The sequence below is a fragment of the Ranitomeya imitator genome, chromosome 4 (genome assembly GCF_032444005.1).
Source record: "Ranitomeya imitator isolate aRanImi1 chromosome 4, aRanImi1.pri, whole genome shotgun sequence".
Classification (NCBI taxonomy): domain Eukaryota; kingdom Metazoa; phylum Chordata; class Amphibia; order Anura; family Dendrobatidae; genus Ranitomeya; species Ranitomeya imitator.
In genome coordinates this window covers 380199167-380343345 of record NC_091285.1, presented here as the reverse complement: position 1 = coordinate 380343345, position 144179 = coordinate 380199167, and the positions used below count along the sequence as shown (strand labels likewise).

Here is a 144179-nt window from a genome sequence, read left to right as displayed (position 1 = left end):
TAGCCTTAGTCCCCTACCAGGAGCCCATCCATTCTAGCCTGAGCCCCCTACCAGGAGCCCATCCATTCTAGCCTGAGCCCCCTACCAGGAGCCCATCCTTTCTAGCCTGAGTCCCCTACCAGGAGACCATCCATTCTAGCCTGAGCCCCCTACCTGGAGCCTATCCATTCTAGCCTGTGTCCCCTACCAGGAGCCCATCCATTCTAGCCTGAACCCCCTACCAGGAGCCCATCCATTCTAGCCTGAGCCGCCTACCAAGAGCCCATCCATTCTAGCCTGATTATCCTACCAAGAGCCCATCCATTCCAGCCTGAGCCCCCTACCAGGAGCCCATCCATTCTAGACTGAGTCCCCTACCAGGAGCCCATCCATTCTAGACTGAGTCGCCTACCAGGACCCCATCCATTCTAGCCTGAGCCCCCTACCAGGAGCCCATCCATTCTAGCCTGAGCCCCCTACCAGGAGCCCATCCATTCTAGCCTGAGTCCCCTACCAGGAGCCCATCCATTCTAGCCTGAGCCCCCTACCAGGAGCCTATCCATTCTAGCCTGTGTCCCCTACCAGGAGCCCATCCATTCTAGCCTGAACCCCCTACCAGGAGCCCATCCATTCTAGCCTGATTAACCTACCAGGAGCCCATCCATTCCAGCCTGAGCCCCCTACCAGGAGCCCGTCCATTCTAGCCTGAGCACCTACCAGGAGCCCATCCATTCTAGCCTGAGCCCCCTACCAGGAGCCCATCCATTCTAGCCTGAGCCGCCTACCAAGAGCCCATCCATTCTAGCCTGATTCCCCTACCAGGAGCCCATCCATTCCAGCCTGAGCCCCCTACCAGGAGCCCGTCCATTCTAGCCTGAGCCCCTACCAGGAGCCCATCCATTCTAGCCTGAGCCCCCTACCAGGAGCCCATCCATTCTAACCTGAGCCCCTACCAGGAACCCATCCATTCTAGCCTGGGTCCCCTACCAGGAGCCCATCCATTCTAGCCTGAGCCCCCTACCAGGAGCCCATCCATTCTAGCCTGAGCCGCCTACCAAGAGCCCATCCATTCTAGCCTGAACCCCCTACCAGGAGCCCATCCATTCTAGACTGAGTCCCCTACCAAGAGCCCATCCATTCTAGCCTGAGTCCCCTACCAGGAGCCCATCCATTCTAGCCTGAGTCCCCTACCAGGAGCCCTTCCATTCTAGCCTTAGTCCCCTACCAGGAGCCCATCCATTCTAGCCTGAGTCCCCTACCAGGAGCCCATCCATTCTAGCCTGAACCCCCTACCAGGAGCCCATCCATTCTAGCCTGAGACGCCTACCAGGAGCCCATCCATTCTAGCTTGAGTCCCCTACCAGGAGTCCATCCATTCTAGCCTGAGTCACCTACCAGGAGCCCATCCATTCTAGCCTGAGTCCCCTACCAGGAGCCTATCCATTCTAGCCTGAGCCCCCTACCAGGAGCCCATCCATTCTAGCCTTAGACGCGTACCAGGAGCCCATCCATTCTAGCCTGAGACGCCTACCAGGAGCCCATCCATTCTAGCCTGAACCCCCTACCAGGAGCCCATCCATTCTAGCCTGAGTCCCCTACCAGGAGCCCATCCATTCTAGCCAGAGTCCCCTACCAGGAGCCCATCCATTCTAGCCTGAACCCCCTACCAGGAGCCCATCCATTCTAGCCTGAGACGCCTACCAGGAGCCCATCCATTCTAGCCTGAGACGCCTACCAGGAGCCCATCCATTCTAGCCTGAACCCCCTACCAGGAGCCCATCCATTCTAGCATGAACCCCCTACCAGGAGACCATCCATTCTAGCCTGAGTCCCCTACCAGGAGCCCATCCATTCTAGCCTGAGTCCCCTACCAGGAGCCCCTCCATTCAAGCCTGAGCCCCCTAAAAGGAGCCCATCCATTCTAGTCTGAGTCCCCTACCAGGAGCCCTTCCATTCTAGCCTGAACCCCCTACCAGGAGCCAATCCATTCTAGCCTGAGCCCCTACCAGGAGCCCATCCATTCTAGCCTGAGCCCCCTACCAGTTGCCCATCCATTCTAGCCTGAGTCCCCTACCAGGAGCCCATCCATTCTAGCCTGAGTCCCCTACCAGGAGCCCATCCATTCTAGCCTGAGTCCCCTACCAGGAGCCTATCCATTCTAGCCTGAACCCCCTACCAGGAGCCCATCCATTCTAGTCTGAGTCCCCTACCAGGAGCTCATCCATTCTATCCTGAGACGCCTACCAGGAGCCCATCCATTCTAGCCTGAGCCCCCTACCAGGAGCCCAACCATTATAGCCTGAGTCCCCTACCAGGAGCCCATCCATTCTAGCCTGAACCCCCTACCAGGAGCCCATCCATTATAGCCTGAGACGCCTACCAGGAGCCCATCCATTCTAGCCTGAGACTCCTACCAGGAGCCCATCCATTCTAGCCTGAACCCCCTACCAGGAGCCCATCCATTCTAGCCTGAGTCCCCTACCTGGAGCCCATCCATTATAGCCTGAGTCCCCTACCAGGAGCCCATCCATTCTAGCCTGAACCCCCTACCACGAGCCCATCCATTCTAGCCTGAGACGCCTACCAGGAGCCCATCCATTCTAGCCTGAGACGCCTACCAGGAGCCCATCCATTCTAGCCTGAACCCCCAACCAGGAGCCCATCCATTCTAGCCTGAACCCCCTACCAGGAGACCATCCATTCTAGCCTGAGTCCCCTACCAGGAGCCCCTCCATTCTAGCCTGAGCCCCCTACCAGGAGCCCATCCATTCTAGTCTGAGTCCCCTACCAGGAGCCCTTCCATTCTAGCCTGAACCCCCTACCAGGAGCCAATCCATTCTAGCCTGAGCCCCTACCAGGAGACCATCCATTCTAGCCTGAGATGCCTACCAGGAGCCCATCCATTCTAGCCTGAGACGCCTACCAGGAGCCCATCCATTCTAGCCTGAGTCCCCTACCAGGAGCCCATCCATTCTAGCCTGAGCCCACTACCAGGAGCCCATCCATTCAAGCCTGAGCCCCCAACCAGGAGCCCATCCATTCTAGCCTGAGACGAATACCAGGAGCCCATCCATTCTAGCCTGAGACGCCTACCAGCAGCCCATCCATTCTAGCCTGAACCCCCTACCAGGAGCCTATCCATTCTAGCCTGAGTCCCCTACCAAGAGCCCATCCATTCTAGCCTGAGTCCCCTTCCAGGAGCCCATCCATTCTAGCCTGAGCCCCCTACCAGGAGCCCATCCATTCTAGCCTGAACCCCCTATCAGGAGCCAATCCATTCTAGCCTGAGCCCCCTACCAGGAGCCCTTCCATTCTAGCCTGAGTCCCCTACCAGGAGCCCATCCATTCTAACCTGAGTCCCCTACCAGGAGCCCATCCATTCCAGCCTGAGCCCCCTACCAGGAGCCCATCCATTCTAGCCTGAGCCTCCTACCAGGTGCCCATCCATTCTAGCCTGAGTCCCCTACCAGGAGCCCATCCATTCTAGCCTGAGTCCCCTACCAGGAGCCCATCCATTCTAGCCTGAGTCCCCTACCAGGAGCCCATCCATTCTAGCCTGAGCCCCCTACCAGGAGCCCATCCATTCTAGCCTGAGCCCCCTACCAGGAGCCCATCCATTCTAGCCTGAGCCCCATACCAGGAGCCCATCCATTCAACCCTGAGTCCCCTACCAGGAGCCCATCCATTCTAGGCTGAGCCCCCTACCAGGAGCCTGTACATTCTAGCCTGAGTCCCCTACCAGGTGCCCATCCATTCTAGCCTGAGCCTCCTACCAGGAGCCCATCCATTCTAGCCTGAGTCCCCTACCAGGAGCCCATCAATTTTAGCCTGAGCCCCCTACCAGGAGACCGTATATTGTAGCCTGAGTCCACTACCAGGTGCCCATCCATTCTAGCCTGAGCCTCCTACCAGGAGCCCATCCATTCTAGCCTGAGCCCCCTACCAGGAGCCCATCCATTCTAGCCTGAACCCCCTATCAGGAGCCAATCCATTCTAGTCTGAGCCCCCTACCAGGAGCCCTTCCATTCTAGCCTGAGTCCCCTACCAGGAGCCCATCCATTCTAACCTGAGTCCCCTACCAGGAGCCCATCCATTCCAGCCTGAGCCCCCTACCAGGAGCCCATCCATTCTAGCCTGAGCCTCCTGCCAGGTGCCCATCCATTCTAGCCTGAGTCCCCTACCAGGAGCCCATCCATTCTAGCCTGAGTCCCCTACCAGGAGCCCATCCATTCTAGCCTGAATCCCCTACCAGGAGCCCATCCATTCTAGCCTGAGCCTCCTACCAGGAGCCCATCCATTCTAGCCTGAGCCCCCTACCAGGAGCCCATCCATTCTAGCCTGAGCCCCCTACCAGGAGCCCATCCATTCAACCCTGAGTCCCCTACCAGGAGCCCATCCATTCTAGGCTGAGCCCCCTACCAGGAGCCCGTACATTCTAGCCTGAGTCCCCTACCAGGTGCCCATCCATTCTAGCCTGAGCCTCCTACCAGGAGCCCATCCATTCTAGCCTGAGTCCCCTACCAGGAGCCCATCTATTCTAGCCTGAGCCCCCTACCAGGAGACCGTATATTCTAGCCTGAGTCCACTACCAGGTGCCCATCCATTCTAGCCTGAGCCTCCTACCAGGAGCCCATCCATTCTAGCCTGAGTCCCCTACCAGGAGCCCATCCATTCTAGCCTGAGCCCCTTTCCAGGAGCCCATCCATTCTAGCCCGAGCCCCCTATCAGGAGCCCGTACATTCTAGCCTGAGTCCCCTACCAGGTGCCCATCCATTCTAGCCTGAGCACCCTACCAGGAGCCCATCCATTCTAGCCTGAGCCCCCTACAAGGAGCAGATCCATTCTAGCCTGAACCCCCTACCAGGAGCCATTCCATTCTAGCCTGAGCCCCCTACCAGGAGCCCATCCATTCTAGCCTGAACCCCCTACCAGGAGCCAATCCATTCTAGCCTGAGCCCCCTACCAGGAGCCCTTCCATTCTAGCCTGAGTCCCCTACCAGGAGCCCATCCATTCTAACCTGAGTCCCCTACCAGGAGCCCATCCATTCCAGCCTGAGCCCCCTACCAGGAGCCCATCCATTCTTTCCTGAGTACCCTACCAGGAGCCCATCCATTCTAGCCTGAGTCCCCCACCAGGAGCCCATCCATTCTAACCTGAGTCCCATACCAGGAGCCCATCCATTCTAGCCTGAGCACCCTACCAGGAGCCCATCCATTCTAGCCTGAGTCCCCTACCAGGAACCCATCCATTCTAGCCTGAGCCCCGTACCAGGAGCCCATCCATTCTAGCCTGAGCCCCCTACCTGGAGCCCGTACATTCTAGCCTGAGTCCCCTACCAGGTGCCCATCCATTCTAGCCTGAGTCCCCTACCAGGAGCCCATCCATTCTAGCCTGAGCCCCCTACCAGGAGCCCATCCATTCTAGCCTGAGCCCCCTAACAGGAGCCCATCCATTCTAGCCTGAGTCCCCTACCAGGAACCCATCCATTCTAGCCTGAGCCCCTTACCAGGAGCCCATCCATTCTAGCCTGAGTCCCCTACCAGGAGCCCGTACATTCCAGCCTGAGTCCCCTACCAGGTGCCCATCCATTCTAGCCTGAGCCTCCTACCAGGAGCCCATCCATTCTAGCCTGAGTCCCCTACCAGTAGCCCATCCATTCTAGCCTGAGCCCCCTACCAGGAGCCCGTACATTCTAGCCTGAGTCCCCTACCAGGTGCCCATCCATTCTAGCCTGAGCCTCCTACCAGGAGCCCATCCATTCTAGCCTGAGTCCCCTACCAGGAGCCCATCCATTCTAGCCTGAGCCCCCTACCAGGAGCCCGTACATTCTAGCCTGAGCCCCCTACCAGGTGCCCATCCATTCTAGCCTGAGTCCCCTACCAGGAGCCAATCTATTCTAGCCTGAGTCCCCTACCAAGAGCCCCTCCATTCTAGCCTGAGTCCCCTACCATGAGCCCATCCATTCTAACCTGAGCCCCCTACCAGAAGCCCATCCATTCTAGTCTGGGTCCCCTAGCAGGAGCCCATCCATTCTAGCCTGAGCCCCCTACCAGGAGCCCATCCATTCTAGCCTGAGCCGCCTACCAAGAGCCCATCCATTCTAGCCTGAACCCCCTACCAGGAGCCCATCCATTCTAGACTGAGTCCCCTACCAAGAGCCCATCCATTCTAGCCTGAGTCCCCTACCAGGAGCCCATCCATTCTAGCCTGAGTCCCCTACCAGGAGCCCTTCCATTCTAGCCTTAGTCCCCTACCAGGAGCCCATCCATTCTAGCCTGAGTCCCCTACCAGGAGCCCATCCATTTTAGCCTGAGTCCCCTACCAGGAGCCCATCCATTCTAGCCTTAGTCCCCTACCAGGAGCCCATCCATTCTAGCATGAGTCCCCTACCAGGAGCCCATCCATTCTAGCCTGAGTCACCTACCAGGAGCCCATCCATTCTAGCCTGAGTCCCCTACCAGGAGCCCATCCATTCTAACCTGAGCCCCCTACCAGGAGCCCATCCATTCTAGCCTGTGTCCCCTACCAGGAGCACATCCATTATAGCCTGAGTCCCCTACCAGGAGCCCATCGATTCTAGCCTGAGCCGCCTACCAAGAGCCTATCCATTCTAGCCTGAGTCCCCTACCAGGAGCCCATCCATTCTAGACTGAGTCCCCTACCAGGAGCCCATCCATTCTAGACTGAGTCCCCTACCAGGAGCCCATCCATCCTAGCCTGAGCCCCATACCAGGAGCCCATCCATTCTAGCCTGAGCCCCCTACCAGGAGCCCATCCATTCTAGCCTGAGTCCCCTACCAGGAGCCCATCCATTCTAGCCTGAGCCCCCTACCAGGAGCCCATCCATTCTAGCCTGAGTCCCCTACCAGGAGCCCATCCATTTTAGCCTGAGTCCCCTACCAGGAGCCCATCTATTCTAGCCTGAGTCACCTACCAGGAGCCCATCCATTCTAGCCTGAGTCCCCTACCAGAAGCCAATCCATTATAGCCTGAGTCCCCTACCAGGAGCCCATCCATTCTAGCCTGAGTCCCCTACCAGGAGCCCATCCATTCTAGCCTGAGCCCCCAACCAGGAGCCAATCCATTCTAGCCTGTGTCCCCTACCAGGAGCCCATCCATTCTAGCCTGAGTCCCCTACCATGAGCCCATCCATTCTAACCTGAGCCCCTTACCAGGAGCCCATCCATTCTAGACTGAGTCCCCTACCAGGAGCCCATCCATTCTAGACTGAGTCCCCTACCAGGAGTCCATCCATTCTAGCCTGAGTCCCCTACCAGGAGCCCATCCATTCTAGCCTGAGTCACCTACCAGGAGCCCATCCATTCTAGCCTGAGTCCCCTACCAGGAGCCCATCCATTATAGCCTGAGTCCCCTACCAGGAGCCCATCCATTCTAGCCTGAGTCCCCTACCAGGAGCCCATCCATTCTAGCCTGAGCCCCCTACCAGGAGCCCATCCATTCTAGCCTGAGTCCCCTACCAGGAGCCCATCCATTCTAGCCTGAGCCCCCTACCAGGAGCCCATCCATTCTAGCCTGAGTCCCCTACCAGGAGCCCATCCATACTAGCCTGAGTCCCCTACCAGGAGCCCATCCATTCTAGCCTGAGCCCCCTACCAGGAGCCTATCCATTCTAGCCTGTGTCCCCTACCAGGAGCCCATCCATTCTAGCCTGAACCCCCTACCAGGAGCCCATCCATTCTAGCCTGAGCCGCCTACCAAGAGCCCATCCATTCTAGCCTGATTCCCCTACCAGGAGCCCTTCCATTCCAGCCTGAGCCCCCTACCAGGAGCCCCTCCATTCTAGCCTGAGCCCCTACCAGGAGCCCATCCATTCTAGACTGAGCCCCCTACCAGGAGCCCATCCATTATAGCCTGAGCCACCTACCAGGAGCCCATCCATTCTAACCTGAGCCCCTACCAGGAGCCCATCCATTATAGCCTGAGTCCCCTACCAGGAGCCCATCCATTCTAGCCTGAGTCCCCTACCAGGAGCCCATCCATTCTAGCCTGAGCCCCCTACCAGGAGCCAATCCATTCTAGCCTGTGTCCCCTACCAGGAGCCCATCCATTCTAGCCTGAGTCCCCTACCATGAGCCCATCCATTCTAACCTGAGCCCCTTACCAGGAGCCCATCCATTCTAGACTGAGTCCCCTACCAGGAGCCCATCCATTCTAGCCTGAGTCCCCTACCAGGAGCCCATCCATTCTAGCCTGAGTCACCTACCAGGAGCCCATCCATTGTAGCCTGAGTCCCCTACCAGGAGCCCATCCATTGTAGCCTGAGTCCCCTACCAGGAGCCCATCCATTCTAGCCTGAGTCCCCTACCAGGAGCCCATCCATTCTAGCCTGAGCCCCCTACCAGGAGCCTATCCATTCTAGCCTGTGTCCCCTACCAGGAGCCCATCCATTCTAGCCTGAACCCCCTACCAGGAGCCCATCCATTCTAGCCTGAGCCGCCTACCAAGAGCCCATCCATTCTAGCCTGATTCCCCTACCAGGAGCCCATCCATTCCAGCCTGAGCCACCTACCAGGAGCCCGTCCATTCTAGCCTGAGCCCCTACCAGGAGCCCATCCATTCTAGCCTGAGCCCCCTACCAGGAGCCCATCCATTCTAGCCTGAGCCACCTACCAGGAGCCCATCCATTCTAACCTGAGCCCCTACCAGGAGCCCATCCATTCTAGCCTGAGCCCCCTACCAGGAGCCCATCCATTCTAGCCTGAGTCCCCTATCAGGAGCCCATCCATTCTAGCCTGGGTCCCCTACCAGGAGCCCATCCATTCTAGCCTGGGTCCCCTACCAGGAGCCCATCCATTCTAGCCTGAGTCCCCTATCAGGAGCCCATCCATTCTAGCCTGAACCCCCTACCAGGAGCCCATCCATTCTAGCCTGGGTCCCCTACCAGGAGCCCATCCATTCTAGCCTGAGCCCCCTACCAGGAGCCCATCCATTCTAGACTGAGTCCCCTACCAGGAGCCCATCCATTCTAGCCTGAGTCCCCTACCATGAGCCCATCCATTCTAAACTGAGCCCCTTACCAGAAGCCCATCCATTCTAGCCTGAGTTCCCTACCAGGAGCCCATCCATTCTATACTGAGTCCCCTACCAGGAGCCCATCCATTCTAGCCTGAGTCCCCTACCAGGAGCCCATCCATTCTAGCCTGAGTCACCTACCAGTAGCCCATCCATTCTAGCCTGAGTCCCCTACCAGGAGCCCATCCATTATAGCCTGAGTCCCCTACCAGGAGCCCATCCATTCTAGCCTGAGTCCCATACCAGGAGCCCATCCATTCTAGCCTGAGCCCCCTACCAGGAGCCTATCCATTCTAGCCTGTGTCCCCTACCAGGAGCCCATCCATTCTAGCCTGAACCCCCTACCAGGAGCCCATCCATTCTAGCCTGAGCTGCCTACCAAGAGCCCATCCATTCTAGCCTGATTCCCCTACCAGGAGCCCATCCATTCCAGCCTGAGCCCCCTACCAGGAGCCCGTCCATTCTAGCCTGAGCCCTTACCAGGAGCCCATCCATTCTAGCCTGAGCCCCCTACCAGGAGCCCATCCATTCTAGCCTGAGCCACCTACCAGGAGCCCATCCATTCTAACCTGAGCCCCTACCAGGAGCCCATCCATTCTAGCCTGAGCCCCCTACCAGGAGCCCATCCATTCTAGCCTGAGTCCCCTATCAGGAGCCCATCCATTCTAGCCTGGGTCCCCTACCAGGAGCCCATCCATTCTAGCCTGGGTCCCCTACCAGGAGCCCATCCATTCTAGCCTGAGTCCCCTATCAGGAGCCCATCCATTCTAGCCTGAACCCCCTACCAGGAGCCCATCCATTCTAGCCTGGGTCCTCTACCAGGAGCCCATCCATTCTAGCCTGAGCCCCCTACCAGGAGCCCATCCATTCTAGACTGAGTCCCCTACCAGGAGCCCATCCATTCTAGCCTGAGTCCCCTACCATGAGCCCATCCATTCTAAACTGAGCCCCTTACCAGAAGCCCATCCATTCTAGCCTGATTTCCCTACCAGGAGCCCATCCATTCTATACTGAGTCCCCTACCAGGAGCCCATCCATTCTAGCCTGAGTCCCCTACCAGGAGCCCATCCATTCTAGCCTGAGTCACCTACCAGTAGCCCATCCATTCTAGCCTGAGTCCCCTACCAGGAGCCCATCCATTATAGCCTGAGTCCCCTACCAGGAGCCCATCCATTCTAGCCTGAGTCCCCTACCAGGAGCCCATCCATTCTAGCCTGAGCCCCCTACCAGGAGCCTATCCATTCTAGCCTGTGTCCCCTACCAGGAGCCCATCCATTCTAGCCTGAACCCCCTACCAGGAGCCCATCCATTCTAGCCTGAGCCGCCTACCAAGAGCCCATCAATTCTAGCCTGATTCCCCTACCAGGAGCCCATCCATTCCAGCCTGAGCCCCCTACCAGGAGCCCGTCCATTCTAGCCTGAGCCCCTACCAGGAGCCCATCCATTCTAGCCTGAGCCCCCTACCAGGAGCCCATCCATTCTAGCCTGAGCCCCCTAACAGGAGCCCATCCATTCTAGCCTGAGTCCCCTACCAGGAACCCATCCATTCTAGCCTGAGCCCCTTACCAGGAGCCCATCCATTCTAGCCTGAGTCCCCTACCAGGAGCCCGTACATTCCAGCCTGAGTCCCCTACCAGGTGCCCATCCATTCTAGCCTGAGCCTCCTACCAGGAGCCCATCCATTCTAGCCTGAGTCCCCTACCAGGAGCCCATCCATTCTAGCCTGAGCCCCCTACCAGGAGCCCGTACATTCTAGCCTGAGTCCCCTACCAGGTGCCCATCCATTCTAGCCTGAGCCTCCTACCAGGAGCCCATCCATTCTAGCCTGAGTCCCCTACCAGGAGCCCATCCATTCTAGCCTGAGCCCCCTACCAGGAGCCCGTACATTCTAGCCTGAGCCCCCTACCAGGTGCCCATCCATTCTAGCCTGAGTCTCCTACCAGGAGCCCATCTATTCTAGCCTGAGTCCCCTACCAAGAGCCCCTCCATTCTAGCCTGAGTCCCCTACCATGAGCCCATCCATTCTAACCTGAGCCCCCTACCAGAAGCCCATCCATTCTAGCCTGGGTCCCCTAGCAGGAGCCCATCCATTCTAGCCTGAGCCCCCTACCAGGAGCCCATCCATTCTAGCCTGAGCCGCCTACCAAGAGCCCATCCATTCTAGCCTGAACCCCCTACCAGGAGCCCATCCATTCTAGACTGAGTCCCCTACCAAGAGCCCATCCATTCTAGCCTGAGTCCCCTACCAGGAGCCCATCCATTCTAGCCTGAGTCCCCTACCAGGAGCCCTTCCATTCTAGCCTTAGTCCCCTACCAGGAGCCCATCCATTCTAGCCTGAGTCCCCTACCAGGAGCCCATCCATTTTAGCCTGAGTCCCCTACCAGGAGCCCATCCATTCTAGCCTGAGTCCCCTACCAGGAGCCCATCCATTCTAGCATGAGTCCCCTACCAGGAGCCCATCCATTCTAGCCTGAGTCACCTACCAGGAGCCCATCCATTCTAGCCTGAGTCCCCTACCAGGAGCCCATCCATTCTAACCTGAGCCCCCTACCAGGAGCCCATCCATTCTAGCCTGTGTCCCCTACCAGGAGCACATCCATTATAGCCTGAGTCCCCTACCAGGAGCCCATCGATTCTAGCCTGAGCCGCCTACCAAGAGCCTATCCATTCTAGCCTGAGTCCCCTACCAGGAGCCCATCCATTCTAGACTGAGTCCCCTACCAGGAGCCCATCCATTCTAGACTGAGTCCCCTACCAGGAGCCCATCCATTCTAGCCTGAGCCCCATACCAGGAGCCCATCCATTCTAGCCTGAGCCCCCTACCAGGAGCCCATCCATTCTAGCCTGAGTCCCCTACCAGGAGCCCATCCATTCTAGCCTGAGCCCCCTACCAGGAGCCCATCCATTCTAGCCTGAGTCCCCTTCCAGGAGCCCATCCATTTTAGCCTGAGTCCCCTACCAGGAGCCCATCTATTCTAGCCTGAGTCACCTACCAGGAGCCCATCCATTCTAGCCTGAGTCCCCTACCAGAAGCCAATCCATTATAGCCTGAGTCCCCTACCAGGAGCCCATCCATTCTAGCCCGAGTCCGCTACCAGGAGCCCATCCATTCTAGCCTGAGCCCCCAACCAGGAGCCAATACATTCTAGCCTGTGTCCCCTACCAGGAGCCCATCCATTCTAGCCTGAGTCCCCTACCATGAGCCCATCCATTCTAACCTGAGCCCCTTACCAGGAGCCCATCCATTCTAGACTGAGTCCCCTACCAGGAGCCCATCCATTCTAGACTGAGTCCCCTACCAGGAGTCCATCCATTCTAGCCTGAGTCCCCTACCAGGAGCCCATCCATTCTAGCCTGAGTCACCTACCAGGAGCCCATCCATTCTAGCCTGAGTCCCCTACCAGGAGCCCATCCATTATAGCCTGAGTCCCCTACCAGGAGCCCATCCATTCTAGCCTGAGTCCCCTACCAGGAGCCCATCCATTCTAGCCTGAGCCCCCTACCAGGAGCCCATCCATTCTAGCCTGAGTCCCCTACCAGGAGCCCATCCATTCTAGCCTGAGCCCCCTACCAGGAGCCCATCCATTCTAGCCTGAGTCCCCTACCAGGAGCCCATCCATACTAGCCTGAGTCCCCTACCAGGAGCCCATCCATTCTAGCCTGAGCCCCCTACCAGGAGCCTATCCATTCTAGCCTGTGTCCCCTACCAGGAGCCCATCCATTCTAGCCTGAACCCCCTACCAGGAGCCCATCCATTCTAGCCTGAGCCGCCTACCAAGAGCCCATCCATTCTAGCCTGATTCCCCTACCAGGAGCCCTTCCATTCCAGCCTGAGCCCCCTACCAGGAGCCCCTCCATTCTAGCCTGAGCCCCTACCAGGAGCCCATCCATTCTAGACTGAGCCCCCTACCAGGAGCCCATCCATTATAGCCTGAGCCACCTACCAGGAGCCCATCCATTCTAACCTGAGCCCCTACCAGGAGCCCATCCATTATAGCCTGAGTCCCCTACCAGGAGCCCATCCATTCTAGCCTGAGTCCCCTACCAGGAGCCCATCCATTCTAGCCTGAGCCCCCTACCAGGAGCCAATCCATTCTAGCCTGTGTCCCCTACCAGGAGCCCATCCATTCCAGCCTGAGTCCCCTACCATGAGCCCATCCATTCTAACCTGAGCCCCTTACCAGGAGCCCATCCATTCTAGACTGAGTCCCCTACCAGGAGCCCATCCATTCTAGCCTGAGTCCCCTACCAGGAGCCCATCCATTCTAGCCTGAGTCACCTACCAGGAGCCCATCCATTGTAGCCTGAGTCCCCTACCAGGAGCCCATCCATTGTAGCCTGAGTCCCCTACCAGGAGCCCATCCATTCTAGCCTGAGTCCCCTACCAGGAGCCCATCCATTCTAGCCTGAGCCCCCTACCAGGAGCCTATCCATTCTAGCCTGTGTCCCCTACCAGGAGCCCATCCATTCTAGCCTGAACCCCCTACCAGGAGCCCATCCATTCTAGCCTGAGCCGCCTACCAAGAGCCCATCCATTCTAGCCTGATTCCCCTACCAGGAGCCCATCCATTCCAGCCTGAGCCACCTACCAGGAGCCCGTCCATTCTAGCCTGAGCCCCTACCAGGAGCCCATCCATTCTAGCCTGAGCCCCCTACCAGGAGCCCATCCATTCTAGCCTGAGCCACCTACCAGGAGCCCATCCATTCTAACCTGAGCCCCTACCAGGAGCCCATCCATTCTAGCCTGAGCCCCCTACCAGGAGCCCATCCATTCTAGCCTGAGTCCCCTATCAGGAGCCCATCCATTCTAGCCTGGGTCCCCTACCAGGAGCCCATCCATTCTAGCCTGGGTCCCCTACCAGGAGCCCATCCATTCTAGCCTGAGTCCCCTATCAGGAGCCCATCCATTCTAGCCTGAACCCCCTACCAGGAGCCCATCCATTCTAGCCTGGGTCCCCTACCAGGAGCCCATCCATTCTAGCCTGAGCCCCCTACCAGGAGCCCATCCATTCTAGACTGAGTCCCCTACCAGGAGCCCATCCATTCTAGCCTGAGTCCCCTACCATGAGCCCATCCATTCTAAACTGAGCCCCTTACCAGAAGCCCATCCATTCTAGCCTGAGTTCCCTACCAGGAGCCCATCCATTCTATACTGAGTCCCCTACCAGGAGCCCATCCATTCTAGCCTGAGTCCCCTACCAGGAGCCCATCCATTCTAGCCTGAGTCACCTACCAGTAGCCCATCCATTCTAGCCTGAGTCCCCTACCAGGAACCCATCCATTATAGCCTGAGTCCCCTACCAGGAGCCCATCCATTCTAGCCTGAGTCCCCTACCAGGAGCCCATCCATTCTAGCCTGAGCCCCCTACCAGGAGCCTATCCATTCTAGCCTGTGTCCCCTACCAGGAGCCCATCCATTCTAGCCTGAACCCCCTACCAGGAGCCCATCCATTCTAGCCAGAGCTGCCTACCAAGAGCCCATCCATTCTAGCCTGATTCCCCTACCAGGAGCCCATCCATTCCAGCCTGAGCCCCCTACCAGGAGCCCGTCCATTCTAGCCTGAGCCCTTACCAGGAGCCCATCCATTCTAGCCTGAGCCCCCTACCAGGAGCCCATCCATTCTAGCCTGAGCCACCTACCAGGAGCCCATCCATTCTAACCTGAGCCCCTACCAGGAGCCCATCCATTCTAGCCTGAGCCCCCTACCAGGAGCCCATCCATTCTAGCCTGAGTCCCCTATCAGGAGCCCATCCATTCTAGCCTGGGTCCCCTACCAGGAGCCCATCCATTCTAGCCTGGGTCCCCTACCAGGAGCCCATCCATTCTAGCCTGAGTCCCCTATCAGGAGCCCATCCATTCTAGCCTGAACCCCCTACCAGGAGCCCATCCATTCTAGCCTGGGTCCTCTACCAGGAGCCCATCCATTCTAGCCTGAGCCCCCTACCAGGAGCCCATCCATTCTAGACTGAGTCCCCTACCAGGAGCCCATCCATTCTAGCCTGAGTCCCCTACCATGAGCCCATCCATTCTAAACTGAGCCCCTTACCAGAAGCCCATCCATTCTAGCCTGAGTTCCCTACCAGGAGCCCATCCATTCTATACTGAGTCCCCTACCAGGAGCCCATCCATTCTAGCCTGAGTCCCCTACCAGGAGCCCATCCATTCTAGCCTGAGTCACCTACCAGTAGCCCATCCATTCTAGCCTGAGTCCCCTACCAGGAGCCCATCCATTATAGCCTGAGTCCCCTACCAGGAGCCCACCCATTCTAGCCTGAGTCACCTACCAGGAGCCCATCCATTGTAGCCTGAGTCCCCTACCAGGAGCCCATCCATTGTAGCCTGAGTCCCCTACCAGGAGCCCATCCATTCTAGCCTGAGTCACCTACCAGGAGCCCATCCATTGTAGCCTGAGTCCCCTACCAGGAGCCCATCCATTGTAGCCTGAGTCCCCTACCAGGAGCCCATCCATTCTAGCCTGAGTCCCCTACCAGGAGCCCATCCATTCTAGCCTGAGCCCCCTACCAGGAGCCTATCCATTCTAGCCTGTGTCCCCTACCAGGAGCCCATCCATTCTAGCCTGAACCCCCTACCAGGAGCCCATCCATTCTAGCCTGAGCCGCCTACCAAGAGCCCATCCATTCTAGCCTGATTCCCCTACCAGGAGCCCATCCATTCCAGCCTGAGCCACCTACCAGGAGCCCGTCCATTCTAGCCTGAGCCCCTACCAGGAGCCCATCCATTCTAGCCTGAGCCCCCTACCAGGAGCCCATCCATTCTAGCCTGAGCCACCTACCAGGAGCCCATCCATTCTAACCTGAGCCCCTACCAGGAGCCCATCCATTCTAGCCTGAGCCCCCTACCAGGAGCCCATCCATTCTAGCCTGAGTCCCCTATCAGGAGCCCATCCATTCTAGCCTGGGTCCCCTACCAGGAGCCCATCCATTCTAGCCTGGGTCCCCTACCAGGAGCCCATCCATTCTAGCCTGAGTCCCCTATCAGGAGCCCATCCATTCTAGCCTGAACCCCCTACCAGGAGCCCATCCATTCTAGCCTGGGTCCCCTACCAGGAGCCCATCCATTCTAGCCTGAGCCCCCTACCAGGAGCCCATCCATTCTAGACTGAGTCCCCTACCAGGAGCCCATCCATTCTAGCCTGAGTCCCCTACCATGAGCCCATCCATTCTAAACTGAGCCCCTTACCAGAAGCCCATCCATTCTAGCCTGAGTTCCCTACCAGGAGCCCATCCATTCTATACTGAGTCCCCTACCAGGAGCCCATCCATTCTAGCCTGAGTCCCCTACCAGGAGCCCATCCATTCTAGCCTGAGTCACCTACCAGTAGCCCATCCATTCTAGCCTGAGTCCCCTACCAGGAGCCCATCCATTATAGCCTGAGTCCCCTACCAGGAGCCCATCCATTCTAGCCTGAGTCCCATACCAGGAGCCCATCCATTCTAGCCTGAGCCCCCTACCAGGAGCCTATCCATTCTAGCCTGTGTCCCCTACCAGGAGCCCATCCATTCTAGCCTGAACCCCCTACCAGGAGCCCATCCATTCTAGCCTGAGCTGCCTACCAAGAGCCCATCCATTCTAGCCTGATTCCCCTACCAGGAGCCCATCCATTCCAGCCTGAGCCCCCTACCAGGAGCCCGTCCATTCTAGCCTGAGCCCTTACCAGGAGCCCATCCATTCTAGCCTGAGCCCCCTACCAGGAGCCCATCCATTCTAGCCTGAGCCACCTACCAGGAGCCCATCCATTCTAACCTGAGCCCCTACCAGGAGCCCATCCATTCTAGCCTGAGCCCCCTACCAGGAGCCCATCCATTCTAGCCTGAGTCCCCTATCAGGAGCCCATCCATTCTAGCCTGGGTCCCCTACCAGGAGCCCATCCATTCTAGCCTGGGTCCCCTACCAGGAGCCCATCCATTCTAGCCTGAGTCCCCTATCAGGAGCCCATCCATTCTAGCCTGAACCCCCTACCAGGAGCCCATCCATTCTAGCCTGGGTCCTCTACCAGGAGCCCATCCATTCTAGCCTGAGCCCCCTACCAGGAGCCCATCCATTCTAGACTGAGTCCCCTACCAGGAGCCCATCCATTCTAGCCTGAGTCCCCTACCATGAGCCCATCCATTCTAAACTGAGCCCCTTACCAGAAGCCCATCCATTCTAGCCTGATTTCCCTACCAGGAGCCCATCCATTCTATACTGAGTCCCCTACCAGGAGCCCATCCATTCTAGCCTGAGTCCCCTACCAGGAGCCCATCCATTCTAGCCTGAGTCACCTACCAGTAGCCCATCCATTCTAGCCTGAGTCCCCTACCAGGAGCCCATCCATTATAGCCTGAGTCCCCTACCAGGAGCCCATCCATTCTAGCCTGAGTCCCCTACCAGGAGCCCATCCATTCTAGCCTGAGCCCCCTACCAGGAGCCTATCCATTCTAGCCTGTGTCCCCTACCAGGAGCCCATCCATTCTAGCCTGAACCCCCTACCAGGAGCCCATCCATTCTAGCCTGAGCCGCCTACCAAGAGCCCATCAATTCTAGCCTGATTCCCCTACCAGGAGCCCATCCATTCCAGCCTGAGCCCCCTACCAGGAGCCCGTCCATTCTAGCCTGAGCCCCTACCAGGAGCCCATCCATTCTAGCCTGAGCCCCCTACCAGGAGCCCATCCATTCTAGCCTGAGCCCCCTAACAGGAGCCCATCCATTCTAGCCTGAGTCCCCTACCAGGAACCCATCCATTCTAGCCTGAGCCCCTTACCAGGAGCCCATCCATTCTAGCCTGAGTCCCCTACCAGGAGCCCGTACATTCCAGCCTGAGTCCCCTACCAGGTGCCCATCCATTCTAGCCTGAGCCTCCTACCAGGAGCCCATCCATTCTAGCCTGAGTCCCCTACCAGGAGCCCATCCATTCTAGCCTGAGCCCCCTACCAGGAGCCCGTACATTCTAGCCTGAGTCCCCTACCAGGTGCCCATCCATTCTAGCCTGAGCCTCCTACCAGGAGCCCATCCATTCTAGCCTGAGTCCCCTACCAGGAGCCCATCCATTCTAGCCTGAGCCCCCTACCAGGAGCCCGTACATTCTAGCCTGAGCCCCCTACCAGGTGCCCATCCATTCTAGCCTGAGTCTCCTACCAGGAGCCCATCTATTCTAGCCTGAGTCCCCTACCAAGAGCCCCTCCATTCTAGCCTGAGTCCCCTACCATGAGCCCATCCATTCTAACCTGAGCCCCCTACCAGAAGCCCATCCATTCTAGCCTGGGTCCCCTAGCAGGAGCCCATCCATTCTAGCCTGAGCCCCCTACCAGGAGCCCATCCATTCTAGCCTGAGCCGCCTACCAAGAGCCCATCCATTCTAGCCTGAACCCCCTACCAGGAGCCCATCCATTCTAGACTGAGTCCCCTACCAAGAGCCCATCCATTCTAGCCTGAGTCCCCTACCAGGAGCCCATCCATTCTAGCCTGAGTCCCCTACCAGGAGCCCTTCCATTCTAGCCTTAGTCCCCTACCAGGAGCCCATCCATTCTAGCCTGAGTCCCCTACCAGGAGCCCATCCATTTTAGCCTGAGTCCCCTACCAGGAGCCCATCCATTCTAGCCTGAGTCCCCTACCAGGAGCCCATCCATTCTAGCATGAGTCCCCTACCAGGAGCCCATCCATTCTAGCCTGAGTCACCTACCAGGAGCCCATCCATTCTAGCCTGAGTCCCCTACCAGGAGCCCATCCATTCTAACCTGAGCCCCCTACCAGGAGCCCATCCATTCTAGCCTGTGTCCCCTACCAGGAGCACATCCATTATAGCCTGAGTCCCCTACCAGGAGCCCATCGATTCTAGCCTGAGCCGCCTACCAAGAGCCTATCCATTCTAGCCTGAGTCCCCTACCAGGAGCCCATCCATTCTAGACTGAGTCCCCTACCAGGAGCCCATCCATTCTAGACTGAGTCCCCTACCAGGAGCCCATCCATTCTAGCCTGAGCCCCATACCAGGAGCCCATCCATTCTAGCCTGAGCCCCCTACCAGGAGCCCATCCATTCTAGCCTGAGTCCCCTACCAGGAGCCCATCCATTCTAGCCTGAGCCCCCTACCAGGAGCCCATCCATTCTAGCCTGAGTCCCCTTCCAGGAGCCCATCCATTTTAGCCTGAGTCCCCTACCAGGAGCCCATCTATTCTAGCCTGAGTCACCTACCAGGAGCCCATCCATTCTAGCCTGAGTCCCCTACCAGAAGCCAATCCATTATAGCCTGAGTCCCCTACCAGGAGCCCATCCATTCTAGCCCGAGTCCGCTACCAGGAGCCCATCCATTCTAGCCTGAGCCCCCAACCAGGAGCCAATACATTCTAGCCTGTGTCCCCTACCAGGAGCCCATCCATTCTAGCCTGAGTCCCCTACCATGAGCCCATCCATTCTAACCTGAGCCCCTTACCAGGAGCCCATCCATTCTAGACTGAGTCCCCTACCAGGAGCCCATCCATTCTAGACTGAGTCCCCTACCAGGAGTCCATCCATTCTAGCCTGAGTCCCCTACCAGGAGCCCATCCATTCTAGCCTGAGTCACCTACCAGGAGCCCATCCATTCTAGCCTGAGTCCCCTACCAGGAGCCCATCCATTATAGCCTGAGTCCCCTACCAGGAGCCCATCCATTCTAGCCTGAGTCCCCTACCAGGAGCCCATCCATTCTAGCCTGAGCCCCCTACCAGGAGCCCATCCATTCTAGCCTGAGTCCCCTACCAGGAGCCCATCCATTCTAGCCTGAGCCCCCTACCAGGAGCCCATCCATTCTAGCCTGAGTCCCCTACCAGGAGCCCATCCATACTAGCCTGAGTCCCCTACCAGGAGCCCATCCATTCTAGCCTGAGCCCCCTACCAGGAGCCTATCCATTCTAGCCTGTGTCCCCTACCAGGAGCCCATCCATTCTAGCCTGAACCCCCTACCAGGAGCCCATCCATTCTAGCCTGAGCCGCCTACCAAGAGCCCATCCATTCTAGCCTGATTCCCCTACCAGGAGCCCTTCCATTCCAGCCTGAGCCCCCTACCAGGAGCCCCTCCATTCTAGCCTGAGCCCCTACCAGGAGCCCATCCATTCTAGACTGAGCCCCCTACCAGGAGCCCATCCATTATAGCCTGAGCCACCTACCAGGAGCCCATCCATTCTAACCTGAGCCCCTACCAGGAGCCCATCCATTATAGCCTGAGTCCCCTACCAGGAGCCCATCCATTCTAGCCTGAGTCCCCTACCAGGAGCCCATCCATTCTAGCCTGAGCCCCCTACCAGGAGCCAATCCATTCTAGCCTGTGTCCCCTACCAGGAGCCCATCCATTCCAGCCTGAGTCCCCTACCATGAGCCCATCCATTCTAACCTGAGCCCCTTACCAGGAGCCCATCCATTCTAGACTGAGTCCCCTACCAGGAGCCCATCCATTCTAGCCTGAGTCCCCTACCAGGAGCCCATCCATTCTAGCCTGAGTCACCTACCAGGAGCCCATCCATTGTAGCCTGAGTCCCCTACCAGGAGCCCATCCATTGTAGCCTGAGTCCCCTACCAGGAGCCCATCCATTCTAGCCTGAGTCCCCTACCAGGAGCCCATCCATTCTAGCCTGAGCCCCCTACCAGGAGCCTATCCATTCTAGCCTGTGTCCCCTACCAGGAGCCCATCCATTCTAGCCTGAACCCCCTACCAGGAGCCCATCCATTCTAGCCTGAGCCGCCTACCAAGAGCCCATCCATTCTAGCCTGATTCCCCTACCAGGAGCCCATCCATTCCAGCCTGAGCCACCTACCAGGAGCCCGTCCATTCTAGCCTGAGCCCCTACCAGGAGCCCATCCATTCTAGCCTGAGCCCCCTACCAGGAGCCCATCCATTCTAGCCTGAGCCACCTACCAGGAGCCCATCCATTCTAACCTGAGCCCCTACCAGGAGCCCATCCATTCTAGCCTGAGCCCCCTACCAGGAGCCCATCCATTCTAGCCTGAGTCCCCTATCAGGAGCCCATCCATTCTAGCCTGGGTCCCCTACCAGGAGCCCATCCATTCTAGCCTGGGTCCCCTACCAGGAGCCCATCCATTCTAGCCTGAGTCCCCTATCAGGAGCCCATCCATTCTAGCCTGAACCCCCTACCAGGAGCCCATCCATTCTAGCCTGGGTCCCCTACCAGGAGCCCATCCATTCTAGCCTGAGCCCCCTACCAGGAGCCCATCCATTCTAGACTGAGTCCCCTACCAGGAGCCCATCCATTCTAGCCTGAGTCCCCTACCATGAGCCCATCCATTCTAAACTGAGCCCCTTACCAGAAGCCCATCCATTCTAGCCTGAGTTCCCTACCAGGAGCCCATCCATTCTATACTGAGTCCCCTACCAGGAGCCCATCCATTCTAGCCTGAGTCCCCTACCAGGAGCCCATCCATTCTAGCCTGAGTCACCTACCAGTAGCCCATCCATTCTAGCCTGAGTCCCCTACCAGGAACCCATCCATTATAGCCTGAGTCCCCTACCAGGAGCCCATCCATTCTAGCCTGAGTCCCCTACCAGGAGCCCATCCATTCTAGCCTGAGCCCCCTACCAGGAGCCTATCCATTCTAGCCTGTGTCCCCTACCAGGAGCCCATCCATTCTAGCCTGAACCCCCTACCAGGAGCCCATCCATTCTAGCCAGAGCTGCCTACCAAGAGCCCATCCATTCTAGCCTGATTCCCCTACCAGGAGCCCATCCATTCCAGCCTGAGCCCCCTACCAGGAGCCCGTCCATTCTAGCCTGAGCCCTTACCAGGAGCCCATCCATTCTAGCCTGAGCCCCCTACCAGGAGCCCATCCATTCTAGCCTGAGCCACCTACCAGGAGCCCATCCATTCTAACCTGAGCCCCTACCAGGAGCCCATCCATTCTAGCCTGAGCCCCCTACCAGGAGCCCATCCATTCTAGCCTGAGTCCCCTATCAGGAGCCCATCCATTCTAGCCTGGGTCCCCTACCAGGAGCCCATCCATTCTAGCCTGGGTCCCCTACCAGGAGCCCATCCATTCTAGCCTGAGTCCCCTATCAGGAGCCCATCCATTCTAGCCTGAACCCCCTACCAGGAGCCCATCCATTCTAGCCTGGGTCCTCTACCAGGAGCCCATCCATTCTAGCCTGAGCCCCCTACCAGGAGCCCATCCATTCTAGACTGAGTCCCCTACCAGGAGCCCATCCATTCTAGCCTGAGTCCCCTACCATGAGCCCATCCATTCTAAACTGAGCCCCTTACCAGAAGCCCATCCATTCTAGCCTGAGTTCCCTACCAGGAGCCCATCCATTCTATACTGAGTCCCCTACCAGGAGCCCATCCATTCTAGCCTGAGTCCCCTACCAGGAGCCCATCCATTCTAGCCTGAGTCACCTACCAGTAGCCCATCCATTCTAGCCTGAGTCCCCTACCAGGAGCCCATCCATTATAGCCTGAGTCCCCTACCAGGAGCCCACCCATTCTAGCCTGAGTCCCCTACCAGGAGCCCATCCATTCTAGCCTGAGCCCCCTACCAGGAGCCTATCCATTCTAGCCTGTGTCCCCTACCAGGAGCCCATCCATTCTAGCCTGAACCCCCTACCAGGAGCCCATCCATTCTAGCCTGAGCCGCCTACCAAGAGCCCATCAATTCTAGCCTGATTCCCCTACCAGGAGCCCATCCATTCCAGCCTGAGCCCCCTACCAGGAGCCCGTCCATTCTAGCCTGAGCCCCTACCAGGAGCCCATCCATTCTAGCCTGAGCCCCCTACCAGGAGCCCATCCATTCAAGCCTGAGCCACCTACCAGGAGCCCATCCATTCTAACCTGAGCCCCTACCAGGAGCCCATCCATTCTAGCCTGAGCCCCCTACCAGGAGCCCATCCATTCTAGCCTGAGTCCCCTATCAGGAGCCCATCCATTCTAGCCTGGGTCCCCTACCAGGAGCCCATCCATTCTAGCCTGGGTCCCCTACCAGGAGCCCATCCATTCTAGCCTGAGTCCCCTATCAGGAGCCCATCCATTCTAGCCTGAACCCCCTACCAGGAGCCCATCCATTCTAGCCTGGGTCCCCTACCAGGAGCCCATCCATTCTAGCCTGAGTCCCCTACCAGGAGCCAATCCATTTTAGCCTGAACCCCCTACCAGGAACCCATCCATTCTAGCCTGAACCCCCTACCAGGAGCCCATCCATTCTAGCCTGAGTCCCCTATCAGGAGCCCATCCATTCTAGCCTGAACCCCCTACCAGGAGCCCATCCATTCTAGCCTGGGTCCCCTACCAGGAGCCCATCCATTCTAGCCTGAGCCCCCTACCAGGAGCCCATCCATTCTAGCCTGAGCCGCCTACCAGGAGCCCATCCATTCTAGCCTGGGTCCCCTACCAGGAGCCCATCCATTCTAGCCTTAGTCCCCTATCAGGAGCCCATCCATTCTAGCCTGAACCCCCTACCAGGAGCCCATCCATTCTAGCCTGGGTCCCCTACCAGGAGCCCATCCATTCTAGCCTGAGTCCCCTACCAGGCGCCAATCCATTCTAGCCTGAACCCCCTATCAGGAGCCCATCCATTCTAGCCTGAACCCCCTACCAGGAGCCCATCCATTCTAGCCTGGGTCCCCTACAAGGAGCCCATCCATTCTAGCCTGAGCCCCCTACCAGGAGCCCATCCATTCTAGCCTGAGCCGCCTACCAAGAGCCCATCCATTCTAGCCTGAACCCCCTACCAGGAGCCCATCCATTCTAGACTGAGTCCCCTACCAGGAGCCCATCCATTCAAGCCTGAGTCCCCTACCAGGAGCCCATCCATTCTAGCCTGAGTCCCCTACCAGAAGCCCTTCCATTCTAGCCTGAGTCCCCTACCAGGAGCCCATCCATTCTACCCTGAGTCCCCTACCATGAGCCCATCCATTCTAACCTGAGCCCCCTATCAGGAGCCCATCCATTCTACCCTGAGTCCCCTACCAGGAGCCCATCCATTCTAGCCTGAGTCCCCTACCAGGAGCCCATCCATTCTAGCCTGAGCCCCCTACCAAGAGCCTATCCATTCTAGCCTGTGTCCCCTACCAGGAGCCCATCCATTCTAGCCTGAACCCCCTACCAGGAGCCCATCCATTCTAGCCTGAGCCGCCTACCAAGAGCCCATCCATTCTAGCCTGATTCCCCTACCAGGAGCCCATCCATTCCAGCCTGAGCCCCCTACCAGGAGCCCGTCCATTCTAGCCTGAGCCCCTACCAGGAGCCCATCCATTCTAGCCTGAGCCCCCTACCAGGAGCCCATCCATTCTAGCCTGAGCCACCTACCAGGAGCCCATCCATTCTAACCTGAGCCCCTACCAGGAGCCCATCCATTCTAGCCTGAGCCCCCTACCAGGAGCCCATCCATTCTAGCCTGAGTCCCCTATCAGGAGCCCATCCATTCTAGCCTGGGTCCCCTACCAGGAGCCCATCCATTCTAGCCTGGGTCCCCTACCAGGAGCCCATCCATTCTAGCCTGAGTCCCCTATCAGGAGCCCATCCATTCTAGCCTGAACCCCCTACCAGGAGCCCATCCATTCTTGCCTGGGTCCCCTACCAGGAGCCCATCCATTCTAGCCTGAGTCCCCTACCAGGAGCCAATCCATTTTAGCCTGAACGCCCTACCAGGAGCCCATCCATTCTAGCCTGAACCCCCTACCAGGAGCCCATCCATTCCAGCCTGAGTCCCCTATCAGGAGCCCATCCATTCTAGCCTGAACCCCCTACCAGGAGCCCATCCATTCTAGCCTGGGTCCCCTACCAGGAGCCCATCCATTCTAGCCTGAGCCCCCTACCAGGAGCCCATCCATTCTAGCCTGAACCGCCTACCAGGAGCCCATCCATTCTAGCCTGGGTCCCCTACCAGGAGCCCATCCATTCTAGCCTGAGTCCCCTATCAGGAGCCCATCCATTCTAGCCTGAACCCCCTACCAGGAGCCCATCCATTCTAGCCTGGGTCCCCTACCAGGAGCCCATCCATTCTAGCCTGAGTCCCCTACCAGAAGCCAATCCATTCTAGCCTGAACCCCCTACCAGGAGCCCATCCATTCTAGCCTGAACCCCCTACCAGGGGCCCATCCATTCTAGCCTGAGTCCCCTATCAGGAGCCCATCCATTCTAGCCTGAACCCCCAACCAGGAGCCCATCCATTCTAGCCTGGGTCCCCTACAAGGAGCCCATCCATTCTAGCCTGAGCCCCCTACCAGGAGCCCATCCATTCTAGCCTGAGCCGCCTACCAAGAGCCCATCCATTCTAGCCTGAACCCCCTACCAGGAGCCCATCCATTCTAGACTGAGTCCCCTACCAGGAGCCCATCCATTCTAGCCTGAGTCCCCTACCAGGAGCCCATCCATTCTAGCCTAAGTCCCCTACCAGAAGCCCTTCCATTCTAGCCTGAGTCCCCTACCAGGAGCCCATCCATTCTAGCCTGAGCCCCCTACCAGGAGCCTATCCATTCTAGCCTGTGTCCCCTACCAGGAGCCCATCCATTCTAGCCTGAACCCCCTACCAGGAGCCCATCCATTCTAGCCTGAGCCGCCTACCAAGAGCCCATCCATTCTAGCCTGATTCCCCTACCAGGAGCCCATCCATTCCAGCCTGAGCCCCCTACCAGGAGCCCGTCCATTCTAGCCTGAGCCCCTACCAGGAGCCCATCCATTCTAGCCTGAGCCCCCTACGAGGAGCCCATCCATTCTAGCCTGAGCCACCTACCAGGAGCCCATCCATTCTAACCTGAGCCCCTACCAGGAGCCCATCCATTCTAGCCTGAGCCCCCTACCAGGAGCCCATCCATTCTAGCCTGAGTCCCCTATCAGGAGCCCATCCATTCTAGCCTGGGTCCCCTACCAGGAGCCCATCCATTCTAGCCTGGGTCCCCTACCAGGAGCCCATCCATTCTAGCCTGAGTCCCCTACCAGGAGCCCATCCATTCTAGCCTGAACCCCCTACCAGGAGCCCATCCATTCTAGCCTGGGTCCCCTACCAGGAGCCCATCCATTCTAGCCTGAGTCCCCTATCAGGAGCCCATCCATTCTAACCTGAACCCCCTACCAGGAGCCCATCCATTCTAGCCTGGGTCCCCTACAAGGAGCCCATCCATTCTAGCCTGAGCCCCCTACCAGGAGCCCATCCATTCTAGCCTGAGCCGCCTACCAAGAGCCCATCCATTCTAGCCTGAACCCCCTACCAGGAGCCCATCCATTCTAGACTGAGTCCCCTACCAGGAGCCCATCCATTCTAGCCTGAGTCCCCTACCAGGAGCCCATCCATTCTAGCCTAAGTCCCCTACCAGAAGCCCTTCCATTCTAGCCTGAGTCCCCTACCAGGAGCCCATCCATTCTACCCTGAGTCCCCTACCATGAGCCCATCCATTCTAACCTGAGCCCCCTACCAGGAGCCCATCCATTCTAGCCTGGGTCCCCTACCAGGAGCCCATCCATTCTAGCCTGAGCCCCCTACCAGGAGCCCATCCATTCTAGCCTAAGCCGCCTACCAAGAGCCCATCCATTCTAGCCTGAACCCCCTACCAGGAGCCCATCCATTCTAGACTGAGTCCCCTACCAGGAGCCCATCCATTCTAGCCTGAGTCCCCTACCAGGAGCCCATCCATTCTAGCCTGAGTCCCCTACCAGGAGCCCTTCCATTCTAGCCTGAGTCCCTACCAGGAGCCCATCCATTCTAGCCTGAACCCCCTACCAGGAGCCCATCCATTCTAGACTGAGTCCCCTACCAGGAGCCCATCCATTCTAGCCTGAACCCCCTACCAGGAGCCCATCCATTCTAGACTGAGTCCCCTACCAGGAGCCCATCCATTCTAGCCTGAGTCCCCTACCAGGAGCCCATCCATTCTAGCCTGAGTCCCCTACCAGGAGCCCATCCATTCTAGCCTGAGTCCCCTACCAGGAGCCCATCCATTATAGCCTGAGTCACCTACCAGGAGCCCATCCATTCTAGCCTGAACCCCCTACCAGGAGCCCATCCATTCTAGCCTGAGCCGCCTACCAAGAGCCCATCCATTCTAGCCTGATTCCCCTACCAGGAGCCCATCCATTCCAGCCTGAGCCCCCTATCAGGAGCCCGTCCATTCTAGCCTGAGCCCCTACCAGGAGCCCATCCATTCTAGCCTGAGCCCCCTACAAGGAGCCCATCCATTCTAGCTTGAGCCACCTACCAGGAGCCCATCCATTCTAACCTGAGCCCCTACCAGGAGCCCATCCATTCTAGCCTGAGCCCCCTACCAGGAGCCCTTCCATTCTAGCCTGAGTCCCCTACCATGAGCCCATCCATTCTAACCTGAGCCCCCTACCAGGAGCCCATCCATTCTAGCCTGGGTCCCCTACCAGGAGACCATCCATTCCAGCCTGAACCCCCTACCAGGAGCCCATCCATTCTAGCCTGAGCCGCCTACCAAGAGCCCATCCATTCTAGCCTGATTCCCCTACCAGGAGCCCATCCATTCCAGCCTGAGCCCCCTACCAGGAGCCCGTCCATTCTAGCCTGAGCCCCTACCAGGAGCCCATCCATTCTAGCCTGAGCCCCCTACCAGGAGCCCATCCATTCTAGCCTGAGCCACCTACCAGGAGCCCATCGATTCTAACCTGAGCCCCTACCAGGAGCCCATCCATTCTAGCCTGAGCCCCCTACCAGGAGCCCATCCATTCTAGCCTAAGTCCCCTACCAGAAGCCCATCCATTCTAGCCTGAGTCCCCTACCAGGAGCCCATCCATTCTAGCCTGAGCCCCCTACCAGGAGCCTATCCATTCTAGCCTGTGTCCCCTACCAGGAGCCCATCCATTCTAGCCTGAACCCCCTACCAGGAGCCCATCCATTCTAGCCTGAGCCGCCTACCAAGAGCCCATCCATTCTAGCCTGATTCCCCTACCAGGAGCCCATCCATTCCAGCCTGAGCCCCCTACCAGGAGCCCGTCCATTCTAGCCTGAGCCCCTACCAGGAGCCCATCCATTCTAGCCTGAGCCCCCTACCAGGAGCCCATCCATTCTAGCCTGAGCCACCTACCAGGAGCCCATCCATTCTAACCTGAGCCCCTACCAGGAGCCCATCCATTCTAGCCTGAGCCCCCTACCAGGAGCCCATCCATTCTAGCCTGAGTCCCCTATCAGGAGCCCATCCATTCTAGCCTGGGTCCCCTACCAGGAGCCCATCCATTCTAGCCTGGGTCCCCTACCAGGAGCCCATCCATTCTAGCCTGAGTCCCCTACCAGGAGCCCATCCATTCTAGCCTGAACCCCCTACCAGGAGCCCATCCAATCTAGCCAGGGTCCCCTACCAGGAGCCCATCCATTCTAGCCTGAGTCCCCTATCAGGAGCCCATCCATTCTAGCCTGAACCCCCTACCAGGAGCCCATCCATTCTAGCCTGGGTCCCCTACAAGGAGCCCATCCATTCTAGCCTGAGCCCCCTACCAGGAGCCCATCCATTCTAGCCTGAGCCGCCTACCAAGAGCCCATCCATTCTAGCCTGAACCCCCTACCAGGAGCCCATCCATTCTAGACTGAGTCCCCTACCAGGAGCCCATCCATTCTAGCCTGATTATCCTACCAAGAGCCCATCCATTCCAGCCTGAGCCCCCTACCAGGAGCCCATCCATTCTAGACTGAGTCCCCTACCAGGAGCCCATCCACTCTAGCCTGAGTCCCCTACCAGGAGCCCATCCATTCTAGCCTGAGTCCCCTACCAGGAGCCCATCCATTATAGCCTGAGTCACCTACCAGGAGCCCATCCATTCTAGCCTGAACCCCCTACCAGGAGCCCATCCATTCTAGCCTGAGCCGCCTACCAAGAGCCCATCCATTCTAGCCTGATTCCCCTACCAGGAGCCCATCCATTCCAGCCTGAGCCCCCTATCAGGAGCCCGTCCATTCTAGCCTGAGCCCCTACCAGGAGCCCATCCATTCTAGCCTGAGCCCCCTACAAGGAGCCCATCCATTCTAGCTTGAGCCACCTACCAGGAGCCCATCCATTCTAACCTGAGCCCCTACCAGGAGCCCATCCATTCTAGCCTGAGCCCCCTACCAGGAGCCCTTCCATTCTAGCCTGAGTCCCCTACCATGAGCCCATCCATTCTAACCTGAGCCCCCTACCAGGAGCCCATCCATTCTAGCCTGGGTCCCCTACCAGGAGACCATCCATTCCAGCCTGAACCCCCTACCAGGAGCCCATCCATTCTAGCCTGAGCCGCCTACCAAGAGCCCATCCATTCTAGCCTGATTCCCCTACCAGGAGCCCATCCATTCCAGCCTGAGCCCCCTACCAGGAGCCCGTCCATTCTAGCCTGAGCCCCTACCAGGAGCCCATCCATTCTAGCCTGAGCCCCCTACAAGGAGCCCATCCATTCTAGCCTGAGCCACCTACCAGGAGCCCATCGATTCTAACCTGAGCCCCTACCAGGAGCCCATCCATTCTAGCCTGAGCCCCCTATCAGGAGCCCATCCATTCTAGCCTAAGTCCCCTACCAGAAGCCCTTCCATTCTAGCCTGAGTCCCCTACCAGGAGCCCATCCATTCTAGCCTGAGCCCCCTACCAGGAGCCTATCCATTCTAGCCTGTGTCCCCTACCAGGAGCCCATCCATTCTAGCCTGAACCCCCTACCAGGAGCCCATCCATTCTAGCCTGAGCCGCCTACCAAGAGCCCATCCATTCTAGCCTGATTCCCCTACCAGGAGCCCATCCATTCCAGCCTGAGCCCCCTACCAGGAGCCCGTCCATTCTAGCCTGAGCCCCTACCAGGAGCCCATCCATTCTAGCCTGAGCCCCCTATCAGGAGCCCATCCATTCTAGCCTGAGCCACCTACCAGGAGCCCATCCATTCTAACCTGAGCCCCTACCAGGAGCCCATCCATTCTAGCCTGAGCCCCCTACCAGGAGCCCATCCATTGTAACCTGAGTCCCCTATCAGGAGCCCATCCATTCTAGCCTGGGTCCCCTACCAGGAGCCCATCCATTCTAGCCTGGGTCCCCTACCAGGAGCCCATCCATTCTAGCCTAAGTCCCCTACCAGGAGCCCATCCATTCTAGCCTGAACCCCCTACCAGGAGCCCATCCAATCTAGCCTGGGTCCCCTACCAGGAGCCCATCCATTCTAGCCTGAGTCCCCTATCAGGAGCCCATCCATTCTAGCCTGAACCCCCTACCAGGAGCCCATCCATTCTAGCCTGGGTCCCCTACAAGGAGCCCATCCATTCTAGCCTGAGCCCCCTACCAGGAGCCCATCCATTCTAGCCTGAGCCGCCTACCAAGAGCCCATCCATTCTAGCCTGAACCCCCTACCAGGAGCCCATCCATTCTAGACTGAGTCCCCTACCAGGAGCCCATCCATTCTAGCCTGAGTCCCCTACCAGGAGCCCATCCATTCTAGCCTAAGTCCCCTACCAGAAGCCCTTCCATTCTAGCCTGAGTCCCCTACCAGGAGCCCATCCATTCTACCCTGAGTCCCCTACCATGAGCCCATCCATTCTAACCTGAGCCCCCTACCAGGAGCCCATCCATTCTAGCCTGTGTCCCCTACCAGGAGCCCATCCATTCTAGCCTGAGCCCCATACCAGGAGCCCATCCATTCTAGCCTAAGCCGCCTACCAAGAGCCCATCCATTCTAGCCTGAACCCCCTACCAGGAGCCCATCCATTCTAGACTGAGTCCCCTACCAGGAGCCCATCCATTCTAGCCTGAGTCCCCTACCAGGAGCCCATCCATTCTAGCCTGAGTCCCCTACCAGGAGCCCTTCCATTCTAGCCTGAGTCCCTACCAGGAGCCCATCCATTCTAGCCTGAACCCCCTACCAGGAGCCCATCCATTCTAGACTGAGTCCCCTACCAGGAGCCCATCCATTCTAGCCTGAGTCCCCTACCAGGAGCCCATCCATTCTAGCCTGAGTCCCCTACCAGGAGCCCTTCCATTCCAGCCTGAGTCCCTACCAGGAGCCCATCCATTCTAGCCTGAACCCCCTACCAGGAGCCCATCCATTCTAGACTGAGTCCCCTACCAGGAGCCCATCCATTCTAGCCTGAACCCCCTACCAGGAGCCCATCCATTCTAGACTGAGTCCCCTACCAGGAGCCCATCCATTCTAGCCTGAGTCCCCTACCAGGAGCCCATCCATTCTAGCCTGAGTCCCCTACCAGGAGCCCATCCATTCTAGCCTGAGTCCCCTACCAGGAGCCCATCCATTATAGCCTGAGTCACCTACCAGGAGCCCATCCATTCTAACCTGAGCCCCTACCAGGAGCCCATCCATTCTAGCCTGAGCCCCCTACCAGGAGCCCTTCCATTCTAGCCTGAGTCCCCTACCATGAGCCCATCCATTCTAACCTGAGCCCCCTACCAGGAGCCCATCCATTCTAGCCTGGGTCCCCTACCAGGAGCCCATCCATTCTAGCCTGAGCCCCCTACCAGTAGCCCATCCATTCTAACCTGAGCCCCCTACCAGGAGCCCATCCATTCTAGCCTGAGTCCCCTACCATGAGCCCATCCATTCTAACCTGAGCCCCCTACCAGGAGCCCATCCATTCTAGCCTGAGTCCCCTACCAGGAGCCCATCCATTCTAGCCTGAACCCCCTACCAGGAGCCCATCCATTCTAGCCTGAGCCGCCTACCAAGAGCCCATCCATTCTAGCCTGATTCCCCTACCAGGAGCCCATCCATTCCAGCCTGAGCCCCCTATCAGGAGCCCGTCCATTCTAGCCTGAGCCCCTACCAGGAGCCCATCTATTCTAGCCTGAGCCCCAAACCAGGAGCCCATCCATTTTAGCCTGAGCCACCTACCAGGAGCCTATCCATTCTAACCTGAGCCCCTACCAGGAGCCCATCCATTCTAGCCTGAGCCCCCTACCAGGAGCCCATCCATTCTAGCCTGAGTCCCCTACCAGGAGCCCATCCATTCTAGCCTGAGTCCCCTACCAGGAGCCCATCCATTATAGCCTGAGTCCCCTACCAGGAGCCCATCCATTCTAGCCTGAACCCCCTACCAGGAGCGCATCCATTCTAGACTGAGTCCCCTACCAGGAGCCCATCCATTATAGCCTGAGTCCCCTACCAGGAGCCCATCCATTCTAGCCTGAACCCCCTACCAGGAGCGCATCCATTCTAGACTGAGTCCCCTACCAGGAGCCCATCCATTCTAACTTGAACCCCCTACCAGGAGCCCATCCATTCTAGACTGAGTCCCCTACCAGGAGCCCATCCATTCTAGCCTGAACCCCCTACCAGGAGCCCATCCATTCTAGACTGAGTCCCCTACCAGGAGCCCATCCATTCTAGCCTGAGTCCCCTACCAGGAGCCCATCCATTCTAGCCTGAGTCCCCTACCAGGAGCCCATCCATTCTAGCCTGAGTCCCCTACCAGGAGCCCATCCATTATAGCCTGAGTCCCCTACCAGGAGCCCATCCATTCTAGCCTGAACCCCCTACCAGGAGCCCATCCATTCTAGTTTGAGCCGCCTACCAAGAGCCCATCCATTCTAGCCTGATTCCCCTACCAGGAGCCCATCCATTCCAGCCTGAGCCCCCTATCAGGAGCCCGTCCATTCTAGCCTGAGCCCCTACCAGGAGCCCATCCATTCTAGCCTGAGCCCCCTACCAGGAGCCCATCCATTCTAGCTTGAGCCACCTACCAGGAGCCCTTCCATTCTAGCCTGAGCCCCTACCAGGAGCCCATCCATTCTAGCCTGAGCCCCCTACCAGGAGCCCTTCCATTCTAGCCTGAGTCCCCTACCATGAGCCCATCCATTCTAACCTGAGCCCCCTACCAGGAGCCCATCCATTCTAGCCTGGGTCCCCTACCAGGAGACCATCCATTCTAGCCTGAACCCCCTACCAGGAGCCCATCCATTCTAGCCTGAGCCGCCTACCAAGAGCCCATCCATTCTAGCCTGATTCCCCTACCAGGAGCCCATCCATTCCAGCCTGAGCCCCCTATCAGGAGCCCATCCATTCTAGCCTGAGCCCCCTACCAGGAGCCCATCCATTCTAGCCTGGGTCCCCTACCAGGAGCCCATCCATTCTAGCCTGAGCCCCCTACCAGGAGCCCATCCATTCTAACCTGAGCCCCCTACCAGGAGCCCATCCATTCTAGCCTGAGTCCCCTACCATGAGCCCATCCATTCTAACCTGAGCCCCCTACCAGGAGCCCATCCATTCTAGCCTGAGTCCCCTACCAGGAGCCCATCCATTCTAGCCTGAACCCCCTACCAGGAGCCCATCCATTCTAGCCTGAGCCGCCTACCAAGAGCCCATCCATTCTAGCCTGATTCCCCTACCAGGAGCCCATCCATTCCAGCCTGAGCCCCCTATCAGGAGCCCGTCCATTCTAGCCTGAGCCCCTACCAGGAGCCCATCTATTCTAGCCTGAGCCCCCAACCAGGAGCCCATCCATTCTAGCCTGAGCCACCTACCAGGAGCCTATCCATTCTAACCTGAGCCCCTACCAGGAGCCCATCCATTCTAGCCTGAGCCCCCTACCAGGAGCCCTTCCATTCTAGCCTGAGTCCCCTACCATGAGCCCATCCATTCTAACCTGAGCCCCCTACCAGGAGCCCATCCATTCTAGCCTGGGTCCCCTACCAGGAGCCCATCCATTCTAGCCTGAGCCCCCTACCAGGAGCCCATCCATTCTAGCCTGAGCCGCCTACCAAGAGCCCATCCATTCTAGTCTGATTCCCCTACCAGGAGCCCATCCATTCTAGCCTGAGCCCCCTGCCAGGAGCCCATCCATTCTAGCCTGAGTCCCCTACCAGGAGCCCATCCATTCTAGCCTGATTCCCCTACCAGGAGCCCATCCATTCTAGCCTGAGCCCCCTGCCAGGAGCCCATCCATTCTAGCCTGAGCCGCCTACCAGGAGCCCATCCATTCTAGCCTGAGCCCCCTACCAGGAGCCCATCCATTCTAGCCTGAACCCCCTACCAGGAGCCCATACATTCCAGCCTGAGCCTCCTACCAGGAGCCCTTCCATTCTAGCCTGAGCCCACTACCAGGAGCCCATCCATTCTAGCCTGAGCCCCCTACCAGGAGCCCATCCATTCTAGCCTGAGCCCCCTACCAGGAGCCCTTCCATTCTAGCCTGAGCCCCCTACCAGGAGCCTTTCCATTCTAGCCTGAACCCCCTACCAGGAGCCCATCCATTCTAGCCTGAACCCCCTACCAGGAGCCCATCCATTATAGCCTGAGCCTCCTACCAGGAGCCCATCCATTCTAGCCTGAACCCCCTACCAGCAGCCCACCCATTCTAGCCTGAACCCCCTACCAGGAGCCCATCCATTCTAGCCTGAACCCCCTACCAGGAGCCCATCCATTCTAGCCTGAACCCCCTACCAGGAGCCCATCCATTCTAGCCTGAGCCTCCTACCAGGAGCCCATCCATTCTAGCCTGAACCCCCTACCAGGAGCCCATCCATTCTAGCCTGAGCCTCCTACCAGGAGGCCATCCATTCTAGCCTGAATCCCCTACCAAGAGCCCATCCATTCTAGCGTGATCCACCTACCAAGAGCCCATATATAATGTATATGTGTCATTTTTGAAGATTTTTTTTATTATTATATACCACAAGATCCTAAAGTAGTGGTTTATAATCTAGATATAATTCAATGGCAACATTTACAGTAGTGGAAAAAGGTGAGCTTAGATTAATAGCTCTCATCTTTCAATACTGAATGTGGCACAAAAAGGTTGAATGCCTCAGCTACATATCATGTATTTTTTTCACCACAAGATGGCAGCGTTGCATTAGGATGCTCACTATATGGACAGTGCATAGAAATTGTGTTCTCCTGTTTGGGGCTTATCTTTGTTAAGCTAGTTTCACATTTGCGTTAGAATCCGCAATCGCAAATGCAGGAAAAAACGCATAGAAACACGTACACAAGCGCAGCGTTTTTTTAGACGCATACGTTAACGCATGCGTTTAAAAAATGCGGCGTTTTTACGCTTTTCCATGCCTTTTACATGCGTTTGCGTTTTCTGTGCGCATGGTGAAAAATTTAACAGGAACAAAATCTAGATAAACAGGCACCGCCAATGGGACTACAGTGGGCGTGTATTATGGGATGTCTATATATATACCCTAGGACTGATGAAATCTTCACAGTTTGCTACTGTATCCTGTATCATGATGGCTCTTCGCATGGAGAGCTTTTATTTCAACCTGGATTTAAGCATCAAGCTGTTTCTTGCCTGTGCGTTTGATTGGGAGCAACAAAGAAATAGAGAAGGACACGGCATCAGCATTTTTGGAGACACCCCATTATTGAACTCCGGGAGAGCCATGGAGCCTACCACACGCTATATGGAAAGCTTAATGCCAACCCGGACAAATTTCCGGAATATACCAGGATGTCTCAAGACTCTTTCCGGGATTTGCTTGGTCGTGTCCAATGAGCCATCCGGAGACAGGACACACAGCTCTGTAGAGCAATTGTTGCAAAGGAACTTCTCCTGGTTGCATTAAGGTACGTAATTCTAAACAAATGCCTGTCATAATTATTATTGGTCTGCCATGTATTATTTGTATTTTCCTTCATGTCTTTAGCTAAACACCACCATAAATGGAATTGATTGTAAATTTATTTTTTATTTATTTTATTACAGATTTCTGGCAACCGGATAGAGCTTATTATCCTTCCACTTTCAGTACCGGCTTGGAATATCCACCCTGTCTGGAACAGTTGCGGACACCTGCCGGGCTTTGTGGAATGTTCTCCGGGATGAGTTTGTACCCCTACCCACAGCGGACATGTGGATTGAAATTGCAGATAAATTCTGGAGTGTGTGTGATTTCCCCAACTGCTTGGGAGCGATGGATGGAAAGCACATACGCATTATCATACCAGCCAGAACTGGATCGGAGTACTTCAACTACAAAAAATATTTTTCAGTTGTGCTCATGGCAATAGCAGATGTGGACTGTTGCTTCTTCGCCGTGGACATTGGAGCTTTTGGCCGTGGCAACGACTCCTAGACTTTCAAGAACTCTGATATGGGCCGACGTGTGTATGGCAAAAATTTTAATTTTCCACTGCCACGATCTCTCCCCAACACTCAAGGTCCACCGATGCCATTTGTTATGGTTGGGGATGAGGCCTTTCAGATGTGTGAAAACCTACTGAAGCGATATTCCAGTCGGGACTTGAACCACACTAAAAGGATTTATAACTACAGACTGACCACGGCCCGAAGAACAGTAGAATGTACCTTTGGGATTCTAAACTCAAAATGGCGCATTCTTGGAATAGCCATTAATGTAAAAATGGAGACAGTCGATGAAGTAGTCAAAGCCTGTGTGGTTCTCCACAATTACATAATGGCTAAGGAGCGACCCAACATTGAACTGGATGAACCAGTTGCAAACCCATTGCCAGATTACCAACATCACCCGCTGCGGTCAACTGTTGAAGTTGGCCACATGCGGGACCAATTTGCTGCCTTTTTTGAGTCTGATATTGGACGTATGGCATAGCAAGACAATATTGTGTAAAATTTCCTGTTGTGTTTGGGCCTGTCCCAGTTGTGTTTTAAATGTTAATAATATTAATATTTTTTGTTAATAAAATTCCTGTTTTGATATCTTGACCGAGTCTTCTATGTATTTCCTCTAAAAACCACTTATGTTAGCGGAAAGGTAGTTGACGTCATTATGTCCTGATTCTGTTCTGCAGTATCTATTGGACGCAGACTGAAGATACGATGGAGGTATAATACAAAGCAGATCTACACTCACCAAGTCAGGTGTCATAAATAATGAATTCATGATGCACAAATAACAGCCTCATGAATTCACTATTTCTGACACCTGTCCAGATGAGTGTAGATATGCCTTGTATGACCTCCATCGTCTCTTCCATTTGTGTGAAATAGATTGTGTACACTGAAGAAAAAATGGAGGTTATACACGGCAGTCCTCTACTCACCAGGTCAGGTGTAATAAATATTTTTTTGAAACATGACCTGTTGAGTATAGTTCTGCTTTCTATTACTGCCATTTTCTCTTCAGTCTGTGACACAGATTAATCAGACTGAAGAGATTATAGAGAAAATATAAGTAATTTTGGTTTTTTTGGCCACCTCATAGCTCTATACTAAACACAAAAAGGTGCAGCGTTTTACTTAATAACTACTGGAGTTATGAGTTGGCCAAAAAATAGTGTGCGGCGCAGTGTTTTATTCGGCGCACGGTGTGTTTCCGGCGGCGAAATACACAATTAACCAAACATTATTAGGGGCAAAAAACATTATTATTTATTTTTCAACAAACAAATTAATTTTACTACGCCTGCTTGGGGTATAGTGACGGAAATAGGGTGTGTGAAGCTGTGAGGCCTGGCTTAATGTGGACGACGCAGGGGTGGCAGAAGAAGGGGAAATTAAAGTAGTGGGGTCTGGGAGTTCGGGGATGGGGCTTGGTGCACGAGAGGGCAGAGACACACTGGAAGGGTGAGACAAACCTGACATTACAGACACATTGGGAGGTGAGGGGGGAGGAATTGAGATCGTCCTTTGTTTTTTATTTTGTTTCCCTTTTTGGGATCGGCGATGTGGTCTGGGGAGCCTTGGTGGGCTCATTTGTTGCGGCCTGGTCATGGTGGCTGACCTGTCAGGGTCCGTGTGCCGCTGCATGGTTGTGGTGGTGGGGAACGCCATGCCAGGGTCCAGATGCTGCTGCTGCATCCTGGTTGTGGTGTAAGCCATTCCAGGGTCCGGGTGCTGCTGCTCCATGCTGGTGCTTGAAAGCATGCCAGGATCTGGGTGATGCTGCTGCTGCATGCTGGTGCTGAAAAGCATGCCAGGATCCGGGTGCTGCTGCTGCATGGTGGTGGCTAGGGTTGAGCGAAACGGGTCGAACATTTTCAAAAGTCGCCGACTTTTGACAAAGTCGGGTTTCATGAAACCCGATCCGACCCCTGTGCGGGGTCGGCCATGCGGTACGCGACTTTCGCGCCAAAGTCGCGTTTCAATGACGCGAAAAGCGCCATTTCTCAGCCAATGAAGGTAAACGCAGAGTGTGGGCAGCGTGATGACATAGGTCCTGGTCCCCACCATCTTAGAGAAGGGCATTGCAGTGATTGGCTTGCTGTCCGCGGCGTCACAGGGGCTATAAAGGGGAGTTCCCGCCGACCGCCATGTTACTGCTGCTGATCTGAGCTTAGGGAGAGGTTGCTGCCGCTTCGTCAGAAGCAGGGATAGCGTTAGGCAGGGTCCATTAACCACCAAACCGCTTGTGCTGTAGCGATTTGCACTGTCCAACACCACCTTCGGTGTGCAGGGATAGTGGAAGCTACATTTTTTTTTTCTCAGCGCTGTAGCTCATTGGGCTGCCCTAGAAGGCTCCCTGATAGCTGCATTGCTGTGTGTACGCCGCTGTGCAAACCAACTGCTTTTTTCAAAGCACAAATCCTCTTGTTCCTTCCTTTCTGCACAGCTATCTTGTTTGTTTGTCCACACTTTTTATTTAATTTGTGCATCAGTCCACTCCTTATTGCTGCCTGCCATACCTGGCTGAGATTACTGCAGGGAGATAGTAACTGAAGGACAGTTCCTTTTTTTTTTGTGGGAGATTAAGATTGGCATTTCTGCTAGAGTGCCATCCCTGTCTGTGTCATCTCTCACTCAGTGGGCCATAGAAAGCCTATTTATTTTTTTGCTTGATTTGGGTTCCAAAATCTACCTGAAAAAATCACTACATCAATCAGTGGGAGAAAAATATTGGCCTCAGGGCTTGTGTGCCACTCCTTACTCCTGTGTGTGCCATCTCTCACTTAGTGGGCCATAGAAAGCCTATTTATTTTTTTGCTTGATTTGGGTTCCAAAATCTACCTGAAAAAATCACAACATCAATCAGTGGGAGAAAAATATTGGCCTCAGGGCTTGTGTGCCACTCCTGACTCCTGTGTGTGCCATCTCTCACTCAGTGGGCCATAGAAAGCCTATTAATTTTTTCGCTTGATTTGGGTTCTAAATTCTACCTGAAAAAATCAATCAATCAATCAGTGGGAGATTAATATTGGCCTTTGGGCTTGTGTGCCAGTCCTAAGCGTGCCATCTCTCTCTCTCAGATAGTGGGCCATAGAAAGCCTATTTATTATTTTTTTTATTGGGTTTATAAATTTTCCCTGGAAAAAAAAAAAAAAGTGGGAGATTAATATTGGCCTCTGGGCTTGTGTGCCAGTCCTGAGCGTGCCATCTCTCTCACAAATAGTGGGCCATAGAAAGCCTATTTATTTTTTTGGTTGATTTGGGTTCTAAATTCTACCTGAAAAAATCAATAAATCAATCAGTGGGAGATTAATATTGGCCTTTGGGCTTGTGTGCCAGTCCTAAGCGTGCCATCTCTCTCTCTCAGATAGTGGGCCATAGAAAGCCTATTTATTATTTTTTTTATTGGGTTTATAAATTTTCCCTGGAAAAAAAAAAAAAAGTGGGAGATTAATATTGGCCTCTGGGCTTGTGTGCCAGTCCTGAGCGTGCCATCTCTCTCACAAATAGTGGGCCATAGAAAGCCTATTTATTTTTTTGGTTGATTTGGGTTCTAAATTCTACCTGAAAAAATCAATAAATCAATCAGTGGGAGATAAATATTGGCCTCTGGGCTTGTGTGCCACTCCTGACTCCTGTGTGCGTCCTCTCTCACTCAGTGGGCCCTAGAAAGCCTATTTTTTGTTTATTTGTTTTCTAAATTCTCCCTGAAAAAATCATTTTATTTTATTTGGTTTCTAAATTATTCCTGAAAAAATCATTTTTTTTTTATTTTCTTTTTTCTAAAGTCTCCCTGAAAAAAAAAAAAAAATCAAATCAGTGGGAGATTAATATTGCCCTTTCTGCTTGTGTGCCAGTCTTGACTCCTGGGTGTGCCATCTCTCTCTCTCCAATTGTGGGCCATAGAAAGCCTATTAATTTTTTTGCTTGATTTGGGTTCCAAAATCTACCTGAAAAAATCACTAAATCAATCAGTGGGAGAAAAATATTGGCCTCTGGGCTTGTGTGCCACTCCTGACTCCTGTGTGCGTCCTCTCTCACTCAGTGGGCCCTACAAAGCCTATTTTTTTTTTATTTGTTTTCTAAATTCTCCCTGAAACAATCATTTTATTTTATTTGGTTTCTAAATTCTTCCTGAAAAATTCATTTTTTTGTATTTTTTTTTTCTAAAGTCTCCCTGAAAAAAAAAAAAATCAAATCAGTGGGAGATTAATATTGCCCTTTCTGCTTGTGTGCCAGTCTTGACTCCTGGGTGTGCCATCTCTCTCTCTCCAATTGTGGGCCATAGAAAGCCTATTAATTTTTTTGCTTGATTTGGGTTCCAAAATCTACCTGAAAAAATCACTAAATCAATCAGTGGGAGAAAAATATTGGCCTCTGGGCTTGTGTGCCACTCCTGACTCCTGTGTGCGTCCTCTCTCACTCAGTGGGCCCTACAAAGCCTATTTTTTTTTAATTTGTTTTCTAAATTCTCCCTGAAACAATCATTTTATTTTATTTGGTTTCTAAATTCTTCCTGAAAAATTCATTTTTTTGTATTTTTTTTTCTAAAGTCTCCCTGAAAAAAAAAAAAAATCAAATCAGTGGAAGATTAATATTGCCCTTTCTGCTTGTGTGCCAGTCTTGACTCCTGGGTGTGCCATCTCTCTCTCTCCAATTGTGGGCCATAGAAAGCCTATTAATTTTTTTGCTTGATTTGGGTTCCAAAATCTACCTGAAAAAATCACTAAATCAATCAGTGGGAGAAAAATATTGGCCTCTGGGCTTGTGTGCCACTCCTGACTCATGTGTGCGTCCTCTCTCACTCAGTGGGCCCTACAAAGCCTATTTTTTTTTTATTTGTTTTCTAAATTATCCCTGAAACAATCATTTTATTTTATTTGGTTTCTAAATTCTTCCTGAAAAATTCATTTTTTTGTATTTTTTTTTTCTAAAGTCTCCCTGAAAAAAAAAAAAAAAAACAAATCAGTGGGAGATTAATATTGCCCTTTCTGCTTGTGTGCCAGTCTTGACTCCTGGGTGTGCCATCTCTCTCTCTCCAATTGTGGGCCATAGAAAGCCTATTAATTTTTTTGCTTGATTTGGGTTCCAAAATCTACCTGAAAAAATCACTAAATCAATCAGTGGGAGAAAAATATTGGCCTCTGGGCTTGTGTGCCACTCCTGACTCCTGTGTGCGTCCTCTCTCACTCAGTGGGCCCTACAAAGCCTATTTTTTTTTTATTTGTTTTCTAAATTCTCCCTGAAACAATCATTTTATTTTATTTGGTTTCTAAATTCTTCCTGAAAAATTCATTTTTTTGTATTTTTTTTTTCTAAAGTCTCCCTGAAAAAAAAAAAAATCAAATCAGTGGGAGATTAATATTGCCCTTTCTGCTTGTGTGCCAGTCTTGACTCCTGGGTGTGCCATCTCTCTCTCTCCAATTGTGGGCCATAGAAAGCCTATTAATTTTTTTGCTTGATTTGGGTTCCAAAATCTACCTGAAAAAATCACTAAATCAATCAGTGGGAGAAAAATATTGGCCTCTGGGCTTGTGTGCCACTCCTGACTCATGTGTGCGTCCTCTCTCACTCAGTGGGCCCTACAAAGCCTATTTTTTTTTTATTTGTTTTCTAAGTTCTCCCTGAAACAATCATTTTATTTTATTTGGTTTCTAAATTCTTCCTGAAAAATTCATTTTTTTGTATTTTTTTTTTCTAAAGTCTCCCTGAAAAAAAAAAAAAAATCAAATCAGTGGGAGATTAATATTGCCCTTTCTGCTTGTGTGCCAGTCTTGACTCCTGGGTGTGCCATCTCTCTCTCTCCAATTGTGGGCCATAGAAAGCCTATTAATTTTTTTGCTTGATTTGGGTTCCAAAATCTACCTGAAAAAATCACTAAATCAATCAGTGGGAGAAAAATATTGGCCTCTGGGCTTGTGTGCCACTCCTGACTCATGTGTGCGTCCTCTCTCACTCAGTGGGCCCTACAAAGCCTATTTTTTTTTTATTTGTTTTCTAAGTTCTCCCTGAAACAATCATTTTATTTTATTTGGTTTCTAAATTCTTCCTGAAAAATTCATTTTTTTGTATTTTTTTTTTCTAAAGTCTCCCTGAAAAAAAAAAAAAAAATCAAATCAGTGGGAGATTAATATTGCCCTTTCTGCTTGTGTGCCAGTCTTGACTCCTGGGTGTGCCATCTCTCTCTCTCCAATTGTGGGCCATAGAAAGCCTATTAATTTTTTTGCTTGATTTGGGTTCCAAAATCTACCTGAAAAAATCACTAAATCAATCAGTGGGAGAAAAATATTGGCCTCTGGGCTTGTGTGCCACTCCTGACTCATGTGTGCGTCCTCTCTCACTCAGTGGGCCCTACAAAGCCTATTTTTTTTTATTTGTTTTCTAAATTCTCCCTGAAACAATCATTTTATTTTATTTGGTTTCTAAATTCTTCCTGAAAAATTCATTTTTTTGTATTTTTTTTTTCTAAAGTCTCCCTGAAAAAAAAAAAAAAATCAAATCAGTGGGAGATTAATATTGCCCTTTCTGCTTGTGTGCCAGTCTTGACTCCTGGGTGTGCCATCTCTCTCTCTCCAATTGTGGGCCATAGAAAGCCTATTAATTTTTTTGCTTGATTTGGGTTCCAAAATCTACCTGAAAAAATCACTAAATCAATCAGTGGGAGATAAATATTGGCCTCTGGGCTTGTGTGCCACTCCTGACTCCTGTGTGCGTCCTCTCTCACTCAGTGGGCCATAGAAAGCCTATTTTGTTTTTATTTGTTTTCTAAATTCTCCCTGAAACAATCATTTCATTTTATTTGGTTTATAAATTCTTCCTTAAAAAATCATTTTTTTTTATTATTTTTTTTTTTCTAAAGTCTCCCTTTTAAAAAAACAAAAACAAATCAGTGGGAGATTAATATTTACATTTGCGCTTCAGTGACAGTCCTGCGTGTGTGGCATCTCTCTCATTTGTTGCCACCAACAACAGAGTGTGTAACATTGTGCCTGATTTTCGTTGTGGTCTCACCCACCTGTAAAGGGGTAGCTAAATCATACTGAAGTTATAGCTCACCGTGTAAGTTGTGTGACAGCAACAAATACCGTTAGTTTGGTAACGTTTTTAAAACAATGAGGAAGTCTGGTGGAAGAGGTCGTGGCCGGGGGCGTTCATTGTCAGCTGGTAATGAGGGTAGTGGTAGTGGTGGAGCATCAGGTGGTCATGGGAAAAAAAATATTGCACCTAAGTCTGGAGCTGTGGAGCCAGGTTCGTCGTCTGGCTACACAAGGCCTCGAACGCTCCCTTTTCTGGGAGTAGGAAAACCGCTTTTAAAGCCGGAGCAGCAAGAGCAAGTTTTGGCTTATCTTGCTGACTCAGCCTCTAGCTCTTTTGCCTCCTCTCGTGAAACTGGTAAAAGTAAAAGCAGCGCGTCGTTAGTGGATGTTCACGGTCAGGGACAAGTCGCTTCCTTGTCCTCTTCAGCAAAAACAACAACAGAGAAGAATGCAGCAGGCGACACAACGGGTTACTCCATCGAGCTCTTTACACATACCGTCCCTGGCTTAGAAAGTGAAGCAGTTAACAGTCCATGCCCATTACAAGTTGAATCTGACAAGGAGTGCACTGATGCACAGCCACAGCCAGACTACTATGCTGGTCCTTTGACTCAGACCACAACATTGCCCTCGCAGGGTGCTGATCAAGAATCAGACCCTGATGAGACTATGTTGCCCCATCACGAACGCTATACCACCGACCGACACGGTGACACAGACGAAGTTGCACACGAGCTACAAGAAGAGGTAATAGATGACCCAGTTCTTGACCCCGATTGGCAGCCATTGGGGGAACAGGGTTCAGGCGGCATCAGTTCTGAAGCGGAGGAGGAGGGGCCGCAGCAGGCATCAACATCGAAACAGGTTCCATCTGCCGGGCCCGTATCTTGCCCAAAACGCGTGGCAAAGTCAAAACCTGTTGGAGGACAGCGTGGCCATCCGGTTAAAGCTCAGTCTGCAATGCCTGAAAAGGTATCCGATGCTAGAAAGAGTGCAGTCTGGCATTTTTTTAAACAACATCCAATTGATCAGCGCAAAGTCATCTGTCAAAAATGTTCAACTACCTTAAGTAGAGGGCAGAATCTGAAAAGTCTCAATACAAGTTGCATGCATAGACATTTAACCACCATGCATTTGCAAGCTTGGACTAACTACCAAACGTCCCTTAAGGTTGTAGCACCCTCGGCCAATGAAGCTAGTCATCAACGCAACATCCCTTCCGGCAGTGTAGGGCCACCATTTTCTGCACCACCTGCAGTATCTGTGCAGGTTCCTTTGCCAGGCCAAAGCAGTCAGGGTCAGGGAATCACCAGTTTCGTAGTAGGAAACACTGCATCTAGGGCACCGGCGGCAACAATACCATCTCCCACCGTCTCTCAGTCTGCCATGTCCACCGTCACCCCCGCTAGTTCCACGATCTCCAGCTCTCCAGTCCAGCTCACCCTACATGAGACTATGGTTAGAAAAAGGAAGTACTTAGCCTCGCATCCGCGTACACAGGGTTTGAACGCCCACATAGCTAGACTAATCTCGTTAGAGATGATGCCCTACCGGTTAGTTGAAAGCGAAGCTTTCAAAGCCCTGATGGACTACGCTGTACCACGCTACGAGCTACCCAGTCGACACTTTTTTTCCAGAAAAGCCATCCTAGCCCTCCACCAGCATGTTAAAGAGCGCATCGTCCATGCATTCAGGCAATCTGTGAGCACAAAGGTGCACCTGACAACAGATGCATGGACCAGTAGGCATGGCCAGGGACGTTACGTGTCCATCACGGCACACTGGGTAAATGTGGTGGATGCAGGGTCCACAGGGGACAGCAAGTTTGGGACAGTTCTGCCTAGCCCACGGTCTAGGAAACAGTTGGCTGTAGCCGTTCGCACCCCCTCCTCCTCCTCCTCGTCCTCCTGCAGAAGCGAGACCTCGTCCACAGACCGCAGTCGCACAACCACTCCATCCGCAGCTGCCACTGTTGCACACCAGGTCTCCCATTATGGGGCAGCTACTGGCAAACGTCAGCAGGCTGTATTGGCTATGAAGTGTTTGGGCGACAACAGACACACCGCTGAAGTTCTGTCCGAGTTCTTGCAGAAAGAAACGCAGTCGTGGCTGGGCACTGTAGATCTTGAGGCAGGCAAGGTAGTGAGTGATAACGGAAGGAATTTCATGGCTGCCATCTCCCTTTCCCAACTGAAACACATTCCTTGCCTGGCTCACACCTTAAACCTGGTGGTGCAGTGCTTCCTGAAAAGTTATCCGGGGTTATCCGACCTGCTCCTCAAAGTGCGTGGACTTTGCTCACATATCCGCCGTTCGCCCGTACACTCCAGCCGTATGCAGACCTATCAGCGTTCTTTGAACCTTCCCCAGCATCGCCTAATCATAGACGTTGCAACAAGGTGGAACTCAACACTGCACATGCTTCAGAGACTGTGTGAACAGAGGCGGGCTGTTATGTTTTTGTGGGAGGATACACATACACGGGCAGGCAGTAGGATGGCAGACATGCAGTTGTCAGGTGTGCAGTGGTCGAAGATTCAAGACATGTGTCAAGTCCTTCAGTGTTTTGAGGAATGCACATGGCTGGTTAGTGCAGACAACGCCATAATAAGCATGAGCATCCCCCTAATGCGTCTGCTGATGCAAAGTTTGACGCACATAAAGGATCAGGCGTCTGCAGCTGAGGAAGAGGAAAGCCTTGATGACAGTCAGCCATTGTCTGGCCAGGGCAGTGTACAGGACGAGGTAGCGGGCGAACAGGAGGAGGAGGACGAGGAGGATGATGGGGATGATTATATTTTTAATGAGGAAGCTTTTCCGGGGCCAGTGGAAATTGTTGGCGCGGCAAGGCCGGGTTCTGGTTTTTGGAGGGACACAAGTGACTTGGATTTGCCTGAAACTGCCCCTCAACCAAGCACAACCACAGATTTGAGAACTGGAACTTTGGGCCACATGGCGGATTATGCCTTACGTATCCTCAAAAGGGACACACGCATAACAAAAATGATGAACAATGACGATTACTGGTTGGCCTGCCTCCTTGATCCTCGCTATAAAGGCAAATTGCAAAATATAATGCCACATGAGAACTTGGAACTAATATTAGCAACCAAACAATCAACTCTTATTGACCGTTTGCTTCTGGCATTCCCTGCACACAGCGCCCGTGATCGTTCTAACACGAGCTGCAGGGGCCAGCAGACCAGAGGTGTTAGAGGGGCAGAAATCAGAAGTGGCGTTGGCCAGAGGGGTTTTCTGACCAGGTTGTGGAGTGATTTTGCTATGACCGCAGACAGGACAGGTACTGCAGCATCAATTCAAAGTGACAGGAGACAACATTTGTCCAGTATGGTTACTAACTATTTTTCATCCCTTATCGACGTTCTCCCTCAACCGTCATTCCCATTTGATTACTGGGCATCAAAATTAGACACCTAGCCAGAATTGGCAGAATATGCATTGCAGGAGCTTGCTTGCCCGGCAGCTAGTGTCCTATCAGAAAGAGTATTCAGTGCTGCAGGTTCAATACTAACAGAAAAAAGGACTCGTCTGGCTACCCAAAATGTAGATGATCTAACCTTCATTAAAATGAACCACAACTGGATTTCGAAATCTTTTGCCCCACCTTGCCCGGCTGACACCTAGCTTTCCTATGTAAAGGTCTTGCCTGTGGACTATTCTGAACGACTTTTCCAATCTCGTAATTTGCAGCACCTGATTGTCCAGCATCCGACATGTTAACACCTCCCTAAATGGCCAAAGTCCCCACACGGGGCCGTGGTATCGCCACTTGGCGCCAGCACCCGTGAGAGTACTGTTTGTCTGAAGAGGTGGGTGTGCCCGCTTTTGGTCGACGGCACTGCCACTAGGTCCCTCATAGTACAATAAAGTGTCTGGCGGTGGTGGTGCGCACCCAACGTCAGACACACCGTTGTAATATGAGGGGCCCTGGGCCTGTACCGCCGGCCACAAGACAGTCCCCCCCCCCCCCAGGTCAAACAGTGCTCTACCACTTGCAAAATTTTCTCTCACAGCTCCACCAATGTTTAGTCTATGCGCTGACATCCTTCAATGCCTGGCACTGTCAATACCATTGTATTGACATTTTTCTTATGTTAGGCCTTCGAAGCCTGTCTGCGGTCACTCCTTCCACTAGGCCTCCACTGACCTGTCTACTGCTGCCCGTGTTCCCCTGGAACCAATTTTAAATTGCCTACAGCCAGCCCAATTTATTATGTTAGGGCTTCGAAGCCTGTCTGCGGTCCCTCCTTCCACTAGGCCTCCACTGACCTGTCTACTGCCGCCCGTGTTCCCCTGGAACCAATTTTAAATTGCCTACAGCCCAATTTTTGTTATGTTAGGCCTTCGAAGCCTGTCTGCGGCCCGTTCTTTCCACTACTACTACACTGACCTGGCTACTGCCGCCCGTGATCCCCTGGAACCAATTTTAAATTGCCTACAGCCAGCCCAATTTATTATGTTAGGGCTTCGAAGCCTAAAATGAACAGCGCTCCATCCAGGTGTAGAAATCTTGAAAAAATAAGCTTTATTCAGCCATGTCATAGCAACGTTTCGACCAGCACCTGGTCTTTATCAAGCATGCTTGATAAAGACCAGGTGCTGGTCGAAACGTTGCTATGACATGGCTGAATAAAGCTTATTTTTTCAAGATTTCTACACCTGGATGGAGCGCTGTTCATTTTATACTTGTTGATTTGGCTATATCTGGGACGGTTCCCTGGATGTCGAACGGGCGCCCCAATGCTGTGAGTGCTGTCAGTTTTTGCTTTTTCTATTAGGGCTTCGAAGCCTGTCTGCGGTCCCTCCTTCCACTAGGCCTCCACTGACCTGTCTACTGCTGCCCGTGTTCCCCTGGAACCAATTTTAAATTGCCTACAGCCAGCCCAATTTATTATGTTAGGGCTTCGAAGCCTGTCTGCGGTCCCTCCTTCCACTAGGCCTCCACTGACCTGTCTACTGCCGCCCGTGTTCCCCTGGAACCAATTTTAAATTGCCTACAGCCAGCCCAATTTATTATGTTAGGGCTTCGAAGCCTGTCTGCGGTCCCTCCTTCCACTAGGCCTCCACTGACCTGTCTACTGCTGCCCGTGTTCCCCTGGAACCAATTTTAAATTGCCTACAGCCAGCCCAATTTATTATGTTAGGGCTTCGAAGCCTGTCTGCGGTCCCTCCTTCCACTAGGCCTCCACTGACCTGTCTACTGCTGCCCGTGTTCCCCTGGAACCAATTTTAAATTGCCTACAGCCAGCCCAATTTATTATGTTAGGGCTTCGAAGCCTGTCTGCGGTCCCTCCTTCCACTAGGCCTCCACTGACCTGTCTACTGCCGCCCGTATTCCCCTGGAACCAATTTTAAATTGCCTACAGCCAGCCCAATTTATTATGTTAAGGCTTCGAAGCCTGTCTGCGGTCCCTCCTTCCACTAGGCCTCCACTGACCTGTCTACTGCTGCCCGTGTTCCCCTGGAACCAATTTTAAATTGCCTACAGCCAGCCCAATTTATTATGTTAGGGCTTCGAAGCCTGTCTGCGGTCCCTCCTTCCACTAGGCCTCCACTGACCTGTCTACTGCTGCCCGTGTTCCCCTGGAACCAATTTTAAATTGCCTACAGCCAGCCCAATTTATTATGTTAGGGCTTCGAAGCCTGTCTGCGGTCCCTCCTTCCACTAGGCCTCCACTGACCTGTCTACTGCTGCCCATGTTCCCCTGGAACCAATTTTAAATTGCCTACAGCCAGCCCAATTTATTATGTTAGGGCTTCGAAGCCTGTCTGCGGTCCCTCCTTCCACTAGGCCTCCACTGACCTGTCTACTGCTGCCCGTGTTCCCCTGGAACCAATTTTAAATTGCCTACAGCCAGCCCAATTTATTATGTTAGGGCTTCGAAGCCTGTCTGCGGTCCCTCCTTCCACTAGGCCTCCACTGACCTGTCTACTGCTGCCCGTGTTCCCCTGGAACCAATTTTAAATTGCCTACAGCCAGCCCAATTTATTATGTTAGGGCTTCGAAGCCTGTCTGCGGTCCCTCCTTCCACTAGGCCTCCACTGACCTGTCTACTGCTGCCCATGTTCCCCTGGAACCAATTTTAAATTGCCTACAGCCAGCCCAATTTATTATGTTAGGGCTTCGAAGCCTGTCTGCGGTCCCTCCTTCCACTAGGCCTCCACTGACCTGTCTACTGCTGCCCGTGTTCCCCTGGAACCAATTTTAAATTGCCTACAGCCAGCCCAATTTATTATGTTAGGGCTTCGAAGCCTGTCTGCGGTCCCTCCTTCCACTAGGCCTCCACTGACCTGTCTACTGCTGCCCGTGTTCCCCTGGAACCAATTTTAAATTGCCTACAGCCAGCCCAATTTATTATGTTAGGGCTTCGAAGCCTGTCTGCGGTCCCTCCTTCCACTAGGCCTCCACTGACCTGTCTACTGCTGCCCATGTTCCCCTGGAACCAATTTTAAATTGCCTACAGCCAGCCCAATTTATTATGTTAGGGCTTCGAAGCCTGTCTGCGGTCCCTCCTTCCACTAGGCCTCCACTGACCTGTCTACTGCTGCCCGTGTTCCCCTGGAACCAACATCAGAAAATATAAAAATAAGTATTTTGCTTATAAAAAAAGAAAATACTGGAGAGATATCAAATGCAGACATTTTAACATTAAAAACAAACACATACAACAAAAATCTGGTACAGTACTAAAAATGGCCACCAGCTACAATAACTTTCTCCTGCAAGTAGTTAACTGAAAGTTTTTTTCAATTTAAAACACAGATATGGCATCCACCGAGTGTTGTCCTGTCGCGTCTTCTTTATATTATTGCCAAGAAGATGCAAAACAATGAAAATAATAAAATCATTATTTACCAAAAAAATAGAGTAAGTCAAAACCACATTGCAAATAAACATTCATTACAAATAAAGAAGCAGGGCGCGTCCGAGGGTGAGTATATACCTAATAAGAATATAATCACCCTCGGACGAGGCCTGCTTCTTTCCGACAGCCTTCTTTCCTAAGAATCAGCCCTTCCGTGGTGTAGAGAGAGGGTGTGTTACACTCCAAGGTGTTCCCCAGGTTGCCTTTCCTGAGCTTCGATCTTCATGCTCTCGTTTAGTAGTTGTCGGAAAGTAGGCTGCATTAGGCCTACAAATTGGGTATGGGGTGGAGAGAGATGGTGTGTTACACTCCAAGGTGTTCCCCAGGTTTCCTTGCCATTGCTTCGGTCTTCCGACTCTCGTTTAGTAGTTGTAGAAAACTACACTGCATTAGGCCTACAACATGGGTATAGGGTGGAGAGAGATGGTGTGTTCCACTCCAAGGTGTTCTCCAGGTTGCCTTTCCAGAGCTTCGATCTTAATGCTCTCGTTTAGTAGTTGTTGGAAACTACACTGCATTAGGCCTCCAAATTGGCTATGGGGTGGAGAGAGATGGTGTGTTACACTCCAAGGTGTTCTCCAGGTTTCCTCGCCATTGCTTCGATCTTCAGACTCTCATTTAGTAGTTGTAGAAAACTACACTGCATTAGGCCTACAAAATGGGTATCGGGTGGAGAGAGATGGTGTGTTACACTCCAAGGTGTTCCCCAGGTTTCCTTGCCATTGTTTCGGTCTTCCGACTCTCATTTAGTAGTTGTAGAAAACTACACTGCATTAGGCCTACAACATGGGTATAGGGTGGAGAGAGATGGTGTGTTCCACTCCAAGGTGTTCTCTAGGTTGCCTTTCCAGAGCTTCGATCTTAATGCTCTCGTTTAGTAGTTGTTGGAAACTACACTGCATTAGGCCTCCAAATTGGCTATGGGGTGGAGAGAGATGGTGTGTTACACTCCAAGGTGTTCTCCAGGTTTCCTCGCCATTGCTTCGATCTTCAGACTCTCGTTTAGTAGTTGTAGAAAACTACACTGCATTAGGCCTACAAAATGGGTATCGGGTGGAGAGAGATGGTGTGTTACACTCCAAGGTGTTCCCCAGGTTTCCTTGCCATTGCTTCGGTCTTCCGACTCTCGTTTAGTAGTTGTAGAAAACTACACTGCATTAGGCCTGCAAAATGGGTATAGGGTGGAGAGAGATGGTGTGTTCCACTCCAAGGTGTTCTCTAGGTTGCCTTTCCAGAGCTTCGATCTTAATGCTCTCGTTTAGTAGTTGTTGGAAACTACACTGCATTAGGCCTCCAAATTGGCTATGGGGTGGAGAGAGATGGTGTGTTACACTCCAAGGTGTTCTCCAGGTTTCCTCGCCATTGCTTCGATCTTCAGACTCTCGTTTAGTAGTTGTAGAAAACTACACTGCATTAGGCCTACAAAATGGGTATCGGGTGGAGAGAGATGGTGTGTTACACTCCAAGGTGTTCCCCAGGTTTCCTTGCCATTGCTTCGGTCTTCCGACTCTCGTTTAGTAGTTGTAGAAAACTACACTGCATTAGGCCTACAAAATGGGTATAGGGTGGAGAGAGATGGTGTGTTCCACTCCAAGGTGTTCTCCAGGTTGCCTTTCCAGAGCTTCGATCTTAATGCTCTCGTTTAGTAGTTGTTGGAAACTACACTGCATTAGGCCTCCAAATTGGCTATGGGGTGGAGAGAGATGGTGTGTTACACTCCAAGGTGTTCTCCAGGTTTCCTCGCCATTGCTTCGATCTTCAGACTCTCGTTTAGTAGTTGTAGAAAACTACACTGCATTAGGCCTACAAAATGGGTATCGGGTGGAGAGAGATGGTGTGTTACACTCCAAGGTGTTCCCCAGGTTTCCTTGCCATTGCTTCGGTCTTCCGACTCTCGTTTAGTAGTTGTAGAAAACTACACTGCATTAGGCCTACAAAATGGGTATGGGGTGGAGAGAGATGGTGTGTTCCACTCCAAGGTGTTCTCCAGGTTGCCTTTCCTGAGCTTCTATCTTCAGGCTCTCGTTAAATTGTGGTTAAATGGAACAACTGCATTTGGCGTACTAGTTGGTTTGGGGCCTACTAACAGTGTCTGCCGCTCCTTGCTGTTCTCCTGGTTTCCTGTCCTGAAATTCCGTTTTCAGGCGCTCGTTAAGTAGTTGTTAATGTTAGACTGCATTTGGCCTACTAGTTGGGTTGGGGCCTACTATCGGTGTCTGCCACTCCTTGCTGTTCTCCTCCACTGAACAAAGCTGTGCCGCCTGTTTACTACGGTTGCCAATTTTGAACTGCATTTCGACTACTTACTGATTTGGGCCTACTCTCTGTGTCAGCCTCTCATTCCAGTTGTCCTCCACTGCAATGCCTCCTGGTTATTCCTGTGTTACCAATTTTGAACTGCATTTAGCCAACTTTATTCTTTGGGCCTATATCTGTGTTTCCTCCTCATCCTGCCCATTGCCCAGCCAGTGATAGATGAGTCTGCTGGTACATTGACCCATAACGCAACATTCCCCGTGCACGCTACACAACAACATTGTGACCCTGCTGAAAGTCAGGTTGCTCTTCCCGCATACCATACCACCTTACACGGGGACAAAGAGGAAGGTGCAGATGAAAGTGCAGGTTCCTTCATCAGGTGGGGGGAGGAATACTAGTTGGCGACGTCACTGGCACAGGGCCTCTCATAGTACGCAAAAGTGTTGCTGCCGGTGGGAGGCGCCCCTGCCGTGCAAACACACCGCTGTACTTTGAGGGGCCCTGTGCCAGTGCCAATGCCGAGTGGGCCCCCCCTGCTTGCTCAGGTTCACAGCACTTGCAAAGTTGAAATACTTACCTCTCCCTGCTCCACTGCCGTGACGTGGTCCAGATTTCCTGGGCCCACTAATTACTTGAACCAGCCCTACCCACCACAACTTTAGCCAAATGACCCCCAATTTCAAATGCCTTCCAATTATTATAAGGTAAATTACGCTTGACAAGCTTCATTAAGAAGAATGGATGGTTTTGACATAAAAATGGGCACTCTAGGTGTTTTCCTGGCCCCCACTCACTGTCGACTATGCTGCCCCATTGACTTGCATTGGGTTTCGTGTTTCGGTCGATCCCGACTTTACGTCATAATCGGCCGATTTCACTCGACCCGACTTTTGAGATAGTCGGGTTTCGCGAAACCCGGCTCGACTCTAAAAAGGTCAAGGTCGCTCAACTCTAGTTCCGACATGCCCTGTTCAATTTGATTGAAAAAATGATGCGCTGGCCTCTGGAGGTCGGCTTTCACTTGGTCAAGGCTTTTGGTGACCTCCTGGATACGTGTATTCATATTGTTTATGGCACTATCCAGTCGGTCTCCCATCGTCTTGACTCCATCATGTAAGACCGAGCTCAAGTGCAAAAACTCGGGCATGAGTGACCTGTCCGAGGCCATCTGCCGCTGCCGGGAAGAGCCCCAAAAAAAGGAGGCAGAGAACTGGGAAAGGGGAACACCTGATGGACCAGCTTCCTGGTCTCCAGCCTGTGTGGCAGGCCCACTGGCTGCAGCGCTCCTGGATGGCTGGGACGGGTCCGTGGCTGTTGGATGAAGTACCGCGCCAGAACCAGGGTCAAGAGTGCTGCTCCATGTGCTGTGAAAAAAGCCTGTCAGATCATTCTTTTAATAATAAAACTACTAATGCACATACTTGTTTCTGTTTCCAGATGTCAAAATAATGTATATGAACCGAACAAAACAATCTATAAATTGTAAGTATAGTATAGATGATCCACTGTGTTCAATTTTTTTGCAGACCTTTTGACTATGCATGAGAAAACTTCCCTTCCCTATTGTCACATTTGTATTTAAAATATAAAATTGAAATATCAGTTGCTTTATTCCTTATTACACCTTTAAATCAAAAGAAAATATATAAATACTATATATCTAATATTTAGATGCTTACGTGTGCTGCATTTTGACCTCTCCTATTCCAATTCCAACTATGAAGCCTAGATTACATACATACATTAGATTGCTATCGGCCAAACAATAGTTCGCTGATAATTTGGCTGGGTCTACCATTCACAGGAGTGCTCCTCCAGCCTTACCATTTTGTACAAAGAATCACAATTCACAAAAAAGAGGGATATTTGACTTTAGGGCTAAATTTATGGAAAATGTAACACGTTCACGCCACAGTGATACTTTATCATGAAAGTAGGGCATTTAAGAAGAAACATGCATTGGCGATTTCCTCATCTGAAACAATTTATTGAAACAAAAGCCAAACAGTGGTGGGTATACCCTAACAAAAAATGTCAATGTCTCAATAACTTGTTATGTGGCCTTGAGCTTCAATTACAGTTTGACACGATGTCTCATGCTGTTCACAAGTCGAGTTATTGCCTGCTGAGGCATGGTATCCCACTCTTCTTGATGGGTGGCCTTCACTTCCTTTAGGTTCTAGGGTACAGAATTACGAGCCTCTACATGGTGACTCAGCTGATCCCATAGGTTTTCTATGGGATTCAGGTCTGGAAAAAGTGCAAGCCACTCAATTTGAGTTACACCAGTCTCCAGCAGCAGTTACCTAATTATGCAACCTCAATGTAGGGCCGGCGTAAGGAGCAGGCAGACCAGGCAGCCGTTTAGGGCCCCACACCACGTTGCTGCTATGGTGCCCCTAAGTAAGAGGGGCCCAGCACCGCCACTCACTCCCTCCGCATTGTGCATTCAACTTATCGGCATCATAGATGCCAATACGGTTGAAAGCAGTGATGGAGGAGAGAGTGTCATGTAATGCTCCATCTCCCATTACTCCCCCTCTGCCTCAACGTGTGCCAGCAGTGGAGCTGATGAGATGCTGAGACTCTCTGCAGAAGCCAGAGCAGCAGGGGAACGAGGAGGAGAGGTAAGTATTGTCCGAGTGTGTGTATGTGTCTTCTGCACTATACTGTGTTATGTGTGTGGAGGCTGCACTATACTGTGTATGTGGGGGGTTGCATTATACTATGTGGGGGCTGCACTGTACTGTGTGTGTTTGTGGGGGTTCTGAATTATACTGTGCATGGGGCTGCATTATACTGTTGGGGGGTTGCATTATACTCGGAGGGTGCGACATTATACTCTAAGAATGCTGCATTACACTCTAGGGGCTGCATTATACTGTGGGGGGGGGGCTGCATTATACTGTATGTTTAAAGGGAACCTGTCACCCCCAAAATCGAAGGTGAGCTAAACCCACCGGCATCAGGGGCTTATCTTCAGCATTCTGTAATGCTGTAGATAAGCCCTTAATGTAACCTGCATTATACTGTATCAAGGACTATCTATACCATTCATTCTTCCACAGCTGGAGTAAGGGTAGGTGCACACGGTCAATAAGCAATGTGGGTTGGACGCTGCATATTTGTGCAGCGTCCAGATGGTACATCATAGTGGACACGATTTCAAGAAAGCCCATGCCCACTATGTATACACAGATGCCCACGGCTAACCTGCGGAGACGGACATGCGGGGCATCTCTCCAGACTGCAGCATGTCTATCTATCTTGCGGACACGCTAGCCTCTGCAAGATAAATCTCACCAGTACAAAGTATTTGATGCGGTGATTCCACACGGCTCAATGAACACATGCGGATTCATCTGCATTCAATAGCTGGCAGCACTTTGGACGCAGCAGACATGTGCTGTTTCCAAAGCGCTGCCAATTACTGAATGTGTGCACATACCCTGAAGATGCTTGGAAACATGCGTCGAGCGACTGTCGATTACACTCGTTTAGCTGCCTGAAATCAGCACATGTAAATACAACAGAAATGTTTGTGTGTTGGTGCAATATGTGACCATATGGGGCCCCACTTTAAACTTTTGCCCAGGGCCCTACTTTGTCTAAAACCGGCCCTGCCTTGATGAGCTGGAGTATTGTCATCAATGAAGATTAAATTAGGCCTACGTTGCACATGCAGAGGCACAATGACTGGATTAATGATGTTATTCAAGTGATTGGGGTTTGTCACTGTACCATTCATAAATTGTAGGCCAGTTCTGTATTAACTAGTCACACCTGCCAACACTGTAGCACCGCCATCACCAAAGGTTTGTCTGGTGACAAGAGTGGCTGATGTATAGTGCTCTCTTTGACGTCTCCAACATTGTTAGCGGGCATCATTTCTGCACAGCGTAAATTGACTTTCATCAATGAACACCACTGAGGCCTACTGGTCCTTCGACCAGCTTAGATTCTTCCTGGCTCATTCAAGACAAAGACACCTGTGCCTGGTGTTGTGGTCAGGTACCCTTGCAGCTCTAGCGTGCAGATGTAAATGGTTTTGATTGGTCTGATGAGACACTTGAGTGCCTCTCATTTGCCTTAAAGGGAACCTATCAGCAGGATTGTGCACAGTAACCTACACACAGTGTGAGGTCAGCGCACCGTTAAAACTGATTAAAATGATAACTTGGTTGATTACATCCATCTTGTGGTTGTTGTTTAATCTTTATTTTCAGTTTTGAGTTAATGATATGCTCGTGCCCCAAAGCGGCCTGTGGGGGGTCTTCATGTGGTGCTCTGATTAGGTCTTCATAATGCAGACTGCTGACAGGTTACTGACCCCTCACTGACCAGCCCCTAGTTTGCATAATGAATATCTGTACATACATACATAGGCTGATTCATGGATCAAACACCTGTTGTGAATATTGCCATTAAAGTGGGTATCTGAGACTTCACAAAAAACAAAAAATGGACCTAAGCACTAACAGGTAGGTAATTGCAGTTCACCTGCCTGTTGTGCACGGCACCGTTCTTTCCCAGTACACAGCGGTCACAGACTGCTCCTGCCAGGGATTCAGCTGCCTCTGTACGTGACAGGGCAGGACTTCCGGCGTCATTCTGACTGACAACTGACTCGAAGTTAAGCAGCGGGGATCCAGCTGTCAATCAGTATTACCTCAGAAGAGTAAAAAGTGAAAAAATAAGTTTTTTTTAGAACATATGAAAGATATATCCACAAAATTTAAAATCACCAACTCGCCTTTTCCACATTAAAAAAATTAAATATAACAATTAAAAAAAAAACATACACATTTAATATAATTATGTTCTATCAAATTGAATTAATCAGAATGGTAAGCAGCGCAACGATAAAAAGTCAAAACGACTAAATTATGTGTCTTTGGCCACCACAAAATAGTTATATACCGTAGGTTGAAAAAAGACCTAGGTCCATCATGTTCAACCTTTCTTCACCAGTTGTTCATTTTTTTCACTAAATTACCTATAACCAGCAATGTAATGTGTATTGAGGAAATCCTGTAGCCCTTTTTAAAAGGTGTTATAGTGCCTAACATTACTACCTCTTGGCATTCAACAGTCTGACTGCAATAACTGTAAAGAACGCTATCCTATTTTGCTGTCAGAATGCCCTTTTTTCGACCTGTAATGAGAGCCCCCTGGTTCTTAGTATGGTCCTTGGAAGGAATAAGTCATGCGCCAGTCCTTTGTACTGACCACACATACAGTGGGGCAAAAAAGTATTTAGTCAGTCAGCAATAGTGCAAGTTCCACCACTTAAAAAGATGAGAGGCGTCTGTAATTTACATCATAGGTAGACCTCAACTGTGGGAGACAAACTGAGAAAAAAAAATCCAGAAAATCACATTGTCTGTTTTTTTAATCATTTTATTTGCATATTATGGTGGAAAATAAGTATTTGGTCAGAAACAAGCAATCAAGATTTCTGGCTCTCACAGACCTGTAACTTCTTCTTTAAGAGTCTCCTCTTTCCTCCACTCATTACCTGTAGTAATGGCACCTGTTTAAACTTGTTATCAGTATAAAAAGACACCTGTGCACACCCTCAAACAGTCTGACTCCAAACTCCACTATGGTGAAGACCAAAGAGCTGTCAAAGGACACCAGAAACAAAATTGTAGCCCTGCACCAGGCTGGGAAGACTGAATCTGCAATAGCCAACCAGCTTGGAGTGAAGAAATCAACAGTGGGAGCAATAATTAGAAAATGGAAGACATACAAGACCACTGATAATCTCCCTCGATCTGGGGCTCCACGCAAAATCCCACCCCGTGGGGTCAGAATGATCACAAGAACGGTGAGCAAAAATCCCAGAACCACGCGGGGGGACCTAGTGAATGAACTGCAGAGAGCTGGGACCAATGTAACAAGGCCTACCATAAGTAACACACTACGCCACCATGGACTCAGATCCTGCAGTGCCAGACATGTCCCACGGCTTAAGCCAGTACATGTCCGGGCCCGTCTGAAGTTTGCTAGAGAGCATTTGGATGATCCAGAGGAGTTTTGGGAGAATGTCCTATGGTCTGATGAAACCAAACTGGAACTGTTTGGTAGAAACACAACTTGTCGTGTTTGGAGGATAAAGAATACTGAGTTGCATCCATCAAACACCATACCTACTGTAAAGCATGGTGGTGGAAACATTATGCTTTGGGGCTGTTTCTCTGCAAAGGGGCCAGGACGACTGATCCGGGTACATGAAAGAATGAATGGGGCCATGTATCGTGAGATTTTGAGTGCAAACCTCCTTCCATCAGCAAGGGCATTGGAGATGAAACGTGGCTGGGTCTTTCAACATGACAATGATCCAAAGCACACCGCCAGAGCAACGAAGGAGTGGCTTCGTAAGAAGCATTTCAATGTCCTGGAGTTGCCTAGCCAGTCTCCAGATCTCAACCCTATAGAAAACCTTTGGAGGGAGTTGAAAGTCCGTGTCGCCAAGTGAAAAGCCAAAAACATCACTGCTCTAGAGGAGATCTGCATGGAGGAATGGGCCAACATACCAACAACAGTGTGTGGCAACCTTGTGAAGACTTACAGAAAACGTTTGACCTCTGTCATTGCCAACAAAGGATATATTACAAAGTATTGAGATGAAATATGCAAATAAAATGTTAAAAAAACAGACAATGTGATTTTCTGGATTTTTTTTTTCTCAGTTTGTCTCCCATAGTTGAGGTCTACCTATGATGTAAATTACAGACGCCTCTCATCTTTTTAAGTGGTGGAACTTGCACTATTGCTGACTGACTAAATACTTTTTTGCCCCACTGTATATTTATACACGTAAATGAGATCCCTTCTGATGCATCTTTTATCTAAGCAAAACAAGCCCAACTTTTCCAACCTCTCATCATATGAGAGGCCTTCCATCTCTTGTAATAATCTGGATGTCCGCCTTTGAACTGACACTGACTACAAAAATTGATCCCATATTATAGATATGGCATCACAAGTGATTTATAAAGGGGCAGGGCCGGCGTCAGCACCCGGCGCACCTGGGCAAATGCCGGGGCCCTGGGGAGAGAGGTGGGCCCACTCACGCTGTCATAGATACAGCTGGGAGAGCAGAGCAGGAGATAACATGCTCTCTCCGCCCACAAAGTCACTGCTGGCTACGTTCTCTTAACCCCTATGTGCCAGCTCTGACACAAGCATCTTCTCACTCAGTCAGTGCAGCCAGGCAGGCACACATAGGGGTTAAGAGAACGCAGCCAGTGTGACATTGTGGGTGGAGAGAGCACTTTCTCCTGCTCTGGCCCCTGGCTGGCTGCAGTGCTGAAGTTTATCAGGCAGATTCCGGAGCTCCTACCAGTGACTAAGTTGAGTGCAAAGGTATCCAGCAGAGCAGTGATTGCAGTTGGTCTTATGGCTCAGTCTGCTGCTCTCTGTCTCCGCTGCCTAAAAATGTGGGTGATGTCTGGAGGAGCAGCTGGTGGGGTGCAGCCTGCAACCTGCAGCCACCCAGCTCTCCCAGAATACATGCATGCTGCACCAAACCTGCACCAGTGGGGTAGGAAGAAGCTTAACCCCTTCCCATCTGTATGAAGGTTATTGCTGAACCTTAAAGATAACAATCCGACCCGCATAAATGGGGTTAACCAAATGCCAGGAGGAAGGGGAGCTGCTGCCATGGATAAAACTGAGCTGTGGGCTGTACGTTGGGGCCCCGTGGCCCCAGGCTGGTGACTGGAGGGACTCTGCCCAGTGCTGGCATGTGGGTGATTTCTGCTCCGGAGTCTCAGCTTCTCTCCTCCACATCACACTGTGCAGTCACAGCAACATTGGTTGTGTCTGTTCAGGTCCCAGCAGCTGCCACTGCTCCCACCAAGGACATGGCATCACTTAACCCTTCCCCTGCAGCCACCGGCAACAAATCCACATTATTCCTTGATTAAATCAGGTTCCAACCCAACAGAGGAGCAGACATTTCCTGCTGCCATTAGGGTCCGGGAGGGGGTGACATTGGCTGCCCTGCTACTCTGTAGTGGGGGGTGACAAGTGTAACATGGGGTAACGATGAAGGAGAAATGCACAGGATAATAGTGAGCGCGACAGAGGGCATTGTATGGTATGGAGCAGTTAGGGGGTGGGCTGCAGGATCCCCCCATACTGTACATGACTACTCAGGACAGGGAGGTGTTTAATGAGGTTCTAATGACGGGGCACTAATTGGGTCATTAGGGTTTGTGGAAAGGATTCAGCATCAGGTCCCTCATTAATGCCCGAGCCGCCTGTTACTTTGTAGCACAGATCTGTTGGGGCCGCAAAACCAAACAAACTTGTTTATGTAGAAAAGTCTTTGTTTCATAGAAAAACTCAAAACAGAAAAGATTTTCTGATACAACAACGCCCTGCTCACGACACTGCACAGCACCTCTCCCCCTGTATATATACACTGCACAGCACCTCTCCCCCTGTATATATACACTGCACAGCACCTTTCCTCCTGTATATATACACTGCACAGTACAACTCCTCCTGTCCTGTATATATACACTGCAGAATTTACAATAGCTGTCACTCATGTAAGAAGTGAAATCTGGCATTGTACTATACATTTCTCTGCCGTATCTGTGCATCATAAATCGGGGTATGTGTTAAAGGGGGGGGGGCCACTGAGACTCTTTCGCCCGGGGCCCTCGAAAACCTGGAGCCGGCCCTGTAAAGGGGTAACAATATGTTGAGATCTCGGAATTTTATCGCTCTTTTTATACACTAAAATCTTGTTTGCTTTCGCAGCTGCTGCTTTACATTGAGTACTGCTGCTCAGCTTACTTGTACCCAGAATACTCAAGTCCTTCTCCTGTTCTGTAGTCATGCGAATACTCCCATTTAATGTACATCCAGCAATAGGATTACTCCATCCTATTTGCATTACGCTACATTTATCTACATTAAACCTCATTTGCCAAGTGTTTGCTCATTCAGGCATCTTATCCAAATCGTTTTACAAAATTGTAACGTCAAGGTCTGATTTTAATATCCTACATAGTTTGGTGTCGTCAGCAAAGACTAACACTTTACTCTCAATCCCATCTAAAAGGTCGTTAATAAAAAGAGGTTAAAAAGAATCGGTCCTAGCACAGATCCCGGTGGTACCCCATTGCTGACTATATCCCATTGCTGCAGGCTCTCTCTTATAATGCCCTCAAAATTTTGCATACTACTGATGTCAGGCTTACAGGATGGTAGTTGCCTAGATATCGGTACCACAGTCTAAGAAAATAAGACATAGTGGTCTATCAATTATGGAGCTCAATTAGCACAGCATCTGTGGATGAATGAAATTTGGGCCAGGGGTTTTGTCAATGTTTAATTTGCTCAGATGCAGACGTACTTCTTCTTGTATTAACCTATTTATATCAAGTGGTGATCTTTGATTTGTGCCTTCTTTAATGATCCCTGGAACAATTAGTTCACTGGAGAACACAGAAGAAAAGTGGTTGTTTAATATCTCAGCCTTTTCTTTGCCCTCTATTATTATCTTGTCATAATTGTTTTTTAAGGGGTCTACACCATCTTTTTCTTTTTGGCATTGATGCATGTTAAAAATGTTTTGGGGAGATAATTTAATGTTGCTAGCGTTTTGTTAATCTGTGGATAACTTTGCCAGCTTGAATTATTTTTTAAATTTCTTACTTAGATCTTTATACTCCTAAAAATGCTACTTCTGTATTCTCGGCCTTCAAGATTTTGAATGACCTTTGTTTTAGTCTTATTAAACTGTACAGTCTTTTTAATCCATAAGGGTTTTTTATTCCTGGACATTTTATTGCCAGATGGTAAAAGTTTTCTACAGGATTCTAGTAGTATAACCTTAAACATGCCCGCTTTATGGTCAGTATTAGGGTATGTGTCCACTTTCAGGATGGCCGGCGGTATCGCCGGAGCGGCTTAGCTGCTTTGCGGTAAGCCCCGCCCCCTTTCTGGGACGCGATGATGCCTGATGTGTTCACAGCACACATCCGGCATCATCGCTCCCCACCATAGGGCCCTGTGCTATATCTTGCGGCGACGCAGCGTCGCCGCAAGATATACGGACATGCTGCGATCTGAAAAGACGCGCAGCATGTCCGGAGTCGCAGGGCCGCCACGTGCGTGTTACCACGCATAGTGGAGACGGGATTTCATTAAATCCCCTCCACTATGCTGTAACATCTGGACGCTGCGTGTCTGACGCTGCGTCCCTATGCAGCGTCAAACACGCAGCGTTTACTGCACGTGGACACATACCCTCAAGCTCTTTGCTCAATTTGTTGAAATCCGCTTTCCTAAAGTTCCAGGTTTTTGCATTTCCCCTTTTGAATGTTTGAATAAAAATTACTTTGGAACTTTCCATATTATGGTCACTCCATCCCAAATGCTCCCTGACCTGTAGATCTGAAATTGTATCTGTTTCATTTGACAGGACCCAATCCAGCAGAGTATCTCCCCTGGTCGGTTCATCTATCAGCTGACAGAATTTATTGTCCTGAATGGTGGATAAGAACTTGCAGCTTTTAGCACAACCAGAAAATTCTATGTCCCATTGAATGTCTGGATAGTAGTGATGAGCGAATATACTCGTTACTCGAGATTTCCCGAGCACACTCGGGTGTCCTCCGAGTAGTTTTTAGTGCTCGGATATTTAGTTTTTATTGCCGCAGCTGAATGATTTACATCTGTTAGCCAGCATAAGTACATGTGGGGGTTGCTAGGGACTCCCCACATGTACTTATGCTGGCTAACAGATGTAAATCATTCAGCTGCAGTGATGAAAACTAAATCACTGAGCACTAAAAAAAAAATACTCGGAGGACACCCGAGCGTGCTCGGGAAATCTCGAGTAACGAGTATATTCACTCATCACTACTGGATAGTTAAAATCGTCCATAATAAGGACCCCATTATTATTTGCTGCCTTTTTAAATCTGTTGCATCATTTCCTCCTCTACCTGTTCAGCTATATTAGGATGCTTGTAGCAAACTCCAATTAGTAGCTTTCCATTATTGCCATTCCCATGTACATTTACCAATACTGACTCTACATTGTCGCAGCTCCCTCCAATGTTGTCAGAGCACTGGTCTTAAGATGGGTTTAATAAAAATACACACCCCTCCGCCTTTTTTGTCCTTTCTAAATGTAACCCTCCATAATTGTCATCCAGTCAAAATGCAATAAGAGGTGATCAAAGCATATCTAACCAAAATGGAATCAGTAAAAACATCAGCTTAAGGAGAAAAAGAAAATAAGCCCTCACAGCGCCTCATATCCCAAAAAATGAAAACATTATGGGTCTTTGAGAATGTCAACAAAGACTTTTTTAACCCCTTAACCGCCGATACGCCTTTTAACGGCGGCAGTTAAGGGTACTTAAACCACAGCGCCGTTCATTAACGGCGCTGTGGAAAAAGTGAATAGCGTCCCCCAGAGTCAGATTTTCTCTGGGGTCTCGGTTGCCGGGGGTAGCCGAGACCCCAGAGAACATGATTCGAGGCTTTTTTTTACCGACCCCCGAGTTGCGATCGCCGGTAATTAACCGTTTACCGGCGATCGCAAAAAAACCCAACATGATTTCCCTTTTAATTTCTCTGTCCTCCGATGTGATCGCACATCAGAGGACAGAAATGGGGTCCCCAATAGCCCCCCCGATACTCACGTCTCCCCGCTGCTCCTCGTGGCTCCCGATGGGCGCCGCCATCTTATTCCGGCAAAAAAAATGGCGGGCGGCTGGCACCGGGATGATCTTTGGGGTCTCGGCTGCCGAGACCCCAAAGAACATGATCAGGGTTGGTTTTTACCGACCCCTGTTTTGCGATCGCCGGTAATTAGCTGTTTACCGGCGGTCACAAAAAAAAAAAGCGATGTGTAATTCTCTGTCCTCTGATGTGATCGCACATGAGAGGACAGAGAAATAGGGGGATTCGGGGACCCTATTATACTTACCGGTGTCCCTGGGTCCTCCTGCGTCCTCTCCTGCCTGCCGGCTTCTTCATCGGGAAAGAAAATGGCGGGCGCATGCGCAGTGTGCCTGCCATCTGTCGCCATCTGCTGGCCGGCAGGAGAGCAGTTGGGGCTAAAATTAGGATTAGGGTTGGGACTAAATTTAGGGTTAGTGTTGGGGCTAAATTTAGGGTTAGGGTTGGGGCTAAATTTAGGGCTAGGGTTGGGCTTCTTTCACACTTGCGTCGGTATGGGGCCGTCGCAATGCGTCGGCCCGACATACCAACGCACGTTGTGACAATTGTGCACAACATGGGCAGCGGATGCAGTTTTTCAACGCATCCGCTGCCCAGTCTATGTCCTGGGGAAAAGGGGGCCGAGTTACGACCACGCATGCGCGGTCGGAAATGGCGGACGCGACATACAAAAAAACGTTACATTGAACGTTTTTTGTGCCGACGGTCCGCCAAAACACAACTGATCCAGTGCATGACGGACGTGTCGTGTGGCCATCCATCGTGATCTGCCGGCAATACAAGTCTATGTGCAAAAAACGCATCCTGCGGGCACATTTGCAGGATCCGTTTTTTGTCCAAAACGACGGATGCCAAACGACGCAAGTGTGAAAGTAGCCTTAGGGCTAGGGTTGGGGCTAAAGTTAGGGCTAGGGTTAGGGTTGGAGCTAAATTTAGGGTTAGGGCTAGGCTTGGGGCTAAAGTTAGGGCTAGGCTTGCGGCTAAAGTTAGGGCTAGAGTTGGGATTAGGGTTAGGGTTTGGATTAGGGGTGGTATTAAGTTTAGGGTTGGCATTAGGTTACGCTTGGGATTAGGGTTAGGTTTGGGATTAGGGTTAAGGTTAGGGTTGGGATTATGGGTGTATTGGGATTAGGGTTAGGTTTGAGGTTAGGGTTGAGATTAGGATTAGGGGTGTGTTGGATTTAGGGTTTTGATTAGGGTTATGGTTAGGGTTAATAATAATAATTTTATTTATATAGCGCCAACATATTAGGGTTGTGATTATCGTTAGGGTTGTGATTAGGATTATGGATCGGGTTGGGATTAGGCGTGTGTTGGGGTTAGGGTTGGAGTTAGAATTGGGAGGTTTCCACTGCTTAGGTACATCAGGGGGTCTCCAAACACGACAGCCAATTTTGCGTTCAAAAAGTCAAATGGTGCTCCCTCCCTTCTGAGCTCTGCCGTGCGCCCAAACAGTGGGTTACCCCCACATATGGGGCATCAGCGTACTCGGGGAATATTGGACAACAACTTTTGGGGTACAATTTCTCCTGTTACCCTTGTGAAAATAAAAACTTGGGGGCTACAATATCTTTTTTGTGGAAATTTTTTTTTTTATTTTCATGACTCTGCATTATAAACTTCTGTGAAGCACTTGGGCATTCAAAGTTCTCACCACACATCTAGATAAGTTCCATAGGGGGGTCTAGTTTCCAAAATGGGGTCACTTGTGGGGGGTTTCTACTGTTTAGGTACATCAGGGGCTCTCCAAACGTGACATGGCATCCGATCTCAATTCCAGCCAATTCTACATTGAAAAAGTAAAATGGCACTCCTTCTCTTCCAAGCTCTGCGGTGCACCCAAACAGTGGTTTACCCCCACATATGGGGTATTGACGTACTCAGGAGAAATTGCACAACAACTTTTGGAGTCTAATTTCTCCTGTTACCCTTGTAAAAATAAAAATTTGGGGGAAAAAAAGAATTTTTGTAGAAAAAAATGCGATTTTTTTATTTTCAAGGCTCTACGTTATAAACTTCTGTGAAGCACCTGGGGGTTTAAAGTGCTCATCACACATCTCGATAAGTTCCTTAAGGGGTCTAGTTTCCAAAATGGTGTCACTTCTGGGGGGTTTCCACTGTTTAGGCACATCAGGGGCTCTCCAAACGGGACATGGTGTCCAATCTCCATTCCAGCCAATTCTGCATTGAAAAAGTCAAACGGAGCTCCTTCACTTCCAAGCTCTGCGGTGCTCCGAAACAGTGGTTTACCTCCACATATGTGGTACCGGCGCATTCAGGAGAAATTGAACAACAAAATTTATGGTTTAATTTCTGTTTTTACACTTGTGAAAAAAAAAATGGTTCTGAAGTAAAATGTTTGCAAAAAAAAGTTAAATGTTCATTTTTTTCCTTCCACATTGTTTCAGTTCCTGTGAAGCACGTAAAGGGTTAATAAACTTCTTGAATGTGGTTTTGAGAACCTTGAGGGGTGCAGTTTTTAGAATGGTGTCACACTTGGTTATTTTCTATCATATAGACCCCTCAAAATGACTTCAAATGTGATGTGGTCCCTAAAAAAAAAAGTGTAAAAATGAGAAATTGCTGGTCAACTTTTAACCCTTATAACTCCCTAACAAAAAAAAAAAAAATTTTTCTTGACCTATTTCCCTGGTATAAAAGGCATAAAAAATACAAAGTTTGAAAATTGCTAAATTTTAAATTTTTTTGCCATATTTCCGTTTTTTTCATAAATAATCACAAGTAATATCGAAGAAATGTTACCACTAACATGAAGTACAATATGTCACGAAAAAACAAATCTCAGAATCAGCGGGATCCGTTAAAGCGTTCCAGAGTTATAACCTCAAAGTGACCGTGGTCAGAATTGTAAAAATTGGCTCGGTCATTAAGTACCAAATTGGCTCTGTCACTAAGGGGTTAAACAAATTTCTGTATGTTTTTTCACCACTTAAAAAAAATAAATGGCAAAAAGCCTATACATTTAGCATCTACGTAAGGATACTGGCCTGAAGAATCATATTGCCAGGTCAGTTTCACCATATAAATAACATGGTAAATGAAATTTTTTTCCCAGTTTTCCAGTACACAATGTGGTAGAGTGAACGGTGTTTTTCAAAAGTACAACTCGTAAAACAAAAAAATAAATTATGTCCAAATAATTATGGACCTAACTGCATATGGAAGATTCGCACTTTGAGCCCTTATAGAGAAAAAGATAGCACTTAATTAAAATACACATACTCAGGACTAGAAAATGATTAGTGAGACAAGAGATGCATAGCACAGCATGTAACTTTATTAAGCATAGATTTGGTTCTGAGATTTACAACCCTCATTTAATAACAATAAATCATTTTACAGCAAATACAAAATAGTATAATGAAAAACAAAATAGGCTCCCTTTATATAAACTAGAACAAGATTCTTAAAATGCAATGAAAAATAGATTGCTATTCAAAGGAAAAGGCATATAAATATTGGAAAATACAAAGAAAAACAAAATAAAAAGTACAATCTGCTTCATGTCTGTGAATAAAAAATAGTTTAAAAACTGACCGGCCACTGTGGAAGATCCACTTTTGGTGTAGATTTTCCAAAATGGAATGTAACATAATATACATTAGTGATGATTAATTACGCTATTATACAAGAAACATGGGTTGAGGAAAAAAAAGTATTTGTTACCCTGAGACAGAAAACATTTTATTTAAAAGAAATTTTTATAAAAACTAACATTTTGGAATTTAAAACTATAAACAAATTTATGGAGACAGAATGTGTAAGACAAGGTCCTCAGCCAGTATTGTGGCACTTTTTTGTTATAAATATGGTATATTGATTGAATCTATGATCAGAGCCTTAGATAAAAGCCAGACAATAAAGGCCCGATTCATCAAGACCAGAATTGTTCACACTGGCCAGATGTGAACTGGCTGATTGGGTGTGCTGGAGTCACCCGACACTCCTGATGCATGAATGCTTCTTCAATAATCTGGAGAGCCTAATCAGTGGCATGTGCCTCCATGCACTATGCCAGGGATCTCACGCCAGTTAGGTACTAGAGTGAGATTTCTGGTGTAGGGAATGCCACAGCTAATCAGGAATTAGACAACCAGTGCCTCCATCCCACCCTACCCGTGACAAATTTGTTGAAGCTGGAATGAAAACATAAAAGTAGTAAAGTTTAGGTGCAACGCAGTTGGCACCTAAATTTTGTGACTTTACAAAGCTTTTATGCCAGAATTATAGCGTTGAAGCCTTGATGAATCTGGCCCCGAGTGTCTGACACCACCCACATTCCGTGAACGAGGCATAACATAGAATCCATTTTGATCAAGGCCTTCCTTTAGTTTAAGCCCCTAATCATAATAAATATGGTTCTCCGCCCCTATTTTACGCCACAGAAATCTTATTAATATAGCAGTAAAGACAGGAATGCTTGGTTTTATTACCATAAAGCCTTTGCTATCAGCCAAAGGCCAGGTTCACAAACGTATTTCACGGTCTGTGTATGGACAGCAATGCATGGACTGACGAAGGTCTCCTAACCATAACAGCCTCACAGACACATGAGGCTCTAAGTTCGACTTGGAAGATCCGCCGGCAGACCAGGAATTATGATCTATACGGACTGTGTAATTTGCTTGTGTGAACCCTAACTTAGGCTGGTTTCACAAACCGCACATTCACGGTCAGAGTATGGACAGCGATCTTCAGACCAACTGTGGGTCGTCTCATCCCAATTCATATATCCCTTTGAGACTTCCAAGTTTAAGACAAGAGTCCCATGGCGGTCTGGTGTTTGTGGTCCACTCAAAACCGTGAACGTCAGATGTGTGATATTGGCCTTAATGTCCTACAGGATACGTCAGCTGAACCCAACAATTTCAGAGGGACTGGAAGGTCATCAAGTGTATTTAGGAACCTCCAGTCTCTTCCACTGATGACTGTTAAGGCCCCTTCACATTAAGCGACGCTGCAGCAATACCAACAACGATCCGGATCGCTGCAGCGTCGCTGTTTGGTCGCTGGAGAGCTGTCACACAGACCGCTCTCCAGCGACCAACGATCCCGAGGTCCCCGGTAACCAGGGTAAACATCGGGTAACTAAGCGCAGGGCCGCGCTTAGTAACCCGATGTTTACCCTGGTTACCATCCTAAAAGTAAAAAAAACAAACAGTACATACTTACCTAACGCTGTCTGTCCTCCAGCGCTGTGCTCTGCACTCCTCCTGTACTGTGTGTGAGCACAGCGGCCGGAAAGCAGAGCGGTGACGTCACCGCTCTGCTTTCCGGCTGACCGACGCTCACAGCCAGTGCAGGAGGAGTGCAGAGCACAGCGCTGGAGGACAGACAGCGGTAGGTAAGTATGTAGTGTTTGTTTTTTTTACTTTTAGGTTGGTAACCAGGGTAAGCATCGGGTTACTAAGCGCGGCCCTGCGCTTAGTTACCCGATGTTTACCCTGGTTACCAGTGAAGACATCGCTGGATCGGTGTCACACACGCCGATCCAGCGATGTCCACGGGAGATCCAGCGACGAAATAAAGTTCTGGACTTTCTTCAGCGACCAACGATCTCCCAGCAGGGGCCTGATCGTTGGTCGCTGTCACACATAACGATTTTATTAACGATATCGTTGCTACGTCACAAAAAGCAACGATATCGTTAACAATATCGTTATGTGTGAAGGTACCTTTAGGCAACGTGTTGAATTACAACCCCCGATCCTTTTGTTTTCCTAGAAGTCTGGTGGTGCCCCACTCTGCTTTCCCTAATGCAAATATACACATCCTCCACAGAGCAAAGTGTGGAAATGGCTATTCGCTTAGGGAGCTCAATATACTCCACACTGTCGTAAGTTAAATAGAATTCTGCTAACTCCTGGGCGTAAGGATCTTAGGTGTGTAGACTATGGTTACATATTGAACTTATTACTCAGTATGATGTAGATATTTAGGTGCCAAATTTTATGATTAATTTCTATAACTACGAGGGATATTTAGAGCCCTGTAACAGGTATAAAGACACATTAAAACAGTTACCAACACAGAAATATGAACATACAAATTGCATGTTAAAAAGTGGACATTTATTTTATGGCATGATTCTGAAAGTGTTTAAAGGGAACCTGTCACATTGAACATACAGTCTAATCTGTGGGCTGCATGGCATGAGCAGATTAATATATGGGATTGTTAGGAATTGATTCACTATAACGTGTAATTTATTCATTAAAATCACTGCTCATTGAACTTGGCAATCTATTGGGGCCCTGGTCAATGATCAAAATCCTTAAAATACAAGTGTGTATATAGAGACAGTTGTCACCAATTAGGACCGCCCACTTGAATGCAAAGCTCAAATTAGATAGAAACTTCAATATATTACAAGATATTGATTTCTTTTAATCAACAACCAATATATCAATCTGCTCAGCTTCTCATGCTCCATAATATGTATTCTGTAGTCACCATGTTTAATGTAATAGGCTCCGATTAAGGAATTTACTGAACAGCATTTAAGTAATAACAGAATCTGCAATAACACCTCCAAGGAAGCAGGAGAAACAAAAACGACAAGACTAGATATAAATGTCCATAATAATTCACAGCTTAAATAAAATAAGTCTTAAAAATAAAACTCTAAATCTCTAAAGCCAAGAATCTCAGTACACAGGAAGATGATATGCTGGACCTTATAGGTTTATAACGCAGGTTACATTCACAACTATTTGACCAAACCAAGCGAACCTAAGAATTACTGCATGGTGTAACAAGAACATTACTAAACTGAAGTGAACCATTATCAGGAAAATTAGACACAACCGCAACACTACCGCTCTTACCAAGGGTAGACCTCTGCAAATATACAAGAGACCAATGAACAGGAGCCAATGTAAGAGCCAGTGAATAAAATAGGATTTAAAAAATGGACAGAATAGAAAACCGATTCCTCTGACCACACTCCAAATATGCAAATGGCACAGCAAGTTACAAGAAAAGTGAAAAACTGACTGTCTCGGCAAAAAAAGGGGACAATACACTCCAAATATGTATGGCACGAGGAGAAGTATGTAAAGTTGGCTGCCCACTGAGAAAAAAAATATTTTACATACATATTACCAGCAGCATAACCAACCTTGTTCAAGTTTGCAAGGATTAAGTAAACGGGTGCAGAACAGAGCGACACAAAACAGGAGAAAAACCCGACCGCTAAATATGGTTTGTACAAAATAACACAAGAGGTGAATAAATGGTACGAAAGAAAGAAGGATAAAGGAAAACCGATACAAGCCACAGATCTGATAGTTCACAGGGCACGGTGTTAGATTTACAGCAAATTTGTGGGATACAAAAAAAGACTGAAGCTCTTTTTTACCCAAGTCAGCCTAGACTGGGCCTCAGGCGGTCAGTCCATTTAGATTATTAACAAGGCATAAATGATTGTCTGTCCAAGAACATGAACACGTGCCCAGAATGCATAGAGGTGGGATACATTAGACAATTGCTTCTAGTTTGTGAAAATGTCACTACGCCAAAAACATGTGATCTTCTAAATGCCCATTACATTCACAGACTAGGTAGAAGGCGGATACACCAATACTAACAAATGCACCCAGCCTGGCTTCAAAAGTGAACATTGAAGAAAATTGTGTTCCTATATAAACTCCTGAAAAAAAAAAATTCTATGACTAAGGCCTCATTCAGCCATCCATGTTGCATGATGTTCAACACGTACCCAATATAGTCATCAGGGCAGTTCACATATCCATGTTTTTTTTCACCAACTGCGTCCGTGCAAAACTCGGAGGCATGGTTTTTTTTGTAGTATTTTTTTTTTTCCACATGGATGGGTGAAAAGTTGCAATAAAAATTCTACAGCTCCATGAAAAACACAGACAGCATATGGATGGAATCAGTGTACCATCCGTGTTCAACATTGCGAAGGACAGAAGATGATTTGTCATTTATTCATTCATGTGAAAAATACAGATCCCATTTTTGGGGAGTACATGAAAAACACTGACTCCTGAATGAGGCCTTAAGCTGTGTTCAGATCAGGGCGCAAGTTTATTTCCATCAGAAGTGTGGGCTTCTAAGTTATTCTACCATCCCACCAAACAAACCCATCACATAGATCATGAATTCTTAAGGAAATGGAGACCCTGATAACCAACATGATTTCCTTGTCTTAAAAAGGAACCTGTCACAGGTTCAGTCACTGCTCTGTGTTTAGAGAGAGTGGCGGCTGTAACCACACCGTCGGCCCTGACTGACAGCCGGCCCTGACGCTGAGCAAGCTGTCAGTCAGTGCTGGGGATGGAGTAACAATCTATACACAGAACACCTATGTGTTGAAACCGCACAGGCACCACTCCAGTGACAGGAAAGGGAACGCTGCTGGGGGGAGAATTAAGTTGCGGCAGCGGGAAGCTCCAGAATGCTTTACCTGCAGACTAACCCCACATCTGCAGATTAATAGAATTTATTTTCACATGACAGGCTAACTTTAATCGAGGTATGATAGTTTGTGTATGCCAATTTTTTCCTTCACATTGTCTCAATCTAACAACTACAATACAACTTCACGACCTACTTAGTGTGAGCACATCTCCTTCAGTGTAGATTTATGCATCTCTAAGTAGACTATCAAAGGCAAAAAAAGCCGTGATGTTGAAGTAGGCGCCGTGCGGGAAAGGGTGGCTGGGGAATCAAACAGCTCTGCAGTTACAACCAAGGGGGCAAGTAAAAAGCTACTGCCGAAAAATAGATTAAATACAAAACTAGGAAAACACAAATAAAAAAAGAAATCATTACACCCTTTATTTCTTCAAGGGAATGATCAGAAGGTAAAAAACACACCACTCTATACACTGTAACATTAGTCGCACCCATTAACTTCCACACCTTCTGTATGAAACCAGTGTAGCAGATCTACCTAGATATCATGAATACTTAAGGATATGGGTCGGAAAAGCGCAGTGTTTTTCTCTGCTTTTTTTTTTTTTTTTTTTTTTTTTTTAAACCTTACACCAGACTGTGTTTCTGGTCTTTTCCTTTGCATAAAAAAATATTTTAGTCCAAGACATTAAGACGAGACGTTACCCTGCAAAATCTAGCTTAAAAACAAAAAACATTGGTGATGCAAAGAGCGCAAAGAAACTTAGACCCATGTAATGCAGCTCTTTGCTTTCCCAAACCATTAACAGAATTTTTTTTTTTTAATAAAAAAGGTCACTTTGTCAGCTGACAGCTCTGTATCCACAATCTAAAATTAACAGTCTTCATCAGCCAATTGGAAGGTGGTTCTGCCATGTTAGGTCCCAAAAGCTTCAAGGATGAATTTTCAATTTAAAAAGTATCCATTAAGGCAAGTCTCCAACTAAAGATCCATCTTTAGTCCAGTAAAATGCATTTACACAGTGAATTAGAAGGCCCTCCATGTCCTCGTGTCTAAGAACTGTTGGCGGTAGATATTTCCTGATTCATTTTACGAAGGTTGCCTTTGACTTTGAGGAACTCTGGCTTGTTTTCCTGTTCTTCAGTCTTATGCTTTTCCATTTCCATCTGTAAGGAGAATGACAAAATAGGAAATGTTATGATCCAAGTGAGGCTATTCTGCATGTGCCGCCAATAGTCGACTATATCCGCTACTCAGTCAAGATGGAAGGTGGAAGAAAATGAATTGCAGTTTAACACTTTAATCTATGTCATTATGTACCTGTTATTTCAGGTAACTTTTCAGTAGAAGCTGTTCTGTGTATAGGAGACATAACACTTTTTTGCCATTTTATATCTTTTAGAACACATTTTTCGATTCTGCAGCGCCCCTTTCTAAACTAGTGGGTGAAGACTAGTTGGTATGATGTCTTCTATGCACAGAAACTGAGATTGCTGCTCTTCGTGCTTTGTTTAGCACATGTTCCCAAAGACTAGCAGCATGGATGACTTTCTATAGCAGCAATGGGCTGTGTAGATGTGAATCCAGCTAGGAGAAAAAAATTAAATCACTAACTTTAACAGTGTGTCTGTCTTGTGTGTGTCTGCTTGGTTTCTCACTCTGCTGGTCACTTCCCTCTAATAGGAAGTGTAACCTGACTCCTCACTGTACTGGCAGGTCATCTTGCTGTAATCAAGATGGATTTTAAAAGGTATTGTCCACTTTAGAGTATTTTTTTACATTAATTTACTTATACACTTGTATGTGTGGCTAAAAGTCATATTTGCAATTGGGTTTCAATAAAAAAAAATTTGCACCGTTTTGGTTTTACAGTCTGTTTCCCTGCACATTTAACTTTGATGTGGTCAGTGGTCACAAATCAGTAGAGAGATACTCAGAAAAGAGTTAAAATTCTTACCCCCCCCCCCATCCAACTGTCATAATGGTCTGATTGATGGATTCTCAATCATATTCTGTAGCAAGCGATACAGGACAGTACAACACATAGGCTATTTAAGGCACGCGGTGCAAAATATGTAATAAAACAATTGCGTAATTATGTTTAACTCAAAATACAAACATTTAAGTAAAAAAAAATCCTGAGAAGGTAGACAACTTATTTAAGCCGTTTGAGATCATGATCAACTCAGTAGTAGGGGGGAGGGGAATAAATGGCTCATAATGGGGAAGGATGCAGGTTTCTGTAATAAAATACATTATATATTTCACTGGTACAATTGATTTCAAAGTCATAATCAATGCATATGCTGGAATTCCATGAAAATGGGTCACGTTGAGCAACCACATTGTACATTCCCAGGACAAGAAAATATTTCAGGAAAACCTTGAAGGGAATTTCACATAAACATTTAGGATGTCATTTCTTTTATGGATACATGGGGGTCAAAAGTGGAGGTCCCATGGTGCCCTTTGTAAATAGAGGAGTTCTGCACATGTGAAAACCACCTTGACAGATCAATAAAAGTGAATGGAGTGGTGGCCATGCATGGTGCTGGTCTTGTAATATGTGAAGGTCATAATTCAAGCTTCCATTGAACTTGTAGATAAAGTATGACAATTTGCTGAAAGCACTGCTAAATAACAACATCAACTTTCTTTAGCCTCAGATTACCAAGTTATATAAATGTAAGTCTCACCTCTTCTAGTTTCTGATGCCGCTTCTCCAGTTCTAGCTCAAAGTCGGACTTCTTTTGGTCAGCTTCTGCTTTTTGCTGTTTGATAACTTGATCCCTTTTCCTTTTTTCCATCACTTTCTGCAGCTCGGGTTTGTTCTGAGGCGAGAGACCTCTTGAAATAAATATTGCATGAATTAGTACCAAAATAAATCCAACAGAGATGATGAAATCGTAACCTGAAGGACCTGCAGTAACTTGAAATAGCCGAGGAAAGCAAAATGGAGCCCACTAACGAACGCTGGACAGAAGTTATGATGTGTAGGGCATCTCATTAAATGGGTTGTCCAGGCCTCCAATACTGATGCTCAAGATAGGTCGTCAATATCAGATCAGAGGGGGTTTAGTACCCCAACTAAATGGTTATAAATATTGAACAACGCTGTGCAACATAGCACTGCTCAATGTATAGAAGCCACTGCCGATAACTGCACATCAGCTCCTATTCAGATTAGGTCTGAGCAAATAACATCTAAATCAGCGGTGTAGGGTGTTGGAAACCACCAATCTAAGGCTACTTTCACACTAGCGTCGGCCCGTCGCAGTGCGTCGGGCCGACGTACCGACGCATCCTGTGCCAACGCAGCACATCGGGGGCAGCGGATGCATTATTACAACGCATCCGCTGCCCCATTGTGAGTTGCGGGGAGGAGGGGGCGGAGTTCCGGCCGCGCATGCGCGATTGGAAATGGCGGACACAACGCACCAAAAAACGTTACAAGCAACGATTTTTGGTGCCGACGGTCTGCCACAACACGACGGTTGCGACATGTGGCAATGTGTTGCTAATACAAGCCTATGGAGAAAAAAACGCATCCTGCAAACAACTTTGCAGGATGCGTTTTTTTTCTGCAAAACGACGCATTGCAACGTGCGTCGTACGATGCAAGTGTGAAAGTAGCCCAATATCAATAAACTATCTTATTGCTAAGTCTTCAATACTAAATGCCCAAATAAACTTTTTAAACACTAATAGCTGAAGGCATTTTCTGGCAAGGTCTTGGGTCAATTAACAGTCGAAGAGAATCCAAGAAGATCAGCATAAGGCTAGGTTCACATTGCGTTAATGGGTTAACGCTAGCGGACTCCGTTACATGGCAAAATTGTCGCAATTAACGCCATGCAACTGATCCGTTAGCGCACCCATTGACGGCAATGTGCCAACGGATCTCTAGCGCATCGCTAGAGCATGCCATTTTCGGCACGCGCTAGTGATGTCCCATTAGTTCCGGACGGACCGCGGACGCTGCTTGCAGCGTCCGCGGTCCGTCCCTCGCTAGCGCAGATCGGGTATCTGCACTAGCAGGATCGCCAAACCCGATCCCTTTTGGGACATTGCTTTAGCGCAATCCGCTAGCATATGCGCTAAACGGATTGCCCTAACGCAATGTGAACCTAGCCTAAGAAAATGTAAAATATCGATTTATTTGTTCCTCATAAAAAAAAAAAAAATCCAGAGAGCATTACAACATGGCTAAAACGTTGGTCACATTTCACGCAAAGCACACGCTGTTAATCTATTGGCTACTTTGTAACATATGACTAAGAGCGCAAGCTGGACTAGCAACTTACAGTATGAGCAACATTTTAGACATTTTGTGATGCTAGCTGGATTTTCAAAGAACAAAAAATTATATTTTATATTTTCCTATACTGGACTTCTTGGATTTTGACGGTTGGTTATCCACCTAAGGCTACTTTCACACTAGCGTCGGAATCTCCCCGTCGCAATGTGTCGGGCAGAGATTCCGACGCTAGCGTTTGACGCACTGCACAACGGAGGCAGCGGATGCATTTCTCCGGCGCATCCGCTGCCCCATTGTGAGGTGCGGGGAGGTGGGGGCGGAGTTCCAGCCGCGCATGCGCGGTCGGAAAAAGCGGTCCGTCAGGAGCAAAAAACGTTACATGTAACGTTTTTTGCTCACGGCGGTCCGCCACAACACGGTGCAACCGTCGCACGACGTGTGGCAAAGCGTCGCAATGCGTCGCTAATGTTAATCTATGGGGCAAAAACGCATCCTGCAAACAACTTTACAGGATGCGTTTTTTGCCATAAACGACGCATTGCGACGTCTGGCAAAAAACGCCAGTGTGAAAGTAGCCTAACCCACAGGTATGTTCTGAGCAAGACAGGGGGAGAATGCATATATTAATTGTATATAATAATAATAAATATTATTAATTGTGCCAAGTGTGATCCTCAGTGGCATGATGGCCATGGATATGGTTCAGTTCTCAGTCTGACTGTTGCTTTGGAGAAAATGACTGCAAATCATTGGGATAACATTATAGTATCTCGATTTTATGTTAAACATATCACCACCCATGTAGCTTAGCATTTCTTTCAATCTGACTTTAGTAGGATTGCAATATGACTAGATTTTGTATTGTTTTTCTATGTAACAACCATAAACAATATGGCTTAACCATATTCTAATCATTACCTTTTTTGGTTCAATAGTAATTCTCGGTGAAGATCTTGGTGGTTTCTGGACCCCTTTACAGGATTTACTAATTTATGGGGCTTTATTAGTTCTGGATTATCAGATTCAATGTAGTCCGGTTCAGCCATAATGTTCTTCCCGATCGGATAAGTATCCCCAAACTCTGAATCCGTCAGACAGTGACCTACAACAACATATGTGCCGAAAATCAGTTATTCTTGGAAACCAATAGACATTACAGAGGAAATATTACTATTTTATTATTTAACAGTATGATCCTCGTCTACGGAGCCACTTTCTGTAGAACAGCTATGCCAGATGACGAGTTGAGTCCAACCTTATGTTTTTTCATGGATACACTACATAGCCTAGTCTCTAAGCTCCATTGATAGAAATCCATAGCCATCAATAAATCTGCACCCTAACCAAACAATAGAAGGTGATCAATTCTCTAAAAAAAAAAAAAAAAAAAAAAACATAACAAGAAGGAGAGCCATAGAGCCAACGAGCCATAGAGATCCACATACAATAAGGATTAGATGTGTATGTATAAAAGTCTGCACCTAAATAATACGCCGTCATGTGCACATACCAAGTGATTTTCTCTAGGACTGCCATATAGTCCCTATAATCCCCCTTTAATTAAAGTTTTACCAGTGCACCGCTGGGAAAATGTTAAAGGAGCCGCTTGGCGGCAAAATATATCATTCCAGCAATGTTTACCCCTCTTCTCCGCATTCTGCATGCCGGGAAGTACAGTTCTGCTGGTAACTACATACCTGCCTCGTGTGTATACCACAGCAGCACCGGCATTTCTGTAAAAGGCGAAGAGCCGCCAAGCTGAAGAACACTGGAATGTGGATGCTTGCTCTGCTGCTTGGGGCGCTTTATATAACAGGATGCTGGTTACTTATTAAGCAGCCAAGAAACAGGTCACCTTTTAAGGAAAACCTTGTCAAGAGTTATTGCATTATCAGAAGAGTCACTGGGTTACGTAGGCAGTTATGATTGCAGGTATTGGAATAACCCAGGAGATACAGGAGCTGGGGATATTGCTGGATTTGCATACATGGATTACCATATCCAAATAAGTTAGAAGGAAAAACACATTTAATAACCCTGCATTTTCATATAGATATGGTTTGGTACAAAGAGAGCGTAAAGGAAATATTTAGAGAACAGCCATGAGCCACAATAATGCACAGACTGCTTAAGAAACAGTTTTCAGGGGTCCTCATCAGGCTCGGACTGGCCCACAGGGTAATCCCCTGGTGGGCCCCTTAGTAGATCTCGACCACCAACCCCACTGTATGGGCAGTACTTGGCATAATTCACTTGATTCGCTCTGTACAGAAAACAAACAGCATCTCATCATTCATTATCCACGCTACCCAGTTTATTATTATATAGAGATATAGGTACATTTATGAACAAATGTAGTATAATATTTGCATGCAGGTGAAAAGTGGGCCCCCCTAAAGTCAATGTTATTGGTGGGCCCTTGTCATCCCAGTCTGACACTGGTCCTCATAATAAACTGCCATAAAGCCTGTGTAGCCCAGGACCAGAGATTGTGCAGTTGGACTCCTAGATGAGACTAATTTACATACAAAACACAGGCTTTCATATGTAGCAGGGAACTACAGGGTGTGATAATTTCAGACGTGAAATCTAGTTGGGTGCTATGGGCCTCCTTCTCCTGAGCTCTAGTTTTGATAAGTCTCCCCCATTTGGTCATGACAACAGAGGCTTTATCTTTAAAGAGATTTTCCAGAACTTTTCTTTTGATGCCTTTTTTTTGTGTGGATGGGTTATCAACGTCCCATTGACATGGGTCCGACATGCAGCACCCCCACTAATCAATTCTTAAAAAGGTGTTTTGATATTAAGGAACTATCCTTAAGATAGGTCAACAGTATCAGACTGGCAGGTCCAACTCCTGTCAAGTCCTCCATCGAGCAGGTGTTATCAGGTTATATGTTGACTAGAAGTAAACCGTGTAAGGAACCAGAACACCACCACTTTGTATTATGTGCAGTGGTTGTTTTAAGGCACTGCAGATCAGCTGCCATCAACTATAACGGGAGCTGCAGCACCCAAAAGCAACCACTATTCACCATACTGGACTGTGGTGCTCTGCTCTGTAGAATATTTATTTTTGGCCGCTACAAAAACCTTCTAATACCTAAATTGGTGGGAATGACAGCAGTTGGACTAGCAATCTGATATTGATGAACTATCGTCAGTATAGGTCAATAATATCAAAGTCTTAGACAACCCTTTTAACACGTTCACCGCTAATGTCATTAGTGCCCCCAATCAACGACTATCTGCTGAAGACATTACTGAGACGGTGAGGGGAAACTCCCTAGGATGCGAATATTTTTCATGTAATACTGTATAATTTTGATTCATTGGGGTACGTATATATCAGTAGGCAGCGCTGAAAGGATAAAACTCAGCTACTGATAAATAAGTAGGCAGCGGCCAGTGTGTTAAAGGTCGATTTAAAGCTTAGGGTCAAGTTTCAGCTTCGAAACCCAAGTAAGACGCACATGCAGCTTGCTACTCTAAATGATCTAAAAACTTCCAATAATGCATTATACCAGATTGCTGAACATCTCTGCATGCTGTGGCGTTAGACTGTCCATATTATTCAGGTATTCGTATACTACACAACTTCTACACAAAAAACTTATTAGGATCACACCACAACACTCCTGGTCTGAAGGACCTTCACTACACACCTACTGATGAACCATCGTTTACTTCATAGGACTTATAAATATCCATACAAATAAGAGGAATGCTCATATACAGACACTCATACTCCTACAGGAATTGATGAATAGTTGGATTTTTACTTTCTGGAAACAAAGGACAATCCAGACAGGAGACGAGCACATGGTGATGAATCAGTGATATGGAATGTCCATCGGTAATAGTAACTTCAGAACATTCTTCTGCAAACAGGGAGCCAGAAAGGAAGTTACATAATGACTGGGGCTGGGGAAAAGCACCGACATTACTAACGTCAAATCAATTAGGATTGTGATGACAGTAAATGTGCAAACCTAAGGAAGTTAAATTAACCAAATAAATAAACTAAAGCAATGGGATAAAAAACAAAAAACAAAAGAGGAAACGTGTTAGTTATAGAATGAACTCAATAATATTGTACAAAAAGTTACAAGTCTTAAGTATTTTAGAGTAATATTCAGGTTAGATTGTGTTAGGAATATCAAAATTTCTATAATGGAACAGAATATTCCTGGAACAAATAACGAACACAAAAGACACCTGATGGGCCCCCTTTGAAAATAATATGGTTCATCAATTTCCACATCAATGTTGTGCATCATTTTACCGGAAAAAAAGTGCAACATTAATCTTCTCCATCTTATGCCATTTTCACACGTTACAGTTTTGCTGTTTTTTTAATGCAAAGCTTTTTTTTTTTTTTACAGTACCAGAAAAAAAAACTGATTTCAGAACACTCAAGCACGAGCCTATTTTTTTCTGCTTTTTTTTTTAAACTACATGTCACTTGCAGCGTTTCTTCACCTATATAAAGCAGAGCGTACGTGCATCAAATGTTGCAGGATGTGAAACCCATTAATTTTTGTCATTTTCCCAAGACCTCTTCACCCCCGGAACTTTTTTCGGTTTTGCGTTTTTGTTTTTCGCTCACATTCTTCCCAGAGCCATAACTTTTATTTTTCCATCGATATGGCCATGTGAGGGCTTATTTTTTGCGGGACGAGTTGTACTTTTCGACGATTGGTTTTACCATGTCCTGTACTAGAAAATGGGAAACAAAATTCAAACGGTGATGAAATTGCAAAAAAAAGTGCAATCCCACACTTGTTTTTTGTTTGGCTTTTTTTTTTTTTTTTTTTTCTTCACTCGGTTCCCTAAATGCTAAAACTGACCTACCTGCCATTATGATTCTCCAGGTCATTATGAGTTCATAGACACCAAACATGTCTAGGTTCTTTATTATCTATGCGGTGAAAAAAAATTACAAACTTTGTAAAAAAATAAATAAATAAAATTGTGCCATTTTCTGATACCCATAGCATCTCCATTTTTTGTGATCTCGGGTTGGGTGAGGGCTTATTTTTTTGGCATTTTTAATACCATTTTTGTGCAGATATGATCTTTTGATCGACAGTTATTGCATTTTCATGCAATGTCACGGCGACCAAAATAGGGATTTTTGTGTACTCACCGTAAAATCCTTTTCTCCGTGCCATTCATTGGGGGACACAGACCGTGGGTGTATGCTACTGCCAATAGGAGGCTGACACTAAGTGATACAAAAAAAAGTTAGCTCCTCCCCTGCAGTATATACCCTCCTGCTGGCTCTCAGCTAACCAGTTCGGTGCAAAAGCAGTAGGAGATCAATAACAATATATGAGCGTATAGCATGTCATATTCTAAAAAACAAGTATAAGCTAATAACAGGGTGGGAGCTGTGTCCCCCAATGAATGGCTCGGAGAAAAGGATTTTACGGTGAGCACACAAAAATCCCTATTTCTCCTTCGCCTCATTGGGGGACACAGACCGTGGGACGTCCCAAAGCAGTCCCTGGGTGGGGACAACAATAGATCAGGCCCTGTGTAACCGCTACTTACAAGTGCGCCACCGCGGCCTGCAGAGTCCGCCTGCCCAGACTCACATCTGTGGAAGTGTGGGAATTATAGTGCTTCAAGAATGCATGCGGACTGGACGAATCCGCAAGCTTGCAGGCGTGCCTTGCTGACGCCTGGTGCCTAGAACCCTTGATAGACAGGGAGATAGGCTGACATCTAGCACGGAAGGACTCCTGGATGGTGAAAAGAATTCACCATGTTATCATGGTCGATGAAACGGCTAAACCCTTCCTGAAAATGTCAGGAAGCCTGGAAAATGTCCAACCTTCAGAAGGACGCTGTCCTCAAGACGTACCTACTCAGATCACTCACTTCATCCAGAATATGGGGGATCTTATTCCATTTTGTGGACTGGAGCCAAATAAGAGATGAGGGAAGAACTATGCCCTCATAACAGTGGTAATACAGTACCACCTTGGTAACAAGGGATGGAGATGGCCTGAGGACAACCTTGCCTCGAAGGTAATAAGGGAAAAAAGTCTGAAAGAGCAGAGAAGCTAGCTCCGAAGACTCGTCAGAGTGAGAATATCGCAGAGGAGAACGGGACGACTTTCCCTGATAGTAAAGTCTGCCCGGATGAAAAAGGAGCCTACTGTAAGGCTCCTAGGAATAATAAGGTCCCAATGATCTAACGGTATGCGATAGGGAAGAACTACGTGTGAAAACTCCCTGTGAGAAAGTCCCTACTTGCAGTTGTGCTGCGATAAGGCGAGAAGATACTAGCTCCGCAAACAAAAAACGGACGTGGTCAGTGCGGATCTCTGAGGATCACTGGGGCCCCTTTCTGCTTCCGAAAGGCTTTCGGAAGCAGTGGAAGGGGAGTTATGGAAACTGGTACCACGGCAGAACCAGAGCACGCCTCTAGAGTGCAAGAGAAACATGACATCCGCCATGACCGGAGCGAACACTCTGGGTGCGGAAGCAAGGCCAAAGGACAAGGTTGTGACATGAAAATGCTGTTGACGAATGGAAAGGCGAAGGAATTTTTGCAGAGGGCAAGCAACCCGAATGTCGATGGATGCCGGAAACTGCACCTTTTTCTGTTGAAGTAATGGCTGAGCGGAGGAACTCCATCCAAAGAAGGAGGACCATGTCAAAGGTTGTTAGAAGTTTGAGGTCCAGGGTCGATCTTACTTTTCGTTCCCCTGTTTGGAACCAAGATCCCTTAGATCTAGACTGTGCTGAACAATCCTTATACAATCCTTTGTCAGTCTCCCACTCAAAGGATTTGATTGGCCAGTTGTTGCTGGTGTGAATCAAGGTAGTTAAGGTCTCCAGCCAGGAGACCATTGCTCTAGCAATCCATGCGGCCGCTAGGGAGCATAGAGTGCTGGACTCAAGACGGAACGAACCAGATTTGCTATCTGACAGTCCGTGGTATTTTTAATTGATGACCCATCAGGTAGGGATACTGGTAGGAATACCACAGGAGATTCTACCCGGTTAATCTGCCCCATGGCAGAATGTGCGGCTGCATCCAGCAGGTCATAGTCTCTTGCCATCTACTCTTTTCACGGTGCAGAGATAAAAATTAGGCACCCTCGATCCATCAACCTCTTAACAGGGAAGTGGAGAGGAATTGTCCGCCCTCTTGCATCATCCACTAAATAGTGGTGATGCAAAGGGGGGAGCTCATACGCCAAAAAGGGTGCCTCTATGTCCACAGAGTACAGGTCTCCAGGTGGACAGGACAGGTTGTCTGGCGTTAGGCCTGGATGCAGAAGAGGAAAATGGAGACGACACTACGTGTGCTCGTCTGTTGATGGTGTGGGGAGATCGGTGCCCTTTAAAGGACCCGTCGCCCTTAAAAAACAGGCCAGGCATGGCATCCCACGTAGAGGCTTCTGTCCAGTGAATCGCTTATCCGAATTGAATGGCAAATGCTCTCGAGGGAGTTTAGTCTCTGAAGCTCTGGCAAGCTCAGGCAATATCCAATCCATATTCAGAGCCTTGTTGTCATCAAATCATTGGTGAGGGAGCAGGAAACGAAAAACTTCCGTTTTCTAGATGCCTGTATGTTTCTAGACGCCTGCACGTTTCTAGAATACTTGCGGCCCCTGCTAGCCGACGGCTCCCATGTAGGATAGGGACCATGTATATTGGTCCTGCGAGCACTCCAAACACAGAGGGTACACAGAGGGATTCAATCTCTTGGTCAGAGAACCATGGATTGATCAGTGAAGAAGTCTACTGAGGGGAACTAGAGGATAAAGCTGGGGTCGGCGGCGGAGGGCTCCTCGGACTGATCAAGCGCCTTTAAGACCAGGAAATATTGGTCATACGCCTTTAAGACCAGGGAATACTGGTCATGCGCCTTTAAGAACAGAGAATACTGGTCATACGCCTTTAAGACCGGGGAATACCGGTCATGCGCCTTTAAGACCAGAGCATACTGGTCATGCGCCTTTAAGACCAGAGAATACTGGTCATGCACCTTTAAGACCAGAGAATACTGGTCATGCGCCTTTAAGACTGGGAATACTGGCCATATGCCTTTAAGACCAGGCCAGGTACTTCCTTACCCGGGTACTGATGTAGAGTCGATGTGCCCCTTTAATGCAAAAATACTGTCACCCCAGAGTGAGCTGGCCGGGTGGACCAAGATGGCCACCGGGAGCTGCAGAGTTGATAAAATCTCGCAGAGAGCGAGAAGCGCCAATTTGGGGGGCGGAGCCACAGATACGATGTTGAATAGGCCCAAGCCGGGGCCTAAATTTCTGTAGCCGGCGGGCGACACCTGCGGGGCGTTCCAGGCAAGACTTCCAGGATGCGGCCTACAAATCGGCCGAAGCCGGGGACTAAATTTTTGCAGCCATCCAGAGCGTTACCTCAGAGAGGTGGGCCACAGGGAAGTGGCTGAGGCTGCCTGTCAGCATGTGGATATCCCTCTGAAGATGGATCCACTCACCATTGGTGCGCGTCCCGGCATGGAGCCGCCGCGGATGTGGGTTTCAGCGCTGTTCTGTGCAGCGTGGACGATGCAGGGATAAGCCTCAATCCATCATCCGTTTGTTAGGGAGGTGGAGAGGAACCGTCCGCCTCCTTGTGCCATCCGCTTTCACAGTGGTGGGACAGTGGGGGCTGCTCGGACGCCATAGAGAGGGGCCTCTGTACAGCCACGGAGCTCAGTCCGGGTGGACAGGGCCAGTTGTCCGGCATTAGGCCTGGCTCCAGGAGAGGATACATGGAGGCGACACTCCATGTGGTCGCCTGCTGCTGGTGTGGGGAGATCGGGACCATGAAAGGAACCGTCGCCCCTGAAGTGAGCTCAGGCATGGCTTCCCACGTCGCAGGAGAGGGTACGGGGAGGTATACTCGCCTGTTGATGGTTCGTGGGAGATCGGAACCTTGAAAGGAACCGTCGCCCCCTTCACTCTGTTAATTAAAAAATAAAAATTTTCAGAAAAGTAAACAATAAAATAAAAACGTTGGGGTCTGAAACAGACCCATGTGCCTCCTACAGACACTAAGCAAGAACTGGTTAGCTGAGAGCCAGCAGGAGGGTATATACTGCAGGGGAGGAGCCGAGAGCCAGCAGGAGGGTGTATACTGCAGGGGAGGAGCCGAGAGCCAGCAGGAGGGTGTATACTGCAGGGGAGGAGCCGAGAGCCAGCAGGAGGGTGTATACTGCAGGGGAGGAGCCGAGAGCCAGCAGGAGGGTGTATACTGCAGGGGAGGAGCTAACTTTTTTTTTGTATCACTTAGTGTCAGCCTCCTATTGGCAGCAGCATACACCCACGGTCTGTGTCCCCCAATGAGGCGAAGGAGAAAAAAACGTAGTTCTGGCGTTTTGACTTTTTTTCTCGCTACGCCGTTTAGTGATCAGGTAAATCCTTTGTTATATTGATTGTTTGGGCAATTCTTAATGTGGCGATACCAAATAGGTGCATGTTTGCTTTGTTTTTTTTAAGGTTTTATTTTCAATGGGGCTAAAAGGGGGTGATTTGAACTTTTATATTTTAAAAACATTTTTTTTTTTTGGCATGCTTCAATAGTCTCCACTGGAGACTCCCAGCTGCCATAACCCGATTGGCTCTGCTCCATAGAGGCGATGATCAGATTGCCACTATATAGCAGAATTACTCACTTGCTATGAGCACCGATCACTGGGTGGCGCTCATAGCAACCCGGCACTGACAACCATAGAGGTCTCCAGGAGATCTCCGGTTGTCATGCAAACACACCGGTGACCCGCGATCATGTGACACGAGTCACCGATGGGCGGATTTTCCAGCGAGATTGCCGTTAGTGCTTGTTAAATGCCGCTCTCAGCGGCATTTAATGGGTTAATAGCTGCGGTTGAATCGCGATTCCACCGGTGGCTATTCCGGGCACATGTCAGCTATTCAAAACAGCTGATATGTGTCGGGAAAGATGTGAGCTCACCGCTGGAGCCCACATGAAAGGGAGGGAGTCAGACATCGGCATAAATGTACGCCTGATGTCGGGAAGGGGTTAAAGCAAAATGCCTTCGTGTTCTCACATGAGCCTTGGGGTTCTCACATGAGCCTTGGGGTTCGTATTCGTACAGTATAAAATTAGTGATGTGTGTAAAAGTAAAAAATGCCCTACCAACTCAATGCCCTAACATTGTGAGAAAGTAAACAATGCCTTAACAATGTATTTACATTAGGTTACTTGCGGTTTTTCGTTGCGTTTTGGTTAACATGTTTTTATCATGTTTTTGACGCTATGTATTTTGTCTCTTTTTGTTGTGTCATTCTTTTAATATGGCTGCTTTGCCTTTATATTTCCTGGTATTTGACTTTGACAAAACATTATTGATACACTTAGGTGTGGATTGTGGATTACAAGCGTTTCTGATGAGTCTACGTATTGTGTTTTATACCTGCAGATTTTCCGCATCTAATATAAGACTATGGGAAGAATCCACACAGACAATTCAGGATACGCGCAAGAGAAATTCACATGTTGTGGATTTGAAACACGCATCACAAGTGAGTTTACAGTGAAAAAAAAAAAAAAAAAAAACACAGTGGGCATAAGATTACTAGAAATCCCATCCACCTTGCTGAACAGTAAGATGCTGTGCTTTTGATGCAGCTAAAAAAATATACATTGTCAAAAAAGCACTAAAAGCTCATTGTGGGAATGTAGCCAAATTGATCCACTGACACAGGTGCACATAAAGGCCAAAACCGCTAAGAATTCAGTAGAGTATATGAATTGCTTCCAAGATATACCCATTAAGGAAAATAGTGTTAATAATAAACAATTTTTTTTTAGCATAAAACGTTCAGTGAGGTTCAGGTTTCTGTTCAGCTTGTAGTCCGTGTTTAAGAAATGCACAGTGAAGTAAATAATTACTTGATTCTGTTAGTTTGCCCATTGATAAAGACATGAACAGCATATAATTTTAAGGGTATGTTAATTTTAACATTGAGAGATAGAATATAAAAAATAAAATCCAGAAAATCACATTGTATAAATAATTTCTCACAGCAAAATGCTATAAGTATTTGATCCCTCTGGCAAACAAGACTCAATACTTGGTGGCAAAACCCTTGTTGGCAAGCACAGCAGTCAGTTGTAGTTGATGATGAGGTTTGTGCATGTCAGGAGGAATTTTGGTCCACTCCTCTTTTCAGATCATCTCTAAATCATAAAGATTTTGAGGCTGTCGCTTGGCAACTCGGAGCTTCAACTCCCTCCATAAATTTTCTACGGGATTAAGGTCTGGAGACTGTCAAGGCCACTCCATGACCTTAATGTGCTTCTTTTTGAGCTTATCCTTTTTGTTACCTTGGCTGTATGCTCTGGGTCATTGTCTTGCTGGAACCCATTTTTAATGTCCTGGTGAGGTGAAGTAGTCCTGTGCCCTTAGCACCTCCCCCAAAACATAATGCTTCCACCTCCATGCTTGACAGTGGGGACGGTGATTTTTTGGTCATAGGCAGCATTTCTCTTCCTCCAAACACGGCGAGTTGAGTTTATGCGAAAGACCTCAATTTTTGTCTCATCTGACCAAAGAACCTTCTCCCAATCACTCACAGAATCATACAGGTGTTCACTGGAAAACTTCAGATGGGCCCGTGCATGTGCCTTCTTGAGCAAAGAGACCCTGCAGGCACTGCAGGATCTTAAACCTTTACGGCATAATGTTATCAATGTTTTCTTGGTGACTGTGGTCCCAGATGCCTTGAGATCATTAACAAGTCGTCCCATCCCCCCCCCCCCCCCTTCCTCCCCATGTAGTTTTAGGTTGATCTCTCACCTTCCTCATGATCAAGCATACCCCACGAGGTGAGATTTTGAATGGTGCCCCAAATCGGTCGTTTGACAGCCATTTTGTATTTCTTCCATTTTCTTACTATTGCACCGACAGTTGTCTACTTTTCACCCAGTGTCTTACTTATGGTTTTGGAGCCCATTCCAGCTTTGTACAGGTCTATGATCTTGTCCCTGAAATCCTAAGGCTATGTGCACACGTATTCTTGGCCACTGCGGCTTTTTCCGCAGCAGATTTGATAAATCTGCAGGGCAAAAAAACTCTGCATTTTTGCTGCAGATTTATTGCGGATTTACCGCGTTTTTTCTGTGGTTATACAACTGCGGTTTTCCATAGGGGCAGCTGTAAAACCGCTGTGGAATCCGCAGAAAGAAGTGACATGCTACGGAATGTAAACTGCTGCGTTTCCGCGCGTTTTTTCCAGCAGCATGTGCACAGCATTTTTGGCTTCCCATAGGTTTACATTGAACTGTAAACTCATTGGAAACTGCTGCGGACCCGCAGCTGTAGAAACGCTGCGGATCCGCAGCAAAATCCGCATGTTGTGCACATACCCTTATAAAGCTCATTGGTCTTGGCCATGTTGTAGAGGTTAGAGTCTGACTGACTGAGTCTGAGGACAGGAGTCTTTTATAAAGGTGACTATGTAAGACAGCTGTCTTTAATGCAGGTAACAAGTTGATTACGAGCGTCTAACTGGTCTGTAGGAGCCAGAACTCTTAATGGTTGGTAGGGGATCAAATACTTATTTCTCACTGCAAAATGCTAATAAATTTATATAAATTTATACAATGTGATTTTCTGGATTTTATTTTTGATATTCTATCTCTCAATGTTAAAATTATAGACTGTTCATGTCTTTGTCATTGGGCAAACTTACCAAATCAGCAAGGGATCAAATGCTTATTTCCCTCACTGTACATATATAAGAAGGGAATAAAACCAATAATTACACAGTCAACAACCAGATGATTGAAATTATACAAATCGTTAAGTTATTTTACGTCCGCAGATCATAGCATTGTGACCACAGAAAACCACTGCGCTTTCTCACTGCTAATATCCATCCATGGGGCAAGAACTACATAAATTCTTGTTTTGCTTATTTCTTTTTTTTTTTTTTTTATGGCCAATTTGAGACATTGCATTTTCTACTCAAAATTATTGGCATACATAAATGCCAGCCATTACAGAGCATGAAGAGGAATGTGGAACTGTGCTAGTCATTTATTTATTGGTATGTCACATCTAGTAACTCCATATCTCCACATGCACACTACTATTTAACTGATAAAAATGAAAATACAGAAAAATAAAAACTGCTTGATCCTTTTATATAAAACACCAGTCTGGATTTGAGACATTTAAAAGCATTTTTTTTTTAATTTAAGAGCAGGAGTATTACAGGAAAAGGAAACTAGTGTACAGATCATCGAGATACTACCAAACAGATCAGTGTCCCAACTGAAGGAAGGAAATTGTAACCACAAGGTTTCAGATATGTTGCAAACAGCATAACAACCTTCCTACTGAGGGCTCCATTTCACAGACAGCACATGCAAAGGGTCTGAGTCGATCTCCAATGGGGGGATACGACTGATTCTTCTAATCCCCACACTTTCCAAGTACTGGATATTGTTTGGTACACACAGTAATGAGAAAAAGAATGAGTCCTGCTTCAGTTCTAGGTTTCTACTAAACAAGAAAAAAAAAAAAAGATCTTATTTGCAAAAATAAACGCAATTTTCATTGGGACCCCACAATCTTCAATAGGTGCTGTGGGTTTGCAGTTTGGATAGGATGCCGGCTGAGTATGCGCGCTGACACTCCTTTCAATGTATCCGGGGCGGGCAGGAAATGCCGAGCGCTGTGCTCGAGCACATGTCGTCGTTACATCACACCAATGTGGCTTTGTGATTATCTCCATAAAGAAAAAACAACAAACATATGGTTTTGCAGAAGAAGAGAATTCAATTGGCAATATTCTGAGAAGATGGAGTCCTGGCTAATACAGCCTCATAGTAGATTGCATTATGTGTGACTGACTATATGTAACGTATGGGTCTAAAGTAAAATAAGAGCCAAATGTGCAGAAGGGAAAGGAAAAAAATGTCTGTATGTCATTGGCAGTTGTAAAGTATACAGATAGTAAAAGGTACAAGATCCGCCACAACGACCCCATCAGGTGGAGAGGACACGATTTGTAACATACACAGGATAATAAGGGTTATTATGATATGTGATAAATAGTCCCTATCATGCATTGTTTGGATCTCTCGGGTCCCCTGGCTCCTACTCTCCAGCTGCTCCTTACATCACACACCCAGTCCAGCCACGCGCTCCTTACATCACACACCCAGTCCAGCCACGCGCTCCTTACATCACACACCCAGTCCAGCCACGCGCTCCTTACATCACACGCCCAGTCCAGCCACGCGCTCCTTACATCACACGCCCAGTCCAGCCACGCGCTCCTTACATCACACGCCCAGTCCAGCCACGCGCTCCTTACATCACACGCCCAGTCCAGCCACGCGCTCCTTACATCACACGCCCAGTCCAGCCACGCGCTCCTTACATCACACGCCCAGTCCAGCCACGCGCTCCTTACATCACACGCCCAGTCCAGCCACGCGCTCCTTACATCACACGCCCAGTCCAGCCACGCGCTCCTTACATCACACGCCCAGTCCAGCCACGCGCTCCTTACATCACACGCCCAGTCCAGCCACGCGCTCCTTACATCACACGCCCAGTCCAGCCACGCGCTCCTTACATCACACGCCCAGTCCAGCCACGCGCTCCTTACATCACACGCCCAGTCCAGCCACGCGCTCCTTACATCACACGCCCAGTCCAGCCACGCGCTCCTTACATCACACGCCCAGTCCAGCCACGCGCTCCTTACATCACACGCCCAGTCCAGCCACGCGCTCCTTACATCACACGCCCAGTCCAGCCACGCGCTCCTTACATCACACGCCCAGTCCAGCCACGCGCTCCTTACATCACACACCCAGTCCAGCCACGCGCTCCTTACATCACACACCCAGTCCAGCCACGCGCTCCTTACATCACACACCCAGTCCAGCCACGCGCTCCTTACATCACACACCCAGTCCAGCCACGCGCTCCTTACATCACACACCCAGTCCAGCCACGCGCTCCTTACATCACACACCCAGTCCAGCCACGCGCTCCTTACATCACACACCCAGTCCAGCCACGCGCTCCTTACATCACACACCCAGTCCAGCCACGCGCTCCTTACATCACACACCCAGTCCAGCCACGCGCTCCTTACATCACACACCCAGTCCAGCCACGCGCTCCTTACATCACACACCCAGTCCAGCCACGCGCTCCTTACATCACACACCCAGTCCAGCCACGCGCTCCTTACATCACACACCCAGTCCAGCCACGCGCTCCTTACATCACACACCCAGTCCAGCCACGCGCTCCTTACATCACACACCCAGTCCAGCCACGCGCTCCTTACATCACACACCCAGTCCAGCCACGCGCTCCTTACATCACACACCCAGTCCAGCCACGCGCTCCTTACATCACACACCCAGTCCAGCCACGCGCTCCTTACATCACACACCCAGTCCAGCCACGCGCTCCTTACATCACACACCCAGTCCAGCCACGCGCTCCTTACATCACACACCCAGTCCAGCCACGCGCTCCTTACATCACACACCCAGTCCAGCCACGCGCTCCTTACATCACACACCCAGTCCAGCCACGCGCTCCTTACATCACACACCCAGTCCAGCCACGCGCTCCTTACATCACACACCCAGTCCAGCCACGCGCTCCTTACATCACACCCCCAGTCCAGCCACGCGCTCCTTACATCACACGCCCAGTCCAGCCACGCGCTCCTTACATCACACACCCAGCACAGCCATGCGCTCCTTACATCACACACCCAGCCACAAGCTCCTTACATCACACACCCAGTCCAGCCACGCGCTCCTTACATCACACGCCCAGTCCAGCCACACGCTCCTTACATCACACCCCCAGTCCAGCCACGCGCTCCTTACATCACACGCCCAGTCCAGCCACGCGCTCCTTACATCACACACCCAGCACAGCCACACGCTCCTTACATCACACACCCAGTACAGCCACACGCTCCTTACATCACACACCCAGCACAGCCATGCGCTCCTTAAATCACACACCCAGCCCAGCAATGCGGTCCTGCAGTCTGACATTCTACAGTGGATCACTTGTCCAGCATCATCTGGCTCCGTTTCCTCAAGATGTAGCTGCATAGGATGGAGACAAAGATAGTGTGGACATATGTAAACCACCAGTCAAGAGATCATAATCCTGCATGCTAAAAGCAGTATTTCAGCCAAAAACATAACCATGTTGGTTAGAAGGGGTTGCCTGGGTTACTTTAACATATCAGCATGTAACAAAGGTTAACTGTGCCCCACCCAAATTTCTAGTACACAGCAGTCATTGCTTGTGGTAACGAGAAACTCCCTTTGCTCTCGTTAGATTCTTCTTAAGTTAGGATCACACCAGCGTGTTTTCTCTCATCTGAGAGACCGGGCCGATTATGCTAAACACAATATGATCAGAGTCTGAACGTCGTGTGATCAGATTTACTCAAATGAAAAAAAAAAAAAAATCTTCTCCATTATATAAGTCTGTGAAAATCGGACTGCACTCAAACGTCATCTGGTCATCCGAGTGCAGTTTGATGTTTTCCACACACTCTGACAGGCCGTGTGCGAACCAAGGAAAATAACGGACATGTGCATGACTCCATAGAATACCATTGGTCCGAGTGCAATCAAATGTTTTGTCAGATCGCACGGTCATGTGCGCTAGCCCTCAACATGGATTTAAACATTCCTACACCTCATATGTAATGGTTATCACCCACACTTGCCAAATGTCACTCCTGGTCATCTGGCAGTTCTCTGTGAGAGCCGCCTCTGGGTTGTGTTTCTGAATGTTATAGAACAGTAATGACAGAGCTACATGGCGTCACACACCAGAAACCTTCTGGATGTTTCAGGAGGCTTCATCAGCCCTGTGGAGATTTGTCAAACCTTCTTTTCTGGGAATCTCCCAGATGATCAGGAAGCATTGGCAATTATAGCACTAACAAGTCCATGTTTCTGGGAATCAGTTATGATCTCAGCAATGTGAACTTCTAACACTCCAGTCTCTGAGATTATTAGTTTGTATTTTCTACATGCCAAAAGGGCGAAAAAACACAAATGGAAATTATGACAACTGGCAGGCTGAACGGAGATGAAACCCATTTTGCACGAGAAATTTTATAACTGGCATGTTAGTAACAAAGACTTAGCAATAAGACTACGTTTTTAAGAAGTTTTGAGACTTGGAGGAGGATATGGGTCTTCTGCTCTAAAAGTCCTCGGAAAACTCTGAGCACATGGACTAAGGCTAGGTTCACATTTGCGTTGTGCAGTCCGTCTAGCGCATACACTAACGGAGTGCGTTAACGCAATGTCTAAAAAGGATCGCGTTTAGCGATCGTGCTAGCGCAGATGCCCGATCTGCGCTAGCGAGAACGGACCCAAAAACGTTGAAGACAGCGTTCGAGGTCCGTCAGAAAATAACGGAACATCGCTAACGCATGCCAAAAATGGCATGCGTTACATACATTGCGGTCAATGGGTGCGCTAACGGATCCGTTACATTGCGTTAGTGGTGCTATGTAACGGATTCCGTCAGCGGACACCCACTAACGCAATGTGAACCTAGCCCAAGGCTAATATCAAACCTCTGCCAAAAATGGTCCCAGCACGTGCTGCTATGTCCGGATCAGCTGCAGGTTTCCCAACTCAAATTTGTCAGATTAAGGGTATGTGCAGTACAGACCAAAAGTTTGGACACACCTTCTCATTTAAAGATTTTTCTGTATTTTCATGACTATGAAAATTGTACATTCACACTGAAGGCATCAAAACTATGAATTAACACATGTGGAATTATCTACTTAACAAAAAAGTGTAAAACAACTGAAATTATGTCTTATATTCTAGGTTCTTCAAAGTAGCCACCTTTTGCTTTGAGGACTGCTTTGCAACTTATTTGATACTAAACTGGATATAAATAAATTTATCCGTAACTTAACTATACAAATTTTTTGGGGAAAGATGACTACAATCAAGAATAAAGAAGAAAAATCAACTTTGAATGAGTATGAAAATATGGATTATAATGAACAGTTGGCGCTTGTTTGTTTGCAGAAATTGTCTAATTGAGAAGAAAAAGATGTTATCAAACAGGCAGAACATTTTACTAAAAATCCATATTTCTATCCCATACAAAGTAGAACAGATAGTATGGATACATTTCAGGAAATTATCTAAAATGATTTAAAGGATTTAAAAGAGACAAAGAGGAAGAAATATTAATAAAAATAATCTATCCAAAAAACAGAGATGCATTACAAGCGCTTAAAAGGAACAATTAAAGAATTTAAAAAAAAGTGACAAAGGAGGATCCATCGTTGTGCTTAATGCAGAGGATTACAGACAGAAGATGTGGGAATTATTGTCAGATACAGAGACGTATGAAAAAATAACGAGGAGCTCCATTAAAACTTTTGATAATGACATTGATGTAATTGTTCAAGAAGGTCTCAATTTGGGGGTCATAAGTAGGAAACAAGCTGACTATCTAATAACACCATACCCAAAGCTACCCATCATGTTTGGACTTCCAAGGTGCACAAAGGCAGCGGCATTCCCCCCATGAGACCGATAGTCTCCGGTATGGGATCGATGAATGAGCACCTGTGTGAATGGGTGGATACATTGTTAGGCTTGGTTCCCATTGCGTTAATGGGAAAGCGCTAACGGACAGCGTTGCACGGCGAAATTAACGCCGTGCAACGCGTCCGTTAGCGCGCCCATTCACGGCAATGGGAACGCGCAGCACTAGCGCGTGCCATGTTCGGCACGTGCTAGCGACGCGCCGGTGTTTCCTGGCGCGCAGCGGACGCTGCTCGCAGCGTCCGAGGCGCGCCCGCGGTCCGTTCCCCGCTCTCGCAGAGCGGGGATCTGCGAGAGCGGGGACGTTACCGCGACCCCGGGACGCGGCCACATTAAAAACATTGCGTTAGCGCAACCCGCTAGCGCTAAACGGGTTGCACTAACGCAATGTGACCCTAGCCTTACAGCCATAGGTACGGAGACTCAAGGGAAATCTTGAAAACCTTTTCCAAGAAAATTTGGCAAGGTCATTACATATGTGATGTCATTTCGTTATACACTTGTATTCCACATGAACTAGCCATGAAGGCGATGGAATTTCATGTGGAAAAACACAGCAATTACTCTGAAGATTTAAAAAAACTTTGTATCAAATGGTTTTTTTTCTGTTGACCCATAATGTTTTCTCTTGACAGAACTATTCTTGCAAAAAACGTGCGTCCCTATGGGAGCAAAATACTCCCCATCTTTAGCCAATCTCACCATGGCTCTTTGGGAAAGTGAATTTATTTATTCTGAAAATAATCCTTATTCAGCGGATATAGTTTGGTACGGTAGATACATTGATGACCTGCTCATAATATGGGGGGGAGGGGGGGGGGAGAGTGTATCTGCCGTACCGAACTTCGTCAGTTACAGTAAGGATAATGGTTTTAACCTACAATTCACACACAGGTGCTATAGTGAACAGATTTCCTTTTTAGATTTTGAGTTGGTGGTTTCAAGGAGGGCTCCTACTGTGGGAAATTTAGTTTCCCCAGGTTTGTTTCGTTCTAACACTAAATCCACCACATAGCTGGAAACAAAGGGCTTCTATAGGTGCGGCACAACATCATGCAGCACATGTGAACATGCGCGTACAGCTAAAACCTTTTCTGATAAGTCAAATGCTATGGTTGATGACATAAAACAATTTATTAATTGTCACACTACTAACGTTGTATATAAAATAGACGGTGAATTGTGCAGTTTGACATATATAGGCTGCACCACTAGGAAATTAAAACGCGCATATCTGAACACATAAAGAGATACCTTGAGAGGCAGTAATAGCAACAGAAATATCTCAATGGTAGCCAAACATTTTATAACATTTCATGCGGGAAATTTGTCCGCAATGAAGCTACAGGGAATAGAACAGGTAAAAAAACCAGTGCGCGGAGGTGACAAAAAAAGGCGTCTGACGAAAGAAGCTTACTGGAGCTATAACTTGCATACGAGACATCCGAAAGGCTTAAATAGGAAAAATTAACTGATGTATCACTATGTTTGTGTATTGTGTCGTGCATGTATATTTTTAATAGTGTGCAGTATAAGTGCTTTAGAAATGCCCAATGAAATCTAATGGGGGCAGATCTTGTATTAATTACCAGGTGGATTAACCCCTTAGTGACAGAGCCAATTTGGTACTTAATGACCAGGCCAATTTTTGCAATTCTGACCACTGTCACTTTATGAGGTTATAACTCTGGAACGTTTCAACGGATCCCGCTGATTCTGAGAATGTTTTTTCGTGACATATTGTACTTCATGTTAGTGGTAACGTTTCTTCGATATTACTTGCGATTATTTATGAAAAAAACGGAAATATGGCGAAAATTTTTACAATTTAGCAATTTTCAAACTTTGTATTTTTATGCCCTTAAATCAGAGAGATATGTCACGAAAAATAGTTAATAAATAACATTTCCCACATGTCTACTTTACATCAGCACAATTTTGGAAACAAAATTTTTTTTTTTTTAGGGAGTTATAAGGGTTAAAAGTTGACCAGCAATTTCTCATTTTTACAACACCATTTTTTTTTTTAGGGACCACATCACATTTGAAGTCATTTTGAGGGGTCTATATGATAGAAAATAATGAAGTGTGACACCATTCTAAAAACTACACCCCTCAAGGTTCTCAAAACCACATTCAAGAAGTTTATTAACCCTTTACATGCTTCACAGGAACTGAAACAATGTGGAAGGAAAAAATGAATATTTAACTTTTTTTTGCAAACATCTTAATTCAGAACCATTTTTTTTTATTTTCACAAGTGTAAAAACAGAAATGTAACCATAAATTTTGTTATGCAATTTTTCCTGAATACGCCAATTCCCCATATGTGGGGGTAAACCACTTTTTGGGCACACCGCAGAACTTAGAAGTGAAGGAGCGCCGTTTGACTTTTTCATTGCAGAATTGGCTGGAATTGAGATCGGACGCCATGTCACGTTTAGAGAGCCCCTGATGTGCCTAAACAGTGGAAACTCCCCACAAGTGACACCATTTTGGAAACTAGACCCCTTAAGGAACTTATCTAGATGTGTGGTGAGAACCTTGAATGCCCAGGTGCTTCACAGAAATTTATAATGCAGAGTCGTGAAAATAAAAAATATTTTTTTTTTCCACAAAAAAGATTTTTTAGCCCCCAAGTTTTTATTTTCACAAGGGTAACAAGAGAAATTGGACCCCAAAAGTTGTTGTCCAATTTGTCCCGAGTATGCTGGTACCCCATATGTGGGGGTAAACCACTGTTTGGGCGCACGGCAGAGCTCGGATGGAAGGAGCGCCGTTTTGGAATGCAGACAGATAGAATGGTCTGTGGGCGTTATGTTGCGTTTGCAGAGCCCCTGATGTACCTAAACAGTGGAAACCCCCCAATTCTAGCTCCAACCCTAACCCCAACACACCCCTAACCCTAATCCCAACCTGATCCATAATCCTAATCACTAACCCTAACCATAATCACAACCCTTACCCCAAAACAACCCTAATGTCAACCCTAACCATAACCCTAATCAAAACCCTAAATCCAACACACCCCTAATCCTAATCTCAACCCTAACCTCAAACCTAACCCTAATCCCAATACACCCCTAATCACAACCCTAACCTTAACCCTAATCCCAAACCTAACCCTAATCCCAAGCATAACCCTAATGCCAACCCTAATACCAACCCTAATCCAAACCCTAACCCTAATCCCAACTCTAACCCTAACTTTAGCCCCAACCCTAGCCCTAGCCCTAGGCTACTTTCACACTTGCGTCGTTTGGCATTCCTTCGCAATCCATCGTTTTGGACAAGAAACGGATCCTGCAAATGTGCCCGCAGGATGCGTTTTTTGCCCATAGACTTGCATTGCCGACGGATCGTGACGGATGGCCACACGTCGCGTCCGTCGTACACTGGATCAGTTGTGTTTTGGGGGACCGTCGGCACAAAAAAAACGTTCAATGAAATGTTTTTTTGTACGTCGCATCCGCAATTTCTGACCGCGCATGCGTGGCCGTAACTCCGCCCCCTCCTCCCCAGGACATAGATTGGGCAGCGGATGCGTTGAAAAACTACAGCTGCTGCCCACGTTGTGCACAATTTTCACAACGTGCGTCGGTATGTCGGGCCGACGCATTGCAACGGCCCCGTACCGACGTAAGTGTGAAAAAAGCCTAACCCTAAATTTAGCCCCAACCCTAACCCTAAATTTAGCCCCAACCCTAACCCTAAATTTAGCCCCAACCCTAGCCCTAACCCTACCCCTAATTTTAGCCCCAACTGCTGTTCTCCTGCCGGCCGGCAGATGGAGACAGATGGCGGGCGCACTACGCATGCGCCCGCCATTCTCTTCTGCCGGCGGCCAGGAGGAGCAGCAAGAGGATCCAGGGACACAGGTGAGTATGCTAGGGTCCCCGAATCCCCCTATTTCTCTGTCCTCTGATGTGCGATCACATCAGAGGACAGAGAATTACACTTTACTTTTTTTTTTTTTTTTGCGGTCGCCGATAAACAGTTAATTACCGGCGATCGCAAAACAGGGGTCGGTAAAACCGACCCTGATCATGCTCTTTGGGGTCTCGGCTACCCCCGGCAGCCGAGACCCCAAAGACTATCGCAGGGCCGGCCGGCGGGCGCACTGCGCATGCGCCCGCCATTTTGAAGATGGCGGCGCCTACCGAGAGACACGAGGAGCATCGGGGGAGATAGGTGAGTATTGGGGGGGCCACCTGGGACCCCTTTTCTCTGTCCTCCGATGTGCGATCACATCACATTACCGGCGATCGCAAATGCAGGGTGGGTTAAAAACCCCCGAATCATGTTCTCTTGGGTCTCGGCTACCCTCGGCAGTCGAGACCCCGGAGTAAATCCGACTCTGGGGGGAGCTATTCACTTTTTCCACAGCGCCGTTAATTAACGGCGCTGTGGTTTAAGTACCCTTAGCGGCCGCCGTTAAAAGGCGTATCGGCGGTCGCTAAGGGGTTAATTAACTATGTAAGAACAGAAGTAACACTATATAAAAAGACTCACAGATGAGGGTGAGTTCAAGCTGTGAAAAAGATCATATCTGATCGAAACGCGTTGTTAATTTGTATCCACTGTATCAACATCCACGCTGTACAAGGACTTTGCATTTTTAATGGATTAATAAAAAAAAAGGAAATTTTTAAAGGAGCTGGAACTACAAATTTTCTTTCATACTCTGGATTGAAGACACATTTGGTCAGAACGAGTTCCGTGCACCTGTGAAGCGAATCGGTGAGCTGGCTGAGGCTTTGCCTCTTCTTTTTATACACTTTATGCTTTGCACACTCTTGGCATTCTCTTGATGAGCTTCAAGAGGTAGTCACCGGAAATGGTCTTCCAACAATCTTGAAGGAGTTCCCAGAAATGCTTAGCACTTGTTGGCCCTTTTTGCCTTCACTCTGCGGTCCAGCTCACCCCAAACCATCTCGATTGGGTTCAGGTCTGGTGATTGTGGTGGCCAGGTCATCTGGCGTAGCCCCCCCAATCACTCTCCTTCTAGGTCAAATAGCCCTTACACAGCCTGGAGGTGTGTTTGGAGTCATTGTCCTGTTAAAAAATAAATGATGGTCCAACTAAATGATAGCCGGATGGAATAGCATGCAGCTGCAAGATGCTTTGGTAGCCATGCTGGTTCAGTATGCCTTCAATTTTGAATAAATTCCCAACAGTGTCACCAGCAAGGCACCTCCACACACATCACACCTCCTCCTCCATGCTTCACGGTGGGAACCAAGCATGTAGAGTCCATCCGTTCACCTTTTCTGCGTCGCACAAAGACACGGTGGTTGGAACAAAAGATCTCAAACTTGGACTCATCAGACCAAAGCACAGATTTCCACTAGTCCAATGTCCATTCCTTGTGTTCTTTAGTCCAAACAAGTCTCTTCAGCTTGTTGCCTGTCTTTAGCAGTGGTTTCCTTGCAGCTATCTACTATATAATTGTCTAAGGGTCACTTCCGTCTGTCACAGATATTCATTGGTCACGGCCTCTGTCTATCATGGAAATCCCAGTCGCTGATTGGCCGCCGCAAAACAGCCACGACCAATCAGCGACAGGCACAGTCTGGAAGAAAATGGCCGCTCCTTACTCCCAGCAGTCACTGCCCGGCGCCTGCATACTCCCCTCCGGTCTCCGCTAAGCGCTAACACAGGGTTAATGACGGCGGTAACGGACCGCGTTATGCCGCGGGTAACGCACTCTGTTACCGCCGCTATTAACCCTGTGTGTCCCCAACTTTTTCCTATTGATGCTGCCTATGCGGCATCAATAGCAAAAATTGTAATGTTAAAAATAAAAAAAATAAAAAAAACCTGCTATACTCACCCTCCGTTGTCCGCAGAGTCGGCCGCCATCTTCCGTTCCCGGCGATGCATTGCAAAATTACCCAGAAGACTTGGCGGTTTCGCTAGACCGCTAAGTCATCTTGGTAATTTTGCAATGCATCTTGGGAACGGAAGATGGCGGCAGCCGCGCGCCTATCGCCGGAGCTCCGCTGGACCCCACGAGGTGAGTATATAACTTTTTTTTTTTTTTTTAACAGGGATATGGTGCCCACACTGCTGTATACTACGTGGGCTGTGTTAGATACCGCATGGCTCTGTGCTGTAAATGTGGCACCCCTAGGGGTATTTGCCACAAAAATAGTTACTGACACTAGACACAAATACTAAAATAGCAAAACTGCACTACCACCTCCGGCCAGAAGGGGGAGCTCCAGAGACTCCCCTTAATCCATTCTGGTCTGAGAGAAGAAATGGCAGTTGGGCTAAAGAGCTGAAAGTGAGAGGTCAGACAGCTGAATTTCTAACAGCCCTATGACGGTTTCCAGGCCCAAATCACCGGCCTGAGGAGAAGAGGGATAGAGAAAAAGGACATTGTGAGAACCGGGTAGCATTAATCACTACCCAGAACAGGCGCAAAGACAGATACCGGATCCGTGGCTGTATTCATTACATATAATACAGCAACCGGAAAAATGTGAGGTGATATCAGCTTCACTAGGGCCGGACGCAGCAACAGACACAGAGTTCAGCGGTACTCCCGGAGGGGATAAGCCGATAAAAGGACTCGGGTTGCCCGTCGAACCAGGACCCGGAGGGGACAGATTGGGCCGGCAGCCAGTTCACATACAGCAGCAGGGCCATACAGATATTGCGTACAATAAGAGGCGAAGACCCCGGCAGGGTCAAAGTAACTCAGAGTTCCCATACAGACTCCGGTGACAGGACTGGTTGTAAATCCTTTTTTGTTAAAGTAAACTGGTTAAACGTTTCAGTGCCTCAGTCTTTCATTTGGACAATAGCCATCTATCCAGGATTGGGATCATCACCGCTGGGAGAACCTGCTGCTGATCAAGTAAGTGCCTGTTCCCTCACGATACCCTTTACACTGTGCATTGCCTGAGGCCACAGCACCGGGTCAAGCCACCCGTGACATCCCCCTCAAGAGACAGACCCCATTGGTCCGGTGCTGGGTACCCCGGTCTCTCGGGCGTCACATATACTACGTGGCTTTGTGCTGTATACTACGTGGCTCTGTGCTGTATACTACGTGGACATGCATATTCTAGAATACAAGATGCGCTAGAATCAGGCCACCATCTAGTTTTACCTTGAAGGCCTGCTGCACAAAGTCTCCTCTTAACAGTTTTTGTAGAGATGTGTCTGCTGCTAGAACTCGTGTGGAATTGACCTGATCTCTAATCTGAGCTGCTGTTAACCTGCAATTTCTGAGGCTGGTGACTCGGATAAACTTCTCCTCAGAAGCAGAGGTGACTCTTGGTCTTCCTTTCCTGGGGCGGTCCTCATGTGAGTTTCTTTGTAGCACTTGATGGTTTTTGCCATTGCACTTGGGGACACTTTCAAAGTTTACCCAATTTTTCGGACTGACTGACCTTCATTTTTAAAGTAATGATGGCCACTCGTTTTTCTTTACTTAGAATTTTTATTATGGCAAGAAAAAAGCAGCTAACAGTCTATTCAGTAGGACTATCGGCTGTGTATCCGCCAGACTTCTGCACAACACAACTGATGGTCCCAACACCATTTATAAGGCAAGAAATCCCACTTATTAAACCTGACAGGGCACACCTGTGAAGAGAAAACCATTCCTGGTGACTACCTCTTGAAGCTCATCAAGAGAATGCCAAGAGTGTGCAAAGCAGTCATCAAAGCAAAAGGTGGCTACTTTGAAGAACATGGAATATAAGACAATTTCAGTTATTTCACACTTTTTAGTTAGGTATATATTTCCACATGTGTTAATTCATAGTTTTGATGCCTTCAGTTTGAATGTACAATTTTCATAGTCATGAAAACACAGAAAAGTGTTTAAATGAGAAGGTGTGTCCAAACTTTTGGGCTGTACTGTACGTTGCAGATTTGCCTGTGGAATATTCTGTGTAGATTCTGCATCTCTTGGTAGAAAATGCAGGTTAAAATCCACACGGATTTGATGCGTTTTATGTGGATTTTCACTTTTTTTTCATGCGGATTTGAGTGCGTTTTTGTAAGCCAAGGGTATGTGCACGCGTTAAGGATTCTCTGCGGATCCGAAGCATTTTTTGCATTGCGGAAACGCTGCAGATCCGCAATTGATTTACAGTACAATGTAAATCAATGAGAAAAAAAAATGCTGTGCACACTTTGCAGAAAATCCACTGCGGAAACGCTGCTGTTTAAAAGAAGTAGCACGTCACTTTTTTTGTGAATCTGCAGCGATTTTGTACCCATTCCATTATAGAAAACCGTAGGGGTAAAAAATGCAGCAAATCCGCAAGAAAACCGCAGCAAAAACGCACAAAAAACGCTGTGGAACTGCACAAAAAACGTGACAAATCCGAAGGTGCGTTTTCTGCCAGGAGAGGCACAATCCGCACCAGAAATTCCTAAGGCTAATCCGCAACGTGTGCACATAGCCTAAATAAAGATCTATTTAACAAAAAAAAAAAAAATTGTGATGTAATTTCTTGACTTAACCCTTTCACGACATGCGCGGTACTATTATTGCGCATGTCGTGTCTCCCCCTTTGATGTGAGCTCCGGCGCTGAGCCCACATCAAAGTCGCGACATGTCAGCTGTTTTGTACAGCTGACATGTGCGCGCAATAGCGGCGGGTGAAATCGCGATTCACCCGCCGCTATTAACTTGTTAAATGCCGCTGTCAAACGTAGACAGCGGCATTTAACCGGCACTTCCGGCCGGGCGGCTGGAAATGACCTCATCGCCGACCCCCGTCACATGATCAGGGGTCGGTGATGCATCAGGATGGTAACCATAGAGGTCCTTGAGACCCCTATGGTTACTAATGCCGGCCTGCTGTGAGCGCCCCCCTGTGGTCGGCGCTCACAGCACACCTGCATTTCTGCTACATAGCAGCGAACATCAGATCGCTGCTATGTAGCAGAGCCGATCGAGTGGTGCCAGCTTCTAGCCTCCCATGGAGGCTATTGAAGCATGGCAAAAGTAAAAAAAAAAATGTTTTTAAAAATATGAAAAAAAATATGAAAGTTTAAATCACCCCCCTTTTGCCCCCATCCAAAATAAAATTTAAAAAAAAAAAAAAAAAAAATCAAATCTACACATTTGGTATCGCCACATTCAGAATCGCCCGATCAATAAAAAAAAGCATTAACCTGATCGCTAAACAGCGTAGCGAGAAAAAAAATTCGAAAGGCCAGAATTACGTTTTTTTGGTCACCGCGACATTGCATTAAAATGCAATAACGGGCGATCAAAAGAACGTATCTGCACAATTGTGGTATCATTAAAAACGTCAGCTCGGCACGCAAAAAATAAGCCCTCATCCAACCCCAGATAACGAAAAATTTAGGTATCAGAAAATGGCACTTTTTTTTAGCAAAGTTTAGAATTTTTTTTCACCACTTAGATAAAAAATAACCTAGACATGTTTGGTGTGTATGAACTCGTAATGACCTGGAGAATCATAATATCAGGTCAGTTTTAGCATTTAGTGAACCTAGCAAAAAAGCCAAGCAAAAAACAAGTGTGGGATTGCACTTTTTTTGCAATTTCACCACACTTGGAATTTTTTTTTCCAATTTTCTAGTACAAGACATGGTAAAACCAATGATGACGTTCAAAAGTACAACTCGTCCCACAAAAAAAAACAAGCCCTCACATGGCCATATTGACGGAAAAAAAAAAAAGTTATGGCTCTGGGAAGGAGGGGAGCGAAAAACGAAAACACAAAAATGAAACAGGGCCGCGGCATGAAGTGGTTAAACACAGTATGTGCAATTAAAAAAATAATTGAAAAAAAATGGCGTGGGCTCCCGCGCAATGTTCTGCACCAGAGAGGGAAAGCTTGCGACTAGGGGCCGATATTTATAGCCTGGGAAAGGGGTTAATACCCATGGAGCAGCTGTATGTTTAACCTTTACTGGCTATTAAAATAGGGGGAGCCCCCCAAAAAAGCAACCAATGTGGGGTCCCCCTATAATAGCCAGAAAAGGCTAAGCAGCCAGCTGCGGGCTGATATTCATAGCCTAGGAAGGGACCATGGATATTGCCCCCCTCGGCTACAAACACCAGCACACAGCCGCCCCAAAAGTGGCGCATCTGTAAGATGCACCAATTCCAGCACTTAGCCTCTCTCTTCCCACTGCCCTGTAGCGATGGCATATGGGGTAATAGTTTGGGGTTGATGCCACCTTTGAATTGTACAGTAACATCAAGCCAGCTTAGTAATGGAGAGGCGTCAATAAGATACCTATCCATTACTAATCCTATAGTTGTGAAATTGGCCTAGTCAGGAAGCTGAAGACAGGCTGGGCGGTGAAAGGGTTAAATATTTGAGACTGGGGACTAGACTAGTGCTGTCCCTGGCCTTCATAGGTTACTATCTCTAGTAGCTTTGGCAGGTGGGGCGTTTTGTCTGGAGACCATAGCCAGAGACAAGACAAGACTAGTCCAGCACCAGCCCAAGATGGCTTTTACTAACACTACTAGAAATGATTGACAGATGTCTCCCATAGTGAGAGCCTTGTAAATCATCTAAGGTGGCACTAGGAAAAGCCCTCTGGGGACTAGTTTAGTCTACAGTCAGCTCTTTAAAGTGGATTTTCTCTGAAACACCAGAACATTTCAGAGAAAGCCATATCTGCCTGAAATTGTGCCAGGATCTGACTGATGCAGTCCATGGTTTGGGCAGCATGTATCAGGTAACAGGTTCCCTTTATCCTGTCCATTGTATTTCTGCTAACATACTACATTTCTAATCACCTCTCATAAATATTTTGACTTGGAATATAAATTCAGCCCATGTTCTGTGTTGAATACAACATGCATGCATTATATACACATCCATAGATTGTCCCAGCATAGAACAATCTAAAAAGCTCAGATTCAGATCCCTGGCTGTTTCCTAGTTTTTCCCTCTGCTCTCCGCTCCCATTGTAGAAAGTGTCTGAACATACCATTGTTTATATCCATGATCCATGTATATTCATGGGAGAATGAGAATGTATGTGTGGTCATTCCCAAGGCACCCATTACTAAACCCTATGTACACAAAAACAGTTTGTCCTGAAAATAGACCAAGTCAATAATTACTCTGAATGGAGAATGTGTGAGTGCAAAACAAGCAGCAGTACTTCATGGTTCACAGCTGATGTGCCATTTCCCTATGATCATGAACTTTCCACCATAGCATTTTGTGTCCTGTACAAGAAATAGTAATCCTGGATAGATAAAGCTAACAAGAAAAACTATCAAATAATGTAATCACATCTTATAGTTAAGTAACATGTGCCAACTATCTGTTGGGGCTCTGGCACATCATTTCTCTTAAGGTACCGTCACACTGAACGATATCGCTAGCGATCCGTGATGTTTCAGCGACCTGGCTAGCGATATCGTTCAGTTTGACAGGCAGCAGCAATCAGGATCCTGCTGTGATGTCGCTGGTCGCTGCAGAAAGTCCAGCACTTTATTTCGTCGCTGGACCTCCTGCAGACATCGCTGAATCGGCGTGTTTGACGCCGATTCAGCGATGTCTTCACTGGTAACCAGGGTAAACATCGGGTTACTAAGCGCAGGGCCGTGCTTAGTAACCCAATGTTTACCCTGGTTACCAGCGTAAAAGTAAAAAAAAACTACATACTTGCCTTCCGCTGTCTGTCCCCCGCTGTGCTTCTCTGCACTGGCTGTGAGCGCCGGCCAGTCGGAAAGCACAGCGGTGACGTCACCGCTCTGCTTTCCGGCCGCTGTGCTCACAGTCAGTGCGGGAAAGCACAGCGCCGAGGACAGACAGCGGAAGGTAAGTATGTAGTGTTTTTTTCTTTAACTTTTACGATGGTAACCAGGGTAAACATCGGGTTACTAAGCGCGGCCCTGCGCTTAGTAACCTGGTTACCAGCATCGTTGGTCACTGGAGAGCTGTCTGACAGCTCTCCAGTGACCAAACAGCGACGCTGCAGCGATCGACATCGTTGTCGGTATCGCTGCAGCGTCGCTTAGTGTGACGGTACCTTTAGTGTGTGCAGTTACTGATGGCTCATTGACCTGCGACAATCTGCCTTTTCACATGTCCTATGTTTGCAGTCCAGATGTTTGCATTTACATGGGTTTGTCCACTACTAGGACAACCCCTTCTTAAACTAAATGTTCGGCCCTGATAAAATAATAAATCCTACACTCATCTCCCATGCCGGCTCCATTCCCACGCTGTCGGCACTCGCTTTCCCTGGGGCTGTGATTAGTGATGAGCGAGTGTACTCGTTCCTTTGGTTTTCCCGAGCACGCTCGGGTGAACTCCAAGTATTTGTTAGTGTTTGAAGATTTAGTTTTCATTGCCGCAGCTGAATGATTTACAGCTACTAGCCAGGCTGAGTACATGTGGGGGTTGCCTGGTTGCTAGGTTGCTGTAAATCATTCAGCTGCTGGGATGAAAACTAAATCGCCGAACACTAACAAATACTCGGAGGTCACCCGAGCGTGCTGTATATACTCGCTCATCACTAGCTGTGATGTGTTGTTGTGACATGTGATGCCGGTGCCCAATCAGTGCTGACGTCACTGTCTCCACCTTCAAACTGAACATGAAGATTGAGTCCAGGATCAGCTGCAGCCCTGGCTTCATCTCCATGTTCATACGATGGTGGAGACAGTAAGAGGAAATCAGGGCTGCAGCTGGAAATCAGGGCTGGAAATCAGGGCTTCATGCTCAGTTTTTCCAAAGGAGGAGACAGCACTGATTGGGTGCCAGGCATCAAGTGTCATTCCTCCGAACCACAGCCCCAGGACAGCGAGTGCCAAGACCACTAGAACGGTGTCATTATGGGAGGAGAGTATGGGCTTTATTATTTTAAATTGAGGCCAAACATTTAGTTTAAGAAAGGGTTGTCCTAGTAGCGGACAAGCCCTTTAATCCGAGTGGTAGACCAAATTACCAAATTTGACTATAAAAGCCAATAGCCCCATGAAAATAAAACTAGTAGCACATGCAGGTCATCCATGTGCTGTCCAGATTTTACTGTTCAAGGCCGGGTTTACACAAGAGTACTTCACAGACCATACATATAGACAAATGTCAAGAGTGATTGTGGATCTTCCGATCCAAACTTACATCTTCTTGTACAAACTGGGTATTGCTGTCCGTACATAGACCGGGCTTACACAAGTGGATTTCACGGTCCAATGGGTAGGAGAAATGGAGAAAGTTTTTTCCTCATACGAGGAACCCAGATGCAACAATCATTAAAAAAAAATCTGATTATTCGAATTGGCTTTATATGGTATCCTGCTTTAGCTATATCAGAATGTAAGGTTGTCATTTAGAGGGTATTCATTTAAAACAATGGTTTAGGTTTTTTTCTTCAATTTCATAAAATATTTTACTGTAACTTATAAAAAACGACAAAAATATAGTTCAAACTGTCAAATATAAGCACAGACTAAATAGAAATTCTTGCTAGACTACTAATACAGGTATACAGATTACATGTTTCAGTATACTAAGTAACTTCATAAAACAGCCATTATCTAATACATACTGTTGGCATCACGGTTTTACACAAGCTACGGTATATTAATTTGGTGACCTAAGGTTATGCTCACAACGCATTTTACTCTTACATTAGTAGGTGTTATATACCTATTTGAGGTGAGCTCCAAGACAGTCGACCACATCTTGGAGCCAACCTCAAATAGGCGGATATGGCTGAAAATTAACAAATGGACCCACTGAACCAATGTGAACAAGGCCTAAAAATTGACCGCGTCTCACAATCACCAATATCGGCAAGGTGTGTAGACCACTGGCCACCAATGAAAACAAATACAATATGTATATACTCTCAGAAGCTAGGTTAACACAACCATTTTCTCCACATCTGAGACCAACGATACAATTACCGTACTCCGATCAGGGTTTGAGCAGTTTCTCGGATATCTACGAGCAACCAAAAAATTGATTCAGTCAAAAGGGTTTCTAGTATTTTGGCAGCAGACCGTTATGGTTGCTGTAAAAAGTCCTAAAATCCCGACAGAAACCCAGACAGAATCACCCAAAGCAGATGAGAAAAATGTTCTGACCTTGTTACATATTTGATATTTGTTAAAACATTTTAATTTTTAATTTGATAAATGAGGTTCTTTATGTACAAGAAGGAAACATTTAATATTGATTTAGAAATAATTACTATTCTCCAATGTATTAGTGCAGTTTCATCAAACACATATGATGAAGGTCACACAGGGATATTACTGGCAATGCAACCTGAACTTATCAATGTTCACAAAACATTTCTACTAACTACTTATAGGTCAAAGCCATCATATGGCTGAGGGGTATTCAGACTCCTAAATATCTGATCGTCACATACATAGGCATAAGCTAAATACATTTGGAAAGTCAGGAATTTTCCCTTTTCCAAGGTCAGAGGAAATCAATTCTGGCAAATGATATAGTAACAGCCCTCCTGCCAACAGTTCCATCAGTCTCAAATCAATTAGTCATGTCAAGAATAATTAATACATGGTGTATAAAAGGTACAAGAAGATGTAGAAAACAAGCAATAGCAGCGTCACAAGTTAACCATGAGCCAATTAAAATAAGCCAAAATGACAAACAAACCAGGTTAAAAGAAAAACTGGTTTTAATGCACTGTGATATAATGCTTTTATTGATACTTTGTGGTACGTAGCTACTGTTCAATATGCTTTGTAGTACCGATTGCCTTCTGACAGGCAAAAAGTACATACAGTGCCTTGCGAAAGTAATCGGGCCCCCTGGAACTTTTCAACCTTTTCCTACATATCATGCTTCAAACAAAAGATACCAACAATAAGTTTTTGGTGAAGAAACAACAACAAGTGGAACACAATTGTGAAGTTGAACGAAATTTATTGGTTACTTTAAATTTTTGTGGAAATTCAAAAACTGAAAAGTGGGGCATGCAATATTATTCGGCCCCTTTACTTTCAGTGCAGCAAACTCACTCCTCCAGTAGTTCATTGTGGATCTCTGAATGATCCAATGTTGTCCTAAATGCCTAATGATGATAAATATAATCCACCTGTGTGTAATCAAGTCTCCGTATAAATGCACTTGCTCTGTGATAGTCTCAGGGTTCTGTTTGAAGCACAGAGAGCATCATGAAGACCAAGGAACACAACAGGCAGGTCCGTGATACTGTTGTGGAGAAGTTTAAAGCTGGATTTGGATACAAAGTGATTTCCAAAACTTTAAACATCGAAGGAAAACGAAAGAAAACTGTGCAAGCGATCATATTGAAATGGAATGTGTATCATACCACTGCAAATCTACCAAGACCCGGTCGTCCCTCTAAACTTTCATCTCAAACAAGGAGAAGACTGATCAGAGATACAGCCAAGAGGCCCATGAGCACTCTGGATGAACTGCAGAGATCTACAGCTGAGGTGAGACAGTCTGTCCATAGGACAACAATCAGTCAGACACTGCACAAATCTGGCCTTTATGGAAGAATGGCATGTGCAAGAAGGTGCTCTGGTCAGATGAAACCAAAATCTAACTTTTTGGCAACAATGCTAAACGATATGTTTCGCGTAAAGGCAACACAGCTCATCACCCTGAACACACCATCCCCACTGTCAAACATGGTGGTGGCAGCATCATGGTTTGGGCCTGCTTTTCTTCAGCAGGGACAGGGAAGATGGTTAAAATTGATGGGAAGATGGATGGAGCCAAGTACAGGACCATTCTTGAAGAAAACCTGTTGGAGTCTGCAAAAGACCTGAGAGACTGGGACAGATTTGTCTTCCAATAAGACAATGATCTCAAACATAAAGCAAAATCTACAATGGAATGGTTCAGGCCAGGTTCACATTGTGTTAATGGGTTAACGCTAGCGGACTCCGTTACATGGCGAAATTGTCGCAATTAACGCCATGCAATGGATCCGTTAGCGCACCCATTGACGGCAATGTGCTAACGAATCTCTAGCGCATCGCTAGCGCATGCCATTTTCGGAATGTGCTAGCGATGTCCCGTTAGTTTCGGACGGACCGCGGAAGTGTTTACAGCGTCCGAGGTCCGTTCCTCGCTAGCGCAGATCAGGTATCTGCGCTAGCGGGATCGGCAAACGCGATCCCTTTTGGGACATTGCGCTAGCGCAGTCCGTAGCGCTATGCGCTGAGCGGACTACCCTAACGCAATGTGAACCTAGCCTCACAAATAAACGTTTCCAGGTGTTAGAATGGCCAAGTCAAAGTCCAGACCTCAATCCAATTGAAAATCTGTGGAAAGAGCTGAAAACTGCTGTTCACAAACAATCTCCATCAAACCTCACTGAGCTCGAGCTGTTTGCCAAGGGAGAATGGGCAAGAAATTCAGTCTCTCGATATATAAAACGGATAGACATACCCCAAGCAATTTGCAGCTGTAATCGCAGCAAAAGGTGGCGCAACAAAGTATTAAGTTAACCCTGCTGTTCTGTTCGCATTTGCTATACACTTGTACTGTTCCCAGGTCAATATGACCCGACCTATTAATTCTTGATTTTTAGCTACTCTAAGTGTTTTATTTCAATACTTTTTTTAGTTTAGTAAGAGGGAGACCAATGCAGCAGCCAGGACCTTATTTCTTTCCAACGGCTACACCGATGCCTCAATATAAACTCATCACTCTCACCCAGAAAGATTTCCACAGCACAGCATCATTCTACATCTCCTCCCTCATCTCAGTCTACCACCTACCCGTGCCCTCCGTTCTGCTAATGTCCTAAAATGAACACCCTCTGTAATCCGACCCTCCCATTCCACACTCAAAGACTTCTTGCATGGTGTGCCAATTTTTTTAAATGCACTACCCGCGACAATTCAATTAAGCCCCAATATCCACAGTTTTAGGCGTGCCCTAAAAACGCATTTCTTTAGACTGGCCAATGGCCAATCACCTCACCACTCTTGTCCAACTATCCGTTTTGCCTACACAAACCTCCTTCAAAATCAGGACCCTCTTAGGATCTGCTCACACACACAGTCTCCACTCACTTATTATAGCAGTCTCCACTCACTTATTATAGTTCTCGGTGTCAGTACTTGTACAGTACTTATAGTGGCTGGTGACTGGTTCATGCAGCGCTGTGAATCCCCTTTGTTATTGACGGCTGGATTGTACGATACAAGCATTTACCATTCTCCTTTCATGTCTATCCCTATTTCCTCAGACTGAGCAGGGCACTCACTCCTCTTGATATCTGTTGATTTATATGATTATTGTTATTCTGTAATGTCTTTATTGTCTGTACAAGTCCCCTCGACAATGTAAAGAGCTGCAGAATATGCTGACGCTGTAATAATAAAATGTATTATTACCCATCCACAAGACTGCACTATGCCGTACACCACGTACACATCTATGGAAGTTATTTTAGAAATAACAGTTGTTCGTGTTACTATATAGTGGTAGAAATAGATGACATTAAATTCATTTCGGCTAAAGTTCTGAATTTTGAAGTTGCAGAAACATTACAGATGTAAATCCATCCAGCTCTTCTGATCAATATCCTTCCTGTCTGTCACCGGGAAGCAGTTCAAGGAAAATGGAAAAAGTTAGTCATGTGCCCGAAATCTTGATGACTCCGCTAAACGCTTGTTACAGGAAACACTAGTGAAGATGAATCTGCACAGAGCCATTTCAACTGTTGAACTTCAGAAGTTCAAGTGTATAAGCCAGGCTTAATCGTCCTTCCTGCAATCTATTGATGAAGTCACTGGAAAAGACGGCTGTTCAGAATATCTACGAGTTCCCACAAAGTCATTATTTATTCAGACCTCACACAATTCCCCCCAGACACTTCAATTAGTTCCAGACGCTCAAAATACGGACAATAAGATGTAGAATGAGCCTCAACTTCTGAGAGTTTGTTGGAGTCTTACTTGGAGCCAAATCACATAGTATAAGATAAGCTGAAAAGGACACTCTTCTTTCATACACCGTCCACAAGTCTGCATGGGACTAGTAATATATGCAGAGTACTGGTCACTTATACTTTGCTTATTTTTCGCCTTTGTTCGATGTAGGTTTTATGCTGTTGCTTTGTGGAGCCCAGGGTCCAGGCCCGTTAATGACATTATGCATAATTCATTAGTTGTTGTGAATGGACAGAGTAGATTCTCTTGTAACACCATTATAGCCCAAGCTCAGCCACAAAAAAAAACACTTCACAAAAAGTGAAGCAGCACTGCAAATATTTGCAAACATTGAATATACGAAGCATAAATTGCATTAAGCACACTTAGAAAATTGAGGAACCTGGCTCACAAAATCTGCCAATTCGTGTGTGCCGACCAGCCACAAGAAGGCATATCTAAACCTTACAATACTTAAGGGGTTATTCAGGACAGTATGGGTTGTTTTTTTTTTCTGCCATGGGCATAAGTGAAGTCGACTTAGCAGTGGCTTCTCTTTCACTCTGCTCTGCTGATGTCATGCTGATTGATAGCCGGCTCTCCGCTGCCCAACTGCGGGAAGACAGCTGTCAATCAGCATGACATCGCCAACGCAGCCTGGAAAACGAAGAGCTGCTCTGTTCATGTGGAGCAGCTGGATCGCTGGCAAGAGTTGTCAGTGTCCGCTCTAAACTGGCACCGGGAAGGACAGGCAGGTAGTTGTAAACCTGGTTTTACTATTGGCAAAATAAAAAACAAAAAACTAAGACCTGGATAAACCCTTTAACCATGTTAAATCACAGTGTTAACCAGAAAAGAAAATTAATTATTCACCCTTCAGACGAATAAGCTGCAGTATTATACCGCAATATTACAATTCATTTTAAACAAAAGATTACATATATCATATACCCACTATAGGCCTCTAATGGGTATGTGATAACATCAATGATGGGACTTGAACCCCAGCATGAAAGGCCAGAAAAAAAGGTCTTCCCACATGCCAATAGGTTTGAGGCCAATTCAGAAGCCCAATTTCTTTCACATACTTTAGTATGTTGTGCAGAGTGAAAATACGACCACCTGCTCTAGGCTCAGCAAGACGTATTATACGGAGCCGCAATATGGCCCAGCGCGGAACACCACTGTATCATGTTGCCTTGTAGGGTATAGGAGAAATGGCTTTGGATAAAGTAGATAAACACTTTGAGATAATGTGCATTTGTACTATTAGTTACATGAAAATGAAAATAAATTCTATCACAGCATTCACAAACCACAAACAGCCCAGTTTCAGACAAATGCTTTTCTAAGTGCACTCAACATAGATGGCCAGAAGGGTTTGTTATATTGATTGGAAAAAAAATTGCAGTTGAAAACATATTCCCGTAGCTTGTGGCGGTACTCAGTCTAATCTCGTAATACACGCACACTTCATTAATTGCCTATGCCAATAGGATTGCATCTATGGAAGACAATTGACAAATATATATATTGCAAATACATGACGTTACATAAGATGATGCTGAAAGGCTACATATGACTCAACTGCAATAACCAAGTCTTTTTACACTAAGGACAAACCGGTTCTTACATTGCAATCCTGGTTAGGGTAGGGTCACACAACTGCAAATTTGGGTCAAGTGCTGTCCATGAAAAGAACACATCGCATGGACAGACCAATATTATTCAATGTGGCAGTACAGTTGAGCAATTAGTAGTACCGTATTGGATGTCATAAAGAGCCACCATATAGCAGACACGCAGCATCAATAGCTCTTCATGGTAACCTATCCTTAATTAAATTATGTAAGGCCAAGTGCAGACGACAGCATTCTCCACATTCGAGAAAATTTGTCTGATTATGGTGATCAGAGTCAGACTGAGGTTCAACCTCAGAGAAAAATCGGTTCAGAGTCTGATCAAATCAAAGTTTGATCCGATTTTCTCTGTTAGTGATAGTTGGACCACAATCTGATGTCATCCAAGTGCAGTCCTATGTTAAATGGTCGAGTGCCATCTGATTCTCAATGGCAAATTGTGCTTATTGTGAGGTTTTTCTTGGACCAATTTAATCCGAGGAAAAAGAATTGGACATGTGCACAGGCACATAGAATAACAGGGAGATTCGTATTCTTATTCAGTGCGATACTGAGTTAGGGTACTTTCACACTAGCGTTTTTTTAAATCCGTCACAATGCGTCGTTTTGCAGAAAAAACGCATCCTGCAAAAGTGCTTGCAGGATGCGTTTTTTCCCCATAGACTTCTATTGACGACACATTTGCGACGGATTGCTACATGTAACGTTTTTTTCTCCTGACGGACCGCTTTATCCGACCGCGCATGCGCGGCCGGAACTCCGCCCCCACCTCCCCGCACCTTACAATGGGGCAGCGGATGCGCCGGAAAAATGCATCCGCTGCACCCATTGTGCAATGCAGCAAACGCTAGCGTCGGAATCTCTCCCCGACGCATTGCGACGGGGAGATTCCGAACCTAGTGTGAAAGAAGCCTTACTGAAATAGGAGATGGCAGTTGCTACTCATGAGATTCTATGAAGACAGGAGGACCTACTTGCAAAGCTCATCCTTATCTCCCTCTTATTTAGATCTAATCTCATCAATAAGAGATGGGCGAACTTGAACAGTAAAGTTCGGCGTCCGTACTGAACACCTACTGTTCGGGTATGGACACCAAACACAGACTTCCTGGTGAAGTCTGTGTTACCGTTCAGGTTCGGCACTCCAAACATCGGGTGTTTGTTGCGCTGTCAAGTGCATGACAGCGCGGCAAACACCGCTTCTGATCGGCGGTAAAATCATCATTGCAGTCAGGCAACCGCAGTTCACATGCTGTCAAATGGCAGTGTAAGCCCACAGCTATGATGGAGGTATAAAGTTTACCTCCGGGTCACTAGTGTCGGCTGATGGGACTACTGCTCCTACCAGCCGACGCCTGCTGCTGCTAACAGCGAGAGCAGAGGTGGCTGATGGGGAGTATTAATTGGGTCGGCGCCTGCACTGTAAATAATAATAAAACGGCATGGGTTCCCCTGTGTTTTTGATAACCAGACCGACAAGACTCACAGCTGGGGCTACAACCCTCAACTGAGAGCAAGGCTGGTTATCAAGAATACAGGTGTCCCGACTCCCAAATTATTTAAATACGATTTAAAAAAAAAAAAAAAAAAAAAAAAAAAAAAAATGGTATGGGGTATCCCACACCATTTTTTGACAACCAGCCTTGCTAAAGCAGGACAACTGGGGTCTGGTATTCTCAGGCTGGTAAGGGGCCATGGATATTGCCCCCGCCTAAAAATAGCAGCCCAAAAAAGGCACATCTGGCCACTTTGCCCAGCTCTTCCCAATTGGTCTGTGGCGGTGGCAAGTGGGGTTCATATTTGTGGGGTTGATGTAAACTTTATATTGGCCGGTGACATCAAGCCCAGGGCTTAGTAATGGAGAGGTGTCTATAAGACACCCATCCATTACTTATCCTATAGTTATATTGTAAATAAAGACACAGCCAGAATAAGATCCTTTATTTGAAATAAGAAAACACAGTTTTCAATTTTTCTTTAAAAATAAAATACAGTTATACTCCCCTAACACCCATTACACTGAATCCCTCGTCTCTTGTAATAAAACAAAAATAAAAAACAACAATATCCCTCACCTCTGTCTTTGTCCTATGCCGTAATCCATGTCTGGGGGATAAATAGTTTTCAACCTAGACGGTGCCAAGGTGAAACCACCCAGGCTGAGAACCACTAAGGAATGAGCTGCTGCAAGCTGACGTCATCAAGGTTACTGCCGGTCATTGAGGCTGCATTACCAGCCAGGCCAACGAACAGCGGTGACCTCAGTGAGATCCCCGCTACCACAGTGAGAAAAAGTCTCATGGTGCAGAGGTGAATTCACCGCAGATCACCGGGAGAATTTCACTGCGGTGAATTTGAACTGCGGCATTGCATGACTTTAGGTATACATTGTTATGACCACGAGCAACCAGCTAACGGTCACTAAATCAGTGGTTGTAACTATGGATACATAAGTTGCTGCAAAGCAGTTGGATACCTAGAATGGGTATCCCAAGTTATATAGCAAATGTTCTCAGCAATCTCGCTCAGTCTAATAGGCTTTATGTTGCTGCTCCATTTAAATTTTGGCATCAGTTCCCTGTTCTGGTGATCATGGTGGTTGTGGGGGTGTGAAAAAAAAACAAGGTTAGTGATTATCCAAATAGATGACCTGATGCATAGAAAATATGCTAAAAAGTGAGCATTTGAGTGAATTATTATTACTATTCCTACTCCACCATGACAGATCAGATCTTCACCCTTCTGTCAAGATCACATAATAATCTTTATTTTTATATAGCGCTAACATATTCCGCAGCGCTTTACAGTTTTGCACACATTATCATCTCACCACTTGCATGCTTGACCCACTCCCGTCCCACCTCATCCCTAACCTCGCCAAAGTCTTAATCCCAACCCTAACACAACTCTTCAACCTCTCACTTACAAACGGTGTCCTCCCCTCATCCTTCAAACATACATCAATCACACCTATCCTCAAAAAAAACCCTCCCTCGACCCATCCTCTGTGTTCAGCTATCGCCAGATATCCCTTATGCCTCAAAACTACTGGAACAGCATGTCCAACTTGAACGGTCCTCCCTCCTCTCCTCCCTCTTTGACCGGTTACAATCTGGCTTCCGACCACATCACTCAACTGAAACTGCCCTAACTAAAGTGACCAACGACCTACTAACCGCCAAGAGCAAGCGACACTACTCTGTCCTCCTCCTGGACCTGTCTTCTGCCTTCGACCCTGGACCATTCCCTCCTGTTACAGATTCTTTCATCTCTTGACATCACAGACTCTGCCCTATCCTAGATCTCATCATATCTAACAGATTCGGTGTCTCCCTCTCCCACACCACCTTCTCATCTTGCCCCATCTTGGTGTTTCCCAAGGCGCAGTCTTAGAACCTTTAAGGCACCGTCACATTTAGCGACGCTGCAGCGATCTAGACAACGATCCCAATCGCTGCAGCGTCGCTGTGTGGTCGCTGGAGAGCTGTCACACTGACAGCTCTCCAGCGACCAACTATGCAAAGTCCACTGGTAACCAGGGTAAACATCGGGTTACTAAGCGCAGGGCCGCGCTTAGTAACCCGATGTTTACCCTGGTTACCAGTGCTAATGTAAAAAAAAAAAAAAACACTACATACTTACATTCCGGTGTCTGTCCCCCGGCGCTGTGCTTTCCTGCACTGACTGTGAGCGCGGGCTGGCCGTAAAGCACAGCGGTGACGTCACCGCTGTAATCTGCTTTACGGCTGGCCGGCGCTGACAGTGCAGGGAAGCAGAACGCCGAGGGACGCGACAGACACCGGAATGCAAGTATGTAGTGTTTGGTATTTTTTACATTTACACTGGTAACCAGGGTAAACATCGGGTTACTAAGCGCGGCCCTGTGCTTAGTAACCCGATGTTTACCCTGGTTACCAGTGAAGACATCGCTGAATCGGCATCACACACGCCGATTCAGCGATGTCTGCGGGAGATCCAGCGACGAAATAAAGTTCTGGACTTTCTGCTCCGACCAACGATGTCACAGCAGGATCCAGATCGCTGATGCGTGTCAAACACAACGATATCGCCATCCATGACACTGCAACGTCACGGATCGCTAGCGATATCGTTGTGAAGTTGGTCAGTGTGAAGGTACCTTTACTCTTCTCCATCTACACCTTCGGCCTGGGACAGCTCATAGAATAGCACTGTCTATGCTGATGACAAGCAGATCCACCTATCTGGACCTGACCTCACTTCTTTAATGACCAAAATCCCACAATGTCTGTCTGCCATTTCATCTTTTCTGCTCGCTTTCTAAAACTGAACATGGACAAAACAGAATTAATCATCTTTCCCCCCACCTCACTCTACCCCTCCACCCGATCTATCCATCAATGTCAATGGCTGCTCACTTTCCCCAGTCCCGCACGCTCGGTGCCTCGGGTGATCTTGACTCTGCCCACTCTCAAGCCACATATGCAAGCCCTTGCCTCCTCCTGCCGATTCTAACAAATCATTTCCCGAATCAGTGCATGCCTTGACCATGAAACCAAAAAAACACTAGTGCATACCCTTATCTCCCGCCTCAACTACTGCAACCTAATACTCTCTGGCCACCCCTCTTACATTCTGGTACCACTCCAATCCATCCTAAACTCTGCTGCCTGACTAATCCACCTGTCTCCCCGTTATTCCCCAGCCTGTCTTTTCTGTCAGGCCCTTCATTGGCTTCCAATTGCCCAGAGGCTACAGTTCAAAACACTAACATTGACATACAAAGCCATTCACAACCTGTCTCCTCCATACATCTGTGACATGGTCTTCAGGTACCCACCTACATGCAACCTTCGATCCTCTCATGAACTCCTTCTCTACTCCTCCCTCATCTCTTCCTCCCACAACCGCACACTTTTCCTGTGCTTCCCCCATACTCTGGAACTCTCTACCCCAACCCATCAGGCTCTCGCCTACCACAGAAACCTTCAAAAGGAACCTGAAGACCCACCTCTTCTGACAAGCCTACAACCTGCAGCGATCCTCTGTCTGTTGAACTGCCGCATGACCAATTCTACCCTCTCCTAGTGTTTCCTCACTCATCCCTTGTAGACCTCACTTGTGTGTGCCTTGTTTTACTCATGTTTATTGTACTTGTCTATATTTGCCCGTTCACATGTAAGGCGCCATGGAATAAATGGCGCTATAACAACGTAAAATAATAACTATTCAGCAGTAGTTATTCCTGAATAGGGGCGCAGACTTGCACCTGAGCCAAGGTGCCCACGGCTCAGACACCAGCATTATAAATGGAACTCACATCTTTTGTGAGGTCTACGTCCATGATGCATAGAAGCATAATACAAAAACCAATATGCATTTTCCATAAATGCTAGGTCATTCACCAGTATACTTAACTCCTGTACAATCATCCGATGCACATAAATTTCAAAAGCACATGCAGAGCGAGATCAGAAAACCCTGGCCGACGGACAGTCGTGTGCTATATTTCACATTTTTGCTACTATTTCTAAACAGCGCGGCTATCTAATTTCATCAGATGAATCTCTCAGTATTGATTGCAAGTGATAGGCCTCATCTAGTGCTCTCCGAAAATCCCAATGTTATACAAGGTATAATCAATAGGCATCATCATGACAACTCGAGCGGAATGTCTCCATTCTAGGCAAATTCTGCATATGAGATTGTGTACAAGTTTACACGGATACCTGATGGACTCCGCATGACCTGAATGATAACAGCCATTGCCAAGCACATATCCGGATGTAGTGATCTGATAACCTTTGCAATTAGCTGTAATAAAGTTTGTAGTTGTCATAATAAAACGTAAATAATATTTCAAGGAGAAAAGGAAAGTGACCTTGTATCATCTCAGCAAATAAGGTCTTCTGGACTTTGGCCGTTTAAGAAAGTAGGTCACCTAAAATTCATCTAATCAATAGATATCCATGGTCATTTCAGACACAGACCGTGTCAAATGAAGACATCTGTATGTGAGCATGTACTGTTTGCGTGGAAAGACACGCCAATTTTGTAGTATCAACATTAATTCCAGGTGGACCTGCTCTTTAATGTTTGGCAAGCCTTTTGTTTTGATATAAATATCACGAGGGTTTCTATTAGCTCACATCCCAGCAAACGAAACTCATGTCAAGCAAATATGTCAAGGTTACCGGAAGGTCAATAAACACAATGACAACCCCAAATTGTGCTCCTATGGTACAGATCAGAGACATGTAGTCACAAGGAGGTGACGTCTACAGACTCACTAGTGAGAAAGATTAGCTTGTGTACAGCTGTGTAATTTACCACGGGTATCAGCCAGACAGCTGATGGTTCACTTCCCACACCCAGTTACTACACAGAATATTTCCAAATATGCGCAGAATGACATGCTTGGGATCAGCGCTAAATGGGGCGTGCGGTCAGGCTGACGGCCAGGCACGGGCAGCATTTTACAGTTACTAGAATGAAAGGCGAGTGCTAGAATTTAAACAGAGAAAGGACATAAAATACCGTACAATAAACCTGCCTAACTAAATAAACCTGGCTGGGCACATTGGGAAAAAGGATGGACATTTCACCTAGGAAGTTATTAAAGGAGGCACTTTCCCATACTGTGCAACAAAGTATAGGACTATGCCTGCAGAAACGAGATCGGTGCCTGGAGGGATTCCCTGCGTATTTAGAACATTGATTGAGTATGCCATACAAGCTTCTTATGAACAGAGGTTCCAGCTCCCAATTTCCAGACGTCAGACTTTGCAGAGTACAGTTACAAATACAGAACTTAGCGTCATTTCTGATTTTCAGCAATCTTGCCTTGCGCAGGCGTGTACTACGGAGGACAGAGAATGAACTTCAATCCAATATTGCGGCCAGCATGCAGCCAGCGGGTAAGGAAAGGGTGAATCAAACACCCGAAAACTCCGCCCACATGACCGAAAACTGGTCCCGCCAAATTCATGTGACAGGTTCCCTTTAAGTGTAGAAAATCTCCCGAGACCATCACCAATTCCATATACCGGTAGTCATGTTGTGTCTCTCTAGTCTCATACTATGTCATGGGCATAATTACGTGTGGTTACAAAGGGGGACTGACTGGTGAAAAAGCCATTTCAACCTGTTAAACCTCATTGTGGGAACGCACCCTGTCGAGTTTCTGATGATGCGTGTTTTCTCTGCATCAAAAATGCAGCATCTTCACGTTTCAGCAAAGTGGATATGATTTCTAAGAGTCTCATGCCCACTGTGCTTCCGTTTATGCAGCATAAATGGATCTGCGATGTGTTTTTCAAATCCCAGCATGCCAATTTCTCTTGCGGGTATGCAGAGTTTTCTCTGAAGATTTTCCCCATAGACTTCCATTAACCCCTTACCGGCATCGGACGTACTATACCGTCCGATGCCGGCTCCCCCGCTTTGATGCAGGGCTCCGCGGTGAGCCCGCACCAAAGCCGGGACATGTCAGCTGTTTTGAACAGCTGACATGTGCCCGTAATAGGCGCGGGCAGAATCGCGATCTGCCCGCACCTATTAACTAGTTAAATGCCGCTGTCGAACGCAGACAGCGGCATTTAACTACCACTTCCGGCCGGGCGGCCGGAAATGACGTCATCGCCGACCCCCGTCACATGATCGGGGGTCGGCGATGCTTGTGAATGGTAACCATAGAGGTCCTTGAGACCTCTATGGTTACTGATTGCCCGTCGCTGTGAGCGCCACCCTGTGGTCGGCGCTCACAGCACACGTGCAATTCTGCTACATAGCAGCGATCAGCAGATCGCTGCTATGTAGCAGAGCCGATCGTGCTATGCCTGCTTCTAGCCTCTCATGGAGGCTATTGAAGCATGGCAAAAGTTAAAAAAAAAAAGTTTAAAAAAATGTGAAAAAAATAAAAAAAACATAAGTTTAAATCACCCCCATTTCGCCCCAATCAAAATAAATCAATAAAAAAAATATCAAATCTACGCATATTTGGTATCGCCGAGCTCAGAATCGCCCAATCTATCAATTAAAAAAAAGTATTAACCTGATCGCTAAACAGCGTAGCGGGAAAAAAATTCGAAACGCCAGAATTACGTTTTTTTGGTCGCCGCGACATTGCATTAAAATGCAATAACGGGCGATCAAAAGAACGTATCTGCACCGAAATGCTATCATTAAAAACGTCATCTCGGCACGCAAAAAATAAGCCCTCAACCGACCCCAGATCACGAAAAATGGAGACGCTACGAGTATCGGAAAATGGCACAATTTTTTTTTTTTTAGCAAAGTTTGGAATTTTTTTTCACCACTTAGATAAAAAATAACCTAGTCATGTTTGGTGTCTATGAACTCGTAATGACCTGGAGAATCATAATGGCAGGTCATTTTTAGCATTTAGTGAACCTAGCAAAAAAGCCAAACAAAAAACCAATGTGGGATTGCACTTTTTTTGCAATTTCACCGCACTTGGAATTTTTTTCCCGTTTTCTAGTACACGACATGCTAAAATCAATGATGTCGTTCAAAAGTACAACTCGTCCCGCAAAAAATAAGCCCTCACATGGCCAAATTGACGGAAAAATAAAAAAGTTATGGCTCTGGGAAGGAGGGGAGCGAAAAACGAACACGGAAAAACGAAAAATCCCCCGGTCATGAAGGGGTTAAGTGTGGAAAATCCACAGGGGGAAAAAAAACGCACATGCAATTTTTATTGCAAGTGCGTTGTGAAAACTTATCAAAAACACATGCAATCCGCACCCAAGTACAGCAATATGGTTTTGTCAATGCAATATGTTTTTTGTTTTGACACACAAAACAGAAAAAATAACCGCATGTTAAATAAACTGACTCAAAAACGCAAGCAACTTAATTAAAATAATAGGTGCGGAAACTTTGCAACATTAAAAACGCACCAAAAGTTAATCGTGGGAACATAGTCTAAGGCCGGAGACACACTAGTGTTTAAATATTCGTTCCAATGTTGATCTAGAAAAGTCGGACGAATGTCATGCGATTTTAATGAGAGTACAATGCGATTTTTATCACTTAGCATCCGCATGACATGAGAATGCAATGCGATTTTAAATTTAGCTTTTACATAGAGTAATTCTCTGTAACTTAAAGATGAACATTTCCTTTGAAAACTTGAACGACAGAAATATGTGAGATACATAACCAATGCTTTGAGTGTAGCTTACTGTATGTGCATTTTAGTAATGAATAAATTAATTTCTTAAAAACATGGCATGGGGTCCCCCGAACTTTTAGTAACCAGCAAAGTGAAAGAAGCTGGGGCTGATGTTTATAGCTAGGGAAGGGCGTAATACCCATGGAGCGTCCCAGGCTATCAATATCAGCTCACAGCTGTATACTTAAGGTACCTTCACACTGAGCGACATTAGAACGATAACGATCCGTGACGTAGCGATATCGTTGTGTTTGACACGCAGCAGCGATCAGGATCCTGCTGTGACATCGCTGGTCGAAGCTAGAAGGTCAGAACTTTATTTCGTCGCTGGATCATCCGCTGACATCGCTGAATCGGCGTGTGTGACGCCGATCCAGCGATGTGTTCACTTGTAACCAGGGTAAACATCGGGTTACTAAGCGCAGGGCCGCGCTTAGTAACCCGATATTTACCCTGGTCAGCAATGTAAATGTTAAAAAAAAAAAAAAAAAAAAAAAAAAAAAACACACTACTTACATTCCGGTGTCTGTCGCGTCCCCCGGCGTCAGCTTCCCTGCACTGTGTCAGCGCCGGCCGGCCGTAAAGCAGAGCACAGCGTTGACGGCCGTAAAGCAGAGCACAGCGGTGACGGCCGTAAAGCAGAGCACAGCGGTGACGGCCGTAAAGCAGAGCACAGCGGTGACGTCACCGCTCTGCTTTACGGCCGGCGCTTACACAGTGCAGGGAAGCTGACGGCGAGGGACGCGACAGACACCGGAATGTAAGTATGTAGTGCTTTTTTTTTTTTCATTTATAATGGTAACCAGGGTAAACATCGGGTTACTAAGCGCGGCCCTGCGCTTAGTAACCCGATGTTTACCCTGGTTACCTGGGGACTTCGGCATCGTTGGTCGCTGGAGAGCTGTCTGTATGACAGCTCTCCAGTGACCACACAACGACTAAACAGCGACGCTGAAGCGATCGGCATCGTTGTCTATATCGCTGCAGCGTCGCTTAATGTGACGGTACCTTTGGTCTTTCCTGCTAATTAAAATGGGGGACCCACCCCCCCAAAAAATGACGTAGGAGCCTCCTATAATAACCAGCACAGGCTAGGCAGACAGCTGGGAGCTGATATTAATAGCCTATCAAGGGGTCATGGATATTGGTTGTTTTTTTATTTCATTTTTTTATTTATTTTTAAATTTTAAAAAAAAGTCAGTATATTTTAAATAAAGGACTTTATTCAAAGTATTTTTAATTTACATTATGACTATGGAGTTAGTAATGAGAGTGTCTTATTGACTAACCCCTGGGTTTGGTGTCACTAGCCAATACAAAGCTGACATCAACCCCAATATTATCACCCCATTTGCCAATGTACCAGGGCAAGTAGGAAGAATAAGTCTAGGCATTATCTTATGAATGCGCTTTTTTCTGGGAAGGCCGAGAGCTGATAGTTATAGTCTAGGAGGTGGCCAGCTGTCTAGCCTTTGCTGGTTATTAACTATATTGGGTGCCCCACATTTTTTGTTTGTTTTGAGGAGTCCCCCCTTTTTACGGATTGTTTTTCACAGATGGATGAATCAATAAATTACAAAGCTGTTTATATACTTTGCAAGGTTAAACACTTACATTACACGGTTTGAATGAAGCCCAATATGTATGGGGGTGCTGGGCAACTGATTGTTGGGAGAGACCTCGATTGGGCACTTCAGATTTTGGAACCACTGCTCACTTTGTTCTCCTGGAGACAAGCCAACAAGTTTCTCGTATAGAGAAAACAGGAGCCCTCATCCAACAGCCATTGGATGTGTACAGGGGCCCAAAATAATTACGGTATATTCATGCTTGTATCTCTATCCCATTAAAGAAACGGCGTGCTCGGACCTGGACTGTCAGGAAACACGGGTTCTCAATACTAAGCAACAATCCATAGCAATGTACCGTAAGTTTCTGTAGAATATGAGAAGTTAAATTATCCCCAATATTTCCTACTTTATTCTATGTGACGGAGGGTGAACTGTCTAGGGGTCCCTCACATCTCAGACCTACTATAAGGAACCAGGTACGGTATTTCCTGGAGCTGAAGAACAAAAGGCACATTGACACCTATTAAGAACATTCACGTAGTAGTTTTATTGCTTCATACAGCCGTGTGTTTGTTTTCGGTTTTATCAGTTTGTAGAATAGGAGCAGCAGGATATTGTAATTCATTAATCTGCTTTTTGGCCTCCACTCAATGAATTTCAGTCCAGTACATTATGGCATACAAACATTTCTATGTCACAGAATTAATCAGAGATTTGACTGCTCTGGATGAACAATCCCGGCTCCTTTATAAACTGTGCTGGCATATTAAAACAATCTACACCTATAATAGAATACCACCACCACATTGCACAATGACATAACTGACCTCTGTGGCTCCCTGTTACCTATTAAAAAGCCTGACCGCACAAAAGTTAAAAATTACTTTACATGGTACATGTGATAGAGGACAGATGCAATATTAAGAAGGTATTATCAATAGGGAAAATGGATAAAAAGTGATGCCAAGTAAACGGAAAAGTAACGCAAAGCTCATTCTCCAAGGGGTGTATGAAAATGATACTTGGGATCTCATAGGTTGCTGTGAGCAACAACTCATTTCCTTTCCTACATAATTGCATATCGGTGATCAAATATTGCCTTTGTTATCACAGCAACCATAATAGAACAGCTTTGAAATAAAATGCTAACTGTGCTGTAATTGGCAGCTATTGGTCATTTTTGCTATATTGTTAAACATCAACATACTTGCTTATTATAGGTGGTGTCTGGTATTAACGCGAATGGGCCATAAAATGACAGCGCACTATGGGCAGTTCTTATGGCCAACAAACAGTTCCATAATTAGACAAGTTTCCGGTCATCGCTTTGAACCTTGGTACGGGAAAAAAAGCTACGGTATTTTTTTTTTTTTAAGCTTTGATAATCAATATAAAAGGGAATCTGTCAGCAGGTTTCTGCTATGTAATCTGAGGACAACTTTAGGTGAGGGTTAAGACACTGAATTCAGCTATGCGTCACTTATGAGGCTGTGTGCTGTTGCTCACTTACACTGAAGGTTTCATCAACAGGACATTATCATTGCTGTGACTAGCTGGCGCATGGGTTCTTGTCCCACTCCTGTGATGAGCATCTCACTGTCTATAGACAGCGTCCATACAGAGCCTGGTGTGGGCGAGGTTATATTCCTCAGCTCTGCTGCATTGCCAAATCTAAAAGCTCTGATTTTATCTGAATGGCTTCACCCAGTAAACTAAGTAATACATAGTTTTAATCAGGGTCTCTGTCCCTACATCATGCTGCTCTCAGATAAGGTAGCAAAAACCTGCTGCCAAATTCCCTTTAAGTGATACTTGTCAGGCGATTCACATTGCATGAAATGCAGCTCCAGCCAGGCGATTTTTCTAAATATAAAGTTATTAACAAAAACAATGTGCTGAACACTCCATAATTCTACCTGACAAAACCCAATTTTTTAGCAAAACATGGGCTCAAGCCTCCAGATTGTGAGAACCCAGTAAGCAAAGTGGGATCCCACAACCTCCTGCGGCCGCTCTCCCAGTGACAGCACAATATCTCGCCCTTTGTGCCATCATAGCGCTGCTGCATCATTAGCTAAGATTGACATCTGACAATAACGCGCTTTCAGTGTGAAAGCGAGACCCTGCATTGCATGGCAGTATCCCGCAAAGCCAGGCCCCTTCAGGAGACATTAGGGAAAGTGCACATTTGTCAATATCTTATATTTTGAAAAATCACCAGTCTGGGGCTACCCACTGTTATTACGGTAATTAAAAAAGGGCTGCTCGTTTGGCGAAAGGTGCTCCTTACCAAGAAACAGTGATTAGAACGGACAGTGACGTATAGATGCCCGCAATGATGGCACCACCTTTCTCACATTCCTGCTGCCCATAGTTCTGGCAGCGTGGATCACCTGACAGGTTTCCTTTACGACCTCATATGCAATGAGCCCTTAGCTGAGACACGCACGGATCAGACATCATGGCTGCAGTCCAGAAATCACATCTAGTACACAGTGCTTGTTCTCTGCACAATGAGATATGATAAGCTTGTAGCAATATTTCTCATGTCTCCACGTAAACGCGAATAAAATAAGTCCATTTGCACAGCGTTTGAAGCTTATGTGAAGTTTCCACTGCAGCGCTGGCACCTTGGAGCCTGAACAAGCTCCGGCCTGGAAATGACATTTAGTACTTTGAAGAACAGCTGAGATTTTATGACTGAATGGAAACCTCATAACAAATTTCCATATACTGACTGTACAAAGCATCGGCTCACAACTCACCAGGCACAGCCCAGCAACCTGTGACTAGGGCGGATGGGGCAATACTAGACATGCTGGAATATGTAGTCCTCTCGATTCAGAGACCACCATAGATTGCAGCTATGGAGGCGATGCAGATCAAGACGGAGTCAAAAATTCCAGACTCTACTGAAGTGCGTTAAAATAGTGAGAACATGCGGAAAGTGCGCTGATCAGCAAGTAGCACCGACGCATTCTGGGTAAGGGTGTTCTATGCACCAGAAACGCGTCGGTGCTACTTGCTGAATAGTGAGAACATGCGGAAAGTGCGCTGATCAGCAAGTAGCACCGACGCGTTCTGGGTAAGGGTGTTCTATGCACCAGAAACGCGTCGGTGCTACTTGCTGAATAGTGAGAACATGCGGAAAGTGCGCTGATCAGCAAGTAGCACCGATGCATTCTGGGTAAGGGTGTTCTATGCACCAGAAACGCGTCGGTGCTACTTGCTGAATAGTGAGAACATGCGGAAAGTGCGCTGATCAGCAAGTAGCACCGACGCGTTCTGGGTAAGGGTGTTCTATGCACCAGAAACGCGTCGGTGCTACTTGCTGAATAGTGAGAACATGCGGAAAGTGCGCTGATCAGCAAGTAGCACCGACGCGTTCTGGGTAAGGGTGTTCTATGCACCAGAAATGCGTCGGTGCTACTCGCTGATCAGCGCATTTGTTCTCACTATAGTAATGTACTTTTGTAGTCTGGAATTTTTTTAATCCTCCTTGTCCTGATCTCCTTAACCATTTGATGTCCATGGCAGTGACTGTGAGCTGGACTTTTCTATTTTTCTGTTACTGAAACACCTTGTATTAAATGCACCATATCTGTGCCTGCACTAAGCAGTATGGATATATATGCATGCAGGCCTACGTGCCAAGAAATCAATCTCATCACATAATTAGGTTATCATGCAGAAATGCCATCATTTGCAATCTCTTACCCTTCGATTTACTCACTTTGACAGTCAGAATTGATTTTTTAAGCATTAGAGATTTGCAGCAATGTAAAAGACCTATTTTACTTGGAATTCATCTAGGAAAATTACATTTATAAATAGATTTTTTTTTTTAAATATACATGATTGAAAGGCGAGGTCTGGTTTATAAGATCCATTAACAGGGTGATGCCTTTTGACAGTCCTGTCCTACTTGGTACACCTTTTAACCATTCTCCAATTAAGCCAACAGTGAGGAACAAACATTTATGGAACATTAGGCTACAACTAAATGAAACTTGTTGGCTGTCACTAGTGATGAGCGAGTTTGCTGTGAAAAGGTGTTATCCGAGCACACTTGGATGCTAATACAGTGTGTCCATAAAGTCACGGTGCACTTTTGACCAGTCACAGGATCTATTTATAGTTTATATTTTGGCGCCTTTTCTCTGGCCCAATCATATCCGACTTCTTCATGAGGAGAGATAACAAGAACCAATCAAACACAAACTCATTTAAGCTGTTGCTGAGCCGCCAGTCAGATTAACCCCTGATAAACGGAACTCTGACTAATACACTGCCAGGTCTGTGTTATCATGCAACCACAAGCTTATGCCAGCTGTGTGGTTTTCCATGCCAGTCGAGATGTGGACGGTACACAGGAAAGTTCAGTGTGTTCTGTGGCTCGCTAAATTCAAATCTGTGACCAAAGTGCTACGTGAATATTGGCACATTTATAACGAAGTGCCACCACATAGGAATAGGGGTAAGCAGTTGAAGGAAACCGGCAGTGTGGTGGAGAAACCCCGTGATAGGACCATTTTTTTATTTTGCGGAGCGGTCTGTGACGGCAAACTTGTATCTTGACATGTTGGAATTGTATGCAGTGCCACAATTTCCAGAAGGTGTCATCTTTCAGCAAAACTGCGCTCCTCCACACTACGCCACTAATGTTCATGAGTTTCTGGATAGAACATTCTCCCGTGGTGGATAACCAGGGGTTCTGTCAAGCCAAGGCCACCACAATCCCTGGATCTGACGCCCTTAGACTTTTACTTTTGGGGTTATGTGAAGCAACAGGTTTACATTGAACATATCAACGACTAATCACATAAAACAGAGAATCACAGACGTTATTCACTCTGTTACACCAGACGTCCTTACCCATGTGTGGCAAGAACTTCACTATCCTTTGGATGTGTGTGGGGCAACAAATGGAGCCCACATCGAACTACACTGAATAAGTATGAAACTGGGAGAGTTTTTCTTTTATTTGGAGCAGATTTCACATTTCTATCATTTTTTGTTGCTTTCCAGTGACCGGTCAAAAGTGCACTATGACTTTACGGACACAAAGTAGAGAGTATAGAATATATTATTTGAGCGCACCGAAGATACTCTTATAAGCATACAAGCGTGCTCGGATAACATCTGATCACAGCACGCTCGCTCATCAATAATCATTTAAAGGGAATCTAAATCACCATGTCCTTGCCAGCTAGCATGAGAGTAGCAACAGAGATCCTGATTTTAGTGATGTGTCACTTATTGGGCTGCTTGGTGGAGTTTATACAATCACTGTTTTATCAGAAAGAATCACTAAAGGACGCAAACCTGCAGCCATATATAATTATCCATATTAATGAGCTCTGTATAACTCCGTCCCCATAAACGATTGAAAGCTTAGTGTGTGAGCTATGCATAGGCAGAAAGCTGTCAATTAGCGGTGTGGAAGGAGTTATACAGAGCTCAGCATTCAGAGAACAGGTAGTTCTGCAGTAGATAAAACTGTGATAAGCAGTCCATTAAGTGACACTGGAATCTGGGCCTTTGCATCCTGTTGCCATCAGATGAGGTAGCAGAAACCCGGTGACAAGTTCTCTTTAAGCAGTGCACTATAATGAAAGTGGCAAACACTCTGCTATTAACATGCCAAGAAAAGCGACATTTTTGTAGGGGGTTACAGCTACTGTCTTCTATGGAAGCTTTAAGTTCAGGGCTGGAGCCACTGATTTATAGAATTTTGGATGGAATGGTTTTACTAGGACTAATATATGTCCTGTTCTAGTGTTAGTCAGAGGGGCACTAATTGGTGCAGTGCATAAGTCGCAGTGCAGTTAGAACTAATATTACTAGCCAACCGAAGCACCGAGATGCCAAAAAAAAAAAAAATCACTCCATGGCAGCCACAGACTAGGGCAAGGTGCCAACTATATGCAAAGGGTTTTATTACTAGTCAATACATAATCTCAGAGACTGTGGGGATTTATAGGCGCTGTGTTCTACAGAACAAAAAAACGTCCCACCAAGGAGTTTGTATATTCTTCCTCACACCCGCCAAAGATCGGGAATTTAGATTGTGAGCCCCTGTGGTGACAGTGATGATTAGGTCTGTAATGTATGGGAAGTGTGTTATAGCCACTTAAAAGCCTCATTCCTGAAAGGGGGTCGGGGTCCTGAAACCCCTACCAGTATATAAAGTCACAGGGCATGGAGGCTTAAGAAATTAGTGAGACTCAGAATCCGGACCCTCATTAAAAGTCACCTTAATCGAGGAGCTACACCATGTAAAAAAGTATAAAAGCATAGCTCCCTTTTAACATGAAGTTATATACCGGTACATATACACAAGCTAAGAATACTGTATACACAGCAATTATTAGAGACCTTCCCTGACCGTATAATCATACCTGCCCTCTGGTGAGGAGGAATGCATCGCCCATCCCAGGCCAAAGCCTCACATGGAATGCTAATATGACGTTATTAGGTGAAAAGGATAAAAGCGAAACTCACACCTACATCCACATTACTAAACCCATATGGAGTGTCAATCAATATTAGTGCTGGAGCGGCCGGTAGCAGAGGCTAAGACTAGCCACAAGGGCCAGGTGCACTATCCCGGGACTGGGCCGTCAATGCTGGGATGGGGCGCAGCTCTGACCACCTTGTACCAATGCAGGTAACAGGTAGAAAGGTTTCCTAAACTCTGGTAAAACACTGAGATCCTAATGAGTCTGCGCTAGGAAGGAGCGGATACACCGAGATTCCAATTCGGCAAATCCTGCAGATTACACAGCAAGATTCGATTAGCAGCAAAGTTAATTGATACCAATTGAACGTTCCTTGATATGTGCTGGGGTCTTCATAAGAAGCATAGGATGTGACAGAATCCTCACAGCTTACCTGTCCTACCATCCCTGCAGACAAGATGTCCAGTCCTTCGTGACCCTTTTTACCTCACCACAACATGGGTATCCTTTTCACCTTAGGCCAGGGCTTCAAGCAGGACTAGCCCTCTGAAGACCCTACTACACACGGTGCTATCGCGGCAAACCTGGTGACATCAAAACGCGAATCACTTGGGTGACAGCACGGCCGAAACCTTCTGGAAGTCAGGACCATAAGTGAAGAGGAAGCACACGACGCAGGAAGGAGATAAGAGTGAGGCGGAGGACTGGATGACAGGCTGCGAAGTCAGCTTAACATGAGGGCTATGAAGGTTTTGGGGTTTTTTTTTGGTGGGGGGTTGGAGGTTAGTAGTTTTGTGGCCACAGCTGGCCAGTGTTATACTTTTCTCATGCTGATTCGGTATCAGTCTCCGCATGCTGCCAGTGCATCTGATAATCGGATCACGCACCCATACAAGTCTATGGGTGCATGTGAAACATCAGACTGCACTCTGTTGTCATCCGAGTGCAGTCCGACATCTGCAGATAGAGAAATTTCTTTCTCCGTCCCTGTAATGCGATTCTCTCATGCGAGAGAATCGGTGCATGCTTAGGTCACACTTGGATAAAACTCTGAGGGTCATAGAATGCTGTAGATAAGACCCTGATGCCGGTGGGCATAGCTCAGATACGATTTTTGGGGTGACAGTGTCCCTTTAAAGAGACAATTAGCACACGTGACTTGGTGATCGGTCCTTTTTAAAGTGTCTTGGGTTCAAAATGTTTTAGGCAGTGAACCCATGAGGAGCTTCTAGTGAGTTTTTGCTGCGCCATTTTTCACTTTCATTCCCACTGTATTTCTTTTTTTTTTTCTAACCGCAGAGTAAACTGGCCTGGGGAGCGCAAATCCACAACGTTAATTTCTGTTGTGGGTACGCGGAGTTTTATGTGCAGATTTTCCTTATAGAATTGTTTTAGATGCGAGAAATCCCCAGATTAATAAAAAAATAAAACTTAGATATATGTGTAGGGAATTTGTGTTGCGGAAACGCACTAAGAATGCAAGTAATCTACACGTGTCTGTATCAATAAGGTTTCATCAAAGCCAAATACCAAGAAGTATCAAAAACAAAGCAGCTTTATAAAAAGCATGAGACATCAAAAAGAAAAAGCAGCATTTAACAACCGAAATAAAAAAATAAAAAATAAAAAAAAATGCAAGTAACCTAATTTACATAACAGGTGCAGAAATATTCTCCAAATCCTCATAGGCTATATTGTGAGGCGAAATTTTAACCCCGCGCGTTCCAATTCACCAAACAATTTTGCCCCTATCTACATAATGGGAAAAAATGAAAGGAAAAGTGTAGGAGGCAAATTGACAGCTGCCAGATGTGAACAAGGGGGACTTAAAGAGTGAGAGCGATGGCGCCAAAGAGTATATACCGTACAGTTGCTAAGGTGGGGCCTCGACATGGGATACTCACCACACACGGGGATATGAACACACACAAAATGCGCCACACACTACCACGTGCTTGAACACATATTACCCTCAGCACACATTTCACCACAAATACACCAACCTCGCCACATAAAAGTCAAAACACAAAAGTCGCCACTCAAAACTCGCCACGCGCAGAACTCGCCACATGCAAAAACTAGGCTCTTGCAAAACTCGCCACAAGTGCAAAATTCTCCTCATGAAAAACTCGCCACATGCAAAACTTGCACACGCGGAAAAATTGCCACATGCACAAAAGTTGCAACACATGCAAAAGTTGCCTCACACAAAACTTGCACATACTCCAAAGGCACCACACATAATACTCGCAACGCGCAAAACTTGCTGCACACAACTTGCTACACTAACCTGTCACATGCAACTCGACACACAAAGAGTTGCTACACGCATGTCGCCACACGCAACTCAACACACACAACTTGACAAACGAAACTCGCCCTAAAACACACACAAGTCTGGTAAGTCTGGTATTATCCTTCAAAAATAAAAATCTGATTAATAAGCAGACAAACTACAACAATTGCACCATATAGGAAATACGGCAGCTGTCAGTCACATGACCTGTCTATTATGTGTATGTGTGAGCTAATATATACTGCCAGGGGGAGGGCTTCCTGTTGGCTGGGGATTTATCAGGCTGCCAATTTAGCTTACAAATACTGAGGTAAAAATACTGAGCAAATAACGTGTGAACGAGGTCTAATACAGGAGGAGATGACACACAGGTATATACTATATACAGGGGAGATGACACACAGGTATATACTATATAGAGGAGGAGATGACATATAGGTACATATATATACAGGAGGAGATGACATACAGGTATATACTATATACAGGAGATGACGACATACAGGTATATGCTATATATAGAAGATGACATGCAGGTATATACTATATGCAGGAGGAGATGACACTCAGATATATACTATATACAGGGGAGATGACAGGTATATACTATATACAGGAGGAGATGACATACAGGTATATGCTATATACAGGAGATGACATACAGATGTATACTATATATAAGGGAGATGACAAACATGTATATACTGAGGTGATGAGGTGAAAATGAGAGGTGTGAGTGCAAAATGAGAGGAGTGAGGAAAAATAGTGGAGTGATCAGAAAATGACAGATGTGAGGTTGAAATGACAAGTGTTAGGGGGGAATGAGAGGAGTGAGGGAGAAAATGAGAGGTGTGAGGGAGAAAATGAGAGATGTGAGGGGGAAAATGAAAGATGTGATTGGGAAAATGAGAGGCGTGATGGGAAAATAAGAGAAGTGACGTGCTATAACTAACCACAGATATTTACTATGCCCAGGCAACGCCGGGCTCTTCAGCTAGTATAGAATAAAAGCCGAAAGTGGAAGATACAGTAGTAGACAGACTGAAAATAACCCAAAAAGTTACACGATCAAAATTCGCTCTGAAACACATAGCTGCACACAGTCCACGGTACAGACTGGTGACAAACAAGTCATGGCGCAATGAAGGAAATGGCGGCCGGCACACAATAACCGTCTGTCTGTGCTTTCCAACTGTAATTCAGTTTATTTTAGGATCCATACTAGACTTTTTTTCGGCAGCATGTCAATTCTTTGTGCAGATTCCGCAGAGTTCTACATCTGCTCCTCAATAGGAATCGGCACTTGTAAAACCGCAGGTGGAATCTGCACAAAAACCGCAGCAAACTCGCGGTAAAACGCAGTGCGTTTTACCTGTGGATTTTGTAAAAACGGTGCGGAAAAATCTGCACACGAATCCGCAAGGAGTGCACATAGCCTAAGGCAGCATTGGAGGAATGCAGAGGCCTTTAAGATGGTCAGGATCGGGAGCGAACTGTGTGCTCGAGCAATCCAGCCAGTTTCTGAGGAGCTCTTACAAGCTCTTTTAGAGTTCTGCCTAAAATTGGGAATTTTGGGCCCCATTCTCTGGATCAGAAGGTGTCTAATCGGTGTGAGCCCCAACAATCAGCGTGCAGCTCGCCACAGCTAGTCATGAATTAGAAGAGAGGGAGTCTCCACGCTCCATCCAAAGTTGAAACTTTTTCAAGTATTTCACACCGCCTGAGGAAAAGAGTGATGAATTGGGGTCTGCTGATCGATGATAAGTGTTGATTATATGACAACCCCTTTAAGTACGGTCGTGTCAGGAACTGCTATTCTGATGACAGACAAGTCCAGGCCCAGTGGTGTAGGGGCACCCATTACATGACGGCTTATTTTTGGATGGGCCAATGTGATATCCCATTTCATGTTCAAAAACAGAGTGGTCGGTGATTAGGGGTTGTGGGTCCCCACTCAGGACTGAATAATGTGCAGACAGACACCGGAGGGTTATGATAACCGCAGCACGCTCTAAACAAACTGCGGGGTGAACTCAGCGCAAGGACGCCATTTGGGCAATTATTTTCCATCTAACTCTTTATGGATTAACAGAAGGAAACCGTTTGGGGACGCTTCTTAGGAAAGTGCTACGGAATATGTTGGAGCTATGGAATTATTATTACTGCACCAATCTGAAGACTTCCGAAATGTCAGTCTAACGATCAGACACTGGGAAGCCGGCATCCTCAGACAATAGCAGCAACTGGTTGACCGGTCCTGTTTGGCTTCCCAGCCGGTTGACAGTCAGGATGTGACGGCGCATTACTGGTCTAACCAGACGTCCCCATTATTCCTGCACCAGCATCGCATCAATCTTACAGGAAGTCTGATATTACAGTTTCGTTTGATTCATGTTGCTGCTCTTTATGAAGTCACATTTCTGTGCAGCAGGCAGCCTGATCACAAGGACTGCACATCACCATTAGCTGCTTATGGCTCATCCTCCCCTCGCCCCCTGGGAGGCTGAGAGGTGATCAGATGGCACAATGGCTGGTAACACTGTGCACAAAGTTCCCATCACACAGCCCTTTACACTGTGTGCTTGCCCTCTTACAAGGCAGCACCATATGTCCCAGGCAGCACGCTGCAGCCACCGACCCTCTCCCCAGCTGCAGCCACTGACCCCCCTCTCCTCAGCTGCAGCCACTGACCCCCCTCTCACCAGCTGCAGCCACTGACCCCCCTCTCACCAGCTGCAGCCACTGACCCCCCTCTCACCAGCTGCAGCCACTGACCCCCCTCTCACCAGCTGCAGCCACTGACCCCTCTCTCACCAGCTGCAGCCACTGACCCCCCTCTCACCAGCTGCAGCCACTGACCCCCCTCTCACCAGCTGCAGCCACTGACCCCCCTCTCACCAGCTGCAGCCACTGACCCCCCTCTCACCAGCTGCAGCCACTGACCCCCCTCTCCCCAGCTGCAGCCACTGACCCCCCTCTCACCAGCTGCAGCCACTGACCCCCCTCTCACCAGCTGCAGCCACTGACCCCCCTCTCACCAGCTGCAGCCACTGACCCCCCTCTCACCAGCTGCAGCCACTGACCCCCCTCTCACCAGCTGCAGCCACTGACCCCCCTCTCACCAGCTGCAGCCACTGACCCCTCTCACCAGCTGCAGCCACTGACCCCCCTCTCCAGCTGCAGCCACTGACCCCCCTCTCCCCAGCTGCAGCCACTGACCCCCCTCTCACCAGCTGCAGCCACTGACCCCCCTCTCACCAGCTGCAGCCACTGACCCCCCTCTCACCAGCTGCAGCCACTGACCCCCCTCACCAGCTGCAGCCACTGACCCCCCTCTCACCAGCTGCAGCCACTGACCCCCCTCTCACCAGCTGCAGCCACTGACCCCTCTCACCAGCTGCAGCCACTGACCCCCCTCTCCAGCTGCAGCCACTGACCCCCCTCTCCCCAGCTGCAGCCACTGACCCCCCCCCCCCCAGCTGCAGCCACTGACCCCCCCCCCCCCAGCTGCAGCCACTGACCCCCCTCTCCCCAGCTGCAGCCACTGACCCCCCTCTCCCCAGCTGCAGCCACTGACCCCCCTCTCCCCAGCTGCAGCCACTGACCCCCCTCTCCCCAGCTGCAGCCACTGACCCCCCTCTCCCCAGCTGCAGCCACTGACCCCCCTCTCCCCAGCTGCAGCCACTGACCCCCCTCTCCCCAGCTGCAGCCACTGACCCCCCTCTCCCCAGCTGCAGCCACTGACCCCCCTCTCCCCAGCTGCAGCCACTGACCCCCCTCTCCAGCTGCAGCCACTGACCCCCCTCTCCCCAGCTGCAGCCACTGACCCCCCCCCCCCCAGCTGCAGCCACTGACCCCCCCCCCCCCAGCTGCAGCCACTGACCCCCCTCTCCCCAGCTGCAGCCACTGACCCCCCTCTCCCCAGCTGCAGCCACTGACCCCCCACCCCAGCTGCAGCCACTGACCCCCCACCCCAGCTGCAGATGGAGCAGAGTTGGGTTGTCATTCACCGATAGCACACAACCATGCAATAACTTCAGCTCTGCTACATCTGCACTCCCCGTCATCGTGACACTTCTCCCCTCCCCAATACCTTCAGTCTCACAATGAATCAATAGTAATCCATACATGATCCCTGCACACCTACCTCCCGTCCAGCTAGCGCCCTGTCTGTGAGGGTCACCCCGCAGCCTCCCCCGTTGTACACTCTGCAGCCCCGCTGCCGCCTCACAATAACCTCCTCACTCACAGCACAGAGCCCTCCAGGGGGAGGAGAGGGAGTTCCCGGCCCCGCCCCTGCCCGGCTCCGCCCCGACGACCAGCACTCTCCAGCCCGGCGTCCTCCCGCGGCGGCTGCTGTCATGTCTGCAACCAATTAGCTGTAATCTGTGGATGATTTCATCGTATCAGCCCCTCGTGTCTTCTCAGGCATCTGGGTAATTGTGCCCACCCAACCCTCTGTAAAGGCGCCCACTGCCCCTCCTAAGTACCCACCCTGAACGGCACATGGTTAATAAATATAGAATTAACTAGATGGTGGCCCGATTCTAACGCATCGGGTATAGTAGAATATGCATGTCCACGTGGTATATTGCCCAACCGCGTAGTATATTGCCCAGCCACGTAGTATATTGCCCAGCGACGTAGTATATTGCCCAGTCACATAGTATATTGCCCAGCCACGTAGTATATTGCCCAGCCACGTAGTATATTGCCCAGCCACGTAGTATATTGCCCAGTCACATAGTATATTGCCCAGCCACGTAGTATATTGCCCAGCCACGTAGTATATTGCCCAGCCACGTAGTATATTGCCCAGCCACGTAGTATATTGCCCAGCCACGTAGTATATTGCCCAGTCACGTAGTATATTGCCCAGCCACGTAGTATATTGCCCAGCCACGTAGTATATTGCCCAGCCACGTAGTATATTGCCCAGCCACGTAGTATATTGCCCAGTCACGTAGTATATTGCCCAGCTACGTAGTATATTGCACAGCAACGTAGTTTACAGCACAGAGCCAAGTAGTATATTGCCCAGCCACGTAGTATATTGCCCAGCCACGTAGTATATTGCCCAGTCACGTAGTATATTGCCCAGCTACGTAGTATATTGCACAGCAACGTAGTTTACAGCACAGAGCCAAGTAGTATATTGCCCAGCCACGTAGTATATTGCCCAGTCACGTAGTATATTGCCCAGCGACGTAGTATATTGCCCAGCCACGTAGTATATTGCCCAGCCACGTAGTATACAGCACAGCCCACGTAGTATACAGCACAGCCCACGTAGTATATTGCCCAGTCACGTAGTATATTGCCCAGCCACGTAGTATATTGCCCAGCCACGTAGTATATTGCCCAGCTACGTAGTATATTGCACAACAACGTAGTTTACAGCACAGAGCCAAGTAGTATATTGCCCAGTCACGTAGTATATTGCCCAGCGACGTAGTATACAGCACAGAGCCACATCGTATACAGCATCAGTGGGCACCAAAGAGTGTTGAAGAAAAGGTAAAAAGCCTTTGGGCCACTGATCTCACACTGTAGACATATAGAACAGGGCGCCACACATCAAAACCAGGTATCTCCAGCCTGGCCAAAATGGGTTCTGGACATCAGAACTGGCATCAAAGTGGGCAGACAGTCAATTTTGGCCATTTGAATAAGTAATTGATGTTTTTAAGGGGTTAAATGAGTTACTTTGGGCCACTGATCTGACACTTAAAATACACAGCTAGTGATGCCCTGCATCAAACTCAGGTCCCTCCAGCCTGGCCAAAATGGGTTCTGGGCACCAGAACTGGCATCAAAGTGGGCAAACAGCCCATTTTCACAGATTTGAATAAGTATCTGATGTTTTTAAAGGGTTAAATGACTTTGGGCCACTGATCTGACACTTAAAATACAAAGACAGTGATGCCCTGCATCAAACCCAGGTCCATGAAGCCTGGCCCAAATGGGTTCTGGGCACCAGAACTGGCATCAAAGTGGGCAAACAGAAAGCTGACAGAAAGCCGTGCGCGCCACCGTATTAGACTCCTGGGGGCCCCCCTGGGACTGGATCTGATTCCCCAACATCACCGTGAGTTTGTTCCTGTTTGGTGCACATGTTAGGGCCTAGTGTAGGCTTCAATAGTCAGTACACGGGAGCCGTGTGGCCTGCTTAGTAAAGGCCAGGGAGGTTATACGTAGAGTAGCATTATCACTTGTTTATTGTTTACATTTGCTTGTTAGACATATTTTGAGTCTGTTCTAGCTGGAGCACCGTGCTATTTTACGGAAAAGATAAAGTTTATAACTCTTGTAAATTGTCTTTTGCCATTGTATACCCCTGTTTGCATCTTCCTCATTCACTTCATTCCTTGCCTTCCAATAAATCTACCCTTTGTTGCTCGCACCTCATCTTGTGCACAGTAGTCTTCCTGCACCGTGGTGGTCTCCCGGCCATCGCTTCAATTGGCGCTGCTAGCAGGGTACTGTCACCAAGATGGAGGCAGCAGACAGCAATGGCGGGAATGCTAATGTTAATGGAGATGCTGTGGGCATTGGTGGAACCCCTGCAAGGACACTCCCTATGGGCACCATATTTAGTGTGCTACCAAAGTTTGACAGCAAGAATATGCCACTGTCCGACTGGGTGTCCCGGCTGCAAAGCACCCTGAAGATTTATAACATCAGCCCAGACCTTGAAGTAGACATTGCGTTAACTGCTCTAGAGGGAGAAGCCCATAGAAACGTCTGCCTACAACCAGAACTCACCCGCAGTACCCTGAAGGAGCTAGTGAAGTTCCTGGAAGAGATTTGCGGCGAGACTGCTAGCGCCAGACACATTCGCGCCAAATTTTTCTCTAGGCTGCAGAGGGAAGAAGAAGGAATTTCTCAGTATTCAACAGCACTGCAAGAAGTGTTAGCAGAGGTGCAGAGAAAGGAGGCAGATGGATTTAGCGGTATGGGCTCTAAAGACCGGATACTCCGGGAGCAATTCATTCTGGGACTGCACAGCACATCCTTGAGGCGAGCACTGTCAGAAAGGGTCCGGGCAGATCCGGCTCTTACGTTTCGTCAAATCCTGGCGGAAGCAGTGGCCCGAAGTGAAGAAGAGAGCTATGCGTCTGGGGTGATGCGCGTCCAGGGCACCAATACCAGAGGGGACCCAAACCATCAGGAGATGCTGGTCCAGGTGGTGCAAGACTTGCAGCGGTCCCTTGTCAACGTGCAAGAGAAACGGACCCAGATGGAGCGAAGAGTGGGGGAACTACAACAGTCTGACCCACCGTACTCATGCAACCATTCTTCAGCCCGACCGATAAAGGATCAGTTGGAGCAAGCCCCCTCCCGTCAGGCATTGGAGGCACGAGGACAGGCTCGAGGTACCCCCCGGCGAGGAGGAGGCATCCAATGCTGGGAATGTGGAGGACGGGGGCACCTTGCCAGAGACTGTCGGAACTATACTGAAGGCCAGCGGAAGCCGCCGTTAAACTACCAACCCCCGCAGTAGTGCGGCACTCTGCGGGGGAGGCGAGGAGAGAGGTCGCTCCATATCATAACAAACACTTGATTGCTGGGAGCCCCATCCTACATGCTGAATTCGAAGGAGTTCTAGTGGATTGCCTGATAGATACCGGGTCACAAGTGACAACAATGCCAGAAGCGTGTTTCAAGCAGCATTTCCAGGACCTGGCCAAGCCAGAAAAAGAGACATTGATCCGGTTGTTTGCTGCCAACCAACAACCGATCCCGGTCACAGGGGTCGTGTGGATGAATATTCGAATCTGTGGGCAAGAAGTTGGGAGAAAAGGGATCCTGCTAGTCCCTGAACCTATCAAGGAAGATGTGCCTGTAGTACTGGGAATGAATATCCTATGTGAACTCGATCAGATTATGTTTACCAAACGGGGACCTGGATATTGGAAGAAGGCTACTACACATAAGCCTACTCAAGAAGCCCTTCAACGACTGATCCGCGTCTGTGGGACGCAGAAGAGTGTGCCATCAGACGTTAGGGGTGATCAGGGCTCCTGGTAAAGAACCTGTAATCCTGCCTCACGAGCGAGAAACTATAGTATACCTTCCAGTGGGGACTCACTGCAACCTTGACGGGTTGGAAGTGGTGGTTCAGCCTGTGGTAGGTGGAGGAGTGGACCAAGAATTCATGATAGCTCGTACGATAGCTGTGGTCCAGCGAGGACATGTCCCCATAAGAGCTTTGAATGTGGGCCCCAGGGGAGGTCACCTTGCCACGAGGGACAGATCTGGCCCTGGTGTACCTACATAAGGGTGAAGTGGTGAGTCAGAAAGAGATGTCTTTATCACCGAAAGAAGGCACGGGGTGGACTCTAGCAGTTGCTGTAGGGGACGAAGAGATGCCTTCCCCAGAGTGGAGTGGACGGGTCATCCTTGATCAAATGGAAGTGGATGTGAAGGTTCTGGGCCCTGAGCGTGTGCAAGCAATGGAAACTATGCTGTGGGAAAATCAGGCCGCATTTGCCCATCACGCCAAAGATTTCGGCTGTACTGAAGCCATCACGCATGAGATACCGACTGGGGAAGCTCGTCCAATTCGAGAACGATACCGGCAGATCCCGCCCAAGATGTATCAAGAGGTGAAAACATTACTGAGGCAGATGCTGGATTCAGGAATGTGCAGAGTAGTCAGAGCCCTTGGGCAGCCCCGGTGGTGCTCGTCAAGAAAAAGGATGGGACCATCCGGTTCTGTGTAGATTACAGGAAACTCAATGCCTGCACTGTTCGAGACTCGTATCCGTTGCCCCGCATCGAGGAATCCTTGACAGCATTGGGGAAAGCCAAGTACTTCTGCACCCTGGACCTAGCAAGCGGATACTGGTAAGTAGCCGTGGCAGAGGAAGACAAAGAAAAAACCACCTTCATCCTCCCTATGGAGCTGTTCGAGTTAAACCAGATGCCCTTCGGGCTCTTCAATGCTCCAGGCACATTTCAACGGCTGATGGAAAAGTGTTTCGGAGACTTAAATTTTGAGGCTACTCTGATCTATCTGGATGACATCATTGTGTTTTCGGCCTCATTCGAAGAACACTCTGCCCAGCTTGGACAGGTACTCGGAAGACTGCGGGCTCATAACTTGAAGGTGAAGCCAAAGAAGTGCCACCTCTTCAAGAGAGAGATCGAGTACCTGGGCCACATAGTGTCACAAGATGAAGTTCTACCCTTGCCAGAAAAAGTGGCTGCTATCCAGAAGTGGCCAGTCCCTCAAACAGTGAGAGAACTCCAGGCCTTCCTGGGACTCGCTGGGTACTACCGCCGGTTAAAGACTTCGCAAAGGTGGTGGGTCCTCTCAATGAGTTGCTGAGGGGGACCGCTGGAGTGCCGAAGACCCAGCGGATCCTCTGGGCACAGGGACAAGACAAGGCCTTCCAGGCTATGAAGAATGCCCTTACCTCAGCCCCGATTTTCGCCTACGCAGACTTCGATCAACCGTTCCTGTTGTACACAGATGGTAGCCTTCATGGAGTCGGTGCAGTACTTTCTCAGATACAGGATGGACATTATAGAGTCATCAGGTATGCCAGCAGGTCCCTGCGATAAAGCAAAATAAACCCTCACAATTACAGCTCCTTCCGGTTAGAGCTCCTGGCCCTGGTGTGGGCCATGACAGAAAAGTTTGCAGGCTTCCTGACAGGTACCAAGATTCAAGTTCGAACAGACAATAATCCCCTGGCCCACCTTGAGAATGCTGAAAGGGGGGCCTTAGAACAACGGTGGGTGGCTCGCCTAGCCAAGTTTGACTTTACCATCACTCTGCTACCGAAAACGCAAATGCTGATGGGCTGTCAAGAGTGACTGTGGAGACTCCAGTGGGGGATCTTGATGAGCAACTCGAAGAGGAGGAAACCCCAGACTTTCATAAGTTTAAGCCCCCAATGGTTGCGGCCCAGTCAAGAAGGGAGGCCTGCGCATTACCCCGGTCCCTGGGGAGAACCAATGAGGAATGGGGACACGTTCAGGATGAATACGAAGGGCTGAGACAG

General features: G+C 48.1%; 1 protein-coding gene across 2 annotated transcripts; it reads right to left on the bottom strand.

Annotated features, from left to right (window-relative positions):
* Window positions 1-71846: 71846 nt before the first annotated feature.
* On the bottom strand, window positions 71847-138445 carry FAM107B (family with sequence similarity 107 member B). Of its 2 annotated transcripts, none has more exons than XM_069765177.1 (4): window positions 138314-138445; window positions 77470-77653; window positions 74990-75140; window positions 71847-73459 (listed from the first exon to the last, which is right to left on the bottom strand). In XM_069765177.1, the coding sequence occupies exons 2-4, from the start codon at window positions 77595-77597 to the stop codon at window positions 73346-73348; spliced, it is 393 nt and encodes a 130-aa protein (XP_069621278.1). In that variant the 5' UTR covers window positions 77598-77653; window positions 138314-138445; the 3' UTR covers window positions 71847-73345. The 2 variants fall into 2 exon arrangements, with proteins under 2 accessions (XP_069621278.1, XP_069621277.1); XM_069765176.1 differs by lacking the exon at window positions 138314-138445 and adding an exon at window positions 78249-78333.
* Window positions 138446-144179: the final 5734 nt, after the last annotated feature.

Excerpts from the sequence above, each read along its gene's own strand:
- FAM107B (XM_069765176.1), bottom strand. The coding sequence starts at position 78,282 with ATGCCGGTGCTGCTGTGGTATACACACGAGGCAG. Across the intron at positions 77,654-78,248 it reads GTGGTATACACACGAGGCAG|GTCACTGTCTGACGGATTCA; the intron begins GTATGTAGTTAC and ends ATGTTGTTGTAG. Across the intron at positions 75,141-77,469 it reads TTACTATTGAACCAAAAAAG|AGGTCTCTCGCCTCAGAACA; the intron begins GTAATGATTAGA and ends ATTTATTTCAAG.